Here is a 144179-nt window from a genome sequence, read left to right on the forward strand (position 1 = left end):
GATGGAGGCATTATGTTGTTGTTTTTTATAGCTCATTTGTCTACTGTCTGTCTGTCCCACTATATATCAGGTAAGCCTTGAGGGAATTTCTTTAAATTTGGCACAAGCGTTCAATTGACCTCAAGCATGAACCAAATAGAATTTGGTGCCTAAAGTTCAAAGGTCACTATGAATTCACAAAGCAGATTTGTGGCCATAACTCGAGGATTCATAAACTAATTCAAAACAAATTCACACAACTGTTGAATAAGAGGCAGTGATGGTCAAAGGTCAACTTCACAGTGACATCATAATGTTCATCATTTTTCTGGCTATTTTTGAATGCCATAACTGAGGACAAGAAGGTTAGATTGTGGCCATACTTTATATATAATTAGATAGAGAAGTGGTGCTCGCCTTGAAATAACCTTGCAATGGATGGCTGACAAATAGGGAACTTACATGAGGCCGGCTGTGTGAAACTTTCTAAAATAATGTTTTTTATTTCTCTCAGTTGCAGAAAACATTTCTAACTTTGCTAAGAGTGCCATAGTGTGACATGGCAGATTGGGGGCCTGACTAACCAGGCTGTTTCCCTCCTCTTATCTCTCTTACTTCCCCATTTGAAGAATACTGCAGAGGTGGGGGATGGTTGTAACTCTGTGATCCCCAATTCGCTAACAAGAACGGCACCACAGTGATGTGAGTTTACAGGTTTAATGAGGAGAGGAAAGATTGGACGATGGCAATGAATAATGGAAGTGATGATGAGGATGGATGTGGAGGTCGTTTGATCTGGCTGGTAGAGGGGATGAATGGATGTGAAGAGCGATTGGGGGAGGGATGCAGTGAATGGATGAGAGGGAGCGGGTGGCAGGGTGGAGAACAGAAACCAACAGTACGAAAGGGTTAACCAGGTATACTGTATGTGTACTGTATGTAGGCTTGCCTGGTGATTAGAGGAGTGTGAGAGGCGTGACCCTGCTCCTCAACCTTAGTGAACAAGTTAACTTCATTTCTGGCAGTCAGCACAGCAAACAGCAGAAACATCTCAAATAAAAATATATCTTAGGAGTATTTTTTTTTTTAATATATTATTTTATGCTGTGGGTTGTATGTTTTCTGAAAGCTTATTGTACATTATACAATGTTATTATAACAAATCATTTTACTATGGGGTTTACTGTCTGTCTGTATGACAAAAAAATAATGAATGTTTCACTTAACCAGTGCTGCAACAGTCCTGGTTTCTCCATTTTAAACTCACTCTTGTACACAGGGTCTTTCATAAATAGCTGATGCTTGAATTCATTGACCCCGAGCTGTCAAGTCATTTCTTTCCCCTCTGACTGTGACATGGTATAAATCTTCTTCACTCGTTTGGGTAAACAAAAACAAAATGCTTTTTAGATGAATACAGTGATAAGAAAAACCTCTCTCTATCTCAGATTTAATTCAGTTCAGTTCGATATGCTCCATTGACATGAATGTTAGGTAGAATATTGCCAAAGCTTCAAGGACAACACAACAATATCAGAGAAATTAAAGAAAAAAAACACAAAACTACAACATACAAATATAGACCAAGTTAACACAAACGTGTACATATCAATGTTGAAAACAGTAAATGAAGGTAGAGAGAGTGAGCTGTGAGGACACTTAACTACAGCTGCTGGTTTTGACTGGCACTTATGCATTTCACTGCATCTATGACGCAGACATTATTTTCTTGAAGTAGATGTTGCATTTAGAGAGTGAATCAAAATCTGTTTCTATTTATTGTAAAGAACTCTGTTCTAATGTTTTCAAATGTGCTGCAGTATAGCAAGAAATGCTGCTTTCTCCACCTTTTTCTGAGCTGACACAGCCTGCCTTCTCGAAGCAGCCAAGTCTGTCTGTGTTGGCCAGGCTCTCATCACCGAGTCTGTTCATGGGCAACGTCTTTCTCAATTTCTGATCGTTTACAGTGCTCAGATATTCCTCTGCTGCATACACTGTCTTCTTCGAGCCGATTAGCATCATATTAAAATCTCTCCCCCCCCTCTCTCTCTCTCACACACACACACACACACACACACACACACACACACACACACACACACACACACACACACACACACACACACACACACACACACACACACACACACACACACACACTGTTGTATTTCCATCACTTCAGAGGACATTACACTGACTTACATTCATTTCCTTGAAACTAAACCTAAACAGACCTTAAACCAAGTCTTCACCCTAAAATTCAATCAGTAAAATTACAGGGAGCTGCTTCTTGTTTGCCAACGGGGGGCTGATGTGATTGTATGAACAGATTTATCCCCCTTTAACATGTATAATATAGATGTAAACACACACACACACACACGCACACACACACACACACACACACACACACACACACACACACACACACACACACACACACACACACACACACACACACACACACACACACACACACACACACACACACACACACATCCAAACATCCAAATTGTTCCTGTTTCTACATTTCCTCATTCAGTCGAAGCAGGGGCCATGCTGTGCTGTTGCCAACGAATCAGTACTGCTGCTGCAATTACACTATATTTACTGTGTGAGGGAAAAAGCATCCATATGAATCACATTTGTTGTATTTCTATCAGACTCAGAGTTTTTTAGATGCACATTTCCATTCTTTAAGTATAAATTATTGTCATCTCATTTGAATTTGTGGATTTCTTCATCTCCAGAGATACTTGATATCACTAACTAAGAAAAATGTGTTAAATATCATTCACTCTTTGGTCCAATTTTATATACAGTAATTACTTAAGACATCCAGGTGCAGACATTAACAACAATATAACAGAGTAAATAATGAAAAATATTTTTACGAAAATGTAATGATGAAGATCGTCAAGGGCAAAGACACGAGACGCAGATAAAAGGCAACAAGTCCTAGAATAACACCTTTTATTGGCTCTATGGTTCTTTCTGGGAGGTATCCAAGCTACACATATCTCTGGAATTTACATTGCACTTCGTCAATATGGCCTTTCACTAAAACTGTTGACGATCCCCTCCCATAATATGTGTCAGTCTGTGCTTCATGAATAGACTATGACAGGCAGTGTGTGGGATGTCCCTTTGATGAATCTGGACTTGTCTTCTTTTGGCAACCGCTTATTAGAGGCAGAGTAAAAAATACACAGTACAATCTATTTGATCATTATTAGTGTTCTGTGGTGCAACTGACTGACTGTCGACTGGGCTACATTTTCCGAAGAGCAAAGACATTGTGTTAGAGCTGTGGATTTTGAAGTACAGGTCCAAAATGTAATCTATTCATGACATGACAAAGACTTTACAGCTACGTAATAGAACCACCTTCCTCACATTAGACGACTTGTCAAACAGGTATAAACGATTCATCTTCATGATTGTTTCAGTTTTTCTCTTCCAGTTACATGTGAAGTGTACAATCTATGATGACATTACATATAGGCTACTGTAGCTTACAGGGGTTTTGACAATTCATAGATCTTTGAATGAACCTTCATTCAAATGCAACAAGACGCACATTTTGGGACATAAGGCACAGGAGGCTAAAGGTGGCGATGACTCAGAAATTTAATAGAAATTACTATGATACTTCCTGGAATTTCTATGAAACTGAGTCATCACTGCCTTTAGGTCTTTCATCATCAATTTTATCTGTCAGAGTACAAAACAGGAGCAGGAAATGACTGCAGATGGAATGTTCAGGTGCAGATAGAAGTAATTACTGTTTTTTAAAAGTTTTTGGTTTGATTCTGTTCAGAAATCCAATGGGAAAGGTGCACACGAAGCTCTTCTCCTGTGCAATTTGCACGCCCACAAACACAGTACTTTTTCAGTGTTTAGTTCTGTTACATTGGTCATGGGGGCCTTAAAACAAGACCAGAATTAGGATTTTCTGAGAATAATGTTTGACCAATTTTGTTTATATACTACAGGGATATATCATTTCCTTTTAAATATTAGTTTGCTGGAAAACATTTGGCTGTACCTGCATCTTAAATGTCTTTGTAACTGACCATAGAACAGGCTACTGCTGTTTATCTAGGCTACTGTTATGTCAGTGAAGTTGTTTTTCTGCTGCATTTGCTCTGAAGTAGGTGTATTCTGGGAGGAATGTGTGATTGGTTGGAATTTACAGATGACCTGTTCAACTGAGAATGGTCATTAGTGTGATGTAAAATACTAACAAGACGTGATGCTTTGTAAACATGGACAGCCTTGCCCGACAGGGACTTGTGGGCCCCTACTGACCCCAGTTCTTGGAACACGCTTAATGTAAACCCACACAACAGTATATAGAGTAAACTAATAAGAATTGTCTACAAGGCAACGTCACAATATTCTGTAGTAATAGCTAATAATCAGTGGTGGAAGAATTATTCAGGTCCTTTACTGAAGTACTGATAACACACTGTGAAAATACTCCACTACAAGTTAAAGTCATGCATTCAAAAGCTTATGTAAAACTCTAGGTAGGTAGGTAGGTAGGTATTTACTTTATTAATCCCCGAGGGGAATTTTTTTCGCTACAGCAGCATACATACAGAAGCAATAAGACAATAATAGAAACAATAGAATAAAATAATAGAATAGAATAGAATAGAATAATATAATGATAGAAAAGCAATAAAATAAAATAGCAGTAAATAGCAGTAAAAAAATATAAATATAAAATATAAAATGCACAGTATATACAGTACATTATATATCTATATATATAATATACAAACAAACCAAGAAACACAGTCAACAGTGTTATTGTACTGTGATGGATTTTGCCAGAGGTGAGTTATTGTACACTATACATCTTGTACATAGCTAAATGTATTTGAAGTATTAAAAGTAAAAGTTCACATTATGCAGTATATGCTACCTGTCAGTATTTTACTGTTATATATGATTGGTCTGAATTGATATAATTGTTGCATTAATGTGCATTTTAGTGTTATAGTTATTTAAGGTTGAGCTAATTTTAACATTACTGTTGGTTCGTTTAATTGACAGTAATGAATCATATTCTATTAGATTATTGTATGTTTGTGTTGTTTCTGTTCAGTAAGAACCCCAAATCTCTAAAAAGTCAACAAGTTCATAAAAAACAATGCATTTTCCAACGAATTATTATTTACATATAAATATATGATATTTATAATAATTTATAATTTAAGTAGGAATATTTTCTCAGCCCATAAAAGAACATATAATCCTTCAGTTTGTAAAAAAAACAAAACAACAACTTAAAATTCAAAATAACCAAATAACGTGTTTTTGACTGGACAGAAACGATATGAAAAATGTAATGTTGAAAGTACAATATTTGCCTCTAAGATTTAGTGGAGCAGAAGTATCAAGTTGCACAAAATGGAAACAGTCAAGAACAAGTGCCGCACTTAAGTACACTGCTGATTACTACGTAGGCTGCAAAGCAGACTAAAACCGACGTCACCTAAATAAACAGTTTGAACACTTGTTTCCCTTCGGAGTTGGTTTTTACTGGAACGGGAAGTGAATGTAACCAAGCAACGCCGTCGTTGTCACGGTAACAGTGCTTGTTGCCGAGGAAGTCTGCGGGAACGTCGGTTTTGGAGCAACAAATCTAAGCCTTAGCAATACTGTCGTTAGTGAATTGACGTACAGTATTTGTTTTAAATATTCATGAGATTTGTAGCGATACCGATTATAAAGCTTTTTTAAAACAAATTTTTTTTTAACGTTCATGGTTAACTGTTTACTTAGGAAACGTTAGTTAAATGGAGCCGGAGCTGACTGTGGGCAAAACCACCATGCCCTCCCGCAAACACGCCAGGGTCAGCGACAGATGGGCGTTCCTCAGCCCCATGGTAAATATCACGTTTTATTTAAAACTATTAAATACTTACGAACTAACATTTACAAGTTGAGCCTGTGGCTCGGTAGTAAAAACAAAAGAAGCCTCGCTACATGTTCATGTTTTATTTAATGCGAGACATTTGACCAATTAGTAAACTATGTTTGCAGATCAACAGCTGCAAGTTGCACCTTACAACAGTCAAATCAGTAGCGCCGGGGCAATGGGAGAAGATGGTGAGTAACCGGAGGACTAGCTGTGTAGTTAGTTATTCAGCACTTACAGTTTTCAGGTTGTGTTCATCATGTTTCTCATTTTATAGACGGGCTCTCAAGGTCTTGAAAAAGAAGCAGACATGAATGCCACTCAAACAATGAACCACTCTCATCCAGGTAGGTTTGACCCACTTACTCACCCCGGTCCTTGTCCCAAGAGGACTCTGTTATTCAGCATCATATTGTTTAATCATGACTGGCCATGGATTCTGTGTTTTACTGTTACTGCACCATGTTATCTGTAGAAAGCAGGTCACATGCGTGCAGCCAGAAAAGACTGGTCCAGACACCACTGGGACCATGTTATACCAGCGACAGCCGCGCAGATTCTCCTGCTCATAATCTGATGCTGCTAGCGGGTGGTGCCACAGTTTCACATGCTGCACAAGCAGCTAGCGACAAACCAAGGAGACCAACCCACAATGCAGGGGCCTCTCACTGCCGTAATGCCTTAAAAATCCCCAAGCCTGCAGGTAAATATGGAAATATCAGTCATGTGGAAACTGGTTTTAATACTGATTTTTACGTCAGTACTCTGCAGACGTGTAGGATTACTTCCCGTGTAATGTACTTGGATGTTGTGTGTATCCTGAATCCAGTTTATACTGTCCATGTCAGGTAGTTCTGCTGGACACAGTCACTATGCTGCTCCTGGTCTTCCCTTCGCCCAGTTGCCTTTTGCATCCAATTTTCAACGAGTTGACTTGGACAGGTACACTTTGTCCTCTCTTTTTTTTTTTTTCCCATCATATGTGAAGTGTGTCTGTTGTGGCCCAACATTATGGTTTAGCTGATAGTCCCTTTAAAACCAGTCATATGTTTGACCTATCAAAAGTCTTAGCTTTTCTATGTAGCTTTACTTACAATGTCTTTCATATTCTTGTGTCCTCCGTGTCATTGAGTTTTATTGACTCATTGACCTTCACAGTATTTGCAGTAGGAATAATGACAGGGTCAGCTAGAATGGCAAGTGCTTCATATTGCCACCAGGGAGCAGCAAAGTCTCTCTAAATCCCCACCCATGTCTTCAATGAGCAGTTATGCTGACAATAATTTGCCTGTGATGGACTAAGACGAATTTACTCAATCAACATGTATAGTGAGATACTAATCATTACAATAATGTGAAACCCAGGTTTGATTTCATGAAAATGATTGATAAAATGTACATTATGAAGCCTAAATCTTACAAAATGCTTTTCTTTTCTTTCTTTTTTTCAATTATCCAGCCGCCATTTGGAGGAATGTCCCCAGTTGGGCTTCATAGAAGAACTGCAACTTCTCAACCTGCAGCACAATCAAATCACAAGGATCCAGCATTTGTCACGTCTGCAACAGCTTGTTTTCCTGAATTTGCACGACAATCACATCTCCAACATGACTGGCCTTGAAGTTCTGAGGTCTCTTCGGATACTCATGCTGGGGAAGAACAGGTGAGTTGTCACAACAGGAGTCACAAACAAACCAGTGTCAGAATAGTCTGAACTGTGTCTGTTACATGTCACAGTTTATTTCTACTTGTGCAGCATAAAGGGTCAAATATGGACATTAAGTAGCTTTATTGTTCTTTAATCCAACATCTTTAATGGAGGTTTGCATTTCTACGGTGGTCAGAAATATCGTGTTGAAGTGTAAATTTCACTTCTTGGTTGTTCAAGAAATCCTTTTGTTTACATTTAGGGTTTTTATCCATTTTCTCCACGAGATGCTGCTTAAACGTTGAGTTTCAGAGAGGAATGCTTTCAGATCCCAGTTATCCAAAAAAACATTAATCTCAGTATAATTTTTGTTTCAGCAGGAAGAGGATTGAAGTCCCAGTTTTGTGAATGACATTAAGATCTTACAGCTGAACTCTGGCATTTGTTCCACTTTCTGTCAAACATGACATTCGTCTTTTTAGACCTGCGGTATGTCTGAGGTCATGTAAAGTTACTGGAGGGTGAAGAATCCCACCGATTTAGCCACTGGCCTTTTCAAAGAGACTGCAGGCTTTTATCCTTCAGTGTCATTTGATCTAAATCCATATGGACAGTCCTGAACAATGCATCACTGTATACTACTGTGTGTTCAGTTTCCTGGGGAAATGTAACCCTTCAATGTGTTTGCCGGCCAGTCGTCTGTCTTCTGTTTGGTACCTGTTTAATAAAACTTCCCATTCAAGAATAAACAAAAATGTGTTATTAATTGTTGATGTGCTTTGTGAGAAAATTTGTTTTATGTACATTTCATGTTGTATTTTACATTTTATTTCTCCTTCTTCCTGATACTTCTCAGAGTTCAGAAGATATGCTGCCTGGAAAGCCTGTCCAAACTGAATATCCTGGATTTGCATGACAATCAGGTACTGTTCCCTCACCTGCTCTCACACCTACACAGCATGTGTGTATTTAATAATTCAGCTGTATTAATGCTGTAAATGCAGATCATGATCTGAGGCAGGAGTTGATGCTGGAGTGAATCGGACATGACAGCAGGAGACCACGCATGAGAGTTCATGTCTTCATGCTCATTTGAAACCTTTTATCACAGCCCACTGGCTTATGAAATGATGCACATTCAGGGCAGACATCGTAGCCAAACTCTACGCCTGTTACTGGCTGACAGCTTGGAAAATATTAACTTTATTTTTGTAAATTGAATTTCCGAAACAGTATTAGGAACAAATAAGTCATGTGTTGCATTCTCTTTCATCATTCTATTGAAATTTCTTCTTGGAGCCAGATGTCCGATGGGTGTTTTTAGGGACTTAACGTCAGCATTTGTGTTAGTTCCCAGCACTCTCACAGAACAAAGAATCGAAAACCATCACAAGCTCTTGTCTAGGGTCTACTCCCACATTCATTTCCTCTGTGGCCCTCGCGTAATTTCTTCAACAGGCCCAACTGTTTCTGTGTTTTCAGCATTGGGAAAGGTTTGACGCTGTCACACATGATAGTGTTCTGCAATTAATTTGTGTCTAAATATGTTATTGAGCGCTATTTGTTCAGCCTCCAGAATAGAGCCTTCCCTCACTGATATTAAAAGCCTGAGAAATCAAATGATGTCGGATGAGAAAGGAAGATAGAATAGAAAAGCCTAACCTTGGTCAAATTAGTGTTTTGCCAGCATGCCGCCTACACACCTCCTCAGAGAGCTACTCCAGACCTCTGGTAAGACTCCTTCCCTTTCTGGTGTTGGCTGGTCTTTACATGAGCATGCATCCAAATTACTATTCAATGACTGCTGCAGTGTTTTGTTATATTTCCCAGCAGAGGATGCTTTGTTGCCTCAATCACAGCCAACTTTGTGTTTCCTAACTACATCTCAACAATTTTAACACTTTTTAAAATGTCACAATTGAATGAGTGACTTTAGAATGAATTAGTAAATCGACTCTTTTGTACTGTCCTTGTTGGTCAATGAGAGCACATTGCATTCAGAGGCAGCCGTTTGTTGGCAGACGTCTATTCTGAAGCAGATGATGAATCTATTATTCTTACCAGGCCAGGTTGCCTTTCAATGACTGACCTCGAAGTTTCCTGTTTTGTTCATTCAAATAACTGCTTAATCACTTTTATTCAACATTTTCCAAACTCACCAGAGATCTGACCACCCACATGCAAGTTGAATTGGAGCACAATAGATGATATAAGATAATGAAGTGAGTGAAATGAGATTGTTGTTTAGTCATTGTTGGTCACATAGCAAAAGCTGCTTGCCCTCTTTCTTTTTGTGTGCATGCTTTAACCGTGAGCCGCACATCACGGTCATCCTTTCTTCCTCCCATCCTCGAGCAGGGGACTCGATCATTGTACCCAGTTGTTTCTATAGCAGGATGTTGTTTCATCTCCAGTTCAAAAAGGAGATATTCTCCCCGGGAGTGTGCATCCAGCCCACGCTCAGTCTCAGTGACCAAGTGTCTGGGTTACAATGTGACCCGACATTGCTGAATTGTTCAGTTAGGCTGCGATGTCTTCCACATGAGCAATTTGCCTTAAACACTCTCAGGAAGTAGCTAAGATTGCCCTGCAGGGTCTGTGACATGAAGAAAAAGCATTACCCAGTTAGAGAAGTTGGCTGCGCTCATGGCTGTGGTAGGAAAAGTATCGCTCCGACAAATCAAGATGATGATTTTAATGAAGTTTGACTCAGTGTGTCATGTTTGTTTGGCATATCACTCTGGGACAGGGTGAAGTTGGGACAGGGAGCCCTCACATTCATGCTACGATGAAAGATACCTGTGACACTTGTGTTGGTGCGTGCTTTGTGTTTTTTACAAGGAACATGCCAAGAGCCAAGATCCGGTCTAATGTCCTGCCTCTGAAGCAATGTTTTATATTTAAAATTTTTTATCATAGACACAACAGATATATTATATTATAATACTGCCATTTTTGTCCTTCCTTTGTGACAAATTAAATCTTACTAGAGACTGCAAGACTAAACACCTTAAAATTGCGATCTCGATTCATGCTTCCCTGTGATCTCATTTCTAAATGACAATAATCCTGAAGCATTTTCTTCTGGGACACAAGCTGCGTCAAAACAAGCACTTCTACCTTCTCCCACAAATGACAATGCGGCGTCACTTATTGTGATACAGAGCAGCAGAAACCTGCAGGAAGGGATACAAACCCAGTAAGAGAGAGTAAGAGACACCGGTGAAAAGAAAATATACAAAAAAATATACTTGTTCAAGTGTTGTGTTTGAGAAGACTGAAGTTAAAAACCAGAGCGATTACTTTCTGTAGTCTAAAGTCAGTGTGATGGTCCTGTATCAGGTACCATTATATTATTTTTGTATCAGGCAAATGAGTGCAATAAATCATCATAATATTATGATCGTGCAGCTCTACTGGAAGCACAGTAATGGGTGAACTGCTTGTGCATATTCTGGATCGTGAACTCCTCCACTCGACAGCAACTAATTCATGGTGTGTAACACAAGACTCAAATATTTTAAAATCAGGTTATCCAAACTGTACTTCAGCATGTACAGAGATACAATGTCTGTGCTCGCTGACAGGTGCCTGTCCTGTGTAGATCAGGGACACAAAGTCTGTGATAATTCACGTTTTGTGTTCATCTTAATGTATTCAGGGGCAACTCCCTTGGCATCTAACTGTAATCCTCGATATATGAACCGGAATTCTTTGAATCACACCCCTGCCGGTCTAATCTTTTAGGCACCATTGTTCTCTTATATTTTGTGTTGACTGAAGGTTTTCATGCTACCTCAACACAGCTATTGTGGCGGCCTTTAAATACAGCGCGATGATCTCACGTATCCATCACCAGATAAAACCCCTTAATGGTAGTGTTTTGGTAGAGGGTGGGATGCACTCGGTTTAGTGTCGCTTTCTTTTACCATGCTGCCACCTGTATATGCACACACACACTGCTAGCACTGTTGGACAACGGCCACAGACACATCTTTAGTTAGAGCTGGTATACATTAATAGTATTTAATCATATCATACAACATACAACTGACCAGTTAGCTGAAGTTTGACTGCCTCTCTGTATACTCTGCCTTAGTGAAATATTGGTTCTAGTTGTCTTGGTTGACAGTGTGCCAGACAGACTCTCTAGATCAGAAACATTACTGCAGTAATGACACGATACATCATGTTTCTCTGCTTTAAATCATGTTTGCTTGTTGTTTTTAACTGTGTGTTAGATATACAATTAGTAATGTACAAAGTACCAGAGTGAGATACTGGTTAACAGATTGGCATTGCTTGCTTTTTGTTTCTAGAAACATCCCTCATCATGACTGCATTTTATGAACATTGTCAGAGTGTGCACATTACTCTCTGCACATTACTAATTCTATTGTAATTAACTCTTGTCTGGACTCCCTGTAGGTTTTCTTACATGAACCTGAATGTCTCACACCATCTGGAAGTGGCAAACTAACGAGACCAAAGACCAGAATCGTTTGCAAAACCGCCTTCAGATCTTTTTAGAGCAGAGTTGCTGAGTAAAATGACTTATTACTGCTTTACAGGGCTAAATTTCACATTTGAACCACAGGAATCTTTTGGTTTTCTGTTTTGACATAATCCTCAATCTCCTGATGCCCTTCTGACCTTTCCCTTACATGTACAGTGTGCAATATAGGGCGCAAACACACCAGCACACAGGAACAGCCACTGGGGATTCTTCTGAAGTATTTAAAATGTCACTCTGACAGGGGCTCCCTATTCTCTCCCAGACATAGAGGTAAAGAAGGGAGGGTAAGATTTCACCATTGACTGACCCTTAGCAAGTTCTTTGTCATCCTAATGTGGAAGGTCAGATAGGAGTCATGGATTAATGTAACTGAATGAAAATCAGTAGTTTAAGATGGTCAGTAGTGATACAGTTTGTTGCTATAATAGTTTGTTCTGAGGTACATAAGAGTGACTTTCTTTAGCAGTTCACAGGATAAAGAATTCTAAAAAGCTGTGAACCATCTGATGATCTTTAAATACATCCCTTGCATGTAAGAGTAATCACTGAATTTGGACATATTAAGTCTGCTACACTCGCTCATCCCTCTTCCCTCTGTGCCTCCGTGTATCTGTAGAATTTGATTATCTTTATTGCTGTTTTACATATTTTTTTAATCCAGATCCACAGGATAGAAAACGTGACTCATCTGGGCGAGCTGCAAGTATTGAACCTGGCAGGAAACAGCATCTCCAGAGTGGAAAACCTGCAGGGCCTGGTCGCTTTGACTGAACTCAACCTACGGCACAACTGCATCTCTACTGTGGTGAGGGGCCTCTTTTCTAATTAGACACAGCTACAAGTGTTTTTTCACTGCATGTTTAATATGCTACAAAGGCAACAATACCACCTTTTTCTCAGTGATGTCAATTTCAACCAAGACTGAAGCTTTTGCCCTTCCCCTCTGTGGAGCACTCGATTCTTTTCTTTGTTTCCATCCTTTATTACTGTGATTTTTCAAAACTCCTGCGACTCCCACTGACAATACACAGTATTGTTTCTGCATTTTGATGAGCAAACAAACACACACACACATCAACTCGCACAACTGTTAGGAAAATGCTCCTCGTAGCATGCTCGTAGAGGACTTCACTTTTATGTTAATGTCACTCCTTTTGGACCAGAGTTACTGTTCACATGTCGTCGTTTTTACAGTCTCAAAATAAGAAACACAAATGACATCAAAAGAATCTTTGAGTAAGTCTGTGGTGAAATGTATCTCGGCGGTGTTACCTAGGGAGACGTAGCTCATTAACCACAACCTCCCACCGACTTTGTGGCACAGTGAAAGAGAAACTGGATATTCTATACACGGAAATTTACTCCCCTTGGTTTCTATAGTTTTAATCTGATAAACAGAACAGTGCATGCCAATGCAGGCCCCATCATTTGTATGCAAATCCTTAAGCCCTTTCCTGCTTTTAGTGGTAGAAAATAAAAAGAGGGCCCAACATTGTGTATCAACTGAAAGCCCTTCCCATCACTCTCCATATCCTCTGCCTGCAAGTCCTGATCAAGAACCACATCCAGTCCTAATGATCAGATGTAAAGTTTTATCTGAGACACAGGAGAGGGAAAATGCTACCCCTCAACAGTTTCTCCAGCCTCTGTCATTAGCGGTGCTCGGTGCCAACTGCTTATATCAGGTGCAAAGAAAATAACTATCCTCCAGGTGCTTAGGTTTTTCCCTTGTATGAAAGGAAAGGCAGATAAAAAGTAAAGTTCAGCACAAGAAGAGAAGGCTGCCATTAACTTTATAAACAAGTTTTAGACTTGATTATATATTGGACTCAGTCTACCATTACATACAGTATCTAATATTCATACTCTATGTTTATGTGAATGATTTTAAGGTCCCATATTTTACACTTTTCCGGTGCAGTTTTGATATCCCTGAGAAGATATCTGAATGGTTTTAAATCCCAAAACCATCTAAATATAGTCTTACATCTCCTCTTTTAAGCTTCTCTCTGGAGCGCTACAAAGAACTGGCTATTTTGTGTCTGTGTCTTTAAGGAGCCTTGATACCCATGGCCCTCTTTTCTGAGTGACACACTCGGCTAACCACAGGTTTTCCTCATGCTTGTAACTTCCTAGCTCCGTCTTTACTTCCTCCTAAAAGGTTGTGACATCACAAATGTATGGAAGTTCAAAGCTAGATGCTAAATTGGATTAGCCGGGGGGGTACACACTCTAAACTCCACAACTGATCTCTAAACCTATCCCTCATTTTAATCCTAACCCTTCCACAATGCAACAATCACAGGCAGAGCATCCTTCCCGGTGATCCAATTAACACCAGCCTTTGGTCAAATAGCAGTGTCTGAGTATGTGCTGTGTGTGTTTCACCAAGGACTGAGTGTTTCGACACATTTACAGTATTTGTGCAACACCTAGACCTACTTTATCATGGAAATCTGAATTGATACAATATGGGACCTTTAAGAAGGCGTAGGTGTGCATCTAGACATGTCGTATACTCATATACTGTATGTTTAAATTATTTCATTCAGTCAGTTTTGACTTGGTAAATTCTACTGCAACTGTCTAAGTCTTGTTTTCCACAATTTGTCTTCATCGTTTCTACTTACATCCATTGTGTTTTTATTCTGTCACACTGTAATGCTTAATACAAAATAACAGATAACACATTGCCATTTTTGAAAAGGTTTGCTATTTACACTCGCTCTCAGGTGGGTCTTTTTCATTGTGAAATCCTGTGGCGGGCGGTAAGTGATGCATTTTATATCTCTGGCAGCAGGAAGGACGGCTTGTTTGGAAGAGAAGAGCAGTCAGCATTAGCAATGATAAAACACAAAGCAAAACGGCATCTCCCAGAGGCAGGCTGGCTTTATGGATTAGCAGGAGAAGGGCTTGTCTTCTCGTGAGCCTATTGAGCCAAACGGCATCAAAACGGTAAATGTAAAAAAAAAGAAGTCTGTAATGCTCTTTGATAGGTTTAATGTAGATTAATTAGCTCAGTAGAGTGTGTATGTGGGTGTTAGGTTAGTCCTGCTTTTTGTATGCTGTCACATTTTTTGGCCGAGAGGATCTGCTGTATGTGGATGAACAAACAGTTTGTTTTAAAGTGCTTTGGCAAACATTCAAATTACATCTAGAACATCCCAAAAAAATGGGTCACTTAACAGTAACAGCAATAATGAGTAATGTCCATGTTGTTTAAATATGAACGAGAACATGGAAACTTTGAGAGTTTCTTGACTTCTTAACTTAAAATCCTTTTGATTGACAGGTGACCTCTGTGAAGTGCCGTGCAGGAACAACAACACTTCAGGCCACAACATCTGTAATTGTAGAGTATAATAGCAGAGGGCAGATGTGTGCCACAAAACCTTAGAGCTTACAGCTGTAGAAACCCCCTCAACATTCGCATGCACCTGTGTGTGTTTGAGCAGCTTTCATGCTCCTTTGTGGTGTGTGTTGTTGCATGCAAAGGAGGTAGCAGTGATGAGAGGCGTTTTTCTGTGTTTGTGGAGTAATGCCTCTGCAGGAGCTCAGGGTGAGTGTGAAAAATGAAGACACGCAAGCTGTCAGTGAGAAGAGGGTGGAGCCGGCATAAAGAGGTGAAGGCACGGGCAAGGCAGACACATAAATACACACCCGCAGGACGTAGAGACACACACACACCCACCCACACACACCCACACACCCACCCACACACACACACACACACACACACACACACACACACACACACACACACACACACACACACACACACACACACACACACACACACACACACACACACACACACACACACACACACACACACACACACACACACACACACACACACACACACACACACAGCTGTACCCAGCATCACAACAGATCCCGTCCGCTGATTGGTTCTGATCAATCAGGTTTTCTGTAAAGGGCACCACATTGGTGGGTGATTGTTATGCAGCTCATCAGCTCAGTGATGACATCATTCTGTCTGAGACAGGGCTGCTATATTTAGTCGCAGACAGTGTGCAGAGGCTGCTGCCTCACTAGCATTCATACAGAGGCTGACATAGACAGAGACTCTGGGCATGTAATGGATGGTCAGCATTAACTAGCACTGGATAGCATGACTTGCGTTTAAAAGAAAAAAAGAATGAAAACCCGCCTCTATATCCTTGTGGAGTACGATTACATAGCCAATATAGATGCAAACATGCTAATAGACATCTTGCTGATACCCGAGCTGCACCACGAAGTCTAAACTCACTTCACAAGGTGGGAATGTTATTGCAATGGTAGGATCTTACTGTGAAAGCTTGTCACCAGCCTGAAGAAGCTGAGGCATGAGCAGTAATTGTTCCCTTTGTTGGTGGTTGTTTGTGTGTGTTATGATGTGTCTGCTTACGTGAGCCTGGCAACAGGAAAGTACCTGCATACAGCTTATTAGTGTTGTGCCAGATATACTGGATTCTATATTTGAAAGACTAAATAAACTAATAAATCATGAAAACAGAAGAACTCCAGATCCAGTAAATGAGTACAAAATGTTCACAGATTTACAGGTACAGTTGTTTCATTATATCAATAGATACTCATACGGTATGATAAGACACAAGTGGTAGCACAAAGTTAGGTAACAGTGTCCTATATCTATTGTATATCGTTGTGTGGGTTGTGGGGATTTTCTACATGATGAGCCTCTACTGCACTGCTCTCTGCAGAGGAGCTAACATGGGCTGAAACCTTTCTTTGAACAGAGACTGGCAGCAAAGCTGAGGGAGGCTGCGAGGCGTTGGCTGCAATATGCGTGGATGCTGACGCAGCTCATTCAGACTGCTGCTGGGAGTGTCCTCTTTGCGTCCAGCATGAGCAACAGTGGCCACACACACACACACACACACACACACACACACACACACACACACACACACACACACACACACACACACACACACACACACACACACACACACACACACACACACACACACACACACACACACACACACACACACACACACACACACACACACACACACACACACAGGGACGTTGATACTACTGAACGTGATTACCCCTACACTGCCATCTGATTAGTAGATGTGGTTTTGACATTGCCTTTGTCCCCATGCATCTAATTCAGCATGCCAGCTGGCCAGCTGCTGCTCCTCCCCCCCCCCCCCCCCGACTAAATTCTGCATTGATTTTGATGCTGAGCTCGCCCGATGGTAAAACAGTTCCACCATCCCAGTCAGCTTCTGTTCAATTCACTCCAGCTATTGTTCTTGTGTGATGAGGTGCAGTACCAGAGCTAGCTGCTTGCTATGTGTGCGCCTGGATGTTTGTGTTCCAGTGAGCATTTCATGTTAGCCTCCTGCAGCAGGGGATCTCTGCATTAGCGCAGCACACTCTCCACTCTCCCTCCCCTCCCCCTTTACTCCTCATGCTCTCTCTCTCACACACACACTCTCTCTCTCTCGCCCCTCCTCTCCATGTGCAGACAAGGCAGCATGCTGTATATGTGTGTGTGTGTGTGTGTGTGTGTGTGTGTGTGTGTGTGTGTGTGTGCGTGTGTGTGGGTGCATGCGCAGGGTTGGATGAGGATGCTGTATGCTGGAGCTGAGCGCTGCAAGGTGACTGAGGGAATGGAGAGGGATACCGAGCTCTGACGACAGTGACGATGCAGTGCCCTCTTCCCGAGCACCTTCGCCTCTTCACATCCCTCCATCTCTCTGTCTTCCCTCTCCCTCTTTCTTTTTCTAGACTGAGGTGGACCGCCTGCCCTGCTTGCAGCGCATCTTTCTCAGCTGCAACAACATCACCAGGTAAGAGCTCGTATCGCTTAACTCCCTCCTCCCCACGGGGCAGGGAGAGGGATGGTGGCCGGACTGTGCCACGTCCCCTCTCATGTCTCTCGGCAGCTCCTGGCCAACGGGCAGAACACACACGAACACACGCAGGCACACACACACGCACACGCACACACGCACACACACACACACACACACACACACACACACACACACACACACACACACACACACACACACACACACACACACACACACACACACACACACACACACACACGAACACACACACAGTTGTGCTGTGAGCAGTTTCTGTAACCTAGAAAACAGCAACCTTGTGTGTTCTTTATTGCCACTATTTAACATACTGTGACCTAAGAAAAGGGTGTGAGAATCCATTAAAGTTATTTAGGCAGCAGAGAAGCAGGCTGAGGGAATGTATTAATAGTATTAATGACAGATGTGAAGGTTGAATGAATTCAGCATAGCTGGGTGAGGGTGTGTAGGATGAATGACAGGTGTGTTTTGTGTCTTGGTGCAAACGCCACCAACCTGCTTTACACACTTTTTCCAATATCTGTTCTGTGTTTTTTCCTACGTTTCTTCCTCTCTGGGCAAATCAAATCAAGATGTCAGAGAGTTAACTCGTTCAAGCAGCATAGCCTCCCCACTGAATGAGGATGCTTTAACGCTGCTGTGTGTTCAGCCAGATGTGGGGCCTGTATGTGGGGTGGGACAGTGTCCATTCGCCTCCTCGACCACAGTCACCTTCACCTTGTGATAGATGCGACCTGATGTTTCAAGCTAGCCCAGCTGTATGAGTCAGTGCCTGAAACACAGTCACAGAAAGAATCATGACCAAGTAAAGGCAACAAATAATCAGTGTGTATTATCCTCTATACTTTACAGACTGACATCTAGCTCCAAGTATAGTATTTATTTAACTAATTATCATAATTTGGACTCATATAATTCCTTTTCTGTCTGCAGTATTCTACTTCTCCAAAAGGTATTTTAATTAAAACGACACATCTGATTGTATGCTAATAATAGCAGCATGGAAACCTGGTATGGGAAACTGTTAAATGCTGATAGGAGAGCAGTTGTGCTCTGTTGCTAGGTAGAGAGGCAAAACCACACTCATTTACTTGGCGCTGGCCGTTTACCCAGAAGAGCTTCATGGTGAAAAAAAAAAAATCCCTCAGGAATGTCTGCAAATATTAATTTTAGTCTTCCTAATATTGCATTTTCAATGAAACCTCCCGGAATGAAGAAGGGAAACAGGAGCAAAGCAGAAGTAGGAATGATGTGCAGAGATTGTAGTGCTTGTAGAGATGAAGTTGGAAGCTGCACAGTTTTCAGCCACACCCCACTCTGTGCACACAGCTCACGAGTAGCTCAGATATTCACTTCTTATTGGATCTTCGGTAGAAGCCAGGCACCGGTGATGAATATTGTAACAGTACCCTATGAGAGTAATACACCAATTATGCAGAATGTGTTATCTGAAGTCAACCTCCCTCTTTATTGTTAGGATTTATTTATCTCTATTTTAAGTTTTTATATGGAGCAGATTTATAACAAATAACAATGGCTATGTCTACTGAATATATTAGACCCATAACAATGTTAGATTGCCAGACCATACCACTATCTCCATAAACCTAGTCGGATTAAGTTTTCAAATTACTTTCATTTGAATTGTGAAAATTGTCCTTGTAACAGTGTTCACAACTGGTTGTACTTGCTTCAACAGTTCACCAGAGGATATTATCTGACCCTCTTTCGCGTTCACAGAAACCTCTGGCTGGGATGTGGAGTGGATCCATGTGTATTTCCAGGCGAATGATTCATCAAACTTATTCTCACAAATTAGCGATGATAGAATGTCTCCTTTTTGCCACAGGCTGATATCTACAGTGTAGCAGATTTTTCCCTCCTCATTCCCCCCTGAGTAATGTCAGGCTGCCAGAGTACCTGCTAAATTGCCAGTTTATCATTGCTTGTCAATACAAGCTGAGGTGAATGGTTTCAGAGTTAACACATAGATGGCGAGGTTGTCTTGACTTACCTGGCGGTTACCTCTCAATGCGAGGTCATCATTCCTTTGTGTTATTGTAAAGCAGCGAGTGTAACTTGTCTTCGTGCTGAAAACGTTCATGCTTTATGCTTTGCTTAAACTAATGCGCTCATTCAAAATGTTGTCTCTCTGTTTCCAGTGTCGATCAGCTAGCCTGCCTTGGAGAGTCGCGCAGCCTTTCCGAACTCACCCTGGATGGGAATCCCGTAGCCCTGGAGACATGGTACAAGCAGGCCGTCCTGCGCTGTGTGCTTCATCTGAGACAGCTGGACATGAAGCGCATCACAGTAAGATTCAGCTGTTTAACTTTGTGTTTACAAGAGATGAATAGGCCACCGGCTAAATGCTATGAAATATGGCTGCGGCTGCTAAGTTTCTAAGATTTAATTTATTTGCCATTCAGATTTTTTTTTCATGTTTCAACATCATGTGAGGGTTTTTATTAGGCTGTATTTATTTCATCAACATAGATGCACAAAGGATTGAAGGCAGCAAAGAATCAAAGGAAACTTTGGTCCATGTAAGAAGAGGATGACTCAGACAATTATTACCACAACTCACTGCTACACTGCGCTTCACATTCATACAAGCCATGCCATATTATGACATGTTCAGCGAATGGTCCAAAACTTTATGTTGCTCTCTCAACACATGTTCCTGACAACATTGTACATGTTGATTCTTGAGAGTGACTCTGTCTTGACATTCACTTTATTGTGAGTACAGTTCCCACACAGTGTCTCATTCACTTGTTCTCTGAACTAAGCATTTATAATACACATAATCTAAATACAATCTAACAAAATTGATATAATTTGTACACTGTGCCAACAATGTGCTAGGTGAAATATCAGTATGCTTTTAGAAGCTGTCAAGCAGGGAGCACCCAGGTCTGAGCTTGTACTGTTCAAGGAATCTGTAAGTCACACACACCTTGCCCTCAAAACATACTGCTGATACGGTGAAAAAACCCTCCAATTTCAACAATTTATTTCAAGTTTTTACTTGAATTTTAAGGCACATGTGGTCCTTAACAGGTTTCAGGTTCAGCAAGTTTCATGATCTGCAGGATTTCATTAAACCTTTTCTGACACAGTCCGGCCCACGGCTGCCAGTCCTGGGAGCAACGCTGCTGTTTTATTTTTTTAGAGAGGTTGCATTTAGGAGATGCAAAATATTTACATGACAACGGAAATGTCAGCATTAAAATTGTATCATGATATTGCTCAGGGGGAAAACCTTGTATTTGCTAATGAAGGTCTAGATTTCTCCTCCAAATGATTTGGAATAACGCCCTACCCTCCGGTGCACTATGCTGTCACTTTGCTGTCAAAATATACGTCTCACTGCTTGTAGGTTGGCTATTATTTATGAATGAAGCTCGAGTTAACACTACAAATGAGGAGAAAGTTCAAGCAACACACATAAAATAGACTGGAGCTTCAGTTCTCGATGAAATATATAATCGGTTGGCTTGGATTAATTGTTAATAAAACACAGTGTATGTGATTGGATTATTTACCTGTAAATACATTTAATATGGCACATAGAGCTTCTTTAAAGCCAACTATTATGTTTCCAGGCAAAAATTTCATTATGTTTGAAATGTTTTGCCTTCAAAGTTGGAGTAATTAATGTAGTTGACTGAATGCTCATCGGCCAAATAAATAACTTAATAGACTTTGTGGCAACAGCCCAAACAACGACTGTGTTGCTGCTGAAAAATAACACTCTTTGCAATCAGTAAGCCTGATTAGTTTAAAAGAGAACTGCTTATGTACTTTGGTATTAACAGCTGTTTGTTTGTTTTTTTAGCACAGAATTAGTGCAATATAGTGACATTCAGGTCTAGGATCCCGATCTTTCTCCACTGGCTGAAATCACTGACTTGACTCAGGCTAGCATTTTTACTCTGTTGATCAGAGTGAAGCGTCATCCTCGCTAGCTGAATATCCCCCTGCTCTTAGCCGGCACACTCAGATTGTGTTGTCGGCGTTGCATTCTGGGAGTTTTGGCTTCCCCCAACAGCTGGGCTCAGTTTATCTGAGACTGAAAATCAGACAGATAATCCTGTGATGCAGCCGGCTGGTGTGAGAATTTCTCTGAGCCTCCATAGTGGTCGGTTTCTGTTGTAGAGAGCTGTTTCCCTGACAGCGTCTTTTGTGGTTCCCCTATCTCTTGAATAATTCAGAACTCATGAATGGAGCGACACTCTGATTGCACGAGCTATCTTTTTCAGGACGAGGATCGGCGCATGGCAGGTGTACAGGCTCGAAAAGAGGAGGAGAAGAAGAGGGAGAGTCACAAGCAGACCATTCATAAGGTACCACGCTGATCCGATTTGCTGTTGTCGTCTTTGTCTGTGTGGGTTTAGTGCTTACATTTAGAGCACATCCACATTATGGACTACATTTCAGACGGTAGATTAACAAGTGTTCACTGAACGCAGTGCAGCCTTTCTCTTAAACTGGATGTTGTATGGTTCGGAAGAGCATGATAGTGGGGAAGGTTCAAACTACTGAATGCAGCTTTGATAACATCAAGCATTTTAGCATTCAGAAAACACCACATATTAATTAGTGAAGAGCTCTGATTTGTGTTTTACTCATCTGCTGAATGTTGCGTATTGTTTAAATACAAAACACATTACAGTATCAGGACATTGAAATGATTAAAGATTCAGAGTTAAGTGTGTATTTGGACAGCAACCAACCTCCTTGGCATCTCTTTTTCTTTCTTTTTGTTCAGCTTGCCCGTCAAAACTAAACCAGCTCCCTCCAACTACATATCACTCACAACTTTAGTCTTTGCTGAAATTACAGTCTAGAAACCTTATTTGCATTAAGGTTTGCTCAGCCACTCTACATCCAAGCCATCCCACCAAGCCAATCAGCCAAGTGCGATCACATTGAAGTAGTTCCAACAATGGCAGCAGTGGTCGAGTTTTGATGCACAAATGACTATGTATGATGGTCAATGCCGATTGGTTAAAGGATGCAACAAGGGAAAACAATCCTCAATGGAACGTGACCAGACCGTCACGTGGTGAATCTAAGTCTGATAATAGCAGGCTGCATCAAACCAAATTAAACATGAAAGCTTAAAGATATTAAGGTAATATGTAGGATGTTTTCCTCCAACTTTGTCCCTTCTTTTTATGCGTCTTCTAACTTATGTGTCTTGGGATTGATGAGTCTGCTTTAGTCGGTCATTAAATACACTTTTCGGATGCTTTATGGACTGTAATTTTTCTACATGCTACAACAGCCCTTTGGGATGGGGGAGTCCACTGTCCACATGGGTACTGTATTTGTAAATCAGTCCATAAATTATACATTATTTCTTTAACTGATCTAAGATGCTGTGTCTTGCACATGCATCTGCGTTGCAGTAAATGTAATCTTGTGCATATGCCAAAGCTCCTGCTGTGAGATGAACTCTGTGCAGAACTCAGTAACCTAACTCTCGCTAATCCCCAGTGTTGAGAAAATGTTATATTGAATGGCGCAGCCTCGGGTTCATGAGGGCGAAGGACTCACTATGAATTGATACTGACTCACCCCTGCATCGAGGAGTGGCACATTCCATAGTCGAGCCTATCGAAACTACAGCTTGGCAAAGAGGGAACAATTGAAATACAGCAGAGAGGCAGGAATCTTCTCTCTGGCGGGGATAGATGTCACTTTTTTCTGCTGCAAGAGCCAAATGAAGTTAAATCACAATGTTGTACTGATGTAACAAAAGCAAATAACTAGAAGTAACACGTGCCTTTACGATATCAGACTTCAGTGAGGTAGTATATCTGCCTCAGTAAAATCAGTGAGTAGTTTCAAAATACACAGTGAGGTTCTATTAGCTGAGTTTCTGCTCCTCTCTGTGTCCTCCTCGGGAGAATTGTCACTTGAAACCCTCTCTGTCTCCACGTGTGTGTATGTGTGTGTGTTCTGTTCACCAAGGAGAAGCGGCGTCTGGCAATCCGTAATGCAGCACAGCAGTGGGAGGGCGTCAGGGCCTCCCTGGAGCTGCCGCCTACAAATGGCACGAAAGAAGAAGTCAGTCCAGAGAACAGCCCGGCTCACAGCCCTGCCCAGACCAGCCCCGCCCAGACCAACGGCCTCGCACAGGAGTCTTCTCCAGATGAACCGAGGTACAAACAAACTCCAATGGTCACTGGTTGATATGACACCAGTGTTTTGTGCGACCTTGGGCTATATTTTAACGATCCAAGCACAGTCTAAAGTGCATGGCTCAAGTGTATGTAGGGTGTGTCTCAATCCACAGATAATCTGAGCGCAAAGGAAGGCGCATGGTTCAAAGGGCTTGTACTTGGTGTCCCAATGAATCGTAGGTGTGTTTTGGGGATATCATGAATTAAATCTATCAGTGTCATCTCCCATTTCTTTTCAAATACAGCTGTGCTTACACCTTGGTGGATTGCTACTATAACGGCAGATTTGTGGACTAGTAGGAAATACTTCTCTGCAGAGGGAACACATCTATTTGTGTGGGTTAGCAGATATCTGCACACAAATATAATCTTTTTATTTTGATTCTGTTGCATTTTTGTGCGCTGCTGTCTGCCTCTGTGTGTGAAACAAGCAGAGTGTACATGTGTTGTGAACACACATACGGTTTCATATTCATCTTAATATGTGCCTTTAAAATAGCAGTAAAATATCTTTGACTTAAAACCAGAATTTTGCTGGTCATACCATTCTGCTAGTTTGATAGACAGCTGATGGAGAAAAAAAATGACATAGTGTGTGTATGTAAGTGAGAGGGAAGCATCTGTGACAGTGAGATGAGTATGTCCATTTCTTTGTAAAATTCTGTGTTGTGTGTGATGCATTTGATTTCTGATCCATCCTGTAATGTGTGTACATTTGTAATTAGAAAGCAAAGACACTATAACATTTATCATTATTTTTGTGAGTCTGGTTATTTTAGAATATTGTTGCATTGTATTTCTGAATCTGAGAGAGCTTTTAAAAGAAAGCTTTTCTCTGTTACTGAGGACTTTTGTTTATTTTTTCATCAGACGCGTAAGTCCAGGTTCAGGACCAGAGCGACCATCAGGGGGAACAGAGAGCAGACTTCGCACCAACAGCCGTCCAAACAGCCCACGAGATCCCAAGTAAGCCAAAAACTTTCTAATGATTTATTCTATCTGTTAGATCAGAGCTTCTCTCTGCACTTGATGATCATACAGTACCACAATGAACTTGCTTCCACCCCCAACTGCTCAAAAGATCTTTTATTAATGCTGTTGGTTGGCTCTTCCTGTCACTGATATTTCTATGCAATGTCTCTGGCAGCTGCTCTTCCCTCATTTCCTTATTAATGGATAGCAGAATGGCCTAGATAAAACATGGAGAGACAATGTAGGAAATTAAGGGGAAAAATACACTAAAAAAATCTCCTTAAAAACTGTCATTGAGGAGCAACATTTTCCCCTAAGATTGTGAAAAATGTATTGCGTTTACAAATTTAGCCGTCTCCTAATCCTACATTAAACCATCATTTTATTTTCATTCATTCCATTTAATTTTGATTTCTCACTGTAACACACACTCAGACAAACAGCGCTGTTGTTCACACTTGGTATGTAAATAACTCCAGGCAATCCCGCATTTGCAGCGATGAAGTTTTCAAGTTATCCATTAAGTTATGCATTGTACATACAGGAAGGCTATTAAGAGCTAAATAAAAGCATAAATAGTTCGACTTGCCTCCTGCTTTCTCTCATACAGACAGATGTTATTCTAGACACATCAGGATGATTACACACCTTTCTTTTGAACAGCAATGGTTGTTTTCTTATTTACTCCTGTTGACACAACTTGTTGATTACTGTATATATTTGAATCTGGGCTCATTTTACATTAAAAAACTGCAAAATTATTCGCTAATTAGGCCTCTATTTTTTAAAAGTGCTCCCAAAATTGTGTAAATGCCCCAACTTTTTAGACAGTGGGAGCAAAAGTTGCCCAGAAATATTTTGTATGTATCCTATACTGTGCAGTGAAACCATCTTGGTAAACTTCTTCAGTTGCTGCAACAGCTGCTGCATCAAGCATGACTTGAAATATTCTTGGGAACACAGTGACCCCTTTATTTTCTGCAGTGACATGGGCATTTGCTGCTCCCGAGCTATGTGAGATCTCAGCTGAAATCAGTACATTCATGTTTGAAATGTCTGAAAACAGTTTTGTCCTTCCAGTGTTTACAACACAATGATGGAAGGGTTAATGTGAACGTAGAGGTCTGATAGCCTCTCCTACTCAGACTGCTCCTTGTCTGGATGAGTTATGGGGGGGAGGACTGAGATGGAAGTTTGGGGCTGTGTCGAGGGATATTATTACATGTTTCAAAGATGGCATGTCCTTCCTGCACCAGGAAATGAAAATATCCCCTGAAGCAAAATGCTTCAATGGAAATGGCTTTCCTTTACAGGGTCTATTGTAACTTCAGTCATGTGGCTTAACAGGTTAGAGTGATGAAGAGGACTTGTGCGATTCAGTCAACCACATTTTTATGATTTGGGAGTTGTCTTACATTGGCTTGTATTGAATGACAAAATACCAAAGGAACTTAGAAACCAGGGCAGCACCTCTAACCTGACAGAGAAAAAAAACAACTGTTCTCAAATGCTCGAAATGCTTAGAAATATAAACAGTAGGTGGGACATTTAAAAGTCGTTTTGCTCACCAGTGTGTGGGTTTATAGAAGGGTTATAATGCCCACACAGTGTAGTCCAGATTACCTCAGATAGCTGTTGAAGTGCTGCACGCTGAAAAAACATTACACCACCCTCCCCCATAGAGAGCACACAGGGGCAGATGATGGATGAACCTGTCTCTGACTCAACACTCTTACTTACTTCATGACATCACATCATGACATCAGGTCCGAGGGAATGTGAATTCCCAGGAAATCCTAAGAGCAGGAGATTTACCATGAAGAGACAGTTTATGGTTTGTTACAAGTCATCCACAGTGCTGTGACTCCAGAGCTGCCAGGTCGAGGGTTACACCTGCACATCCACACATCTGGATCAGGTCTGTGGGAGGCAGGAGAACAGGGCAACCACTTGCTGTGTGTGTGAGAGTGTGTGTGTCTGTGTGTGTGTCTGTGGGTGCATTTTTTCCTCAAACTGGGAACTATTTCTTTAACTCCAAACCTGCTGCAGAGAGCTCAAATTTGAGAGAAAACTTCATGATCAACTTGCAGGTTGGTGACCCCAGTGAATTGTTGTGTAGGAAAATAAAACAGGAACTAGACTTTTAAAAAAATATGTTCATACAGTATATGAACTTTAATAATTTTTTGAGTTGTTTTTGTTTCATAGCTGCCTCAAAAAATGTGGTCTTGACGTGGTCACAAAAGGGAGAGCGGACATGTTTATCAAAAGGAAATATACAGTGCACCCGGAAAGTATTCATAGCGCTTCACTTTTTCCACATTTTGTTATGTTACAGTTTTATTCCAAGATGGATTAAATTAATTTTTCCCCCTCAAAATTCTACACACAATACCCCATAATGACAAAGTAAAAAAAGTTTGTTTAAAATTTTTGCAAAGCTATTAAAAATAAAGATGGAAGAAAATATAACGCGTACATAATTATTCACAGCCTTTGCTCAATACTTTGCTGAAGCACCTTTGGCAGAAATTACAGCCTCAAGTCTTTTTGAATATGATGCTACAACCTTGGCTCCTATTCTTGGGCAGTTTCTCCCGTTCTTCTTTGCAGGACCTCTCAAGCTCCATCAGGTTGGATGGGGAGCTTCGGTGCACAGACATTTTCAGATCTCTCCAGAGATGTTCAATCTTGTTCAAGTCTGGGCTCTGCCTGGGTCTCTCAAAGACATTCACAGAGTTGTCCCGAAGCCGCTCCTTTATTATCTTGGCTGTGTGCTTCGGGTCGTTGTCCTGTTTTCATCAAGGATGTCTCTGTACATTGCTGCATTCATCTTTCCCTCCATCCTGACTAGTCTCCCAGTTCATGCTGCGGAAAAACATCCCCACAGCATGATGCTGCCACCACCATGCTTCACCGTAGAGATGGTGTTGACCAGGTGATGAGCGCTGCCTGGTTTCCTCCAAACATGACGCTTGGCATTCAGGCCAAAGAGTTCAATCTTTGTTTCATCAGACCAGAGAATTTAGTTTCTCATGGTCTGACAGTCCTTCAGGTGCCTTTTGGTAATCTCCAGGTGGGCTGTCATGTGTCTTTTACTGAGGAATGGCTTCTGTCTGGCCACTCTACCATACAGGCTGCTTGGTGGAGTGCTGCAGAGATGGTTGTCCTTCTGGAAGGTTCTCCTCTCTTCACAGAGCAACGTTGGAGCTCTGTCAGAGTGACCATCGGGTTCTTGGTCACCTCCCTGACTAAGGCCCTTCTCCCCCGATCGCTCAGTTTGGCCGGGCGGCCGACTCTAGGAAGAGTCCTGGTGGTTCAAACTTCTTCCATTTACGGATGATGGAGGCCACTGTGCTCATTGGGACCTTCAATGCTGCAGAAATGTTTCTGTACCCTTCCCCAGATCTGTGCCTCGATACAATCCTGTCTCGGAGGTCTACAGACAATTCTTTGGACTTCATAGCTTGGTTTGTGCTCTGACATGCACTGTCAACTGTAGGGCTCCGAGCACCCATACCGTAATACTACGGATAGTCGCGCACTTACAATCCTCGCGGCGGTTTGGTTCTAGCACATGAAGCGGTGCTAAAATCTTAAAAATACATGAGGGTATCGATATATTTTTTCAGTAGCTATCTTACTTACAACAAGATTGAGCGAGCGAAGTAGTTTAGTGTTTCTATGTGCTGTAGTTATTCAGTTTGAGAAATGATATCTGGAAAGCAATAATGCGGACTAGATCTCGTCACTGTTGCTAGGGTCGTTGCTAGGGGTCGGACAACTTCCTGCAGTGGTAAACATTGATACATTACATTCGCTTCTACTGAGGCGACTGATTGTTTTCCAGTTGTTAGTCATTCCCCATGTATTGCCATGGAAACGGAGCTCCCGCTAACAAAAAAGTTTTATATTTTGAGAGCGAATTGCCCTACAATATGAATACATTTAGATTACATATTTTATTTAGATGGTAGCTAGTTGTATAATCGCAATATTACACTCCAGGGTGTGTTTTAACGTGATTATTGTCATCATTGCCAATAATCACGTTAAAGCTCACCCTCCAGGGTAATATTGCTTAAATCTACAATTTTCGCATTGTTGGAATTCTAAAAATTCCACCTCGACAAATGTCACGTTGTTCAGATACCAGGAAAGAGGGAGACATGCAAACACTGCAAAATATAGTTATGTTCACACATTGTTCAAGGTGTGATTAATGGATTATTTTGTATTTTATTGTGTCATGAATAAACATTATGGTCATATCAAAAAAGAAAAGAAAAAAAGAAAAGGTTACCCAGAGTAACAACAAAAATTTCAAGTGATTCAAAACCAAAAGGAACCCCCTGACAAGCTCTGACAATAACAGTAGCCAACTTATACATGTTAAACCTAAATAACCATTTTGATAAGAACAATACATGAGAAAAAAGGTTATGGTAATATTAATTCTCTATAAACTATATAAACAAAATAATTTGTGTCACAAAGGGGTTAAAAAACATTTACAGCTAAATGTCATAACTCCAGTGCAATGCAGCAGAACATAGTTAAATTTTTTGAAAAATGGAGAAAATGCTTTGCATCAATCAGTGTTTTTTAATTAAATCAGTTTTCAGAAAGCTGGAAGTTCAACAGTCTTTCTGAAATAGTGCCACTTACAGTCACACCCTTCAATATTTCACAGGACCTACCATGGCAACGTAATCCTTGGCTAACTTTTAACAACCACACGTAAACCTAAATCCCCTCATAGTCCATAGACTATGAGCGAGAGCTAATGTCACTTTAAAATTTTCTTTTCATGGAGTATGTGATGTATTGACGAGATGGGACCATTTGTCTTTTCATACAAAGAAAACACATGATGTCATCTCTGGTTGACATTAGCAGCCCCAGTTCGGTAACAAATTAGAACGAGAGTGAAATGAATCTTTTAGCTTGATACTGTCAACATGTGTCTGAAATTTATGGGACAAAAGCTTGTTTCGCTGCCAAACTGTGACTGTGATGCAGCCCCAAGTTTATTCAGTTGTGAGCAATTAAAGATTCACTCAACTTCATTTCCCGTTAGACGTGAAAGAAGGGATGCACGGCAGTAGAGGAGTTATCACCCAGAAATCCAGTAGTGGAGCTGGTCACTATGTGAGGACGTGGAACGGCCTTTGTACTGTTTCATGCTTTTATTTAATAAATAGGTGTTTTTCAGCCACATAAATCAGTGAGATTTCTGAACAATAGTGAGAAAGAAGTTTAGTTCCGTCCTTGAATGAAACATGAAGTCCGAAACCAGCACACGCTGTAGGAACAGTTTACATTAATAGCCTGCAGGACTCAGCACCCAATAAGTGCAGTTGAACCACTTGTTTTCACTTTTTAACTCAGTGAAATGACAGAATGCTGTGTCGCATCATTACCTCACAATATTTAACAACATGTACAAGCTAGGTGACTTCAGTAGGATTAAGTGGGATAGGCCTAATTGAATAAAATTTTGAGTCTAATTGTCTGGAGCAGGATCCCCTTAATTGTGACAGATTATTCTCTCCTCTCAGCATGTGTTGGTGTCATGAGGGGAATCAGGGCCACCTGGCAACCTCTCAGCCATGATTACGAGGGAACAATATCTGACACTCTGCAGAGTGTGTTGATGGCATGCGTCCAGGCGCACAGAAGTTACTCTCTTATCTACATGTTACGCTCCATCTCCTGCACCACTCTCCAAACTCCATTTGATTTACTGCAGTTGGTGGCTCTAAATTGTGGCTTATCCTTATCCTGATTAATGTTGTTCAATGTTTCTTCCCATGACACACTTGGACTTTGCAGCTTCTTCCCCATCAGTTCTGGTTTGAAATCTTCACACAACATGCCTGCTGTTGTTTCCATTTGAATTAATTTTGAGATTTTTTTTTTTTTATCTGGAAGAGTGTACCCACCACTCTCTCCATTCAAATTTTAAAGAACAAAATGTGTACACTTATATCTGCTTTCATAGCTGCATTCATTGCCAAAATGCGCTTTTTTGAATCCTTTGTATGTCCGTCAGTGTCCATGTCAGCTCCTGAAGTGCTGAAATGAACCAGCGTAATAACTGACCTTGTGTGTTGTTCAAAGTATGCGGTCAGCTGTTGCGATCATGGTCCTTGAGGATGTGCTTTCTATGGTTTCAGGGGACTTTTTTAAGTTGGAGTTCACTCGTTGGCCACTCGGAAAAAAACTGACAGCAAGAATGACTCTGCCACGCCATATCCATTTCTTTTAGTACATCTGTGGGATCCCCTGCACCATGACCATCCCTTAACATTTGATTAATAAGGGCTTCCATACTGGATTCATGGTGGATCGCCTTATCTATACTGGCAGCGTAAACATTTCATGTCGCCTGTTGGAATATTCCACTGTGATTCCTGGTTAGTGATCATCCATCACCACTGTTTTCACCTCTCAAGACAATCAACTGAATACAAAGTAGTCATCTCTCTTGTTATTTATTTCTGAATCCTTTAATGCATTTTATTCAAAAGAAGAATCTTTGGCTCTCAATTGTGGATTCAAGGTTTCTTTGCCTTATGTGATAGTAAATTGATTGCGGTAGCTTTGGGCTATAGACTGCAAGTTAGACAAAGAAATAGTTTTGAAGACACCATTTGGACATAAGAATATAATGAAGGGCAGTTCTTAGTATTTTCTGTCAGTTTTGAAGCAGTGGTGAAATATTTGTTAGTTGCAGACCTAATCAACAGTACATGACTATGATGACCAAACATATATTTAAGCTGTTTATCATAATGAAAAGCTTCAGCACAATTAACATGTAATTTTGTATGTTTTTTTGTTTTGTTTTAACTCACAGTCTAAAACAAACATTTTTGGATCTTAAACTACTCTGAAAATCAGTATAAATACAACCTGTTTACAAAGAATAGCAGTTTTGTCTGCATCACATTTCTTCCCTTCTTTCTTCCTGCTGTTTTTCCCTCTACTTGGTCCTCCTTGTTTATCTGATTGAGACCCCAATCGACTCTCATATATCTCTCATTTACTAATCCAGTTGAAAGATTTGTTCAGTTTACTCCAAGCCTTTGATCGCCTCTTTGCCTCATTTAGGAGAGCTCCTTCTCTGCAGTACAGAGAATTGACATCTCGGCAGGGTTAACCTCACCAGATCCAAATTAATTTCGTGGGTCTGGCTAAGCTCCATTGTTGTTGTTTTTTTCCAGTCGTTGCATACTATTATGCGTAGACATTGTTTTTTTTGTTTTTTTTTATCTACTGGAGAAGCCTTTAACCAACCGACATTGACCAGCATATGATGTAATTGTTTTCCAAAACTCACCAAGCTGTAAACAACAGAGGCAAGGGCCAATGCTTGAATTTTACAGCTAGCAAACTTTTGGATCATTCTTTAAAGGCAACAAATTCAAAGTGTTTTTGTGTGTGTTTGTGTTCACTTTGCAGATTTGTGGAGACAGGGAGCGGCAGCATTCAGAGCCTGTCCCTATCAGACAGTCACCTGGCAGAGCTGGATGGAGACACCCTGCGTTTGTTTGGACTCGGAGCTCTGGAGGCCCTGGAGAGGGGCTGGGGTGTTCAGACGGCTGGTGCTGTCACTGTAATAACCTTCCGCTACATCAACTTTGACGCCATCATACCAACACTGCCGCGAATAAGGGTCAAGTTCCCAAATCTGTCGGTGAGGCCACATACTATCATAAGCAGTGGTACAGCACTGACATAAATTCCTCAAGAGGAAAAAAAAACAAAACTGAATGCTTCCTTTGAGCTTCACATGTGTTTACAGTAAACTCTGAATATCATCTAACTCCAAACTGCCATGACATGACCATGACACAAAGAGGGAGGACTTTGGAGGTCTTGATGGATGGAGATCTGCCCCCTTGCAGCCCGGTAGCACTTCTTTGCTGTCCAATTTTGCCTTCATCTACTGAACCCTTCCCTTTTTTAGGCAATGTACCTTGTAGAACACCACGTTAACCCAAGTGTGTTAACCCAAGTGTTAACCAAATGTACATTTTCCCAGGCTAATCTAACACCATCTTACTTAGGTATCCTCCTGCACAAAAAACAAAGATGTTCTTTCCCTGCATAATCATTAGAAAGTTGCCATAGTGCTTTAGTACAGAGAACTGACACTGAAGAGTTGTTTCAGTAGTCCAGGGTCTCTAATGTCTGATGCATGTGTTTCTTCTACTTCAGCCACACTAGCTCCAGAGCATTCCCGCTGCTGAGCATGAAACAAATTGTTGTACACAAAGAGGCAGGTTTAATCATGAGCGACACGGGTATGTAAGCAGGGTACTCCACACTGAGAAACCAAGACCTAGGGAAATTTAGAAGAATGAAAAACTTTGCCCACGTATGGGCAAGTGGTAAGTGGTTGAACATTTATATCCAAAACACCATTAGGTGTGTTGAAAGCTCGTGTTCTAGATCTATGAAGACAAACAAAGCCCCCTACCTTGTAAATCTTTGCCATATTCAACTTATTGAATTGGAGGCATAACTAACTTATAGTTTGACCTGAGACCAACTTCTTTCTGTTTCTGTAGCACCTGATCTTCATGGAAACCAACATCAGCCGTCTGCTGCAGCTGGCCGCCCTGGCTCAGGTGAGGCGTCTAGACCAGTTGACCATCCACCCAGAGGGCAACCCAGTGGTGAGCCTGGCTGTGTGGCGCTCCTTCGTCATCTACCGCCTCTACCACTTCAACCTGCAGAGGATCAATGGCCAGGAGGTAAGGGCTGGCTGGATTTTGATTGCAGTCTTCCTCCTGTATACGATGTAATGAGTCATGTTGTCTTTGTAGGACAGAAATCTAATGACCAATAAAAAAATTTACTCAAAGGTAATTAAATATATTTTTTTCTAATGCACAATGAAACAGAATTTGTTTGATATGCCATTTTAAGAGATTTAGATGAGCAGGTTGATACCGCTCTCCTGACTGCAGCAGGTTAGTGTAGAAGCTGGAAACAAGGAAAATTTAACGGAATAAAAAATCTTCATATTGGCACCTCAAAAAATGTCTCCTTTACATTTTTATATCTTGTATGTTTAATCTGTACAATGTTGTATGTCTTGACAATGATTTGTAACTTCCTGGAGTCTGTGTTGGTTAAGTGGTAACTTGTAGCCTGGCTCTGCCCAGTTATTGCACACATATTCAGTCTTCACTGTGATAACAGTCTGGAAACTCTGTTTGGATTAAGGTTTGCTCAGCCACTCTGTTATGTGGGCCAATCAGCGACCATTGGGGGTGGCTAAATGTGATAACATTGAAGTAGTTCCAACAATGGCGGCGGTGGTAGAGTTTTGGCTCACAACATTCGGTATATGGTGGTTAATTGGTTAGAGGCTGCTCCAATAATTTTACAATTAACACAAGGTTGACGCCAGTTAGGATGTAATGACTGGAAACAGTCCTCAATGGAGCGTTGCCAAGCTCTTATATTTACGCAGTAAATTTTAATATGGTTATACCAGGCTAAATAACTAAATAACTGGATCCAAGAAAGAATCTGACACAAGTTTAGCCCTTAAAACAGCAAACTGTCATTTTCAAACTTCTGTTTTCTTTTGAATTTAACATGTAAGACAGAAGTGTGCTTTGACCGTGCTGGTGTTGATTTTCAACAGAATCATGGGAGCTGTTTCCAGTTTTTTTTTTTTTGGTAAACTATCTGGTGTCTGGTTGTAGCTTCATATTTAAAGGACAGATATGAGAGTATTGATTTGTTTTTCATCTAACTCTGCACCAGAAAGTGAAAATGTGTACTTCTCAAAATGTCAAAGTATCCCTTCACTCTTGCCACCCTTAAATTATAGGTCTATGTTAGCTGGAATGTCCGACCTGAGGACATTTCCTCTCCAGTGGAACTCCTTTCAGACTTGATTTGATAAACGATCTTTAGATTAGTTTCACCTGCTGCTTGTTTCCATTGTATCAGCTGTTGTTTTTATGTCTTATCCCAGAGTTGAATTATTTAGCCAAAGCAAGAACAAAATTTACAAAATTGCACCACCCATAACAAAAGCTGTAAGTCTTGATTTGTATTGAATTACACAATGAAGTGTCTTGTGTGTTTGTGTGTCGACCTCAGGTGACCATGAATGATGTGATCGCTGCAGAGCGTGTGTTCGGGACACTGGGTCATATAGCAGCCACAGAAACGCCACGTTGCCGGCTGCTCCTGCTGCTCGAGGAGTCCAGGTGAGGATTCAGATGCGTAACCACAACATAACATTAACTGCATTTTAATGACAGGTGTGTGCTGTGTCCTGGATGGTGCATGTTGTTTGTTTAAATATGTCAAGAATGTGTGGATTCTTCAATGTATAAATGTGAGTTACAGCTTCTCAGTGTGTAGACTTCTATACATGTGTGTGCATGCCTGTGCGTATACACGTGTGTGTGTGTGTGTGTGTGTGTGTGTGTGTGTGTGTGTGTGTGTGTGTGTGTGTGTGTGTGTGTGTGTGTGTGTGTGTGTGTGTGTGTGTGTGTGTGTGTGTGTATGTGTGCAGGTTTGTGTGAAGTGGGGAGACAGAGCCTGGCACTGAGGAGCCAGGGGAATTAGACTGTGTCTTAGGGTAAGGCTGGGTACTTGGCACTGAGACAGAAACATTCCTCTCTCTCTGCAGCCAAAAAACCTCTTGAGGTCTGTCACTCTGGGTCAATGAAAAACATCCTTGCAAAGCAAAAATCTGCTCAATTTGTCACGCACAAGAATATTTTTAATGGTTTTAATAAACTTTTTAGTTAAGTGTAAAGACTAAATTAAGAAAGGTCAAAAGTAAAACTACACACTATATTAGTGTTACTTGTGGAAAACTGTCAGGTCAAATCATCTGACTAAAAACTCTATAACATGTATTTCTTTTCCACTAAACTTCCATCGTATTCATTAAAGTTATTTTGTTATTTCTGTAAGCCGCAGATAGTGACACTAATGTGCAGATCTAAATGTAAGTTTTGGTGTTGCAGAATAAAGCCAATACATATTAAATTAAATATAAACAAAACTTGCAATACTTTTTGATGAGCAGTAGAGCATCGTGTGAGGTTACTACAGTCAGGAAATATTGACAAAACCAAATATAACAATATTATTATCAAACATCGATATTGCGACGAGATTGTGGGAATGAATGCAGATGCGTTCACAAAGTATTTAACCCATGAGATTTTTTGATAAATAATCATCATTAATGTGGATATAATGAATGAGGAAAATAATAAAACGATCTGGTAGGTTCAGAAAATGACATGACTTCACTGTATTATAGCTTTTTAAACCAGGAAAAGACAACATGCCGTATTATGATATTATGACATCCAAAACCTAAGACGATATGAAGTCTCGTATCATGTTATCAATCTAATATTGCTATATTGCCCAGCCTTAGAGCCTGGTCAGGAACTTAAGCTCCATATTTGTCCTCAGTTGTTCTTTTAGAATCATGTTGAAATGAACTCGTAAACTTTACGACAACTGTTTCTTAGCTGCATCTCGCCCCCTGATTCATACTCATCCTGTTTTGGATAGATAGCTCACAACAGCTCAGGGCCAAAGATCATTTTCATATCAGCACTGAAGTCTTAATCACTTTTATCTGCATGCAGCATCTCATCCCTCTTAGTCAATTGTATGTTTGTTACACTGGCTGCTGTTAGATTTGACTTCTAATTTCTGAAAACCTTACGGCTGTAAATTATATGTTGCATAAAGTGTATGTTTTGGATTAAATGTATTTGCACAAAGTATAAAAAAAAAATTAAAAAAAAATACAGGAAAAGGGAATTATGAAGCAAGTAGCCATATCGAGAGAATATGGCAAAGTAATGTTGAGTTCATTTTCCCACATCTTTTTTTATGTTCTTGTGTTGTTCAGTGGGTTGTGGGGTTGATGCAAAACACTGGTGAGGTGTCGAAGCCGTTGTGCGTCTAAGATATTGTAGTCAAAGATCACTTCACCATAAAATGTGGAACTAATGATCTCATTTGAATACATTCTTGCAGTTTGGTAGAGTTCACTGTGTCCTGCAGTGTAAGGAGCGCGAACAGAATTGCCCTGACAATGTAAACCCCACATATGTGGCAACATTGATCTAAAAACTGTATTTGACCCACATGCGATGTCATTTATGTTGCATGTAATCCTTAACTGTGTGGTTTTGGTGACATTTTTCTCTTAAAATTTAGTATTTTGCCAATTTGCAGTCACCCCATAATTATGCTGCTGAGCTAATCTCACTGATGTCTTATTTTCATGCAAAATCGTTACTTTCGTTTGAATCAATGTGGCAGTCCACAGACTTGCCAGGTGAGACTTGTTTTTCATTTTTGTGAAGTGCACTAAAATCTTTCCTCCTTCTCCAGCTCCTCTTGCAGGGTATACAATACTATCAGCATGAAAAGTATCCCAGAAGTCATCACAAAATGAGGTTGCATGTAGAGCCTGATATATCAGCTGGCCAGTTTTTATGGCCGATATTGGTCTTTCACAGATATACTGTATCAGTACCAGCAAATATGTTGGCCCATATCAGACAGCTTAAAAAAAAAAATAATAATGCAGGAAAAGATGCCTGGAGTCTATTACAAAATTTAACTTTTTAAAAAAGTTATCTATAATTATAAAATTCTCAGTGAAGTTTACTAATTCAGTATACTGATCTCAGTGAGGACAATAAATTGTAAAATATATGTATCCATTACATATCTTTGTCACAAGAGTCCAACAGTGTATATATATATATATTATATACTTTATATATACAGTATGTATATATAAAGAATATCGGACAGTATGTTGTTATCAGATGTATTTAACTTGTTTAATATCAATTGAAGACATAGGCCCCCCAAATGCAGTCTCGTTTGAGTTCTAGTTGTATTAGTGAAATGCTGCGGTGTGTAATTCCTTTGCTTTCACTGGCTGTTTATTTACAATGCGGCGTTGGTAACAAGTTGTGTGTGAAAAGTAAAGGCTTTCAACCTTTTTACTAGAAAACGGTTATCATGGCAGCACACATGTATTGGCTGTCGGGGGACTTTGATTTCTGCCTCAGATGATTTCTTGATCTTGACAGTGAGAAGAGCTCATGTTTAGGAAATGTAATCTCTCGGCACTTCACGCACATCAAAGGAAAACTGTTTTAATGTGGAACTAAATGCACTCGCTGCAATGTTTAATGCTGTTGTGTAAAAATCTTACTGCACAGGAGCCGTAAACACACATTATCTGCTTTGTGTTGGTAAAACAGACAGAAACTTAAGGATCATTTTGACTTTTGGCTCAAACCCAAAGTATTGTCACAGGTTTTTCATCAGACGTTATATATTGTTTTTACATGAGCCGCTTCAATCAGCTGGACCTGCTGATCATAACTGCTGTTTTATCACAGGATTTTTTTACACAACACTTTTCCTGATGACACACACACACCCACCCACACACACCCACCCACCCACACACACCCACCCACCCACACACACACACACACACACACACACACACACACACACACACACACACACACACACACACACACACACACACACACACACACACACACAGAAGTACACACACCGGTCCAGCTCCCTGAAGCCTATTTTACCGTGTTACTCTGCAATATGTGTGACTGGTACACATTGATGAGTTTTGGCAAACACACACTCTCCCACACTTTACAAACTATTTTATCTCATAAGAAATGTTTGCCTCCAGCCTCTTCTGAATATTTCGGCATCCTGGCACTGACCTGTGGAACATGTCGGTGCAGTCGTGCATCATGAGAGATTTCATACTGATAGACTGCAACATTTGATGGAGCTTACATCACTTTTAATGTGTGTGAATCCTGCTGCTATTAGGGAAATGTATTAAAAAGAAATCTATTAACATTCAAATACATTCAATGTCAGTTTGATTGTTGTCAGCTCATGAATTATGGTGTTTTTACGGTTTATGGTGCTTCATCTGCTGTCAATTCTGATGGATTTCTTAAGCGAATACGTTTTTAAATTGTTTCAATTCACTTGTTTCACAGTATTAAGGTGAGAGAGTGCAATTTGATGGACAGGAGCATTACCTTTACTTACTTTGTGCCGCTAACATTTACTGTTTCTCCACTGGTGTGTTTCGTCACGCTGTGTCTGACTCACCCTCCTCTCTTCTCTTTGCTCACCCTGCAGGAAGCGGCAGCTGCAGTTCTTGTTGGAGGGGCGCGGCCGGCGGGCAGGACTGAGTCCAGAAGAGCTGCGAGATAATGGGAAGCTTCTGGGAGAAGGCCTGAGCAGAGCGCTGTTTAACTACCCAAACCGAGACTGCAACGCAGAGAGCCCTGAGGTTAGTTCTGTTTTATGACCTTCATCGAGGAGGTTACCCGTGTTTTTGTTGTCTGTTTGTCTTCAGGATTACAGAAAACCTACCAACCTGATTTTTTTTTTTATTAAACTTGGTGAAATGGTGTAGCATTGGCCAAGGAAGAAGTCATTAATTTTGTATTGAATTCGAAACACAGGGTCGATCCACAAAATATTTTTCACTTTCATTAACATCGCCAGATTGGACATTTGGCCATCAAAATGCCATACATCCATAAATCCAGCAGATGGCAGTAAAGTTCAATACTGACAAAACATAGGCCATTCATGAAATACGATGACTCCATATCACAATCCACATGAATGGGTACCAGTAATCCTCTGGGTTACACATGTAGCCTATTTCCTCAAACTCTATACAGCAGGTAGTTGTTATGGAGCACTCAGGGACAATGGTTTCGTTTTATGAGACCTGAACCAGTACAACAACTGAAATGTGAGGCTTCAGCTAGGCACGAGCATATTCTGTTCTAATAGTTTTGAAAATAAATTACTACATGTATAGTGGTTGCAGTAGCTGATTTGCATATCATAGAAGAGTGGACTATAGCCTTGGTGGAGGCCTGCGCACTGTGAGTGTACTTCTAGTTCACAATAGTTTCACAACACCACAAAAACTACTTCAACTCTTGAACGAGATGGAAGTTACTCGTTTGATTGCCACATCAACCATTAATATTTGTCTACTGATAGCTAACAAAGCTTTCTTTAGTTTCAGAGTTGGTGCCCTCTGTACGTCAACCTTTCTGTTTTGTTGCCTTCATACAGAATCTAGAATCAGGTGTCAAAAGAGACAAAAAGAAAAACACAAGTTGTGACTAGAAAAGGAATCAGTTTCTGGTGTCATTATTGACATTCACACACTGGTCATTAATACAACATGAGATAGGAATTACCATTTGACATATTGCCTTATGACAGTTTGGATCTCACATGCGTGACCATGTGATCACCTGCCATTCCACATATTTAGCAAGATGCACCATGTCAACACTGCATGTCATTTTTCCCTTTTACTATATTGTGATTTCAAGTAAAAATAAATCTAAGCAGTGCTTTACTGCAATGTATCCTTAGAACAGTTACATCAAATGTATCATACTGCTATTTTATGTATACAAGTACCTGGCAAAAAGAAAGTGGCCTGCCAGAAGTGTGAGATCATCAAAACTAGAGAGTGAATTTCATGAAAGTCATGCTTCTATTTGGGCGGCGAGAATCTATCTCAGAAATGGAATTAGTCCCACAAGTAACACCAGAAACTGCATTGGCTGACATGGCATATAAACCCAGGGATCTCTAAACCACTTTAGAGATCCCAAATACAGCGAACATGATTACACTTGGGCTCAATCCTCGTCTTCAATATACATCTTTACTCACACTAATAGATAAAGGGGATTTGGGATAACAGCCTGCTCAGCAGCTGAGAAGATTCATTCTATAGCTAATAGCCTCTTAAAAGCGGGCAGTCACACTATTGCAGTTTCATCCCATTTTATTTGGGTGCAAACTAACCTTCATTCACGTGGTGAATGTGACATGTTTGTGTAAATTGGGCACTTCTGCCTGCTTTGGCATGATGTTGCTTTTACTTCTAATTCCCCCTGCTCAGGTCACCTCATTCACTTAGTGACCAAATAGAGGATGAACATATTTCATCTAGTACAGATTTTCAACGACATAAAAGGACAACTTTTATTTCAATCAGTGGATCAGGATGTGATTCTTTTGGCTTTTTATCTAATCGCATGATAACATCAACACCAGCAATGAAATTCATTGAATAGCTTATACTACATGATAGCATTTTCAACTCCTGTTGAAACTTATGACAATCTGAGGTTTGCCAAAGAGACACTTCACAGTGCTGATCGGAATGTTTTTTGTAGACTGCCGTCATCAAGGGGAAAATAACTTATCAAGATATCTTAGAGGATAGCATCAGGGTGGGTGTCTGCGAGCTGAAGCTCAGTGGAAGTTGGATGATGCAGCAGGGCAAGTGTGGCCCAGGGAGAGCCCAGACCATACAACAATAGAGATACTGTGGAATGAGCTCAAGAGAGCTGTTCACACCAGACATCCGAAGAATGTGTCTGCGCTTAAGAGGTTAAGCAAGAAAGAATGGTCCCAAATTTCCTCCTGAACATTGTGCAGATTGGACTAATTACTGAATTCGAGGGTTCACTTCCTTTTTTCACCAGAACTGAGGATGCGTAATGGATGTGTTCAGTGAACACATATAGGATTAAAACTGTTTGTCTTTTTAGCTTAAGGTCATTGTGTCTGTCTATACTTGTGATTTAGATGAAGATCAGATCACATTTTGTGACCAGTTCATGCAGGAAATGAGGCAGTTCCCAAGTTATAACGTGTTTTTTCCCTACGAAAATGATATTGTCTTGTTTGTTTGACAGGAGGGCACTGTGGAGTCATCGGAGCGCGCTGCCATGATAGAGCAGTACCTCCAGGAACTGGTCCAAAGGGCGTCAGACACCAATCTGAAGGGCGAGGCTTTACACAAGCTCTGGCCCTCCATGTTCGCGGAGATGGTGAGAGACTGTGTGTTGGAGATGAGGGACCGAACGGCCTTCCGCCAAGCAAGCCTGGCAAAGCTCTCTGAGACCAAGTGAAAAAGGACCAAAGGTTCACTCTTAGACCACACACACACACACACACACACACACACACACACACACACACACACACACACACACACACACACACACACACACACACACACACACACACACACACACACACACACACACGTAGACATAACTCTCTTGGGCACCTCCTTTGCGTAATTTTAAACTCCATCTAGTGCACATCATCACTTCTGTCAGTTTTTAAAGTCTTTGGAAACTGAAGAGTGTATTTCTGGAGTTCGATGTATTTTAAAAGATGACAAAGGCATCTTGACTGAATGTAGATTTTCCCTGAAACCACACAAATTGGATTCTTCCGAGCTTGGAGCTGTATCATACTTGGAGAACGTTAAAGAGACTTGATGACTTGTGATGCATTGTGGTCCCTACGGAGAATCCTCTGCACTTTAAAAGCGTTCTGAATGACCCCTCTAAACCTTCGCTATCACTAAAAAAATGACCCGTGTCTCGTTTCTTGAGACTAGAATGATTTTTTTTCTGTATTAAAAGTTGCATTGCTCTCTCACTTCCTCCTGCCTGACATAAAAAGAAATGGCACAAACAACGACAAAGTGTTTTCTTTGTTTACCACTGATTTTCTGTATTATACTTAGTATTAAAAGATTATGCATTAACACTGAGCTTGTGTACATGGTTTTCATGGTTCCTAGAAATGTCTCCGAATGAGTCAATTCTTCCAGGCATCCAGTCAGATCAGTTTTATTTCAGGTGCAAACCTTCTCCTACAGCATGAATCCACCTGTAAAGCATGTTGTGTCTTCGAGGGAGTCTGCAGTCACTTTGACAGAAAGCATAATCGACACCTTGTAGACCACTGGTCTCAAATGAGGCTCTGTGTGCGTGCTAGGAGGTCCAACAATTGTCTTCTAGGTAGTGTGAGCTCAGACTGAAATGTCCCTGGAGGTGTAGAGGCTTCAGCGATTTCTCACCACCTGTTCATGACCCCCCTCACTAAAACTATCCCACAAAAACCCCCAACGTATTTAATCAGACATGTCAGCGGAGAACACGGGCCGATCCCTGGAGGAGCAACCGCAGGGCGACGGAAGGTCAACAGCTCCACACACACACCGAGGAACTGACAGCTGCTGCTGTCCTGTGTCATCCGCCCCACTGGAGATCAATGCCCTGCTCGCACGTATTTGACTTGAAGTAGACAACAATGTCAGGTAATATAGTAAAGACTTTTTCTTCTCAGTGGTGGGTGGTTGTTTTCTCTTTTTCTGGCGGCACTCCTGATAAATACCTCTGGAAGCATCATGTTCATCTCAATCCTCCAGGTGGCACACTGTCTCCAAACAGATGACCGCAAACCGCACTTTTATACAGTCTTGTGAACGGCCTCTGTAGTTCAGTACTTTTGAGTTCTCTGTCCAAACATGTAAACATATATTTTTTCAAACAAACATCTCAGCATGTTGTACACAACAGAATATTGTGTTGCTTTTCGGGGCACCTGTCCCCTGAAGACCTCACACGACGGCCTCTTGTTGATAACAAAGATAACCACTCACTGCAAATGTCTGCCATCAGAATGCAGCTACAGCTGGTTTGTCTCGCCCAGCTCTGATAAACAGCATCGCTTTGTGCTGACACATTTTGTCAGTTTATGGGAGTACGGCTGTCAACATTGCGAGACGAGTATAGTCCCAAAGGACTGACAGAGCTCAATGACGAGTGACAGCACGCAGAGACAGACTGTGAGAAACAGTGTCTCAGTCCAGACAGACCAATCTTTCCTGAGGTCCAAGCAGTGAAGGTGGCTCAACACATTAACACAAGTCCATGTGTCATGATGAGGAATAACAATCATCCTGCTGCTCATTAAAAATACTCCAAACTTGTAAAAGGCCAACACAACGTCCCGCTCTACTCTGTCCACTCAGCATACAAGAGTTTCACTGCAGTTTCACTGCTCACACAAGCCCGTGACATGTGTACCGGGCAGATATTATATGAATATCATAATCTGAGACTAGATACCGTCTCTGATTTTGGATATTATAATATTGTGGTATGGTCTAAGTCTTCCCCTGATTCTATGGGCTGCATTGCATTAAACTGATGTAACTTTGTCAACTCAGACTGCTCAAGCTACGGTCTTTAATATTTTGTGCAAGCACCATGTAGTCCTCCCTACAATATTGTAACAATATCAATAAAGTTATAAAGGTATTTAATTATTACAGTGTTTTGCTGTCTTTTTAAAAAAAAAAAAAAAAAAAAGACTCTTTGGGCATGCCACGTCACTAGTGGGCAGTAACATATAGGTGATCGGTTACGTCACGTAATCAAGTGATAGATAGACGCAGGTGTGTGAGACGCGGTACGTGTCAACGTGTCTACCGCAGAAATGGTACAACATACGCGTATACATTTAACTGACACCAAACAATTGCCCGTTTCCTTAATATTGAACAAATATTAACACAACAATGGAGCTGCAACTGCGGCAGGAAAGAAGTGGCAAGCGACAAAGGACAAACTCCAGGTACGCGCGTTAAGAAACACATTTTGCATTTACAATTCACGACTAATGGATCACAACGAAGATGTTTAAAAACTACAAAAATAGTAAAGTATACAATTTATACGATGTGTACAGCAATGCACATCGGTAAACTGTACTTTTTATGTTTGGTAGTTTATGTTTTCTGAGCTGTTGTCAGAGAAGTAAAACTGCTGTAAGTCTCCAGCTGAGTGCAGCTCCTCCTCCTCCGGTTGTTTCTGACATCAAATGTCAGAACTATCCTCTAAAATCAAGCTGTTTTCATATGAATGTCATATTTAAATACTTATTTGACTTACTTTAGGATTTTTCAAGTTTAAGGTTGGTGTCTATGTAACTTGGACATTATGCATCTGGTTACCTGTTGATAACTGACACTGAAGAACTGAGTGAATACAGAGAGACAGGTTTGTTAGCATTGTCCATATCATCAAAACTGTTGCTGTTATCTAAATTAACAAACTGAACTCTTGAACTGAAATCAAAGCATTGTTTTGTTTCCCCCTCCATCACAGCATCACTGTAGGTCTCGGCTGCCAGGGCACAGCGGAGATCGGCCATTTCACTTTGTCAGTTTTTCCAATACTTTTTTTTAATTATAACCCCTGGGCTACATGCCTGAACTCAGTCAGCTGTTAGATTTACAGCTGTCTGTTTAACACTGTACTGTTGTAATCATAATTCTGGACATATGGCCAAGTCACTATTTACGCACAACATATGTTGGCTAAATTGCTGTACACCATCACTGAATTTAATTGAATATACATAATTCATATTGGTCCAAATCTGGAAATGCCAGTGGAATATAGAGGAGGTTAAACTGATTCCAAAAAGAAGTGAAGTAAAGTGAGAGCATTGCTGTACTGGTGTGGATTTGCTGACTAAAGTCATGCAATATTATCAACATAATCTGTGTTTGGGTGAATGAGAAGCAATAAAGCTAAGCACCGGTTTGGAGGCTGCAGTGTTGATGGGCTCGACCCTCTCATTGACTTTCGTTCCATCTGTAGACATGGCTGCCAACTCGTTCTACCTCACAGGACCAACTATTAGTCTCTCCTGGAATGAACCAAGTGTATTGTTTATTGTGAGCCACTCGCTACAAACAATAATCATCTGAGACTGTGATTTCACTGGTTAGGGAGTCAACAACATTTAATACATCAGTTACCATTACTATTAACTTTTAATCAAATAAACCTTCACTGCAATTTAGTTACTTTACAACTTTAACTTTTTTTAATTTTGACAAATGTATACTATATTATATATAAACATAAGGAAAATTAGCACAGTACGGGCCTATATCTTATCGTGCTATTATGTAACTGTAAGGTGGATATTACTTCCAGTGCAGTTTATGTGCAGAGGCAAGTCATGGTGCCTTTTCATCCTGCGTCAGTCAACAGTGACTGCCCTCTAAATCTCGGCCAATGAGGCCATCAATTGGTCATCCGGAACAGTAGTTCATTACAGAGGCCTTAATTGGAGGCCTGTTTGCCTGTGAAAGGTTTGGAAACATTGGGGTTAAAGGCAAATTCCTGAGCAGTATCAACATCTACGCACCAGTGACAAAGGTCAGCGGGGGCAACACCAGCACCAGCTCCCTTGCTGTCCACACACATACTGTATACATACAATACAGTGCAGTGCAGCAGTACACGGATCACTTGATGGATCTGTCGGTACAGACATGTTTGTTTAGACTTGTTTAAACACTGATAGATGTCACAATATTTGCAGACGCGGCTGCCTGCAGTATAATGAAGGTCTTGTCCTTCTAGCATGTTTACAGATAATGGCTATAATGAGCTGCTTTGATATGAACCACTGAACTATGCATAGCTCTGTTTTGTTTTTTCACAAACAAACAGGCCAGAAAGATCATTAAACTGAGCTTTGACGTATAAAGCATACAATGTGAGTAATTTTAGCCCAAAGCAAAAATGTAGCTTCACCACTAGGCTGTATACATGTACAGAAGTGTAAAAAACGTTGTGACCTCCCTCATAAATTAGGAAACTTTTGTCCTTTTTCATCAGGCTTAAAACACTTTAAGTTTTACAGTTTTGTTTATTTGCTTTTGGACGGTAAGTCGTGTGAGAATCCAAGTGTCAAGATTCCTCTTGATGAACTCTGTCTGCCTGGCATCAGAATTGATCGTTAATTGAACTATGGGTTAATTGGAATTTACTAATTGCTGCAGTGGTTCTTGGTAGTAGACTATGATAGAGCACTGTAAATGTTCTTCCATCTGTTTGGTGGATAAGAAAACAATACAGCTGTTTTTAGCTCAGTCGAAGAAAGTTGGTGCTTTCAAGAATGATTTTCTTCAATGCACTTTTGGATTATAAAATGATCAGTAACCCACTTTATCAGCTTATAGTTAGAGGCTCATGGATACTGTGAAGAGATAGTTGTATAGAGTAGGAAGAATGGGGGCCCATGTATGTACTGTACGTTATCATTTGGGTGAACTGGCCCTTTAATTTTAACAGCAATGAATCAAACGCAACAGAAGAAAAAAATAATAATTATACCGATTTCTTTTGTCGTATAAAGTTAAACAGCGGAGAAGCTGATTGCAGTTCGTTGAGGTCATATCAGGATTTCTGTTTCATGACTACAGTTTTGTGCCCACTATCAGTGAAACCGAGCAGCTTTGAGTTTTGGCTTCACTTCATCAGATAAATGAGATCGTTTACCTCGGATGTCACTGTGAGCGAGGAGCGTAAGGGAGAGACACTGGGGCTGAGCATTTAAAAACTAATGCTCTCTCTGAAGCGCGCCAAGGCACTCACGGAGTGGGGAGAGGAGGAGACTCTCCTCTTTATATATATATATGACACTACCGCACACGCCAAGACAAAGTAGTAGTCGCGGCAGGGGGCGCAGCAGAGGTTGTTTTCTGTCTGCCGCGGCGTCTTCCAGCTTTCTGTCATTCGGTGTCTTTGTGCGTAAAAGCAGCTACGCCGGACTCACCGCGATGACCAGGGACCGGAGTTTTGCATTTTGCCTGGGTTTGATTTTCAACTCTGAGTAAGGATTAACTGATATCCATGACTCGAGTTGAATCAAGTTTCTGGAGGGAAACCCTGCATTTCTACCTGGATTAATGTTTCAGCCACGAGGATACCTGCGCTTGAATAGGACACACTGGTCAGAAAGTACAGTGAAGTAGCGAATACTTCACCTCCCCCGCATCAATAACCTACAGGTACGCTGTCATAATGATATATGGGTTATTATTGTTCATTATTTTGCTTTAATAATTACAGTAATACTAATATTTACATGCTAATAGATTCGATTTTTGTAGAGATTTATTATTAGAAGTCTGCAGGACCTTTTGACCAACTTGTTTGGTTCACTGAACTTAATTTAGACAAGGTGCAGAGTAGGGCTGAGTTATGGTGAGGGGTGAAAGTCCTCACTGAACCTCAGACCTGCTGTCCAAGGGGTTGCAGTTTTTCCAGCAGGGGGGCTCCTTCATTAGGAGCCTGGAAGGTCAGAGGTCAACTCACATGGTCAAGTAAGGAGAAGCCTTTTTTTTTTTTTTTTTTTCCCCAGAAGACAAATGAAGAAAATAGTCAGGATTTAGACATTTGGATTTGTGACAGATGCTGCTACTAATAAAGTAAAATAATTTCCATTTTTATACAATCACTGTTTGTCACCCTGAGTACGTCAGAGTATATAGTTGACTATTTTCTGTCGATGGATAGTGATCCGACACAGTCTATTCCCATAGAGCCTCTGGACCGTGGCCACACATGCTGCTGTGTTGAAAATGTCACCACCACTCAGGTGTCTGCTAAAGTAAACTTCTCTCTTTACATTTAAGTGTCCAGTTCCAAGAAAACAGGAACTATGCAAGGAGACTGTTTCTGGATTATCAGGTAATTTAATAGTTTCTGCTTTGATCTGTATTGAAATGCAGCTGAATGTCTGCGTTCCCATTCTGTTGTGTGTGGCTGTCTCATTCTCTGATAATCCAGTTCAATAATAGCACTATTTGAAATGCATCTGTAGATTCAAATTTATAAGCCATTTGAGGAAAAGTACTTGTATGAACAGTAATCACTTTGGGTCTGTTGCCTGCAGAGTTTCGCTGCTGCTGCTGCTTCATCCAGACCCCCTGGACAGCCAGCACACTGCAGACCACAGGAAGGTGAGCAGCAGATGGTGCTGTTACTGAGAAATACATCTGTGTTCTTACATGTGACCTGTTTGATATCCTCACTCTCATGATGGCAGACCATCAATCCCATATTTCCAGGAGTTTTCCTTTTTGTTTTATCTGTCAGTCTAATTGTTGGGTTGGCACAGGTGAGTGGAATGCTTATCTCCAAAGATGGCATGCATGATTATGTCTTGTCAGCACAGCCAAATCCCACCCTGAAGAAAAAACGAGAGTCTTGCCAGGGAGAACCTGATCAGGGTGGTAATCTGTGAACTTGTAGCGAGAGAGAGTGAAAACGTCTGTTCATGGCAGTAAAACGGAGACTGTAGAGGGCTGATGTCAGCTGTCACCCAAGCACCTCCTGAACCCTGCAGCCACACGAGGAGTCACCCTGAAGGAACTTAAAGTGGACCAAGCTGACTGACACATCAACAATCCTGGCAGTCAGTAGGGGGTCATTGTGAGGCGGCTCCACGTGTTTCCGCTGGAGGTCCAGCTGTGTGACCTGTGGCTGACCCGGAGATGACAGTGGCGTTGAGTTTCAAAAGCTGGAGCAGTAGAAGAGGTGGGGTGGAGGGGGGGTGACAGGGTCCGTGGTCTCTCTGAATAGCTGCACAGACTGATTGACAGCAGAGGAGCTCCCTGCCAACTCTCTCCACTGCTTCTGTATTCTCTTTCCATCCGCTAAAAGTCAAAGGCAGCTGAGCTTTTATGACGGCCATGTGTTTGCCCAGAGAGGTCGCTGTGAATGGAGACAAAGTGCTCCTTAAAGAGCAGGATTTCCACGCGGCTCCATGGATAAAGCCGGCTTGGCACAGGACTCCTGCTGGCAGGTTCCTCAAACAGAGAGCGCAGTGATCACTGCTAATACGTCGCTGGCACAGTCGCACAGAGGGATAGAGTCAACAGTGAGAAATGCAGGTAGCCAATAGGGGATAGGCCACTAACAGACACCCACTAATCAGCCAAATCAGGGCTTTATAAGTGTGAACAGAGGTCTGTTTCATGAACAGTGGTGGGGGGCAAAAGAGTACGATAGTCATGGTGATGAGATGAGGTCACTGACTTGAGCGTTTATACGAGGCCACGAGCTGCAGAGATTAAAGTCTTGTTGATAGATGCTTTCCATCTGTCCTTAGCCTCCATCAGTCTTGTGGCACTCTCACTCTTCTCTGCACTTTGTGATGTTGCTAATCGAGGCCGTTTCATCTCCATACAGGTTCCTCAAAGGGCAGAGCAGCAGGAGTTCAGGGCAGAGCACGGAGAAATTCGGGGCTCCTGGGGCACCTGGGGGCCCTGGTCAACCTGCTCACGGACCTGCGGAAAAGGGGTACAAGAGCAGACCAGGCCCTGTCTGGCTGTGTACAGTCCATCGCAATACCCCTCCAGAGGAGCTGGAATACAGCCTCAGCAGCCAGGCCATGTCATTTCAGCCCTGCGACCGACAGTTCCACTGCACCGTGATGGTTTCAGAGCCTCCAACAGCAGCAGCCGAGGAGAGCTGAGGACGGAGAAGGAGACCAGGCCTGGTGGACGCAGGTATCATCCTGGCCAGAGGGTGGAATTAGCAATGTGCCAAATCACTGTATTTAAGACTGGAATTTCAAAACTCTCCAAGATCTGTTTTGGGTTTAGTTACGGCTGAGTGACGAAAGAAAAAAACTGATAGTGGATCAAAATAATGAATACAGGGACTTCAATATAGGCCTCAAGGAGTCACTGATGAGGATCAGACTACAAGATGTAATTGGCACTTAGGTCAGGAGCATCATCCTCTGCTCTAGTGGCCTAGGTACTGACGCACCAGGACCACTGCTCAAAAAAGCATTTGTAATTCAGTTGCTGATTTTGATCAAGTGTTGAAACTTAGAAACTTGGTACTAACTCACGAAAGTTATGGCTCCTTTGTGCTCTGTGCATGTCACAGTGCTGTGCACCATTTGCGCGCAACAGGAGCAGTCTCTAAACCTTTTGATTCCACCTCGTACGTTTGCTCTCGGGCAAGACACCAAACAAAAAGACATGTGTAGTGTGCCATGTCTCGTGACTGAGTCACTGCAAAAATGATCACCCCATGATTGTTTAACGTCACACAGTGACCATCAACAAAGACCAACACTCTACTTTGATTTCTTTCCTTTAATCTGTAGTTAATTTTTTGCTTCCTCCAAGCAGAAACGTGTAAACTAATTTGTAATTATCTGTTTAAAATACCATGTCCCTGCCTCTTGCATTTTATTTCACCATAATAATGATCAGTGAAGAACATATTGCAGCTCTTGCCTCCGAGATCTGCACGGCTGTGCTGCATGCTGAGCAGCACAGTCTAAAAGTGACTCTTTGGAGCCATCACTGTGGGCCATCTGACTGCCCTCCAGTGGAAGGCTGCTCTTTTATAGTTAGAGTCAAAGGCTCGGCTTGTGCTTGGCAGCTTTGTGACCTCCTTCCTGTTGTGCTTGCCTTTAAACAAATAGCACTGACAGCTGAGTAGTGGGGGGTCGTTTGAGTTGGAATCTAAGGAGCCAAATAACAACAAAAGCTCCCTGAATTCTGCTACTGGGATCCTGGAGCTTCTCAAAAGTTTTAGTGTCGGATGAAGGGCCATGGTGGTGTCCTCAACAATAGAAAATGACATTTAACTAAAACGTCTGTAAATAAAGAAGAAATGAATCCAAATATACTAGTTGCCCTCAGCATTACACTCCATGGATGTTTTTTGGAAGGTATATTTTCTATATTTAAAGCCAGTGTTGATCTCTTCATGTTTGTGTTTTCAGGAGGGTCCCTCACATTGTCCCAGGGAGGTACGGCTACGGGAGAGCGCCTTATGTTGCTCCCCTTCAGACGGATACAGGGCGGGGCTCTGACACACCTCACCACCACAGACAGAGACGCTCTGCTGCAGCGAATTCCCACCACCCCACTGTTAGAAGCCACGGCGGCCACAGGTCAAACAACCTGGACCGCTCCAAACACCCCCATCGCTACAGCAGACCCCACATGCACCCCAGGGCACAGCATCCCCAAAATAACCAAGTCTGGGCCCCGCTTTACCAGCCTAGTTCAGCAAACCAGGCGGAGGTCCAGCAGGGGCTACAACCAGGCAGCCAAACCCCCGGCCCTCAGCAGCATCAAGAGAGACCTTACAACCCACTGCCTTCTTCTTTCTGCACGGGGGAGCCCGCTCACTACAGGATCTGCAACAGTAATGTAAGCAGTTCTTATTCTCAATGTGATCACATGCAAAGTGTCGATTTGTTCTATTGTTTAAGCTTTGCTGAATGAAAATATACATTTACATGAAATCCACTAAATTGTTAGAATAAAAGATAAAAACTTAATGATCTTTCCTTTTGTTATGGTTCAAATTAGCCTTGATAAGAAGGAAGCATTTATTTAAGTTTATCATTACCTGTATTGATTAAGTATTTTAACTGTATTGTAAAGGAAAGAAGGAATTTGAAGGGTTTATTTAAATGTCTAAGTGAAGAAGCGAACTGTCAGTCATTTATTTTACAGCTTCTGGAAATGGCTTTTGTTGCAAAGTCTGCACTGCAAATCTCAATGGTCTAAATGGATTTGTGTCTTATTTCCAATTCCTGATGTATTTGCAAACAACCTCCATCAGCTGAGTGTGAGGTACACCCTATCCCGTACACTGGGACACATCATCTCTGGTCATTGGGTGTCTCTGAGACCGATTACATAGGAATTGAACAAGCACATGTCTGTGCTGCCCATGCTGCTGCTAAGCTAATAACAATGTTCTGTGATCACTCTTAACATATATTTTGTTTGTAATTAGACAGAAATATTAACTGTTTAAAAACAGCCCTCCCACTTCCCCTGAGTGGAAAAAGAGCAGTTATTATTGCATATATAAAGTCTGTACAGTTACAGAATCTCAGGACAATATGCACACCTGGAATAAAAACATATTGCATGTAGTAAGCTTCTTCCCATGGGCTGCCAATCAAAGAGAATAAGGTGTGCTACAGAATGAAACAATGCTGGCATTGTGTTAAATTCTGATCCTCATGTAAAAGTAATGATACTGTAACATCCAGAAAAGGAAAAACAGTGATTAAAACCCACACAGGTTGTCGCACACTCGACTTGGCATACTTTCTCTCCCTGACATTTTGAGTATTTTACAATTCAACATTTGGTAAATACTGACTCTAAATACGCTCTACTGGCAATGCTGAAGCTATTATCTGAGGTAGAACTACCAGTTAAACCTCAGGTTTAATGCACAAGTGTGAGGATGAGCTTTGTTTACTGGATGTGAGGTCATTGAATCTATGCCATACGTTATGTAAATTCAATGTCTGGCTCTGTATATTGTCTCTCTGGTGTGCGATGCCACAGGAAATCAAGGACGGTAGAGCAGACCAGAGGCCTGTTTAAACCAAGGTTATATGGAGAGACTTCAGGGAGGTCAGGTTTCACTGGAGAGCCTCCATAGTACTGGAACCTAACTACTTTTGTTCGGAAAGACGAAGCTACAAATGGAGAGGGGGCAGACAAAACAGGAGAAGTTTGACATTAGCTGTCGGTCGGTGGCTACAGAGAATGGCAACTACTAAAGGATTTACCTTTAAGACTTTATGTAAAAATGAATGCATGTGTTTGTGTTTCTCTGGTCCATCTTCAGGCCTGTCCTCCATCCAGCAGACACATCAGAGCTGTCCAGTGTTCTTCTTACAACAACCAGCCTTTCATGGGCAGAGTGTACGAGTGGGAACCTTTTAATGAGGGTACGTTGTATATACTGTATGTATGTACAGCAGCCTGTGTGTATATGAATGATTTATTATTTTAACTTTGGATTAAATTCAATGTTTACCTGAGGAACTGAGGAAGAGAAGCTGTTGTGATGGTGAATCTTGCAGGAATCCATGAAATGAGCAAAAATCTTATGCATCTTGTAATAACACTGTATCTACTGTATCTACTAGCATGTTTGCAATACTTTACATGCTAACATGATCTAAATAATACTAAATACATTGTACAGCTGATGCTTAAGGGAATATTAGTATTTTTACAGGTATTTGACCTGATGATCACACTTAATGAAAAGCTGAGGGTTTGCCAACGGTTCATCCTGAGGGTGAAATTATTGACTGTCTGAACCAAATTTCACAATCATCCAGTATTTAATGTCAATCTCATCATGGAGGAGTATGAGTCAGGGATCACTAGAGTCAACAGGCTTCATCCTCTGGATGCCTTGAATGTTCAAAATGTTTGACACATTAACTGATCAACAGGCCAACATTGCCAGCCCTCGAGCCAGACTGCTGGCACGGCTTAAAGAAGAAAAAAAAAGGAAAAACAAAACTTCAGTGTAAAACAAAATGAAATGTAAATGTAATGTTAAGGTCACACACATTTCACAGGAAACTACATTTTTAGTCTGTTATGTCTTCAGCTGCCTGACCTTTGACCTATATGATGCCATATGTGCTGTGATGTGAGGACTGCAGTATGTATGCAGTATATTTCCTGTCCTTAGCTCCCTGTTTAGCGCTCACTATACAGACTCGGTGACCTCACTCACCTGCAGTATCTAGGCAACAGTCAAAACACCTGATGCTCTGTCATTTGTCCGAGAACGCTAATGGTAATAACAGCCTCACAATTAATATCCTGTCAAACACATGTAGTTTTGTGCTGCAGCCCTGACTGACGGGTAATGCAGATGTAAGATTAAATAAATGTATGAGGCTGAGTCTGGATCATTTGACACCCATCTTGAACAATACTTAAACACTCTTGTACATGTGTCTAAGACTTGCCTGGCTTTTGGGCTTGTTGTGTATCTAATTGAAAAAGCATATGAACAAAATGGAGAGCAGGGATCAGAATGCATAGTGGCCACTTACTGCCATTTTTGTGACATCAAACAGAATCTTTTATTGGTATTAAAGAGCTTTTTTTCTTTTCTTTTTTTTAAACACTTCACAGTATCCCTGTTTCCATTCATTGCAGTTTTCAAAACAACCACCAAGGTTAATGAAATATTGTTTGAGTGCTTTGACAGACTGAAATGAGAACAGAATACAGCCGCAGGGTAAAATGGCAGACCTGCATCTTGATTGTATTATTAGCATGTTAACATCATGGTTTACTGTACCGTGTGTGATTTAATTCCTCTTGGGAAGTGAAGTAATTGAAGGTCTGTGCTTGAATATTCCACTTTTATTATGCTACAAAACAGGTTCACTGTTATCTACATATACAGCTGTTACTCATATTTGACATCATTATTAAGTCATTAGTTTAATGTTAATATGCACAATAAATTTATATATATGACGACAGTATGTGTGAGGCTATTAACTCATGACATGTTTAGATTCAATGATATCATAATGTGTCTATCATGTGTCTGTGATTGTCTTTAAGCTCTTTTAATTTATTTTGTCACTGTGCATTGTGAAACCAATATATTCTCAAAATTTTGAAATGTATACGTATCACAAGCTCCTAAATCTCCTTTCAGTTCCAGAAGAGCAGCATTGTGAACTCCACTGCCGGGCCATTGGGTTCAGGTTCTACGTACAACAGTCCAACAGAGTGATCGACGGCACGCCATGTGGACAGAACGAGACTTCTCTCTGTGTGGCGGGAAAGTGTACGGTAGGCCAAAACCACAGTTTTGTTTTTAGTTTTTTTAAATGTCACAAAAGAAAACTATCCTGGAAAGGATTTAGTTTCCTTTATCAAAACCATGTCTACTTTTGGCCACTGCACTGCTTCACTGATGTACAGGGACGGGCAGATTCTCTGCACCCTACAATTGTTCTCATGTAAGATCCATGATGTATCATGTGACCATGTACATACCTTAAAATACTAGAATGATCTTCATCAAGCTGTATTTTTTATCATTGTTGCACTGTTGTTGCGTCCTTTATGACCTCATAGTGTATCAGTACTTTCACTTGAATTTTTGGCATGACCTTATTTTCTAAAGAGGATATGGAGGTGCGTAAGATGTTGGACAATTAATTTGTGGTTTGAGCATAATATAAAGCTTAAGACAGTAGATCTGATGTAGTGATGGCTGTGAGCAGCAGAGGGCAGCACAGCACGGCACAAGAGTGAGTTCTACCTTTGGGATGTGCTGAAGGAAGTTTTTACCCTCTTGGGACGGAGCAGGACACTGTCACTGTGCGGGCCTGCTGATGGTTGGCTGTGTATTCAGTGTGCTGGATTCACTTTAACATTCGTTTGATCAAGGTTTAGCTCCAAGAAATGTGTTGGGAGAAAGAGCTCATTTGCAGTTGGTCATGCTGATTACACTCTGTTAACCCTGTGTGTTTCCCATGCACTTTAATCCCACAGAAATCTTTGCAACATTACGATTTAATCAAGACAGAAAGCCCTCTGATCTCTGACTTTGCCCTTGATCACATTTCCATTGAGTCACACGACCCGTGGTCGAAGTGAATTATTATCAACAATGGAAACTAATTGTTATTGATCTTCAAGTGCTAATCATCTATTTTCCAGCCTCAGATTTTTCTAGCTCATTATTTGAAGATTCAAACTCGTGAGCAGTTTCTCAGGAAAGGGAGACTTTTTTCCTCATCTCTTTCCCCTCTGAGATTTTCTCAGCTGGTCCAGCCATCTGAACAGGACATTCCCCCAGCTAAAGGCCAGGATATAATGTAAAAACATCTGGATAATTTAATTTAATCCAAACTGTCCTCAGGATTGGAATTAAACATTATTGTATGTTAGCAGTTGGCCCTGCAGGTTTAGCTCTCCTCTCCAGGAAGTAAGAGGACCCTGCAGATACAGATCATGACATATGGAAAATACATAACACTCAAAGCAAGATATGTCATTACAAGTGTATTGTTAAAAAAAAGGGGAGTTCTGGTTCTGGTATAGGGAGTAAGCAGCACAGCCATTCATCTTTAGCAGCAGCAGCAGCAGCAGCATGGAGCAGGAAGGAGCCGTGGGGAAGAATGAGGAGTTGGCAGCTGAAACAGATTGTTTGAAATGTCAGTCATCATTGGTGCTTGTTTGGATCAGCTGACGGTCAGCTGGTTTGGTGCACTCTGCTTGACCTAACATGATACTTCTTACCTTGTCAAAATATTGTAATAAGTGATGGATCAAAATGTACTGAAACAAAATTTATAAACTAAAAAAAAATGAAATCTGTTAAAATGAAATTTTTACACTTCAACTTTATCAGAGGTTTAATATATTTTTTTTTTATCAATGCCAACACCACAGCTCTATGAGCCACCATCATTCTGACTAAAATATCTGGATTACCATGAAATTTGGTGCAGATATTCTTGATACACAGACGATGAATCCGTCTGGCCTGAACGTGGTCCTCTGACTTTTCCCTCTTGTATCATAGTGGGATTGATTTTTGTGTTCAAAGACAAATATTTTGACAAATATGATGGATTGATATGAAAACTGGTCAATATACTCAGGACCCGTAAAGGATAAACTGTAAAACCTTATAACAATGCAGTGGTTTATAACCAAATACATGCAACATCATCATCCTCATCCATCCACCATCCACAAGTGCGTTTTGTGCTCAGTATAGTCTTGCATAGCCAGCTATCTTCACCATGCTGTGACAGTGCTGGAGAATGGTCTGGCAGCTCCGGTATGTCATTCTGCTATGGGGCAAAAAAATTACTTTTTTGTACTTCTCTAAATCACAACAATCTTGGGCGACATTAAGCCTGTGTGATTCTGTGAAGGTGACTGGGTGAAATGGTGTCGGGGGAACTTTTTTTTTGAAGGAACATTTGCACGTGGGTTGGCGAGCCCTGCCATAAAAACGTCAATATCCCCACAAAAAGCTGAATAGAACCAAGTAGGCCTGCCTTACTGCATGATCCAAATCTTTGTCAAAACTTGCCATTTTCAGGGTGAAGATTTTTGCTCTGACGTTGTTGTTTCCTGTTATGATTGGGTTTTTGAAGTAAGTAACACACATAGCAGAAGGTGAGAACACTGGTGACTGACACAGTCAAGTCAATGGCAGGTTTATGACAACATTTTACATGAGGTGAGTCAGACTATGTTTAGAATGAATTACAAGCAATTCATGTTTTCATTCTTGTGTCTGCGTGACATACATTTTGTCATCTGTCCAAGTCTGCAAAGGTCCACACGGACCTCTCTATGGACGTTCATATGCCGCTCAAAATTTGTGACTGTACACTGTGCAAGCGTGCCGCCTGAGCATGTACCAGGAAAACAACATCTCGAAGAGGCCTGCGTGGAAGGAAATAAAGTATGAACGCCTAATCACCCAATGCAGACAAGACTGGTTGGAGAGCCAAATGCTTGCCCATGGAAATTGGATGCAGAGGGTTCACGCCAAGAGCCTAGAGCCTGGAGCTGAAGCCCTCGCCACATTGGGTATTGGAGGATAGGTAAAAAGAAAAGCTAGAATCGAAACCACCAGTGCAGCAAAACCTCAAGTTGGCTTTGGCTCAAAAGAATAAAACTGAAGATTCGGAGGAAGCTGGACACACCGAGCGAATTGATCAACCTCTGCTGGGGCACCTGGGTGAGGGAGGAGCTATGATGTTGAAAGACCCAATACTCCAAATGACCCCTGGCACATCACTACAGATGTGTCCATATGGCATAAGATAAATTTGCACACCTGCTAAACATCGGAACGTAACCATTTTCATTGTGTTATTGGCACGGTTGTGTTTTGAGCTACATGTTAATGTCAGCATGCTTTAAGTACAAATGTCACAGAGCCACTCTTATCATAGACTCTACAGTCTATACTAAAGGCTTGTTAAATGATGCCATATTAATGATCAACTGGTAACTATTGTAATGCATTAAACTGACAGGTTGATGCAAATTGTCTAGGTGCATTTTGTTGGTGTAGGTTTGATCACATTTTACACCCACTTTGAGTGATATTGGATCACCACAACTAAAACTTTATTACATCATGCAGTTTTGCTGAAGTTAGCTTGTCAGCTGCTCACCTCCAGGTTGTAGTTTTTGTGGCTGCTGCAGCAGGCAGGTACCATGTGGAATAATTGCTCTGCTGTTGTGATGTGGCCTGCGTGGCTTTCAGTTTGCCCAGGAACCAACCAGCTGCTCTGTGGATGAAGGAGGAGCACTCCAGCTCAGTCCACTCTGTGTCTGCTGGGTCTTAAGTATAAAGTTACAACAGGATATCGTATGAATCCTGTGGTCTATGCAGAGTGAGCTTGTTCACTGAAGTCTCTTTGTAATTCAAGCTGCATGAGTGAATGTTACAACTGGGTCATTGTACCAGATTGTATTTTACAACACGTTTCACACATTCATAACTTGGAACTGCTGTTTCCAGTTGTTGCTCCGTGGGAAGGCCAGACTGTTTACTCCTTTTGACCTGACAAATAGTGAAAGGATATTATGTTTTTGTACAACTTGGCATGGAAAAATCAAGTTTGATCTAGTAGTTTGGTTGTTAAAGCAGTACCACCATCCTCTGGTTTTTAAAATTTAAGCTCTCGGCAGCCTCTTTGTCTCATTTCCTTCTAAGTCTGCCAGAGTTTCTTTTTTTTTTTTACCTAAAAGTGGTTATGGTGGTTATTGTCCAGAATGAAAACAGTGACCAAGTCAATACTAATATGCATAATTTTATTGACTCTATATATCTTAAAGAGCTTAATATGAGTACAAACTACAGCAGTCAAATAACTGTAGTGTGTGTGACTGAGTGTGTGTCTGCAGGGGAATTTTTGTGTGAAGATACAATATTAACCTCATGCTAATGGAGCATGTTATGTCATGAGCATAATTTGACCATTGGACCTACCCACATACAGACACACGTGTCACATACATGTGTTGGTCTTCTTTCTGTATTACCAACGAAAGAGGTGAAAGGTCATGGAAACACTACAGCAGTAAGCTCGCAACTCTTTGGTGTTTCGTCTGAGTTATTTTACTCTGCAGTGATGTCTGGAGATAATTTGAGTTTTGGCTTTCATGCTGGTTCCATTGTGGTTCTCTGCTGTGGCAATGAGCTGATTTTTTATTATTTTTTTTATACTTAATCATAACAAGGAAAAATGAATTCAAAACATTTGGACTGTGTTTTTGTATGAGAGGGAAATGTGTCTCAATCATTATTGTTATTTCATCTTTTTATATTCAAACCATAGAAGTCGTGCGTTCGCCGTGTTGGTAGGTAGGTATTTACTTTATTAATCCCCGAGGGGAAATTTTTTCTGCACTAATGCACTGCATTTGACGCACTGTAGAGGAAACACTGCCTCCTGCTACGTAGCCCACAGTTTGTGTGGTTCCTGGTACTTCTCCCTAAAACCTTTCATGGTTCATCTATAACAACCTACATCTTCCTATTTGACCTTTGTCTTCTGGTGACCGTGCAGTCCTCTTTCATGTTTCCGGATCTTAAGCAGTGGCACCCTCAAATTGGTTTGTTGCAAAACGTGGTAGACGTGCATCTCTTTAACAAGCCAAGGTCAGTTTAGACGAGTGCTTTAAAGTTTTGTGGGATTTCATCTGCCTGCATTGAAACTGCCTGCTGTATTGACACTTGACTTCTTATTCTGTGTAACTTTGTTATTCTCAGAAAGCAACCATAGGCTTAGTGGTCAGAGTCCATCAGCATGTTTAAAGCACACAAAACTTTTGGAAAATACAGTTAAGATTTCAAGCTAACACTCTTTTTTTGTTTTATTTTGTCTATGTTGGTGCTCAGTTTGCTCACGCACAGTACAAGAGCTTCCCAATGTTCTTTCATCATGTTACAGTGCCTGTGCTTACTCCCAGAGCGTCGACAACCCTAGCTGTAGGAGTGTCAACTTTAACAATTGCTCACTGCTCAGGACACTCGGCTGACTTTGAGATATATGTACATACAAGAAGAACAAAATCTATTCTGAGGGATCTGTAGGGCCCGGTTCAGAGTGTTGGACAAAACCATCACAGTAGCTTCAAAGCTGTACTTTATTATAATGTATGGGTGAGTTACTGAGAGCTCGTAGAATTTCAAACACTTTTCCCTCACTTTTAGGGTGGCTCTGTTTTAGCACTGTGGCCTCACAGCAAGAGGGTTCTGGGTTTGAACTTCGACCGCAGCCTTTCCGTGTGGAGTTTGCATGTTCTCCCTGTGCTTGCGTGGGTTCCCTCTGGGTTTTCCAGCTTCCTCCCGCCCTCCAAGGTTAATTGATGACTCTTAATTGCCCGTAAGTGTAGCAATAGGTGTGAATGTGAGCGTGCATTGTTCTGTGATGGACTGGGGACCTGTTCAGATTGCACTCCACTTTCGCTCAAAGCTTACTTTGGGCGAACTTTGACTTTAGCCCCGTGATCCTGTTCAGGATGAAGCAGGTATATATAATGAATGTATTATCAAAACGTATCATTGTGTTGATAGCAGCAGCCCACCTGCCCTTACCCCTGCATCTGGCAAATCAGAAAAATAACTAATCAGCCTTAAACTTATGTTGTAAATACTTTTTTATTCCATTACGTGACAGTATGTGTATTTTTGCCTCGTCTGTAAGTCTTATTGTGTATAATTTCATTTACATTAAAATTCATTTTCATTGCGTTATATCCTATATTGCATATAAATTAAAAATCAAAGCACTGCATCGTTTTAGTGAAAATATGTTTAAGCATGATTTTTGAAAGTGATGTCCAGTACATTTAGTAGCCTGACACCCTTCGATCATTTTCTTTCGATCACTCTTTGTGTTTTAAGAACATTGAGCATGATCCACATGTGCACGTTAGAAAAACCAGCTCTGAGCCACTGAAACACTTGAATGCGGTCACTCATTTCAGATGAACGGAGAAAGAAAAATCCCTTTATGGTGAGACTCCCATTCAGCTGCGACTTATACCGGGGAAGTGCACTTGAGAAGGGTGTGTGTATTTTTTTTTAACTGACCACACACTGGTGGTGGTGGGCACAGCTGAGGGTAAAAATCAATCTTGCCCAGACTATTATAGACACAGCAGTGTGTTTGCACAATACTTCCTACTGCTCAACGCAGTTAGGTGGGAGGCAGTGATGAAATGACAGGAAATCCAGTGATGAAGGCTGCAGTTTAACGCCTGTTGATGTGGACGTTTGATGGGCTGTGAACTGTTTTAATTCAGGCTCTATTCAGACTAATGTTTGCTGATAAGCATTACAGTGTTGACCTGACCTGATTTCAGCCTGGATTTTGACGTATTGTTCTCTCCTAATGAAGATGACAGAATGAGACCGACCCAGCGCGATGCTGAGATCTCAGCCTCAACCTTCCCAGCCCAGGCCGCTCCTCACTTCTTTCCTCCTGACAGCTGCATCTGCTTTATGCATTCCCTGCTGTGGTGAACAGGCAGACTTGTTAAAAGGGGGATGAGTGCTCTGATATACAGCCTGCCTGGCACAGACTGGTGGAGATACCTCCAACCCATCACTGTCACGACAAGCCCCAGCTGCAAACTCACAGGGTGTTCCCCATCATTACCCACTGCAGATGGCTATGGGTTCATGACAGCAGAGCCTGCCTCCACTCAGAGGACATACAGTAACAGATTTGATGAATGTTTGCTGAAGAAAGATGCGGCCTTTACCACAGAGTTTTAACTCGTGCGGCATGTGTGTTGCTTTTCTAATGACATTTTTAGCCATGCTCGGTGTTCAGCTCCAGCTGAGACTCGTCACAAACCTGCAACGTTGGGGTCACGTCACCAGTGGAGACAGCCATCAGAAATAATAGGATATTTTCTGGTTGCTTTTCTACAGTAGCTTGTCTAATCATGTTGTCGAAGAAGATAAACAATGAAGAACATAACACAACAGTTTACAGTTACCACGGTAAAGTTTCTTTGTTTCAATGTAATTCAGTTTTCACTAACTGATTAGAACCACCCAAAGATTTTATTTAATTATAATTTATACAAAGTTATCGTGAGGAAAAAAAACTAACTGAAAATTGCAGCAAGCTAACTTCCCTCCATAACAGGGCATTTTATTCATAATGTTAGTGTTCATGCAGACATAACTCCTACTTTATCAGATTTAGAATATCACATTAAGATTCTGATCTGATTCTGACTTTTTAGTTTGGTGGGTTTCCTGTTTTATTTTTAAATGAATCAAATCTTTTTTGTTTCACCTCTGCCTCGAGTGTGTGTTTTTCTTCCTATCAGCTGTTGGGCTCATCTTTGCCTCTTTAGTCCGTCAGCACTCGCTGTGTTTAGTTCTGCATCTCCACCTTTTCAGATTTGAAACCGTCACGTCCTTGTTCCTCTGTATTTTATATTACTTCTCCTGTATGACTTGTATCCAATTGTTTTTTTGTTGTTGTTTTTTTCCATTATACCTGGCACCTGCAGAACTAGGTAGTGCATTTTTTTTTTCCATTACAGAGCTCTCCCTGAAGTTCTCAAGCGTGTGCCACCCACATTATGCCTGCTGAAATCACTATGTTGTCATTGTGAGGTGCATAAGGACGTTTGCATTAAGCTCCTAGTTTAGGTACCCTGCAACATTAAACTAGAATATATAATTGAGTTTTAAAATGCTGTGATTTGATTTCTCTTAAAACTTTTAAATCCCTTTTGAAAGACCAGAACATAGACTCTTTGGATATCAATGCTTGGATTGATATTGGAAAAAGAGATTTTTAATTTCAACAGGACCTCGGTCAAAAAAGAAAGCGCAGCCTATCAGAGCTGCTGTCGTGGCTGTCAACTCTTAGTGTTGTTGAATTAAACTTTGATGATGTCGTTGCTAACTTCACGCAACACATCTTTGAAACAAGTGCAAGCAATTTCTTTGACAGTGCCAAATGTAAGAGAAACCAAAATTAATTTTTATGAAAGATGTGATTGAAAGATAGAGAAAGAAAGACAGTGATTCTTGTACCTCTCATACCAGAGGGTCAAAGATCAGGTTCAACCCTTAACCTACTAGATATATAGAGACACACTTGTTAGGGCACTTGTCGCTGTCAAGGGGTCTTGAATACAGGAATTCCAGTTGGAGGACAGTTAAGACAAATGGATGTGAAGACGTGAGGGAGATGACAGATTGATGTCTTCGTTTGGCCTCAACTTCCTGGACCTTGATGGACCCTGCTGCCACCCCCCTCCCTTCCCTGGCTCTCAGTGGCCCAAGTTGGCCCTCGCTGGCTCTGTGTGACCTGTGCAACTCCAGTCGGCTGGAGCGCTGCAGGTTGGGGGTCAGACACTTGTTCTGCACCGCCACACCTCTGCTGGGCTCTGCTACAGCTCATAAAGTCTTTCTACAGGAGACAGGGGAGCGTTTAACCTCGTCTGTGTGGAGCGTGCTTCAAGCCGAGTGAAGGCAAGGTGTCTGCAGTTGATGGGATCTTCTTTTGAAGTGTGGTCCTCTGGTCATATCCTGTATTTTACATTTGGTCTCTTCATTTTCTGTAAATAATGGTTGTATTTTCACAAAAGAGTGTCTGTATTGTTGGTTTCTCTTTAGTTATTTTTGCGGATAAACAAAAATTTATGAACTTGTGTAAATAAATTGTTTGAATGGCAGTCATTAACTTTTGAAAGTAGGAATTTCCACTGACTTTAGGAAGCTTACGTTTCCTCCAGTGCCACTTTGTGGTTGGCATTTTTGATGTTTTAATCAAAATCTCCTGTTGGCTATCGGACTGACTGCCATGACATTTGATAACGATATCCAGGTTGACCAAAAACTTCTGTGATCCCTGATTAGTGCTGCCCAAAAGTAGACATTTTTGGTTCAGAGTAAAATGTTCAGACAACTATTGCTTGGATTGCCATGACATTTGGGACATAGTCATTTCCCCTCAGGATTGTTTCTAATAACTTTGTTGATTATTTAACTTTCTCATCACGTACCATCGTCAGATCACAATTTCAGTCCAGATTTGTGCCTGAATTTAAATGTACACTAATGACAATGAATCAGCCTCATCTGTACTTTGTGTTTACTGCTATCCAGGTGGAAACCCACCTTGATGTTACCCATAGGTTTGTGAACTGCTGTTTTGAAGCCTCCAGTGTGGCATTTTGGCCGTCGCCATATTCTTTTTTATTTCATGCCAGAAGTGACCATATTTGGACGAGCTGGGGAGGAGCAAGGGGTGGGTCTGACTGAGAACCGAGGGCACTATACCCGCACACCTATACTGAAAACCTGACTTCATCTCAGGCATGTCAATCAAACCATGCAAGTCACCAAACATACCTCTCTTTGAGGTCTAATATCTAATTAATTACGAGACACCAGAACACTGATCAGATAGAGTAGATTTAACTAATGCACCATCATGACTTGTGGAACAAATCTATTGATGTAGTATTTCAATAGTAAGGTGGACACTTTTTGAATGGGAGACTATTGGAGCCAGCCTCATTGGTATTGCACTTTAAGGGACTTCTGCGTTGGCATCACTTTTCAGACTGAGAGACCACGTCCATTTTGATTTACAGTTTATGCTTCCAACAAGAGAACGTTTGCATTTTAACAGGTCAAACAGAAATGGTGAGTTTGGTAAGCAGCATGCTATCATTGTCACTGTACTTTACAACTTCATAGACACAGACCTGCTCTTGACTCCTGTTGCTATGTTGTTGGGGTTATTTTGGTATGGTACCACACAGGACTGTATGACCACAGGAAGACCAAAAGTGTTTGAACTTCCATTTCCTGATCATAGTCTGGCAGCTCTGCTAAACAACAGCTGGGCCAGCACCTCCAAATGTTGGTGTCAGCACAAATAAAAGATTTTCACAAACAGTTCTCCTCTTAAAACACCCAGTTGCACATGAAGGAAGCAGTTGAAGCCGACTCTGACGACGTCGGCATCATATATGCTACGTTAAATCACATGTAATTATTAGAGTTTTGTCTGTCTGCTGGATCCACTGAACAGTAGATCTCTCATTCTGTGATGTTTTTCCATTGTCAAAGATGCATCGCTCACTGCATGCTGACTCATGATATGATCATGTCACCATCAACAAAGCTGCAGGCTCAACATGTGTGGTCAAGCAGGAGACTGGAGAGAAAACAGAATTTCTCAACAGCTCGATTGAGAACGTTTTGTGTGTGGAGACTGGGCAGGTGGACAGCGAGGCTGACAGATGTTACATATGTGACTGATCAGATGGATTGATGTTAGTTGGGTTGTAGGTGATGTACAGTGTGTTGGGTGACTGATAAGCACACGTTGAGCTCTTGAATGGAGTGTACTTTGAGAGCAGAGTGCAGCGAGTCCTGGCGTCCGGGCCCTTCAGATTTATGAGGGTATATCCTATACGGATACGAGTTTGTATTTTTAGCACCCAGTGGTCACACAGGTCTTCCTCAGACAGACGGTTGTTGACAGTGATTGGCTGCTATCTGGGTGGCTGTCAATTGAAGAGACAGTTGAGAGCATTTTATGCCTCATCGGTTTGTTTGGTATGTCAGCGACCTGGAGCTCTCTGTGTGGTCAGCGCTTGCTGGACGGCTGGTATTTACGGTCCTGTTTGAGAATAAGATATGAGGTGTGAGTGCTTGTCAGTGGATGTTTCACTTATGCAATAAGAATATTTTGTGCTGCTACGTCTGTGTGCACAGTCTTAATTATAAATTACTTTAGAAATGTTTGCGGCTATTTCTGCATTTGTGTGTGTGCTTGTGCTTGTGTGTCAGCAGCTCTCTGCTGCTCAGGGTCAAACCCCGTTGTAAATTAGACTCTTATCTAATGGCGTCAAACAGCTTTATTAACAAAATGGCTCCAGCTGGTGTATAAAGTCATTCAACACCAAAATAAATAAATGAATGTATCCACTCTGTCGCCTTGTTAGTCATTCACAGTTTTAAGGCTTTACAAAAGCCTCCTGATAAGATCGGGAGTGTTCGACACCTCAGCAGGCCTCAATTGGAGACTTCAGTCAACTTTGATAGTTTTAACCCTCCCGCTGTTCTCGGGTCAAATTGACCCGCAGCTGTGTTCAACCAAGTTCTATTTTATTTTTATATTTTATATTGTAAATTGTCACCAATTATCCCAAAAAGTATCAAAATAAAATAGAACTTGGTTGAACACAGCTGCGGGTCAATTTGACACGAGGACAGCGGGAGGGTTAAAAATGAAGTTGTCACTGCTGAAAAGCATGACACTGTCGAGGCTTTTAACTAGCATCCTTTAGCTTTAAAAGTGGATGTTCACATTGTTTGCAACATGATCGTCTTTTAAAACTACACAGGGAGGCCTTTGGTACAGATTGATTAATGGATAAGCTTGTCGTTGGTTATGAACAGAAATGTAGATTTATATGCTTTCTTTCCTTCCCACTTATTTATCATGGTATTGCTCGATCTATGAAAACAATGTTGTCTTCTGTGTTGGATTGAGTATTTAGAAGTTTGATAAAAACACAGGCCATCTTTTGTTTATTATTTGAATGACTACAAGTTTATAACAGACAGCCTTACTTATACATTTTGGGTGTAGCACTTGAGTGTTTAAGTCAGCCAGGATCGAATGAGAAACTTTGATCAAATTGCATTATACCTCTCCTGCTTCTCCATTCTTTTCTTTATGTCTCAGGCAAGTCCACTGGCTTTATGAAAGTGAAATACCAAACAGAGAACCCATTTATATCGTGATTGATCTCAGATGTGCATGCCGTGGCCTCCTACCTCTCTATAACCGATAGTTCTGGAAAAACCTCTCTAAAACGAGTCTCACAACAGTTGCATCCATCAAGTGTTGTAGTTTATTTATGTATTCTATTTGATTATTTTTCCTATCTTTTTTTTTTTTTTTAACTTGTTTAAAGTATTGAAACTATTTACTCCACTTAAGTTTTGCCATCCAGATATGACCACTTGTTAGTAGTATATTTACAAAACAGTTTTTTGTCCAAGATCCAGTTGAAATTAATTTACATTTTGTAAGGGCTTGAAGTTTCAATCATCTCTACAGCATATGAGAGCCAATAAAAATAAGTGCAATGGTCAAAGTATTGATATGTGTATATTGACCTTCAAGCCTTGTTTTGATCTGCTACTGTTTGTCGCTACCGATTTACTGCGTTACGACTTAATGCCAACGCAACACTTGCCGTATCTGTTTCAAATTAAAAGCCCTCTAGTGTTTCTGTAGATAGAAACCCTTCATTTCTTAACGAGGCTTTTATTCTAAAGCTTTTGCAGGAACGTGTTGTGACTGAAATCTGACAATCATACTGTAGATGAGTAATCTAGAGAAAAGAACTGGACTATATTGTTGACTTTCTTGAATTAAAGTGGTGGAAAATATAAATAATTGACTATTGTATGTGAATATATGATAACTTATATCATCAATTCAGCTCTCCCCTCTGACATTTAGTTTGACAGTAGGTGTACAGTATGAAGCTACAGTGCCAGAGACGAGGATGATGTTGAGCCAAACCGCACAGACAGAGATGGGTGACTAAAGTTGGACATCAGCTGCTTTAGTGTTCAGGGGAAATTAAACCATACTCATGAAGGCACATGGTCGGAGAAACGTCTGATGTACAGTAATGTCTGTCGATCACAGGCCAAAGACAAACAGAAAGAGGAGCTTCCCTCGGCCACACCTTGCCCCTCCCAGCCCAGATCTCCTCTCGACCTGCTTTATTCATTAACCCGTCCTCCCCCGCTCCGCTCCTGCCTCCCTCAGTCAAACACATTGCTTCGAGTGAACAATCATGGGACCTACATGTCTGGCCTTGCTGACTAATATGTTTCCCAGATTGTACAAAATGCATGTGTTTTCTCTTCTTCCTATTTTCTGCCTTTTCTTACAGTTTACTGATCAACTTAACAGGACTGTAAACTGTTTAGAGGATCACAAGAAGAATGAATGGATTTGAGATTTGTCAGAGATTTTAAATATGTCTGCCTTTCAGTGTTAGCATGCATGAAGTATGATTTAAGGGAGACAAATTGCACAGATGTTACATCTGCCAGGTAGAGTGTTTCCCACAGCCAGTGACCACACTTTCTAGAAATGTTTGCAGTAATGGTTCTGGTGATGAGCTTTGGATTTAAAATAATCACCAAACAGCAAATGACAGGAAAGGCTGGAAACCTGACAGAGAATCAGAACAGGCGCTCAATGCAGCTATTGCATGAGCGTGTGTCTACCAGACCCGGATGGTGTGCATACTGTGTGCAGTAATACAGAGGCCACCTGCTGTAGAGCATGACTCTGGCGTGTGTGGACTAGAGACGGGAGGAATCGGCGCCTGGAGCTAAGGTCGCTTCAGGGCCTAACCCACTTGCAGGAGGAGACCAAAGACCTTGAGGTGTACTGCAGAGTCAGTCTGGCCCCACCCGACCTCTGGGCGCTATACCTCCATAATGAGATCTTTCCAGATCAGAGGCACATCAGGGGAGAAGGAGACGATGTGTGTATGTTGATGGTGACGGATATGCTGCTGAAAAGAGCTGTTCCCCTCCTTCATGTGTGCAGCTGTGTTTGACTGGAGAGACTGTCTTCGCTTAGCGTGCATACTGTACATGCTGCTTCACGGTACACACACACACACACAGCTGACGCTGTTCCAGCACAAGCCAAACCTGATGTAGGTGTGGAGATATATTATTTTCTTGCTACTCTTCCTTGCACTCGCTTGCACTCCCTCTGTGAAACCGCTTTACAGAATATTAGGAAGAGGTGGAAGTGCGTGATTTATTAGGAACAGTGCCAACATACATATCATTATCAAGCAAATATTTGGCAATCTCCTCAGCTCACTTAACACATTTAAGTGCGCACATAAATCTGGAGGCCCAGACTTCATAGTAGCTAATAATTTTACTGGGAGCAGCTGAACTGCGAGCTGCTGTTTAAAACATTGCAAATTTGCAGTTGCATGTGTCAGAGGAAAAGGGAGTCAATTTATTTACGCACGCCTGGTGTGTTTATGCATCTGTCTGACCATTTGTAATTCTTCTGTGTAGCCATTCATCCTTCCAAAGAACTTTACTGTAATTGTGGTATGCCCTGAGATTGCATGTTTATTTGTAAATGCCGCATATGCAAGTGTGAAACTACATTTGTTAGTCAGCTCCATTTGGAGCTGAATGATTAATTGAAATTTGAAAGTGCGTAATTAAATTGTAAGAGCTACAAATTTAATTATGTTGTAATTGAAGTGAGTGTACCAAAGTATAACTCATGCAGTCAAATCTTATTTGAATAATACTAATAATAATACATTATATTAATAGTTTTAAAAGTTCTAGTTTTTTTAAAAGATCTGATTTGCCTGCAGTCTGAACAAAGTCTATGTGACACTGGACATGTCACCCATTTACAGCTCACTTGATACTGTACAGTCTAAATAGTCTAAACAGCATAAATGACTGACTGATGGCTGATATGTAATGTATACTAAAGCATATAATTTACTGTATACACATCGCACAAAAAGTGATAAGTCATGATGTCACCAGGAAAGACTTTCATCAGTTATATTTCTTCTTTATATGTTTTCATATCATTCAGTAAGTCCAGCTGTCTATCGTCCTCCTCCTCTCCTTGTATTACCATCATGTATTCCCATCATGTGTGCCCATCGCAGATGCAGCCTCAGTGCATAAAGCAGAGTGTGCTGTTGTGGTCTCCCTGTGACACTTCAAAGCAGGAAAGTTTTCAATTATCTCGTGCTTATTCCGGGCTCCTGCTCGCAACAGTCTGTTTGTGCAGAAACAAGTCCTGCCACAATGTCCCCAACGTGCTCAGCCTGTCCATATAATCTTATGAGAAAACCAACTGTCAGATGCGAGGATGAGGAGTGTACTCCTTCCCTCCGTATGTCCTGCTGAATTAGGATTTAATGTTGCGGAAACAATAGGAATAGGAAAGACATATGATGAATCAAGTCTTTTTGGCCGCAGCAGTTTTGCTTCCAGCATTTGCAACGTGCCTTGAGCCCCAAGAGAGCAGATGAATGTTGTTTGTCAGCAAAAATATGTTTTTCATACGGGGCTATTTCCACCTCAGCATGTCTGCTTTTCTGGTGTGTTGTTGTTGTTGTTGTAGTATTACAAACAAGCATGGAGCATTTTTATTGGCATCCCTTGAAGATGGCATGCCCACCTGACATTTAGCTCGACATGAAAGTGGTTTTGCTTATACACTCATTTCAGCTCAAGAATTTCCTTCCTGCCTTTTTTCTTCTTTTTTCATCACATTGAAAACATTCCCCAAAACGTCCTCTCTGACTTCCAATTTGCTGTCAGTAGTAGCTGCCACACTTTACTTCTCTGCCTCCCCCCCAGCCCCCCCTCTCTTTCCAATTCATGCTCTACCTCTCACTGCCTCCTCTAAAAAAACCCGGTCCCCCTCTACCTCCCCCAGCCGCACCTCCCCCCCAGCTCAGTTTACAAGGAAAGTTCGTGGCGATCAGCTCTGTAGTGTGGCATTTTCAGAGCAGCAGAGGCGAGGAAGAGGCTGACGGGAGCAGCCACTGGACTCGTGTGGGAAGCCCGAGTGACCGCTTGAACTTTTTGCGTGCCCACATGAGAGAATGCTGTCGGGACTGGCTCTCCTGTTGCTCATCTGCCTCCACATGCGTGTGCAGGGGAAGCTGCGGTCACAGGTAGGACCCGCTTCACCTCTGCTGGGTCCTGGAGGAACCTGGGAGAGTGTGGGGATTCCCATTGATGCTAACACTCTGGCTGTGAGAGTTGCATTGCACAGTTCGCTGCTCAGTGTAAGTTTTTTTTGGACTCTCTTCACAGTGAGGGTTTGGAAGTTGCTGATATGCTGCTACATGCGTGGCACTGAGAGAAATCATATGTTAGTTCCTGGACTTGGTGAGTAAATGAATCCATGGATGTGGATGCAAGTAAGCCTGGTGCTCCATTCAAACCAGCTTCTCATGGTTGTGCGCAGCACTGGGCAGTGTCACTCCATAACTTGGACTGTCAGCGCTATCCTGTGATCCTGTGGTCCATCTACTGACTAGAAGTATTTACAGTATGGCTTTTTTCACTGTGGCTCTTGCTTGCTCTCTGAGCTGTTTATTTTTCCACAGAACACTCACTGGCTGCTTGTAGGATTAGATTTCCCTCCTAGTGGAGGACTCTGAGTATATAGTTTATAGGCCTGTCCTGGGCCTATAAAGATGTGCTTGGAGCTCTATTAGCTTCAGACTGTAATCCTGAATTAGCCCGTCGCTGCTTGTGACTCAGCTCGGCTACATCACCTGTGTTTGCTGATGATTGATGAGGCTGGTGTGGGAAGCCTGAGGTTGTTAATGTGAACTTATAAGTGCCAAGTTCTTAATAAGGATGTCTGTGCCAGTTTTATATGACTTTAATGTACATGCCTATCCAGTTTATATATCCAGGATAACCAGTCAGTACACAAAATGACATCCAATCTCAGTGTCAACAATTAAAGTCTAATGACAGCTGACATCATCTTACAAAATAGACTTCTCTGGAGGGACTGGCATAGTGGCAAAGTACTGACAACACTAAGCACATTTAGGCATCTATTTAGATAGAATATATAAAAAGTCTAAAAGCAATGTTTCTAAAACATGTCATCAGTTAAAAAGAAAAACTCATTTTTTTGGAACAAATTCTTAAATCATGAGCATTTTTTTAATAGAACAATTAGCCATATCTGTACATGTTTTTTTTAGCTGTTGAAGAAATCCAGGAGTTTCCAGGATCCTGAACAGAATATTAACGCAAAACTGTTGTATGCCCACATGTGTATCACTAGCACACATCACAAAGTTGTGACAGAGCCACAGTGAGCGCAGCCCCTGTCATCAGTCTGTCTTTTTGTGCATGTTCCCAGTAGGAGTCAGACCTGTTAGAGGCCCAGCAGAGCCCGTTCCTAAAACAGTCCCTCCGAACCAGAGCAGTGATGTCAGGAGAAACCCTATGCGTTTTAATGGCTGTAGATTCACCGCATTCAATGCTATTTCGGAGTGTTTTACAAGCACGGGAGCCTTTTAAGCAAGACACCGTGGCCTTTGCCCTGTGCTGTGAGGGCAGCTCACGGTGTGGATGAGGCCTCTTTTTACTGTTGGGATCAGAGGTCTTGTCACTCATTCATGCCTACATCTCTGTCCACCACTTACAAAGCTGCAAATTTGCTTGCAGCCTCTTGGATATCACGTAGATATGATAACCTGATTTCAGCGGTGTGGCTTTTTAAACACTGAAATACAATTTGGGAAGCTGCTTATTTACCCATTTTAACATCAATGTAATGCAGTTTGTTAACTTTGTGGACCACAGCTGCCCCTTGTTATGACCTCAGCTCATCTCCTGTGTCACAGTAAATAATCCCAGCTTGTCTGTGTTCCCATTTTGGTTTAACACATGCTGCTATTGATTTCAAGAGATGTTGTGTTGTGGAGAGTGCAGGGCTGAGTGATTACGATCCAAAACACCAGAACTTGGGTCTCAATTTGTGGTTGCAAACCACAGTTAGTCTTGTAGTTAGTGTTCCTATAATACCAGAGCCAGAAGGGAAATCTGAGGGGAAGAAAAAAACACATTGAATGAATGTGAGTTTTGAGCTACTGATTAAGTCATACCTCTTTCATGTTGTATATGGTTAACTGGATCGAGTCAGTTTGATTCTTCTTGGAGTCACCTTCAATAAAAGGCTGTGTCTGCATTGAACACTATTATGACAGATATGTTATGGTAGATTGAAATTATTAAAAATGTTTTTTTTTTTTTTAATACAAATGCCTTAATCAAATTTGTCAGGTTTAATTAGTGTTTTATCTTTGTTTGTTTACACTTTAAAAATGGAATCCAGGGTAAGAGAAATATTGTGCATGATATGTAGTTGCAAATGACCATTTGCTATCCACCTCCCCTCCCTTAGTTCCCGATCATACTATACTACTATAATGAAAGTCTAAGTCTAAAACAATAGCAAATGTACTGGCCAAAATTCTTCATTCTTTTTGAAATGGTTAGTAAACAAAGGCAGGCCTCATTTCCAGCTACCACTTAAGTTAAAGCACTGCTTTAAGCTCTGGTTATATTTAATGTTCACAGCTGGCTTGTTTTAAAAGCAGTTTCTTGTAAAAGGGTTATTAAATACTGTGTTGATGGATGCGTACATGATACTGTGGTAAAAGACTCCCAACAAAAGTTACAGGCACCAAAGTCTGATTTGTGTAGGAGACATGGCAATGAAAGAAGATAATTGCTTTTGAATCCCAGTGCAGAAGCAAGTTTGATAAGTAAACTAGAATTACAGCCTAGTGTTTGTACACCTCCTCTGACCAGTCAAGTCCAAGTTTAAAACCATATCAGTCTAGACTCGTATTTAGTGGAGACTTCGAAGGAATTGAATCAATAAGGTTGATTCTGATAGACACACAGTTGCAGCCATGACAGTAGACGAGGCTTCAAATATGGATGCTGCTGCAAAGAAGATACAAGATGTAAAACGTGGAATTTCAACCCAACAGCACAGTAATATGCAATCAGCACATTTTCAAGGTGGACACCCAAGATTAGTATCACCAATTGATTTTTGCAGAACATTGTATTGTCACATTGAAGTTGACCTTTGACCTTTTGTATATAAAATGTCATCTCTTCATCATTTTACCCAATTAGACATATGTGTGGATTTTTTTTTTTTTTTTAATCAGAATCTGTGTATGAATTCTTCAATTATGGCCAAGAGTAAATTTTGTGATGTCACAGTGGACTTTGACCACCAAATTCTAATCTGTTCAATCTTGATTGAACGTCTGTGCCAAATTTGAAGAAATTTCCTCCAGGCTTTCCTGAGATATATCATTCACAATAATGGGACAGACGGAAGCAAATCGGAATGAAAAAATGTGACCTGAAATCCTCAAGAAGAGGACATTTTTCTTAAACTTTTCACTTTAATTTCACACAGGAAAGACAGTAAATCAGACCCAGCCAATGTTTCAGTCAGTTTATTAGAAAGAATGTCACATGTGAGCTTGCTTCCACAGATACAGATGTGTTTGAAGTGCTGACTGAAGTAAAAAGCGGTGTCGCCTGCCCCTGCTCATTAAAACCACAAAGTTACGCAGCATCCCAGCATGTGGGAGGCAGCTGCTGGTCGCCGTGGCAACCGCAATGTGCACTTCAAATACAAAAGAGAAGCTTGTTATCACACCAATATTTAATCTAAAACTCTATTTAAGATCTCATTTAATAATAACCTTGTCGTAAGACCTGAATAATGTCATTTCCAGACAACATTACATACACTGTAAATTCTTTGTCGTTGGGATGATCTGCCTCTGTGTTCTCCTGGAAGTCAAGTTAGAGCTATATTGCATTACCAGATGAGCACGAGTGTCATGATAACTACTTTGGCCATTTGCCAAAGAACTTTACAACCTTTCTATGTGTGAAGAGCTGCAGAAATCCCCAACGTACACAGTAACAGCCCCCTTTAACCTCAAGCTCATAAATACGTTTTAAAATGCTGCACTGCATCCCAGGATGCATTTTTACAGTAGGAGTGCAGATCATAACACAGGCTGTATATACAGAGTTGTACAAGAGGAAGCAGGAGCAGGAACCCCTCATTATTATAAAGGATCTTATTTGTTCTTTTTGCTTACAGAGGTGTAACTGCTATGGTACATTTGAAGACAGTGAAGATGTGTTTTGAAGGAGACAGCAGTCCATCTCTCTGTGTTGTTTCTTTGTTTTGCTTTTAGCGGTTGGTAGGAAAGCTGACTTAGGTTAGGAGGTTCTGGTGGGAATCCAGCAGGGATTCATGTGGATTAAGACTCAGGGGGGCTGAAACACTGCTCCATCTCCAGACTAAGAAAACATCCTTTTTATTCATAACCTCCATTACTCTTTCTTTTTTTCTCGCTGCGTTTGGCCGATCTACATGAAGCCCTGTCAGTTATTTGGTGCAAGACGGTCAGACCTGAGAGTGGTCATTTTTAACCCAAACTGCTGTGATGCAGACTGCCCTGAGTAAATATCCAGGTGATGCCTCAGCACTTCACACTGACTCCTTACACGTTGTCCATGTTTAAATCCTTTAATCTCTGGGAAACCCGGGAAAGACACTGATATGAGAGAAATCACATAAACTTTGGATTTGCACTGAGTTCTGTCTGTCAAACCTCATGAAGAACTGAACTCATTGACAACATGTTTTAGATATTTTACATTTTGATGTAAATATAAACGTTTGCATATCTTACAGTATTTGACCAAAAACACACTATTTGATGCAGATTTCTTGTCTGATATTGAGCAGTGGAAAGTAACTAAGTACATTTGAGTTTTGAGTAAAATTTGAGGTATTTGTCCCTCCATTTGATGCTACTTTGTGCTTTTCACTCCACTTTATATCAAAGGGAACTACTGCACTTTCCCCACTACATTTATTTGACAGATTTGGCTAATTTTAGGAGGATTAAAATCCAACACATTGCTTTTTGTAATACATCAGAGGCCAAAAAGTCTGGAACCCGTGGTTTCCTTTAACAGTGTGCAATCCGAGTCACATTTCAGATGCCTGAGTTGTTAACACCTCCATTTTTTTTCCCTCTAAACTTCTCACATGGTTTCATTTCAATAAATGTTCCAATGAGCCAATATCGCAGCAAAATATAAAGAAAAAACTGAGAATATAGTGTGTCAGAGCTTTTTTTCTTATTATTTCCTCACCCAGTAATCATTTGACAACCCCTCACATTTATGTGCTGTACCTGGATATAAAACTGGATATATAGTAGTTCAAACTAGCGCCACATGCAAAAGCTACAACAGTAGCATGCTGCGAACACATTGATGCTTCGCTTTGAGCAATCTAATGAGGTCATGTATAATAATATATCATTCAGAGAGGCTAAACCAGTATTCTTACATCAATGCGTTGACTACATTTTGCTGCTAATGTGGAATTTGTAATGCAAGACTTTTACCTGTATTGGAGTATATTTTCTTTGCTGTATTGGTACTTTTACTTGAGTAAAGGATATAAATACTTTTTTCCACCACTGGTTTTACATAGCAAAGAGATCAGTGTGTTAAAAAGTTAAAAAAAAACATCAGAGTGAGATGAATAGCAGCGATTGAGGCAGCAGGAGTCAGAGATATTGAACCATATGCTTAACAAAGTGTCCAGTTTCCTGTTCTGGTGGGTTTAGTTTGTGTCTATAGACTAAAACAGCTAACCACATCTGGATGCTGCTGATTCTGAGTGGCTCGGTGGTCCCTCCAGAAGCATCTGCTGCTGTAAGCCAGTCTGTCAGTCGCAGATTATTCTGTCTCAGCAACCTGAACACTGGCGGACAACGTACACGTTAGACACCGACATTTTCTAGTCGAGCTTGGTTTTTAGTTTTTAAACACATTTTGCACATCTTCTTATACCGCAGGTCTTAGATACCAGACCCCTGGTACCCATCAGTCTGTTAACAGGGGTCACTGTGAGCAGACCAGATCTTCTCAATAAGGCACCATGAATTACCCCTCTAAATAAACGTGTCATCTCAGTTCCAGAATATATTCCTTCAGATATCTTGATTGAGGTTCCAGGCCTGTGTGACAAAGATGCCTGATGATACCACTTCATGAAATACACAAATAATGTTGTCTGGCAAACTCTCATAAAAGACTGAGCTGCTACAAATGTAAGTGTACGTAGTGTACGCAGAATCATTCAAACACCCTTCTGCTTTGAGATGTTCCAGCACCATCTCAAACGTAATTTACTACAGCAGAGAGGATATAAAAGCCTGCGTGCCGCATCTATGACTGCTGTTAATTTCAGTATGATATAATTGTGAGCATCAACTTTATTCACATTTACATTCCTCATGTGGAGACACAAACCAGACCTCCTACATGGATAAAAGCTTTATTATTTATTATTATACCAGAGCTGCTGGGAAGAAATGTAGTTGATTTGCAGCTCTATGTTTTTACATTGTGCATGCTGAATCATACAAATGTCTGATATTTGCTACTTTGTCTCTTTCCATTCTCTGATATTGGCTCTGACAGTTAGTCATTGCCTTTACATCTCTATTTCAGAGAGGAGATGCCTCAGCACAGATGTGAGTGAAACAGCAAACTGGGAGTAATTTCTACAATCACGCTCTTAAAGAATGATCAAGGGAACTGTGCACGTCATTTATTTCTACACTATAATGAGAAAGTCCGTTAAGAATGTGACATATATACAAATCTAGAAGCAATAGTTGCTGGAGGTATTAGTCACAACTTGCGCATATTTATTGCTTATATAACTGAGACATAAATATTGTATTTTGCCCATAAATGTCACCAAACACATTTGTTGTGTCACACTAATCAATATACTGATTGTAACAGTGGTTCAAATGAAACACACTACATGGCTCAGCAGTTCCTTTCAGCTCTACAGTACTTTGACTCTGTCATCAACCTCATTTCTGGGTGGCTTGTTTAGATAAATGTTTAGATAATTCAGCCCACGATCCCGCCAAAGCATATTATGCACCCCTCAGTTCACGAGTGGTGACCGTGCAGGTGTTACATTTTGCCTCGCCTCGCCATTAAAAAATCATGTATGACCGTCAGAGAAGGAGGTCATGTGACAAAGTGCAACGAGTGCTGAAGTCTGCATGAGGAAGAGTTAAGGGATGGTTCAGTGGAACAAGGCACAACCATTATCTTTTAATAAACCTTACCACGTGGTTTTTGGTGAGTAAAGCTAAGGCAGATTGCCTTTCATGCCCTAGACCGGTTCACGATACTCGGTAACAAGTGACCAAAAATCTGCAAATACGGCTCTAAAATGCTATTTTTATTTGATGAAATCTGCATCAACATGGCCAAATGCAGGCATTTCTGAGTAGCCTGAGGACATGTGTAGTGGTCATGCCATAAGCCTTGAGGTAAGGGAAGTGAAAGAGAGCATTGTGTCCAAAAGGTTTAGCAAAATACAAGAGTAAGCCCACTCCGCCTGTTTTTTTTTTTTTTTTTAAGTTCCCTGAATTCACCCCACAAATGAGATGTGTTTTTATTTTCTTAAATTTAAGATCCAACACAGTCATTTTATGTGTTACAATTAACGTTTAGTGTGACAATCTACATTGCACAGTTCACTTGGCAACTAACCATAACACAGAGCATCAGGGGTCCCTGCTTTATTTTCAGTGTTCAAACGTTAAGGCTGCACAGAGAAGAAGTGCTGTCATCATAGAAGGACTGAAATTCAACTCTGAGGACGTCTGTGTCTAATTCTGAATGTCTTGTTGTGTTTTCTGGGAGAAGAAGAAATCTCCAGTGACAAGTGCCTTTGGCAAAACTGTGTGAGTTCAGTCTGTTGCAAAAACTCTGCAACATGATGAGTTTAACCCGGCTGCATTGTGTGGGAAAATACCATCAGGATCTACTTTAAGATGTTGTTTTCAGCCTGCATGGTTTGACTGGGAGCTGACTGCACCGTCCTGACACATGTAACTGTTTCCAGATGAAGGTGGGCTTTAGCGACATTTTGTAAAATCCTGTTATAGTTCCACTGAAAACAGGGTGATTTCCCTCACCACATGCCACAAGCCACCCACAGAGAGAAGGTGAAAAAAAAAAGTGTCAACGCGGTCCAAGACCAAGACTCCGACACTGCCTCCTTATTTATTAGCCTCTCTGAGATTTCTGTTCGAGCTCTACTGGGAGGTTTGTCGCTGAGCTGTTGCTGCGCTCATGTGTCCTGACACCTCGTCTTGATTGATTCACAGTTAAGGTCAGAGGCAGCCTGAAGGGCAGATGTGACAATTTGTGAAATTATTCAGGGACAGTTTATGATGTGGTTTGCGCAGAATGCTACTGCAAGGCTAAAAGGCTCATCTTGACAGTTTAGAGGTTTTAATAGTGCAACTGTCCAAATCACTTGATCTCAAGTGGTCCTTTAACTTCCCAATGCTTCCTGCGCTGTAGGTGTGAAATCTCTTGGCTCTTTCCGTATCACAATAATGAAAACGCTGTGTGTTTTTATAACCACAGTCACAATATATTACACTGACAATTCATGTTTCAGGTCAATAAATTACACCGCCTACTTTCCACTCCTACAGTACTGTGTTTTGATTCAGACACTTCCCCATCCAAATGGCCACAGATAACCTCTCACTGTGTCAGCGTCTGTTTTATGAGGAACACCCCCCGCCCCCTCCCGCTTTTTTTTTTCAAGCAAACACCATCTAGCTGCTATAATGCCGTTATATAATATACCGTAATATGTTGTTGTTTTAGGATGAAGTGATTTATGGTGAAAATGAGATGCAAAAGAGATATTCTCTCTGGTAGTCATGCTAACAGCCAGCCCTACATGACAGCATTTTATATTATGCATTCCTTTATGGCTGGACTGTAGCTCCTGAGTTGTTTTTTATATTTGCTGATGTGTAAAGTGATATCATGAAACGCAGCACTGCTTCCCTGAATGTCAGTGCATTATGTTTCGTGATTTTGATCCAGAACTTGATCCCAGCTCCGCGCTGCACTGCAACATAACTCCACGCCGACCACAGAAGCATTTGGCAGTTTAATTTAATTTTTTTTTCAGCACTCTTAGTTTGCTGTTTTTGTCTCCCATCACTTATTTCCTGTGTGGAAGGAGGCACTTCATGTTTGTTTTGGCCCAAGTGGGGTCTTGGCCAGGAACAGGGCGAGCTGCGATGGGTCGGCGAGAGCCAGACTCTCCTCTTGACTTCACCCCAACTGCCTTAATCCACCCTTGGCCACCGTCCCTCCCTCAACCTTTTCTTTCTCCCTCTTTTTGTCCCTTTCCTGTACCTTTCTCCTCCTCTTTCCACTGGTGTATAGCTAAATTTATGGCTGCTCCAATACGGCAAAATCCATGAAGATGAGCCCATTTTTATGACCTATTATACACTATCTGTGAGTTTGTTTTTAGAGTTTGGCACCTCATGACCTCATGTAAAACTCTGAGGGAGTCATATTTAACATGTTTTTTTTTTTTTTTTAATTTTCTTAATGTTAGTAAGAAGAGTATGTCAGCTGCAATCAATGGATTTATCCAGCAGCCAGATGAGAGCTGCAGAAGACTTGGAGATTGGCTGCTGTCCAATTACACTTATTGGACTTACCTTGGCACCACAGCATGCGGCTACCGCAGCATGTTTGAGTGCATGGCAGCTCATTACAACCAGTTTAGGCTCTGGGACCACCTGTTTGCACAGTGAGCTGCTTTTACTGCTGGTTTGAGTCAATTTATGGATTGTTGATGTTAACCGTTCTATTTTTACTGTGTGCAGGTTTGCTGTAATTTATGACCACCAATGCGACACAGAAAACTCACACCCGAGAGAAATAGGAGGGAAACTCTGGGATCAGTTTAAAGGCAGTTACGCCAAAATGATGCCTTCTGGAAACTAACAATATTACTGCTAATTAGTTATTCTGTTGCTGTCGTTAATACTGTGATTTCATTTAGCAGGTGCAACTTGGTTTAGGTTTGTAAAATATATATATATTTTTAGCCTAATTAGCTTTTTCTATTTGATTAAGAATAGTTCATGTACTTACACGCACACAGTCAACTTGAACAACTATTTAACTGAAGACTCCTTGTGCACACTTTATTTCTGTACCGCCTTCCACTCCTCATCTGTTTTGTTCACTGTCTCACAGAATCTAGGCTGCGATGAGTATCTCGGATCAGGAAAAGTGATGGATAAGTGCGGCCTGTGTGGAGGCGACAACTCAAGCTGCAGGCTGGTGTCCGGAGTGTTCAAACACAGTTTATCCAAGATCGGCTATCACAAGATAATCGAGATACCCGAGGGCGCCACCAAGATCAACGTCACAGAGATGGTGAAGAGCAAAAACTACCTTGGTGGGTAGTAAAAACTCTCCTCATGTTGATAGGGTGCTGCGTTTTCACAACACAGAAACCTTAGCGAAGCAGAGTTGTGGTCTTCTTCTTCAAGACTGGATTCCAGCTTTTTTTTTGTGCCTCCACACTGAGAGAACATTACGTTTTCAAGATATCTGTCTTATCTCAAGAATGCTTTGAGTAAATGTCTTCAAATCTGGTACAAAAGTTCACTTGGACTCCAAGATAAAATGTTTAAAATTTGGTGTCAAGGTTAAAGGTCACTGTGACCTCACAAAACACATTTGTGGCCATAACTCAGAAGCTCAGATGTTAATAATGACAACATGTCACACAAATGACTAATGGGGTGAAGTGATGAAGTGAAATATATCCATAAGGTCAAAAGACAACGCCACTGTGACATCTTAATCTTCTGTAAATGCACTTTTAGAGGATTTGCGACCATATTTCATATTTAGTCGGATACTGAATTAGTGACATTAATCTTGGGTGTCCATCTTAAAACTATGCCGATGGTAGAGACCTGCTGTGGTGTCGGATTGAAGGTGTGTTTGAAGAATACATTTTTACAGAAACATCCATATTATAAGCATTGTCTACTGTCGTGGCTGAAACTTTGTGTTCTATCACATTCAGCTTTATTTGCCAAATTCCTTCAAAGTCTTTACTACATATATTACATGAATCTGGACAGACATGCATGTAAATTGCAACTTTTTGGTTGACATACACTTGCAAGGCTGTAGCTGCTGTTTTACATCTGAGTGAATGGTGCTACTATTAACTAATAATTAAGTTTACCAGTAGGAAAACCTTACCATTTGACTTGGAGTAAAAATATGTTCATTCATTTAAAAGCCTCACTGCGTTTGCTTGAGTAAGCGTTTTCTTTAACAGCTAACTGAGCTGTCTCCCAGTGAATAGTGTTTCAGTTTCCATCCTGCTTAACAGTTTCATTTGTTGCAGTTGACTGCAGAGCTTTCATTCCAGCTCTAAACATATATAGAAAAAATTAGAACCTCTACGGACCAAATGGAGTATGATGTTACAGATTAAATGTATGACTCCAATGAAAAGAAAGTTTCTGAGAGGTCATGAAAGAAATTAGGAAATGATGAATGCATAAAATGTTTGTCATTAGATACGCTAACATCTGACAATTCTGCTAAATCCAGCTGTCCAGGCAGCAGCTGCCTGAAAAATTAATTACATTTATCTTATGAAAAGGCAAATAAACGAGGGGTGGTGTCTTTTTTGTCAGGATTTCTCCAGTGTGCTGTCTCTATTATCATCCACTGCTGAGATGCAACCTTTCAGTGGAGCCCCACACTACCTGGTAGATAAATGGTGTCTTTAAAGAGGTGCAGCCGTGGGACACAGTAGCGGGTTATTTTCAGAAGTGACTGCTGGAATGTCAGACATTGTTTAATGAGAGCCAGGCCCCAACTCAGCGGTCGGTTCGGAGGAAGAGGGGAACGGCCCTGATTTTCCCCCCACGGCTGCTCCCCTCGAGGAAAGTGCATCAACATGCTTTCATTAGGGGATCTTACCCCTCAAGCCTCACCATCCTTTTTAATTAAGATGAGGAATTTCACCGCTCTGTGAAAAAAATTAAAAAAACAAGACCCAGGAACACAGTGTGGATGGTTTCAGGACCTACCTTTCAAATCCCAACCACTCGGATGCCAAGTACACTCTGCTTTCTTTAATTTCAACTGACCATTTATACACACACGCACGCACGCGCACTTGTATACATTTAAATGGTCCTACTGGAACATTTACACACAGTCATTCCCTTTCACAATAGAAGAAACTGTGAATCGTCTCTGGGGATAAAAAACAAAAAACAAAACAGCAACTACGTAAAAAGATATGTATGTAAAAATTCCAGGCAGCCACATGTCATATGTTTAAAAATGAAAACAAAAAAAGAGACGAGGACAAGAATCCAACAGGAGCCTCACCACATCCCTAATTTTCTCTCAATAGGCCTCTGTGCTATGCTGTGCATCTCTAATAGTGCTTTTAGTTGTTCAAACACCCTTTTACAAGCCTGTATAATGTTACACTTCTAATGCTTTTCTAATGGCCTCTTTAAATGAGTGGAAAACATCAGATTTTGTTGCAGGGTTTGCATGAAAGATTTGCCAGCACAAACAGATTGTCACGTTTGTAAAAGGCATTGCTTTGAAAGTGCACGTGAGAGTGTTTATTCAGTGAGCTGTAATGACCTTTTCTTTCTTTTTTGGGGTTTTTTGAGTGGAGAAACTCGGCTTCAGACCTGCTTTTTATTTTTCTCATTATGTCACAATAGTTTTACATTAAACAATAATTATGTGGAAGAGGTTGCTGCCATATTTCCCCCTTTTGTTTCAGTTCAGGGTTGTCAGTGGTGATTGTGTGGTGGTTTTCTTCGTCTCTTTCAGCTCTGCGAAGCCGATCAGGGCGATCTATCATCAATGGAAACTGGGCTATTGATCGACCGGGAAAGTACGAAGGGGGCGGGACCATGTTCACCTACCGCCGACCCAACGAAATCAGCAGCACAGCTGGGGAGTCGTTTCTTGCCGAAGGTCCCACCAATGAGGTCTTGGATGTTTATGTGAGTAACAAATCAGCTTTCACCTGAGGGAAGTTAATGTCTTTTTTATTCATAATGGAAAGTTTGACCTGAGAAAGCAGACCTCACATTTTGGAAGATAAAAGTGTTTTTTTTAGGATTGTTGACTGAGTGCCATCTGCCTTCCTTCAGATGATCTTCCAGCAGCCAAACCCCGGTATTCACTACGAGTACATCCTCCCCTCTGAGAAGACGGTTGGTCCTCAGCAACCAACCCACAGACCAGATGGTAAATAAGACCCACTTTCTACTCCCTACTGTCTGTTGCCACAACTTTGTCTGATTGCTCAATAAAATTTATAGACACTATTAATGGAGAAAGTAGCTGTCAGTTCATAATAAAACTGAGCTTTAGTTCAGCCCTACTTGTATCCTTCTCCTCTTACAATCATCTGACCAACCAAGTGTTTAATCTTCCTCGCATATTTCATTTTAACTTTACCCATCATTCAGCAGTGAGTTATATTCCTTGGTGTGTCTGAACTCTGTCTCCGTGGCTCAGGGAACACTGTGAAAGGACATGGTGGATACGACCATCACAGCAACTCTCAACAGGAACATTTTAACTCAGCGGGTGGTGGGAAGTATCCCCCTCCTCTCCCTGACAATCAGGTACCCGCCGTACAGCCGCCCAGGCGTGAGAGAGAGTACAACTGGAAACTGACTGGTTCTACAGAGTGCAGTGCTTCCTGTGGAAAAGGTCAGACAACGCAGTTCGTGTTCAGTGTTTACCTTTTTGGTTTTTAGTTATAAATCAGTGCAAAAAGGAAAGTAAACAGGAGTTTTTACAGTTCCAACATGAATCAAAATGTATTTATTGACAAATATGATCGACCCGTTTACTAGTTATCCAAAATATTCAAGTCTTCTGTTAGGTCACTTCATGTAAGTCTTCTACAGGCTACTTTATGTGTGAATTTTCAAAACAAAAGATATGAAGTCTGTCTTTTCCAAAAATAAACCTTTTCACATGAAGCAGAATACAAAAATTAACAAAGCACTAACTTATTGTTACTAAAACGACAATCGTTTGGTCTTTCCAACATTTTTCAGCACTTCTTATAATGGCCTTTCTGAGTAAAATGTATTAGTTTACAGAACCACCAGGTGCTTAACAAATGTGACCTGACATTAGTTTTCAGGAGGAAGTGACCAAATCAATTGTCTGCTTTTTAGGTTTCAGATATTCTGTCTTTCACTGCGTCCACCGGCTGAACCATGTCCAGGTATCGGACACACTGTGTGACAGCAGCAGCCGACCGACTCCACAGGAAGAGGCCTGCAACCTGGAGCCCTGCCCCGCATTGTGAGAGATCTCTCCTCTGTTCAAATTACTGATTACTGCTGAACATCAAAGGCTTTCTATTCAAAATATATTTGATCTAATAATATACAGACTACTATTACTCAATGATATACGTAATGTTTTGAAAAATAATCCTGTTTGATTCAAAAATATGCTGGTTTATTGTTTCTGCTATATATTGCTAAGTATTTTGTGTTCATGCTCTTTGAAGTCTTTACATTCCCATGAAACTGTTTGCAAATTATCACTCAAATTAGTATTTTTAAAATGTGATAATCAAAGATTTCTTCAAGAAAAACATCAACAAAAAGTGAAAGCGCCATTCCTAACACCAGCTGTTGTGACTTTCGCCCGGGCAGCTGGGATATTGGAGAGTGGTCAGAATGCAGCAAGACCTGCGGCTTGGGCATGCAGCACCGGCAGATCCTGTGCCGCCAGGTTTACGCCAACCACACCCTCAACGTCCACACGAGCCGCTGTCGACACCTGGAGCGACCCGAGACCGCCAGCACCTGCCAGCTGAAGATCTGCAGCGAGTGGCAGATCCGCTCCGAGTGGACCGCTGTGAGTGGCAGCCGTCAGTCTGAATGTGACAGTGTGTTTAACATCACCTGTCTGGGGATGCTACGGCATCCCTGAATGATATAAAGCTTTAACAAATAGATAAATGTGTGTGTAACATTCAGGATCCCCAACGTCTGTGTCTTAAGTTGTCTTTTTGTTTGTATTAGTGATGTTCGCATGTGTTGGAGCATCTTTTTGCCTCCCTTCGCTTTTACTCTGTCTCAGCACATACTTTTATGGTGCACTAGATAAAGCTAAAAAGCACATTCATGAAAAAAAGAAAACTTTCCTCCAATGTAAAGTATTAACCTTGTGGCCTGTATCTCTATAGTGCTCAGTGCCATGTGGGCTGGGTCAAAGGTCACGAGAGGTACGCTGTGTAAGTAATGTGGGCGACTTTGTTCCTGACGAGGAGTGCAACATGAATCTGCGGCCCATCGACGTGGAGAACTGCGACATGGGAGCCTGTGCCAAGAGCTGGTTCTACACCGAGTGGGGCAACAGGGTAGGAGTCCAAGTCCAGCAGAGACACAGCGACTCTCATTCATTTCTAATAATAGAGGCAGTCATTGCATACTGTAGGTCTGTCTTCGACACACAAGTAACCAGTTGAGATATACACCCTTAAATGTAGATTTTGACACAGTGAAGAACGGACAGAAGATTTCACTTACTGTAGAGTGATCATAATGAAAACATGAGAAAAGGCTGTTATATAATAAGAGCTAACAAGAATATGGATTTCTGAAGATGGCAATTATTAGGATGAGAAAACAGAGCATGTGTTCAGGGACCTGAATCTGAGAGAGTACTGCTTGTTTTTTTCTTTGCTTTCAGTTAACATCACTTCACTGTTGGTCAGCTGCACAGTTCAGAGTAGAAACAGCCAGGAACTTACTGCAGGGAAGGAAGAGCTCAGCAGAACTTGGCACATGTTTTTGTTTGACAGTGATGAAACCAGTTAGCTGTGCAGCATTATGATAATTCAATGAAACTCAGAGAAAAGTGAATGACACTGATTTCAACAAAAATAGTTTGAGTTGTTCAAAAATGAGAAAAGTTCAGTCCATCTTAAATGTTGCCTCCAAAAACTGTCATACCAACTTTACACACATTTGACTTGTTTTCTGCTTTATTTTTGTGAAAACTACTGAAATAATGGGCCAAAAAGCACAGTTTAATTTAAGGGCTCTTAAAAGCCAAGTTTCTGGTTGTTGAACCACCTGAGCTATAAAACACGTCTTTCTCCCCGCAGTGCTCTGCTGAGTGTGGGATGGGTGTACGAACCCGGGGAGTTCGCTGCCTGACCAACCACATCAGCAGCCTCCCTCTGGAGGGCTGTGGCAGTGAACGGCCCGCCGACTCTCAGGTCTGCAACAACGGCCCCTGTGAGAATCGTATCGAGTGGTTCACCGGCCCCTGGAGCCAGGTATGAGGTCGACAGGGGGTCGTGCTGGGTTTAAAGGTTTACTAATAAGTTGTCTAATATGTGGGATTTCACAGTGACTTCATAATGACATATTACGTGTATTATTCCCTGTCTCCTCTCTGTGATGTATAACTGAATCCATATGGTCTATGCTATTGTTTTTGTGTGAGCCAGTGCTCTGCAGAGTGTGGCCCGGGCAGCCAGCAGAGGTCAGTAGTGTGTCTGATGAGGTCAGATGAAGGCTTTACCGTCATGCCACTGTACGAGTGCTCCTCTCTGGACCGGCCTCTCAGCCAGCAGAGCTGCAACATCAAGGCCTGTGGAGCAAAGTGGTACCACACGGACTGGAGTGCTGTGAGTAAGATATGAAACCGTATCCTTCACCATTGTTTAGATAATTGGACCACTAATCTGGGCAATTCCTGTTGACGTGCGGGAGAAAGTAGGTCTGATAAATTATCGTTCATTTGCTAAATACTATTATTTGCCATCAGTGTTGGGACGGTTGCTTTTGAAATGCAATAGGTTATAGATTACTAGTTGCCCTTTTAAAAATCTAATGAGTAATGAAACGATTTCAATTACTTCAACAAAGTAATGTAAATTTGTTACATTTGATTATTATTTCTAACATATGATTCAAACTAGGCGGTGTAAACCTCCCAACAGTACTCAACACTGATTACTGGCAGACTTTTAGGTACTTTATTTTATGTGACCTATTCAGATGTTTCCTGAGGTTTGACATCGAACATTTCAATGTCAACATTTTCACTGCTGGCGAACCAGCTTTACACTGTGTAGTAATGTTAGAGTCCTTCTCTGATGCCAGAATGAAAACATTCTTGGATTTCCAGCACTAAAAGACGTTCTTGTCCAATAACACGGCCAACTGCCTTGATGTGGTTGATTAAACTGATGCACATTGCAGACGAGAGGCAGAGCTAACTCAAATAAGTCAAACAAGGGAACCAACCAACAACAACAACAACCAACAAAGCTCAAAATCTGAGTGCACACTGCTCAAATGAATGGAGCCTGTCCAGACATAAACAGAAGGCACAAAGCAGCAGAATAAAAAACATATTCTAAATATCAGCTTTCTACCAAAAGGGATCTATTCACGTTGCCCCTGTGTAATGAACTAACTGTAATTTCATTGTTGTTTTTATCAGGAAGTGTAATGGATAACAATGACACATATTTACATAACAACTAAACACTGTTACATGTAACTAGTTACTCCCCAACACTGTTTACCATGCAAGATATAACATCAGTGTTTGAACCTGAAATGTTTCAGTTATTCTTAAGTATTTCCCTCTCACATCAAAGCTCATTTCTAAATTTGCTAAAATGTACCAGATCTTTGTTAATTTGCCTCCTGGGGACTTGGGTTGATCAGATTTTACTGACAGTGACCAAACAACCATTCATCATCAGGGTTTGATTCTAAACTCTGATTGGTGCCCTGAAGTACACCTTTTTCTAACTGAGCCCTTTATCCACAACGAAAAAATAAATCCAGCAGTGGCTCATGAAATAACCAAACCTGTTCAAGGTTTGACAGAAAGTCCTGTTTATGTTGGATCCCGTGTGCCCTAGTAAGAGGCTAACTGATAAAATATGTTTTCAAGGCCTTTTAAAGGTTCCGATCGTAACATTAAGAATGTTTGCAGTAGCTGCGGTGCCAGCAGTCGGCCAGCTCTTTGACTTTTATTACCGTGAGACTGACTTCTGTCACTGACTCCTGCCCCTGTCCAGTGTTCAAAAACATGTGAGGGCGGTTTCCGTGTGCGGGAGGTGCGCTGCCTGTCTGACGACATGCTGTCGAGCGACGGCTGCGATAAGCAGCTGAGACCAGCACAGAAGGAGGATTGCAACCCCGAGCCCTGCATACCTCACATAGGTCAGTCAACTTTTATCATGTCGTCTGGAATATTACTGACCTGCAGGAATGTTTCCTGATGATCTTAGCATCTTTACCAACACAAAGTCATTATAGTGGAGGAATGTCCTGCCTGTCACCCTGCAACACTTGGGCTCGTTTGTCATATGATCTCATTCATCTCTTGGTTTAAAAAGTATCATGCAGTGTTTGCTGGAACCAAACAATACAAAACTAGCGCTTCTTTTTGTTTCAGATGAGAACTGCAGAGACAAGTACTTCAACTGCAACGTGGTGGTCCAGGCCCGCCTCTGCGTGTACGATTACTACAAGACAACGTGCTGCGCTTCATGTTCACGAGTGGCCCACAAACAGTCTGTCCATCGGGGCCGCAGCTAGCACTCTCTTATCAGTGGCCCTCAGCTCCATGTTGGGTCGGACTCGATACCCGCCGGAAGCCCTCTAGTCCTGGACCAGTGGGGACGAATAGACTGGCTGGACCTTGCCTAAAATAGACCCTTGTTGTGTTTGCCAAGGATGGAAACTGAGAACGGAGCATTTTTGTGGGTTTATTTGGAGACAGCTGTTGTTAGAGAAGAATCGTTGGGGGACAAGAATCCAGTCACTGGATAAACACAGAGATCGGGGGGGGGGGGGGGGGGGAATCCAAAACACTTTTTGGGTTTGAACCGTGTCTAATTTAAAGAATCCACCTTCTTTGCTGCGAGAGGAACAGTCTGCAGCTGCTTTTTTTTACCAATCATGTGGATTACTCATGAAGAGGAGAGCACCTGTACACCTTTTAATGTGGACTATGTAAACAAAATATTATGCTCTAATATGTTGTTTTTTATGCTACAATGCTGAGATTTGTGGCAGGATGTCACCTGTATTCAGTTATTACACTTCCACTGTTGACCAAAGATACGTAGCCTCATCAAACTGACAACAGTTGCAGATCATCAGATTCTAAAACGGTGCAGCAAACCCTGCGTATTCTTTACGTAACGTAGATTTACACACGTCAGAATTAGAAATGTTTAAGATCCTTCTGGCAAACCACGCTTTTTTTTCCTTCCTACACAGCCACAAGATGTAAGAGCAGCTGATGTAATTTGTATGTATATATGTATGTATGACAGAGTGAATGATAAAGGTTGTTTTTAAGTCTTCTCAGACAGTTGTCCTCCTCTCCAGCAACTGAGAAGAAAAAATCTCCGTCTTTATTTATTTGTGTGGCTCCCCAGGGAGAACGCTGGTTTATCGGCAACCGGTGGCCCCTCGTGGCTGTGGGGATAAAACCTTTGCTGCCTTCAAGCCAATTCCAGTCTCTACACTGAATGTAGGCGTTCCGCAGCCTGCAGGATGGTAGAAGCAGATGGTTGGAAATACTCAAGTATTTTTGGTTGAGTTGAAGAAAACTGTATATATATATTTTTTTTTTTTTTTTCAGTGGGATATGATCATTCCACGATTGTACAATTCCTGATAATCATAAATGTTGAATTATTCATAGAATGTTATTTGACTGTAAAGATAAATCATCACGGTATTTTAAAACTCGTCTTCATATGAGATTTACATCTTTGTAAATCTGTTTATGAACCTTTTCTGCCACGACACAGCTGTTTTCAATTTGCCTCCAAAACTGCACACAGTACCCCTCAGATATTCAGCTCCTGTTGTAATATAGCTTTTATTAATTCCCTCCAAGCATTATAAACTTACCTCGGATCCACAAGTACTGTATACTGTATGTATCAATGTTTAAGTTCTGAATGACTCCCGTATGGAACTAATTCAGTCTCTAAGAGGAGGAAACATCCTGAATGCCAAACATGACTCTTCACCTTTTTATCAAAACAAGCAAACAGAATCTTCAGTGTTCAACTTATGACTGCACCTAATAAAATATCTGTATTTGTCTTATTTCAGGTTTTCGACTTTCTGAAATATAACACATTATTTCAGCACAGGTGTGGTTCTGAAGCTGATTGGCTTTTACATCAGAGACAATGAGGAGTCTCTGACTCAAGTCTTCTATCTGGAGGATGATGGCGGTATTACAGGGGCCAGATTTTAGAAGTTCCTCGTCCTATTTTTACATATTCATTTAAAGGTTCTTTGTCTTAAAGAGCAACCATCAGGAAAAGAGGACTTACTGTCTGGTTCACAGAAACTTTGTGGTCCAGTGACCCTGTCTGTCATTTTTATGAGCAACTTGGCTTTAATACAAAGTAACAACTAAATCAAGAAATCTACTGTTCAATGTTTATTTCATTCAGTTTCACAGCATTTTTTTTGCCAAATGTTTACAAAGAGAAAAATATAAGAATAAGAGTTATTTTTAAAAAAAATTAAATTTCCCCAGAGGCACATAAATGTTGCTAACCTTTGTCAAGTTTCAAAGCTTTATGCCAATACTGTCAGAAATGGAATTTCATGTAATACTAATCTTGATTATGAATGTGTTGCATGAGAGACTAATAACTTCAGTTTGACTAAAGAGTATCTGCAGTAATAAATGACAATGCAGCGTATAGCTCAGAATTTCTCACTGTTTTAGACCGGGCTGAAAGCTTTTGCGGAGTCGGCCATGAAAGCCTCAATCTCCTCCACGGTACGAGGGACGCAGGTCAGCAGCTCCACGCCGTCCGCCGTCACTGCGATGTCGTCCTCAATGCGAACCTGCACACAGCAGTGAGGCAGAGGTCAGTGATGCACATCAGTCAGCGCAAACATGTAAACAAACAAGAATTCAGATGTTGAATACGAGCGTGTGAATGTACCACAGCCTTAAAAGAGAAATTCAGACTGGAGCACCGTTTGATAATATTGACTTTCATTCATATTATTTACGGTTACGGCTGAATGGCTGAGAACAGTCAAAGTAAATCCAATAGAGGAAGATACATGAGCGGTTAATGAAAGGCTGCAGACAAATCATATTTCTTTAAAAGTGAACATAGAAACTATGAAACTGTTTGAAATGTCTCTCGGGTCTTGTAACGCTGCTGTGCTCGGCTCACTGAAGCTACCACATTGACAGATCTCATCATTTTTGTGATATAATTCACCATCATGGCTCTGACTTTATATTAATTAGTTATTAATTATTAACTGTAAAACTATTCAGGTTTTTTTTCCCCCCATGGCTTCCCTTTAGGATTTATAAACATTCATGACTTAGCAATTCTGAAGATACTCTGAAAATGTCTCTGATGTTGTGACTTTCGCTCAATCCTGCAGTGAGACTTCCATGTCTAAAGCAGCACAGTGAAGGCAGCGAGAAGGTTACAGTGACAAGGAAAACCTTTGCTAAACCTTAGTTTTTCTACTTTTGGTCTTTACTTGACATTTTTCTGCTTAACGTAACAATATTCCATCTTTACAGCTTTCACCTTCACAGCTGTACATTTGGCCCGATGCAAATCACGAAAGAATATCAATGCTGTCATTCTGTAGACGATGTAACAACTTCCTGTTGCCCTGCAAGCTGTCTTGTAGCATTTATGCCCCGCCTCCTCCTCCTCCTCCTCCACCCCCCCCTTCCCGGTGAATCCAATCCAACAAATAAACCAAATATAACCGTGTGGGCACACTGACCCCTCCAAAACCGCGGAAGCGAGCCAGCACTTGGTTGTTGATGAAGCAGCTCTGGGCCGGGTTGGCCAGGGCCTGGTCCAGCAGGTGGTTGATGAAGTATATGCCAGGCTCCACCGTGAGGACCATACGCTCCTGCACCAGGCAGCCCATCCGGAGACTCCTTAGTCCAGGCTCGTCAATACGCTCCACCCCCTGGACAACAGGATATAGTAATGAGCACTTTTAGACTAAATGGAGGCTGCTCCCTGCAGCACAGGCAACAACTACATGAGCACAGAATATCATTTTAATTCTTTGCTTTTTTTTGAAGTGTTAAATATTTATTGTGAATTAGCTCCTTCCAGCTTTTCCTTGGACTGTTTCACTGAGACTTAATATCATATCAGCAATTTTTTTTCCACCCGGACAGGAATAAAACTGATGATTGGAGATGAATGAAGTCACTTCATCGAGCCATCTTTTGTATGTCTCCTGTTGTGTTTACCGCAACTGTCAAAGAGCATCGTGTATTCTCAACTGAGCCCTGGTTCATCGTGTGTTTCCTCCAACTGTAACCTGCTGGTAAACACTCAGCAGATCCACTCTGGGTTAACTGTTGTCTGTATTTACTTGTCAAAACGGTGTACCAGTACAAAACATTCCACCACAGCATGAAACCATCTGTGCTCAAAGTTGAGGCATTATTTCACCTTCCCCTCGCTCCCCTGCCCTCATCCTGAACTTGTTCCTGCTGCTTGGCCTCTTTTTGTTCCCCTCTCACTTCTGCACTAGCAGTCTCTGTATTATTGATGACACATCAATATTGATGAACAGGAATGTGCCTCCTCCTTCTACTGTCTCTAGACTATTTAACTACCGGCTGCTTGTGATGTGGCTCATCTCCTGCTCTTACCTCAGGGTAACCCCCCACGTCGTGCACGTCGATGCCCAGCAGGTGTCCCAGGCCGTGGGGCATGAAGACAGAGCCCATGTGGACCTTCAACATGTCCTCCATGCTGCCCTGCACGAGGCCCATCTTCACTAGCTCCTCCAGATGGACCTTGTCAGCCAGGCGGTGCATGTCGGTCCACTTCACACCTTCAACACAAACATCTTTGTCAGTGAACAACAAACGTTTTTTGACCTAAACTTTCAATTTAAATTCTCAAACCTGGTTTACATTTTACTCAAGACACCACCAGCTCTAATTGATAGTAAAAAAACAACAACCTGTAATTTCCTTGGAAACTTGCTTTTGTTCTGTTTAATGGCCATTGCTATGGTTTGCTTTACAACAACAAAAACAGATTTCCATATATGCAACATAAGAAAACATAAATGCAAGGACGTTTTATCAGTTTAATTTTTAAAGTAAAATGTCCTTATTTCAGACTAAATAGATGGTAACCTGGTTTGATGGCAGCCATGACGGTGCGGGAGGATTTCAGCACAGCCTCATAGATGGCCCTCTGGTCTGGAGTGAACTTGCCGTTGGCCGGGAAGGAGCAGGTGATGTCTGAGGAGTAGCAGTAGTACTCTCCACCCATGTCGAACAGACTGCAGGGGACATGACATCATAACCGATCAGGTCAAATTCATTCCCAACAAAACCTAACAAACAAACAAACTTAAACATGTTTTACAAACACAGTGGAGTTTGCAAATACAAAACACCATCAACAAACACATTTTTTTTTTTTTTTTACATTTCTTTTACAACGTAATGTTATTACATCATGCTTCAGAAACAATTGTGAAAAAAAATACATATTTCATTACTTTTGTCACAATCTTTCTGCAGCAATAATGTTTAGTTGAGTCGCAGCAGGAATAACTCAAAACATTTGTTAGAAAATCTCCATTACAATCAGTGTAAATACTTCTAAAAGTGATGCCTTTACATTTGTCGCTGTACGATGTACATTTATTGTACTTGTACAACATGCTGTATTTGTCTCTGAAGTAATGTATTAGAAATAAGATGTTTATTTGTTTGATAGGGACATTTTGTATTTACAAAACAAAATGCATTAATTTGTTAACGATGTTTTGTATTTGTAAATCACACAGTTTGTTAGTGAATCGTAAAACATAAAAAATGTTTTGTATATATTTTTTGCCTGCAGCTCTCCCACAAACCAGACATTTATCTCTCATTTATCTCTATTATTATTATTATTATTATTATTATTATTATTATTATTATTTCCAAATACTCTTTTACAAAACACGTTTTAGATTTTGGCCATTTTTAACCATATCTTTTAACTGGTTACAGATTTTAGTTATTGAATGTGGATTTTTTTTAACCTGGATTACAAAAGGGTACGCAGTCGGCCTTGTGTTCCTCTGCCAGAACTCTTATCATAAGTAGAACATTTTATCCAGATTTAAGTCACTTTTGTGTTATACTTTTAGATCCTAGTTGTTTTACCTTTTAAATGTTTTAACAAGGTAAACGTTTTTTGCAACAAGACATTTTTAACTGTTCAACTCAGACGCTAACTTTCGACTTGTGCTGATTTACTGTGGCTATTTGTTTTTCTTTTTAATTATGAAGTGTTTTGGGACCATTTTGCAAGATAATTCTACCCTTCAAATAAAACTGAACTGAAGATCACAATGTAAACAAAACGGTAACAATGCTGCTTGAGGACATTACGCAGACACTGTGGAGGTTGTGACAGTGGAGCAACGGCTCCTCCTTTAGGAGAATCTGTGCAGTTTGTGAGACATAAGCCAATACCACGATAAACTACTCACCACATGTCTCCATCCTTAACCGTCTTGTCATTAGGAGCCCCAGCATGGCCGTAGTGGAGGACAGAGGAATTATTGCCACTGGTGGGAATAAACAAAGTGCCAATTGAAAAAAACAAACGCTACAACTAACAAACTACGAGATATAAACTGCTTTCAAGGTGATCACTTTGAAGCATCGAAGGTATTCCAGTTTCATGTTTCAAGCTCCTAATTTAAACAGGAAAAGAACTTGCATCCACTGACCACTTATCCCAAGGTGCTACTTTATACACATGGCCTTTATCACAAAAGGTCAAAGCATGATGAGCAACAACGTCTAACAATTCTTCATCCATAATGATGCTGCTGGCTAACAGTAACCTTGATAGAGCGAGGAAGGTAATGTGAGCATGCTTTGTTTTGGCTGATAAGACATCCAGAATAAAGCAGAGTGCTGCTTCCTCATTTTATTTTTGAATCTTTAACAGTGTCATAGATGCTTAAAATATATTCTGCATTAATATTGTTTGTACTTTTAATTTTCCCAAGAGCACTCCATCAAACAGAGCGCTGTTAGAGCATCAAATGCTTTCTTTTACTTCATTAGTATCCTTATTATACCCAGGGCGCAAAGAATCCTTGATAAAGCCTTACCTTCCACAGATACAGGTGTACGAGGTGTGGCGCATCCCTCCTTTGTTGTAGCAGTAGTGCTGGAACAGACTGCAGAGACACAAAAAGCAGTCGTTTGGTAAAAGAACCCCGGGAGGAAAAAGGAAACAATTTCAGCACCGCAGAGATCAGATACAACACTAATTGGCCAAAGGACTCTGGCTGCTCTCTTCCTGACTCTGTGCTTTTTAAGAATTCATTCAGTACTCATTTTTTAATCATCACACGGTCAAAGCACATCAAACACATTTGACAGATCTCGACAGCATCGCGGAGATGTGTAGGACGGCTGGCACAGCAAAGGCAAACGAGGGTGACGGACAGCTGCTCTGACATTACTGAAAAAATAAAAGGTGGCCAGAGATCCTACCAAAATATAGACAGAAACAAAACAGACAGAAATATATCAAATCATGATAAAAGTGACTTATGTTTTTGTTTTGCTCAAAGCCTCTTAAACCAATAAATTATAATTTAAAAAGCTGCAAGCGGCCAGTTCAGAAAATGTCACTATTGTTTCAATGAGTCCAACGTGACCAAAACTAAGTAGTAGTTCAATATTTTATAGATGTTTTTTTGTTGTTTTTTTTTTTGATACCTTGCAGAACCAGCTGGGTGTAATCCAAACTCTCCGATCATCATCCCGTGCTGCTCATTTCTCATGTCAAATTTACAGGTTAAACTGATCCAGTAATTATATTTGCACAGAACTATCACGGTGTGCAGTAAAATTGCAGGCACGACCTTGAATGACCCAACTCATCTGTCCGAGGTCAGCACTTTAAGGAGGGCCCGGTCAATCCTGGCTGTTCAAAGAGTTCAAGTCTGGCTCTCAACATAGGAAAAAAAAAATAGACTACAAAAGTCATTTGTTCCAGCTGCCATTGGCCTTCTAAATAACTTCAATAACTCAGTGATTTGTATGCTGCCTTTATTGTCTGTGGGTCTTTTATCTAACCCTCTGGGATTTCTATGTTGTCTTTATTGTTTTCTTGAGGGCTGTGCTGTTACTGCTGACTGTACAACACATTGCCCCTCGAGGATAAGAGATATTGTTGAATCCTTGTGACCAAACACAAACCTTTACATCTACTAATAGAACAATTTTTTTTTATAAATAAGCGCCACTGAAAAAAATGCACCACTTACCTCTCCATTTCATATTCTTTCTGCCCAGGTTTCACATTCTTCATTATCTACAGAAGAAAAAAGTGTTGTTAGCAAACAGAAATTCTGAGATAAATGTGTTACTGACTTGTCTCAATGTCCACTGTAAGCAAAAAACCCTCATAACTGTTTTTTGTGTACCTGACAGCAACATGGCACAAAAGTAAGCTCCTCTGTGATGTCACACACATCACTTTGTAAATGTAGATTCAATAATCATTTGCTTTTCACTTATGCTTTATATGCAAAATAGCTTTCTGCATTTTTCTAATGAGCTAGCCTACTGTTCAACTTGATGCTTCCGATGTCATCTCCACTTTTAACGTAACACCATTGTGAGGCTGCAGTGTAAAATACTTGTGACTGGCCCAGGTGCAAATATCTTATTTGGGCCCCTGAACACAAGCGTACACTCATGCACATTCACTCACACATACACATTTAGCCTATACTGCTAATTTCACAGCACACCTGAAGGGTGTAACTGGAAATCTACCATAAATGTGGTTAATGGGGGCTCATGGGTAAAAACATACCCGTGAAAACCAAGTCTGATGATCACACTCGTAACAGTGGGGGACCAACAGGTGGAAAACAACACTGAACACTGTCAGTGAGTGATTTCAGAGGACAGATAACATTGGGACTTTAACTGCTCCTTAACCCCTGAAGAGCTTTTGTTCATGGTGATGAACATGAAAGTAAAATATTGCTTTAATGTTCTGCTTATAGGTCAAAGGCCATCTGGGTTAACTGCTGACCTCCGAGCTACTGGAGGAGGTTTAAATGGATGGCATTTAAACTGGTTACTGCCTCAGAGGATCCTGACAGCACCAATGTTTTCGGTGGGTATAAAGCCTTGTGATACTTTGGGTATTTAATTTCATGCTCTGAACTCAAATTTTTTTTTGTCTTCCTTTCTTTGATATGTTTATTTACAAGTTGGAGCATTCTTACAGATAGTCCGTCAGACTGAGGAGGATTTTACCATTTTGTGGGCTTCACTGGAAATCCTGTTGGTGTAGCGAAGGACCTCCAGCTCCATGTCAGTCTTTAAGAGACGGCTGCAAACACAGACAGAAATGAGTCTCTCACTCTCACTCTCATATAGAATTTAGCTAAAGCAATGTGTAGGTATATTTGGTTTCTAATTCATTTTCTACTGTTGCAGAGCCGCTCATGTATTTATGTGCACCTGAGATGGCTTGATACTGCAGAGACTTAAAGACTTCTACAATAACAGAACCTAACAAATAACAGAAGGCAGTGGTAACCAATAGCAACACTAATGAAAGTTAAAAAAAAGAAAAAGCCCATTAAAATGGAGCCATGTGAGCTGTGACAAGAAGAGGGGGAGGGGGAGGGGCAGGTTCAATCAAGCCCTGCTCCCCAGGAGGTGTGCCTGAATAGCATTCCTCCTTATTTCAGAAAATGTCAATTCATCTGGAGGGTGCAAACTCTAATGCCAAGGACAAGCAGGCAGGCACGAAGTCCATTACATCCGTGCAGACTGACTTCTGACTCTAAGAGGGAAGGGAGGAAAAAAAAACCCAAAGAAAAGCTCCTCGTTGCTGACACACAATTACCAGACTGGGCAGCTTTAATTGGCTACAGTTTGGTAAAATTTGACTGAATTTTTTTTTTTTTTTTGGGGGGGGGGGGGGGGGGGGGCAATTACAATTATAACACTAATTTCCATTACTTACCATGCCACAATGACTGGGTGTAAAAGAGTGTTGTTCACGGTGAAGCTGATAAAAAAATAAATAAACATGACAAGAAAGAGCACCATTATACATATAAATGTAATTTGATGCAAATGGTTATATTAGATTTGAAATAAGTATATGGGACTTTTGTTCAAAAGCCGTTAGGGTCAGATTAAGTATATGGTAAATATATGCAGTTAAGAAAAGAACAGAGCGATGCTAAGGACAACAGGGACGTTGGTATTAATTGCCCGCTAACAAGCCAAAGCAAGATTGCTTGTTTAATTAAATTATATTCAGAATTAGGTTAATCAGCAACAATCAGCACGCATAACAGTCTGTTGCATCCTTGGTTATAAATGGAAAGAAAAAAACAACTCCCCAAACAAAGTATAATTATGTTAATGCAAATCGATGCCAATTAAACATACCGACTAATTCCTTCGAACGAGGCTTCACGGCAGATGCTCCCACTATCTGTGTTCTGTCCTCGCTGCAGGAAAAAAATAAAAAAATAAAAATCACAAAAACAAGTGATTAGATCACCATCAAATGCATTCAAATGTAGATACAGTAGATTGAATTGATTTGTGGTATCTACCATTAGAAAAAGGGATTGATGTTTACTCAAAATGTATTCTAAGCAGCGGATCGACACAATTATCAGGTTTTTAAAAGCTGACAATTTTCAGTAGCAAATATATTTTGTGCCAATATTTAACAGCAAATGGAAAGGATTCAGTGATTTTATTTTTAACATGATGAGTGAGTTGGCAGCTAACAGAAAGCAAGGTGCAGCAGGGTGATTAGGGTGAAGCTGCTGTTGTAGAATACTCCCACACCATCACTTCAAGAATTGGTTCTATCAGGTCAATTAAATGTTATCTATATAACGCTAAATCACTGCGAAAGTCATCTCAAGGCACTTAACTTACACTTAATAAACATACAAATACAACACTTGTTGTCCAAGACTTCTATGCACACTAAAGGTTTATTCTTTTCTCAGATTTTGTTCACAAATTCATTAAATTCCATGTTCACCTTTGCAAAGATAATCCATCCACCTGACATGTTAAACAGAAGGATTATTGCACAGATGTGCCTTGAAATGGTCACAATACAAGGCCACTCTAAAATGTGCAGTTTTATCTTGAAAGCCAGTCAGTATGTGGTGTGACCATCATTTGTCTCATGCAGTGCAACACATGTCCTTCACAGAGTTGATCCGGTTGTTGATCGTGGCCTGTGGAAGACTGGTCCACTCCTCTTTAATGACTGAGCGAAGTTGCTGTTTATTGTCAGGAATTGGAATACGTTGTCACATGCGCTGAGCCAGAGAACATCCCAACCCTCATCAATAAAATGCACCTGTTTGTTTGTCCATAGCTTATGCCTGCCTTTACTATAACTCCATCACCACCATGGACCACTTTGTTCACATCAGCAAACGCACTGATGTTGGGTGGGCAATGATGGTGTCCAACAGTTTGTGCAGAAATCCTTCAGTTGTACAAAGCAACTGTTTCATCGTGTGTGTGTGTGTGTGTGTGTGTGTGTGTGTGTGTGTGTGTGTGTGTGTGTGTGTGTGTGTGTGTGTGTGTGTGTGTGTGTGTGTGTGTGTGTGTGTGTGTGTAGCATGTTGATATGCCAAAGTGGAAGAGAGAAAAGAACAGCATAGAAATACAACAAACAAAAATCCTGGGAATGTTGGCGAGGCCAGTAACCCCAGATTAGTACCCATCAGTCATCAGATATTCCAAAAATAAAACATACATCACAAACTATAATTGGGTAGGACTGAGCGATGCATACCAGAGTGAGGAGGACTGCTGGGTTCAGATTGGTCAGGACATCAGCAATCTGCAGAAATGCAGACGGAGAGTAATTAGAAGAGTCAGACACACAATGAAGCAACAGTTTCTTTCTAGTTTCAGGCAGCGTAATAAAAGGTCACCGGCAGGCGTCATTGTGCCTCCGTGGCCTCAATAGCACACTGAATAACAAAACTCAAGAGACTTTATTACTCCTCTGCCAACAGCCCAAATGTCACATAACAGATCCCAGACTCAGTGCTCAGACACTGCGGTGATATTTCAGCACCGTTACTATTATTAATGCAACTCCAATTCCTTTCACTGTGTTGTTTCTGAAAAGACAACACCTAAAAACTAAATAGAAGCTTGATTTTCTTAAAATAACTGCTAAGGTTGAAGTGATTCCACATTGAATGTGACGACTGCTTAAGTCAGGCCTACTCAACCAACAAGAAGCTCCCTGCAAATCAGACTCACCCAAATACATAAAAGGATGTAAGCAAGTAGGAGCGTGCAGTCACAGACAATCTATTTGGATAACCTTGGCAACAGGACAGCGTGGGGATGAGGGATCAGGGAAACCCCATGTGTGTTGACGACAGGATGCGCTGTGATTGACTGCAACAGGATTGTATTCTGGGCTGAGAAACTCATTTTAGATAAACCAACAAGCTTTCAGCATGTTTCTCCCGCAAGTAAAGAGATGCAACGTTAACTGTCAAAATTGCTAAATCCAGAGTGAATTGACTGATGGGTATTTTACTGGCCACAGCAAGTAATAAACCAGTGTTCTGGCTGCTGTCTGCAATTTGTTAACATGATACCACTAAAGAGAAAGGAAAGGGATGCACATGACTAGTTTATTGTATGCAGTAATACTTTCTTTTATTTGTTTTACACTATTTGGGCCACTTCTGAAGTTGAATAGTCCTGGCTTAAATGTTTTTAATGCTGCTGTGAGTGCATTGTTCTCACTTAAATATATACAGACATTTATGACTGAAACAGGTTTGTTGTGTTTGCAGTAGCTGTAAACCACAGGAGTAAAATACACATCAGACAAAGTCAGATTGAGGAACTTTGAAGTTTGCATAGCAGTGAGGATTTTTCTGGAATATGCATTAAAAAAAACAATGCGAATACTCTTAGGTTTTATTTTATTGAAGAGCTTACTTGCAGCCGAACAAGGCGACATGGTACATGTAACTTGTACATAATTACAATGTTCCAAATATATTGTCTCAGATCCAAAATATGGAAATCAAGAAAACTCTGGCAGCAATAAAAGAAGGTAAACATGAGTCGGGTACTTTAAAAATATGAACCTCAACGACTTAAAAAGGTGTGAATTGTTTGCATGTTAAGCAGCATAATGCTGAGAGAAGTGTGTTTGCAACAAGACCTTCCAAGTTGGAGTGTTTGAAAAATAGAAAACCACCTAAAATATTCATGAGCTGGTTCTGATGAGACACAAATGTTGTTTTCTTTTAGGTCTTTCTGTCGGCAGATTTGCCACCAGAATGCTGAACACCTGCAGCAACTGCTTTCTTTTTCTTTACTGGATGACAGTATTGGTTATTAGTAGGGAGTAGCAGCATTTAATTTGTCTAATTTTATCCAGCAGAATTGAGGTGCTGCTGCTTCACATAGGAATTGGCTGCTGATTTGCATCTTAACCGGTGACTAATTAGGAAATGTAACACCTAAACAGGTGCGGGGGTAAAACTACCTGAAAGATCATCAGCAGGATGAGTCGGCATCAAAACAACAAAGAGTTAAATATAGAAGTGAATGTGAAAATATATGTGAACATTTCAAATAAAGACTTTTTAGCGATTTGTTGGCTGGTGAGAGCTTTTATATTTCCGTCTGAATAATTTATTTTGATTTGTGAACGTGCACGCCTCCCAAGTAGCTCTGGAGCTGTCAACCTACCAATGAGGCTCCTCTGGGAATCTGCTGTCAACACTGATAGACGTAACTGTTCCCCCAAACTCACAAAACAAGCAATTATCAACAGCTGAACATATGTGGATTTTTCAGACCTGCCTGTTAAAACAGAGCTGCAGGTTAGAAATTTAAATTCAAATTTTGACTTCTGTCACAGTTGTGCACACGTGAGCGGTTCTCCCAAACGGATTATCAGTATGACGCTCCACCTGCTTCGGGTGAGCTCGAACACAGCCAACAGACTCCCCACAGATTTAACATCCTCTCACACAAATATGTGCACATGGCCCAAACATCCAATCAAAGTTGATCTTATACATTCATTTCTATTTTAACTCATTTAAATAACGTGTTTAGTTGAAGAGATGAAAGAAAGAATACAGGACCTGGACGAACAGTGTGTCAAATCGCACCTTCTTCTGCAGAAGGTTGTAGCATACATCTAATATCAGTCATATGATTTGGTACCACAGATAGTAAATACAGTTTTGTGGCAAATAAAATAATGTCTTGAATCTGTAAAACAAAAGCACTATACAGTTCCTCCAGGATTTCGCAGAGATTTTTTTGTGATTGTTGTGATCTAAAATGCTTTATTTTGCAGGGCCTGTTCTAAAAAATGTTGATGCAATTCACAGAATTTGGAGATTTTTTTTTTTTTTTGGTGGTAACATTACAAAAACCTATTAACGGCAGGGGCATATTTAAGAAATGTGAGAAACAGAAATATCTACACCTCCCTGAGTCCAAAAAATATGCAGCTTTAAAAAACAGTCTCTCACTGCAGTACTGAATACTTAGATCTTTGGTCAAAAGTGTTTTAAATATTTGTATATCATATCAATTAAACGGACATTGAATGCACCAAAACAAACTGCAAAGTATAACTCCAAGTCTGTATAAAACTAATGTAATGTAACACTGTTCGATTCGACGCAGGGAAGTGTGACGGTTGGAAGGTAATTGTCATAAGATTACATTTCCTGTGAATCCTATTACTTCCTGTTTTGCTACTTTTTCCAGACAGAGCTGATGCGGTGAGGAGAGGAGAGGAGAGGAGAGGAGAGGAGAGGAGAGGAGAGGAGGAGAGGAGAGGAGAGGAGAGGAGAGGAGAGGAGAGGAGAGGAGAGGAGAGGAGAGGAGAGGAGAGGAGAGGTTGAAGAGCCTTGCTGACTGTAAATGAGGAGTTGTTTTTGTTAATAGAGGAAGTTTCGTTTGGAGGGGTTTACTTTGTGCATAACACCTTCCGCAGAGCTCCAACAAAGGACATTTATTGTGGAGAAATCATCTGAGTTTTGCTAAATTGTGAGCTTCCAATCAATATTGTGGAGATCATTATCTTGTGATTTCCTGTAGGGACTGACTAATTTCCTTTCATCTAATGTCATGGCTCTGTGACTTAACATCAAGGTTCAATTACTGCACAGAAGGAAGGTCAGACAGCAGCGGCCGCAAAGAGCAACAGACAGGCAGACTTACATCACAGGTGTATTGCACCTCATCCACAGCATATTTATCCTTGAAGTGCTTTTTGGGAAAGATCCTGAAAAAAAACCCCACAATAGATTAAAAATAAAAGTGAATAAACACTACACAAAAAAACCTACACATAGTCGTTGGTCATTTTATGAGGCGGGTTATGTTACAGTTGGGAAATATTCAGGACAGAGTTCAGATGGAGAAAGCAGAACTAATGAAAACCCTGACATCTTAAAGTGCTGACCAAATAACTCCTTAGTGAAAAAGGATTTTTGTAAAAAAATTTTTTTATAAATGTCAGATGACAAAAGCAGCTTTGAGGTTTATATGAGAGGGGAAGAGCAAACATACGACGTGGTCAGGGGCCGACAGGTTATTTCAGGATCATCACGTCCACTGATTTCTCTGCTGTATAACGCACAGCCAACAATACTGAGGAATCTGGAACATGTAAATTAGGATTGCCTATTGGTAATTTTGTAATTTTTCAGTTTTATTTCACAAGAGGATTAATAAATACAATTGATTTACTTTGTGTAGTGTAAACTGGCAATACAAGAGAAGGCTTTTGTATCATTATAGTCAAACATGTCACTGAGGGTGTTTGGGTGATGACAAATATATTAAGTCTTAAATGTTTCCTGGCTTCATGTACAATAAATGAAATACAAACAGCATTTAAAAAGGCGGAGAACATGACCGTTAGCCCTTTTTAGAAGTCACAGCTCAGAGCGGCGGACTCGCTGCTGATAACTGTTGGCCTGTGTGTGCAGCTCTTTGAGGATTAGTGTGACTCACTCGCCCATCCAAGTAGCATGGCTTTCAGGCAGTTTAGGAACAAAAAGGATGGATTTCCCAGAGTCAACATCAATGGCTCCGTAGCAGTCGGGCTCAGTGATGCCGAAAGCCCAGTGGAAGAAAGACTCCTGCAGAAGGGGAAGAATCAGTCGCAGCACATGAGACATATGACAGGTTTCCTTTATTCTGGCCGGTTAGGTCAAGAGATGTGAAGTCAGGGGACAACATTAAAACAAAAACTTCAATGTGAGGATTAATTATTATCCACAAACTATTTGCAGCCATGAGCTTGTGTGGTGTGTGACAGAAAATTAACATCATAGACACGGGCGTGGCAGAACGACCTACATATATGTGACAAAGAGAACAGACCAGATTCTGAGTGCAAGAGAAGCTCAAAACTTTGACTTTGACCGGGTGACGTTTTGTGCACATCTGGCCACTTTACCCGAGAGATCCGGCACAATCAACAGAAACAAAACTAGACCAGCACATAAACTCACTGCTGGCTTGAGGATAAATGATGGATAAAAACATTTTTTTAACCACAGACAACCTACCTGCCTGAAGAGGAGGTCTGTGTCCGTGCAGTACCTCTGCTTCTGTACTCCTCCCTGCAGCACCACCACCGAGTTTGGCACCACGCCGTCGCTGGCATTCAGCCCCTGGCACAGTCGTTGACGGTTCTCAGCAAAAAGGGCAGCGGACACCCTGAGGGTGTCATTACCCAGCCAGTAGACAGATCTGAGAGGACGGGGAGACAGAATAACTCAGGGAGGCGTAGCGGTTTGAGAGACTGGCAGTTATTTGGAGGGCTCTGGGTCTAGATTAGAATAGGTTTCTCATAAAGAGCACAAGCCACACTGACCCTCATCGTTCACATCATCCTGGTATGCTCTGATATCCTGACATTCATGAAGCACTTCAGGGCTCTACGCTAACCTTTTGCCAAAGACTAGAAGTGCTCCTGAATTTAAAAAAAATTGGAGTACTGTACACAAAAAAAAATTTAGGAGCACAGTGAAAAATGTTCAAGTGACACAGAGGTTTTTTTTTTTTTTTTTTTAATCTGTACATACATGTAGTGAACTATCAACATTTGGTCAACAGCACATACCACTAAAAATCCCACAGTGGTTCATGCCTACTGGACACAAAGGCCGCTGCTCCATATTAAATACAAAACATAGCATACAGCTGGACCGTGTATGAAACTCCAGAGGCTTTTAATCTGAAACAGTTGATGACAGACACTGCAATGATCCAGCCAAAAAAACCTTTCCTTCAGCAAACCAGTTTTACTGTGAAGTAGCTCCAGGCAATGCTACGTATTTGAATTTTAGTAAAACACGGGAAATTCTGACCAACCAGATGTTTTGTACGGTGGCACTGAAGCCGGTTTGTGTTTTTGCACGTCCAGGCTTGCGGTGTATGGTTTTGTACAGCGTGTTGCATCTGCACCTCAGGACCCAAGGTTTGTCCAGGTATTTGGCATTTTTTTCTTTTTGTGTGTACGTGTTTGCACTTCAGGACGGCAAGTTTAAATTGTTGTGTTTTCCTTTGTGTTTGTGTTTTGCACAACAGTGTCACTGTAATTTTAGGCTGTTCTGTAAGCAGACCGGTGGTCAATGTATCTACAACCACTGGTAACAATTATGATCAATGACAGTCAAATAAACAAGACTTTGCATTCACAAAAATCTTAAACAGCTGCACTTTAAAAAAAAAAATGTAATGCAAAGTCTTCTGATGTGTTGGCCTGTGGTTTTAATTTACTGCAGAGAAGTCGGTTGCCAAGAGACACCAAACTGTTCCATTATGGCAGCACACAGTGGAGTCACATGCCCAAAAAACTGTCCATTACAACACTGTACATGACCTGTTATTATTAATATATTTCAATAACCTGACAATTTGACAGGTGAAAAGGATCGCAAATTTGTCAGTATCCTGAACACTTATGTACTTCTGTCTGGAGGTAATCCTCAGGAGTTGGTGAGTAGATTTCAGCCTGAAGAGGAGAGTGAACCACGGCCTAGCCTGCCCTCAGAAACAGCTGAGACATAAGATCTGGACTGATAGACAACCTCGTAACTGATAGGTCTTGGATATAAATCTTGGTCTCTGGCCGAGGCTTTGCTGATAAGAGACGACATATCTGATTCAACCTGAGCCGTGGCAAAGGTTAATCCATAACTTCACAGAATTCTATGGCTCAAGGATTTCTGCGTCATTCCCTGTTGGCTGAGTTTACACGTCTAACTGTGTATCTGTGTGGATAAATCATGAGAAATTATGCTGTTATTGAACGAGGTAGATATAGAAATGTACTTTACAGTAATCCAAACAGTCTGCACAGTAATAGTCAGGAATCGCAAAGATACCTTGTTAATTGTGTAACTGCGTCAGCTTGTTACTGATTAAATGATGGTAATTAGTGGGCAAAGTTTCTGCTGTTGTAGTGGATTACATAATATTGTAAAGTGTATCTCTCAATCTCTGGCAGAGATCACTTTACTGACTGCTGACATTTTTTCAGATTACCTCAGCAGATTATTTGATCTGGAAGGCAGTTTGGGCTGTCACGTTCACAAGAAAATGAAGGATATTTTATTGACATCATCATAATTACTGGAGGTCATGAGGAGAGCATGATATGTTCTTTTAAAATTCATGACAAAACTAAACACATGATTTTACGGTTGGACTTGCACACTTTTGCAGTGAATCGAGGATGCTCTTCATAGTTGTTATTCATTAATTACTTCTAAGGTTTTTGTGTTCTCACCATGTGATCCAGACAGACCACATGAAACCAGATTATGTTTCTGTATGTCCTCATATTGTAGTTACATCCTCAAATATTTTATTAGCTTCTATCTTATTTTCATAACTTCACTCTTTATACGCACAAAACAACAGCACCACACGCAATTAAGCACTAAGACCGCATTAATTACAGTGTCAGACAGGCTAACTTTATATAAGATAACGCAAAGATGGTGCTTTAGTTTTGGCCAATATATTCAAAAGTTAGCAATTCACCAATTGTTTTTATCTCAATCCGGCCGGTTGCATGAATCTGTTCTTTATTAATTTCTCACGGATGCAGTTAATCATATATGCACGGTAGCTTTAGTTTAGAAACTGCCCAACGTCCTTGTGAAACTGGACTTTAAATAAAATATTGAGGTATTTATCTTGCTGGTTGACGACTATGTGACAGGGGATCTGCCTGGTAACAGCCCGCGCGCTCAGCTGATTCACATCTGTATGCAGTAAAACAGAAGAAGCTAAAACGACCCTTTTAGTAATTTCACACGTTTATTTTTCATCAGTCAAAGCGCTGTCAGAAAACAGAAATGTCAACTCACTGTGGTGCTGTAGCCATGATGAAGCCAGAGTCCCGACTGTCACGTGTTAATATGAGTCACGTGAGTTTTGTGCAGCCACGGAGCTAAGTCAGCTGACGTGGCGTTATGCTGCGTTCAATGCTACAGGAAATACCAGGTTCGACAGTGAAGTTGCACTCAGAGACTTCTCTGAGGTTGTTTTCAAAATGCTGTGTTCACTAGAAGCAAATGTACCATTACAGCAGTTAAAAAAAAAAACACATATGAGAAGAAAAAAAAGGGAAGAAAGAGGGTCAAAACAAACTTCTGAAAAATCTTTACCTTTTAAATAATCAGCTAAATTGTATCTCTATAACACATAATCATGAAGTGATCACAAATATAAACATAGGGAAAAGACAATGATTGACTTTTCATGGAAAACAGCAAGACTTTCTGGGTAGTAACATTTGTATCCTTTTAATATTCTTTCTATATACATTTGTATCCATTTTATATTCACAAATCCAAGAATATGAATGTGAAACCATAGGTTTTGTGCACGTCATAATGTTTTTCTTTCTTAAATAAAAGCCCTTATATAAAAGTCATGAAAAATAAAAATACAATGAAAGTTTTTGTCATTATAGAAGAGTATGATTTACCAAAAAAGGGGCATATAATCATATATATAAGGGATATAATCATCCAACTCTCAGCTATATGTGTTTAAGCTACATCTGCAGTCATGCATTATACATGTTTAATTAAAAAGTGGAATAGCACGATTAAGACATGTGACCTTGTAGAGTTACTCTCAGATTCTGCTTTCCAATCTTTTTTTTTTTTTTTTTTTTTGCATCGTGAGGAAGTGAAATGATCTTCTGTATGAATATAAATGAGCCCACACTAAGAGAATCTGAATCTGTACATGATCTGGGAACAGAAATGTTTGCATGCATTTGAGGTGGGGGCCTATCAAACAATTGTTTGTTCATAAATGTTTTGCTGGTGTATGAGTTGTGACCAAAATTGAGTAATTTTGACAATACAGGATGCCCTGGTTCAAGTTCCAGTAAACATTCCCTGTTATGTAATTCTACCAGTCCATAAGGAGAAAGAAATTCAGTTACTACACATGATGATTTGTTCATATCAAAATCTAAAGTGAGCTTTGAGACCTTCAGAAGCACACACACACACACACACACACACACACACACACACACACACACACACACACACACACACACACACACACACACACACACACACACACACACACACACACACACACACACACACACACACACACACACACACACACACACACACATCTTTGCAGTGCCACGGGTACTCTCTGGTCTTTTTGATTTGACTCTGCAGTGGTGCAATTACAGTAAAAACAGTAGGGGGAGATGCAGCTCTCTGTTGCAGGCCGAGCTCGAGAAATAATTAATTATTACGAGTGACTGCAGATACATGATGCAGGAAACGCCACACAATGTCTCAGCGGGGACAGAGCGGGATGACAGACTCTCGGGAGGGTTGACACACCCACCATGAAACATGAGCAGAGATCGAAGGTCTGACGATAGCCAGACATTATGATTGCGTCCTCTTTTTCTTCTGAAAGAAGTTTGAAATAATTTCATAAATACTTACAATCTAGGTAGATGGAAGTTATTTATAGAGGTGAACAGGGGTTTATTATAAACTGTTGGAATTTGTGGATTATATGTATATGTATTTGGAAATGTCTTTTGTTCATGTTTCAACTTTTTAAAGTGCGTACTTATTATTTGGAAAATGAACACTAAACACTTGTTCACATTTCCAGATATCATTAATAAGACTTGTAACCTTTCCAGCACCTTCTCTGCCAGTGTGGTCTCCACTCTAAATGAGGCCATTGCTCTCAATAACGTGTGCCTAATTTGAACTACAGGTAGGTTTACCCAGTACTCATTAAATTCACGTGCATGCATTTGGCACTATCCAAAGGCCAAAGCATAATCCAATTAAAAGTCACCCTTGTTTTTCTTCTAAAACAAATAAAACGTACAGAAATGTCAGACGAGTTCATGAACCAACCAATGGCCTGCTTCACGCTCCGTCTTGTCACACCACAAAAATATATCCACATTTTTCACGCTCGTGATTTTGTTGTTCCACTAACTGGCCCCCTGGCAGGGAGGAAGTGTTTCTGCTGGTAGTACAAAGGGAGACTCCGGGACACCAGGCGTCAAGCCACCACTGTCTCTGCAGACTGCGTGCCAATTCCCCCTGCATCCCCAAATTTTATCTCTAGTGCCAGTTGCAAGTTGTGCTGATACAGTTGAACTGCTCAGCTTTGAACGTGAAACTTTGCTCCTCGCGGGCTTTGGACATTTGCAATGGTAGGCGGGGCATCTTCAAAGACACTTGGACTTTGAGGACAATAACAAACAAACAAACACATACATGTGTAGGCCAGCAGGAAAGTAGAGTGGCTGAGAACAGAGATTAACATAAAATCTATGTTGAAGGATAAAAGAGGTTTTACAGAAAAAAAAGATTTCCACAATATGACTAAAAAGTGGAAGGTTTGAATACTCAAACTACGTCAGACACAAATATGGCTTTATCCACCTTCCCTCAGTGACAACTTACCTTGAGCAAGGTGCTTAAATTTTAACAAGCAAAAACTGAAATTAATGAAGGCAGTTCGAAGATAACAACCCATGTCCAAAACATTTCTACATGTGAGCTCTTCTTGCCCCATGAAATAAAGCCTCATAAGTTTCCCTATTTCAAAATAAACTAATTGGTTAAGTTACCGTATACTCAGAGAGGCAAAACACTGGTAATACTTCTCTCCTGAAGAAAACCAACACGAAAGCAGGAAGAGGAATAGCAATTCTACCCACTCTTCTAACTTTAGAAAAATATAACCATGAGCATATTTTGTATGTGATATTTTTGATCAATATTGGCACCGTATCACTAATGGAATCCCTCACAAATGTAATTAATTCAAGGTGACCAGACTACGGACCTTTAACAGAACTCTTTTCAAGCTAATAGAGGGCCGAAGGTTTGAAGATAGAGCCGAATATTTTCACGTTTCCTCAACCCAATCCTTCTCTTACAAAAATGTTTCAGTCAATTAGGCAGATAGTGGAGTGAGGCGACAAGCACTATTGACTCCGATGATTTACTCTCTTCAGATGACCAGAAGAGGGTTTAATTAAAACAGTAAAAGTTGCCTCCAGGCAGATAGATTCTGCTGAGTGGGTTCTTACTGTAGTACTTTGTGGTGAGTGTCTCAAACACAAGAGCAAACTTCTGCAAGCATTAAACCAACACGTAAACAAAAACCTAATTATTCAAATACATATCATTTCTTCAAAAAAAAACATTTGTTTTCATGTTAGTGGCATGACAATTTTTATAGTACCACAACTTGTAGATAATAGTTGGTAAACCGTAACACAGATTGCGTTGAGCTTCTCTTCTTTTATGGGCTTTATTGGATGATGGAGAAAAAATATAGAACATTTTATTTTAAGCTTTGTCTGTGTCTTTACAGTCATACAATCTCCCCCGTAGACAAAGGGATTAAGTTTATAAGATTAATGCAAGGGCTGCATTCCAACTCTGATTTAACATTAAATCACTTCCTTTAATTGTATATGAAGTGTCTGAATTATAATATGGAATAAGGATAATAAGAATTCAGATTTAGATAATTAAAAATGCATATGAAAAAGTATTTAACTGTCACTGCACATTGCTTAACCAAATTAGGATTATTAAACAGAGTACAATGAAGCATGGGATGTTCATAACAAAGCTGTGTCTTTCTCTACTTTGTAACCAATGTGCCTTCAGCAAGTTTCATTTATTCTGTCACAAATTTAGTCATACTCCCAATCTCTCAGTTTTAGTTAGTGCATGACCATCAGGTTGTAAGGCAGACAGCTAGTTTTTTGTTTGTTTGTCTGAAGTAGCTGGTGTGAAGCGTAAAGTTTTACATGTTCCAGAGAGCTCAGGTGTGAAAGCAAGTAGGAATATGACTTTAAATGAGGAAAGAGCCGAAGAAGAAACAAATGCACAAAAGTCCACTTTAAACTTGAAATAGCTGGTGGGCATTTCTACTTCACTCTGCTGTGAAATAAATATTTAAAAAAAAACTTTTGTTAATTGAATTGAGCTGTAATGTCATCAGAAGCTAAATTATTTTGAGATTTAGCTCAGCCTGTTAAAGGTCAATTTATTAAACAAAAGAAAAAGTCTATCTGAAATGACATTAAACTACAAGATGTAAGGTGAGGAACCTTTGTGTATATGATGGGAGCTGTTTAAGAAAGTGACCTCAGAGCTCTGTGATACATGTTCATCATCTGGGGAACTTTCTTCTTTCCTTCTTTTCTGCTGCAGCTTTAATATGTTGTGTTCTCTTATTGTAAGTGGCCACATCAAACACTGTTCTGGCACTCAAAATTAACATATGTCTTCCACAAGATGTGAATAAATGTGCTGTTCATGTCTGGTCCTTTGTGTTAATAAAGCTGTAGAATTTTTTCACCAATCCACGACTAAAGTTTTTTTTTTTAAATTACATTTGTCAATTGATGCTATTCTGATGTAGCCTGATATCCCACCAAAGTGTGTAATACACCCATCTGTCCACTAGAGAACACCGTGTTAGTGTCACGTTTGCTTCGCCTGGGCGTCAAAAATAGGGTCCGGGTATGTATGACCAAAGTAGGAGGTCATGTGACAGAGGTCATGTGACAAAGTACGAAGAGTGATAAAGTCCATGCAGGAAGAAGGTGGGTGGTGGTTGGACTGGAAAACTGTGGTCGCGTCCGTAAGAAAACAAAGTCAATGAGGATTTCTTTAAAGTAACATTAGTCAGTACGTACTTAAACTTACAGAGCTTAAGTGATCTGCATTACTGGAAGACTCCACCAGAGGGCACAGCAGAGAAACAATGACACCATTACCTTAGTGACACTACTTTTCTAATTCTGAGATCACAAGGGGACAAAACACGCCGTCGGCTCTGTCCACACTCCATATTTTCAGCGTTTCCAGCTCTGTAACGGTCTCGGACTTATTTCCATCTGGTTTTGCAGATCCCTTGACCCTGTCACATCTCCGTACTATCCCTACACCGCCCTTACTGGTCACGTGTATAATGCATCTTGCGTACATGTTGCGCTAATTTCTGAGGATGTGTGCAAGCAACGCTCCAAACAAACGTAAGATCATCATGTGCAAGCGAACACATACGTTAAAGAAAGTATATATTTCAGGCATAATGTGACGCTGGCATTATACCCTCCAGTGAACTGATGGGTGTATTACATGTTTTGTCGTGATACTGGGTTGTCTGATGGGAATCTACAAAACTGCCTCTTGACAAAGTAAGGAAGGATATGAATGTTGGTTCATAGCTCACGGCATAGCAATTTATAGATTAAGTCTAATTACTGAGATTAATTATTCTAATAGGCCTGTTCATACAGCACTAACAGTTTCATTGTTCACTGATTTCAGAGCAAGAATCTGCTCCACTCTGAAAGCTCAAGAGTTGTGTTGATTTGAACATTGTATTTTATAATACATAGAGCTCAACCTGCATGAAAAAAATAAAAAAAAAAAAAAAAAAATCGGATTACCATTTGAACAACCGCACGGAGGGATGTGTTAACAGAAGGGTGGAAATTGTGGCTATGGCTGCCACAGCAGGGGGTCTGTTTGAGGTATGAATTGCGCTGATTAGTAGCTCCTGAGGCAGATGAGCAGTCGGCTAATTACTGCAACACCTCCACCACGGTAAGAAATAAAGCCAAAGTTAGTTTGACTAAATCAGATATATGAAAACAGCATCGGGAAAATCCCACTTCTCAGTGTGAAGGGGTGAAGCTTAGTGGAACAATGAGTATACTAGTAGATTTCCATGGTCTGATCTCCATTTGCTGTTACTTTTTGTGTTCTGTGATTAATCACATTGGATCACATTGATTTAGAATCTGTTAAGAACTTGGTTGTCACAGGGTTTTCACAGGATTCTGGACTTGGATTACAAAATATGGCATGATATTGCACTGTCGATTGATAACAAAACCATCTAACTCTGCTTTGTTGACATATACAGTTGAAATGTGTCAGAGAGGACACTTTATGGATGAGTCAAATTTGTTTTGAGTCCAGGTTTTAAAAGGTTCAAACAATGATGAGGCTTTCAGGGTCGTGCAGTGCTGTTCAACACATTTTTAGGCTGCCTCTTTCACATGGATGCTGGCTGTCTGTATGATGGCAAAGATTATTTGTGGCCACTTGTGTGAGAGCCTGAATCAATCTTGTTTTGGCAGGTGGAATTGATCTATTGAGGCCACATGTACACTGCACCACCGTCAGTGTGTTTCCATCTTAATACACCCGCACAGAATCTCCCGTTTCCCTCACATTTATTTTGTTATAACGTGCATTAATATGGTTTTACATTGACATTTTTTCAACACAAAAAAGACTATTTATTTGGACATTTATTATAATTTACAACTATTACTGAGGTGACCTTGTCATTTGGCAGCTGGAATACATGAACAGACACCCCTTACTCATATTGTTTTCTAAAATATAAATATCACTAAAAAAGTCTTGAATTCAGCAAAACTGTACATTTTCTTCTTTACTCTACTATATGACTTCTATCCTTCAGAGTTTGACAGTCACCATGGTTGCATCCCCATGGGTACAATGTTGGTGGTGCAAGTATGATGTGCCAATTCCTTTCCATCTGCCGAGATGCCAGACCGAGAGATGAATGGTCCAGTAGAGTCGGCTCTGCTTGTTTCCATCTTCTTAATATGCCTCTGAGAGGCCCGGCGATAGTCAGGGGACTAACTAGAGGCTGATCTCCAGAGAGCTGAACAAGACAAACATGGCTGTGGAAGGCAGTGAAGACCTTCAGAGTAGCGTAAATAACCCTGAAGTAGAGGACACGCTGTTGTGAGGTGCTACTGTGCGATAAGCTGCATGTCAGCAAAGAGTCAAACAAGCAAATCAACTTCTAAACCAACCTAAAGATGGATCAGGAAAAGAACAATTCATCATGTCCTCTCTGTGGCCATCTGATCGGAAGTTGACTTTCCGTTGCTGTTTGAGGCCTGTTTTATTAGTTGGCCACTTTATAGTGGGAAAGCAGCAGATAATTGGTCAGTGAAGGGTTTTGGGTAAAAGCGGCTTCCCACAAATTCCTGTGAACTAGCAGTAGTGCTTTACTGGACCAACATAATGAGCTGCAAGTAGCGAAAAGCTGCATAGATGTACAAACTGGATTTGTGCTCATAAGTTGGCCTGACAGCAGCCTCACAATAGCATGAGTAATTTGATTCAGTGTTAATGAAAACTATTGCTCAGTGTAAGTTTTAATTCAAACTGATTTAGCTCTGTAACACACAGACTGAGCAGCACATTATGTATTGGAAAATGAATTACAGTGGGAGGCAGGTTTCACACCTTCAGCGTGGCCAGTATATAAGCCTTATACAGCCAAGTTGGATCTGTCATTCCTTAACATTTCAATAAAATTAGCCTAAAATGCCTATTTAAGGCATAACAAAACTATACTGAAAGCTGTTCTTGAATCATGTGTTGTGCATAGGTGTTGTCTGTTTTGAAAGGTAACAACTGAAGATTTTTTGCCAACGATCACAGTCTTTGTAAGTGTTACTGGCATTGAGTTATATAAGTCTCTGCCTGATTTTCTTCCCCAAAGAAATTGCAGCAAACACGAATGGGACCACAATATAAAGCCTAACCTCATTCAGATTAGAATTAGGTAACAATGTTAGAGGAAGTGGTACGGTGAAAAAAGTATTTATATAAAAGTAACACTTCAATATATTTAGAAGAACACAGACAAACACCACAAAGTTTGTAAAAAGTCCACCAGGCATTGTTTTCATGAAAAAAAAAAAATTGCCAAAGGCATATCTATAAACCCGCCTACTGAAGCCTCAAAGCTTCATCCTCAGGATTTTATTAGCTCCACAAAACGTGACTCATCAGCAACATTGTTTCAGACTGACTGGATCTGTGAACAGCAAAAGTGGGTGATCCATCTCCGTTTAACACAAACTCTGATTGGCTGTTGTCAGTTTGGAACAGGACATGGAAGCTCCTATTGGCTCGTAGGGGTGTCAATCAAACGTGCAGGTTACATTAGCATGCTAACTCAACTGCTGAGAATACATGGGAAGTTATGTAACCAAGCTGGATATTTTCAAATGCTGCAACAGCAGATCCTGTGTATTATGGATGTAATAAGGTGTTTTAGACTACATACTTTATTTTATTGGATTTACTGGACCTTTACCAATGTAAAAAGGCTGTTATTGTTGGACTTTTATGGATTGTTGCGGAACTAGGAGGCTTTCCGGGTGAGTTACGATCTTAATTGTTTGTTTCCCGGTTGTCTGGCAAAAGTGTTGGTTGTACCTGCTGTGTTGATAGTATCTTGACATGCTTTACATCAATCGAATCACAAGAATGGTAGCTTTGTAAACACAGCATCGTAGAGCTGCATATAAACCGAAGAAAACTAAAAATAATTAACGGCCCGCGGGCGGGCTGTTGGAATTCTACTGGTGCTGTTGTACAAAGCTACTCTGTGGCAAACTGTCAGTATTAAACATTTTGCTCACAACATGGGGAACGTTGAATCATGTCTGCATTAGGCTTTAGGGTGTCTGTGTGAGACCTGAAACAAGTTTAAATCATTTTATTTTACATCCTAACTTCGTGTTAAACTCTGTAATTTAATTTATTGCCAAATAAGAAAAACTACCATTTACCCTCATAGTAGAAACTATGTAGATTATTTCTGAGCTGTTTCTGATTCTTATTTCTCTACACACCACATCTGTTTATCTGAATCTGTTTATTCTCGTTTGTAAAGTCTTTTCAAACAGATTTATTTTAATTGAGGAAATCATGATAATTTTAGACATAAATAAACCCAGACTCATGAGCAGCTCTTTTATCCAATAATTCCTTTATTATATGTTCTTGAGCGATGTAAAACATGCAATCAGCCCCTAGAATAATTACCACCTCAGGTAAAAATGTCTAGTTTAGGTTGAGATGCCTACTTTTGGTGACATAACTCAATTGTGTGTTTGTATTATTCTTGTGTTGAACTGCATCATAACAGAATGTGTCTGATATTTTGTCCACTTCATTTTTATGTACAGTATGTTCAGGGTGTTCAGTACATGTTAGAAACACACTTTAAAAGATAAAGTACTAGAAGCTGCCTTAACTGATAGCTGTTGTACAGATAACGATCTACCTCATTAGTTCTTGCTCTTTTCTACCCACCAAAGGGGTGCACTACGAAGCGAGTTCAACGTACCCAGGCTTTCTTTGCCTGAGCTGGCTCAACAAAGCTGAAACTCGTCGTTAGAGATAATCAGTAGTACAACAGTGGTTATCAGGACTGGGGTGCAGTTAGGTTTCTGCTGTAGATGGACCGGCGTGATGTCCTCTGGTGCCCAATTAGATTGAGTCAGATCCACTGCTTGCTCCTCCCCAGCTCACCAAATATGGTCACTTTTGGCACCAAAAAAACAAGATGGCACCAATGGGTGACGTCATGGTAGCTTGCCACTTGGTACAGACTTGGTACCATAGTATCAGTTCTGGTGTAATCCTAACTCTGAAGTCATAATAGGGTGCCTGAGTGTTAAGTGTTTCCAGCCATCAAATCATATAGGGTGGTCATTCAGATTTTCACTGATAAAAGGCTCTCATATGCAAGTGTATCATGACACAGTAGTAATATCAGTAATACCCGCAGGTTAGTGGTTTCAGTCTACATTAGGCTTCTGTCAGACTAAATTTGATTCAAAAAGACTTTTCATGCTGAGACATGGTTTGTATGTCATCATCATAGTACAGACTTACAAATCCTCCCATTTAGTCTCGGTATTAAGTGAAGCTGTTGCAGATCTTTTAGAGCACTACATATTTTCAATAAGTCCGGAAGTGGAAACCTGCACACCTGAATACTGTGTCTTATATTTATGAGCTCTGTCAAAATGGCACAGTATAGGTGGTCCTCAGGGAATGGTATGGGAAATTGCATAAATCCAGGTAAGCTTTTAGTTTAATAGGCAGCATTATTTGAGCTGAATGTAAAATAGTGAAATACAGAATATGCCATAAGACATTTGTTGCTGCCTGAGTGGGGAATAAATACAGCAGGTTAATGTTCATATTTTTTTTAACCCTGTGTATGTAAATTCACACCTGAGGCTCTTCAGGGTAAATTCCCTATTTTTTCCCTGTGCAGTCAGCAGATGGAAATGGGTGTAAGTGAGAATAACTAGCAGGTCACGTGTGCCTGCTCAGTGAAGTGTGGTTTAAAAAGCCTTAAAAAAAGGAAAATAACTTGTTGATGACTATTTAGCTTTTCAAATGTACTTGAAAAACAGGAGTACTAAAAATATGACAGATGGTTGGGAAAAAGGGGAATCAGGTTAGGATAGACAGAGCCAAATCCAGATCAAAGGCTGCTCCCTCAGCAGGTTAAGCAACAGTCACATCCATAACCCAGGACAGCTGTTTATGGTTGAAGAGGATTAGGGACAGCGCACATATTTCATCAGGATTTATTCTCATCAAATTCTAAAAGTGGATTGCTCTAAAGCCACTCACTTTAGCCGCTAAATAATTTCAATTATTATGCAACTTCTTTCCAGCGGAGGTCAGCTGTGCCGACGTCCCATGCATTTGGCAGATCAGTCATTATTACCCTGCAGTGTCCTTCAGGTTTAAAAGTGCAGAGGCAGAAATTATGGAAGACCATCTGCTTTCATTTCAAAATGACACAAATGCTTCTCTTGGACGTACAGTCAATCAAAAATGAACATAGAGGGACTTAGAGGTAAGCTGTAGAAAGAAAAAAAGAGTGGTGACCCTGAATCTGTAGAATATAAAGACCCTTTCAGTGTCCACAGCTGTCTGACTGTTCAGGGAGAGACATTTGATTAGGCTGATCGAGATAACCCCAGAAAATGTCCCTAGGTATATTTAATGCCACTATAGTCATCCAATAACGTAATAACTCACTGAATAAAGGTGAATGCTTTTAACCGGAATTGACGATTTTTACTCTTTAATTAATTTAAATTAGGTCTAAATCCAATATTTCAAAAATACAGGCGGACATTTCTGACCAGAAATATAAAATGAGGAAGCACAACTTGAACATTACATTTGAAATATATTGGAACAATCAAATGAAAGACCTTTAACTTATGTACTGTATCTTATTTCTGTCACTCTTATGCTCAGATTGGAGGTGCTCTCTGATTGGTTCTCCTTTGTTGTGATTTGTTGAAGTGCCAGTCAAGTCATTTCTGGCATTGTATGTTATTTAGGCTGGTACCATATCACAAAAAACAGAATGCCCAAATCTTAATTTAGTAGAACCGCTGTAAAAAAAACATTTTGTGAGAGCTCAGCAGCTGATGTCGTATACCTGCAGCTGTTCTATATAAAAGCAGTGTACCTACCTGCATAACACCATCTGTCAGGGTCCCAACTGTTCCCATGATAGCACCATAACACCTCCTTTTGGGGGAGCTTGTCCCATGTTCTGATCATATAGTCTGACTCCAGACAAACCACACTGCAGTTCATTGAAAGGGTTGTGACAAACACATCAATTTGGGATCTATCGGAGCCGATCAAGGCGTTTTTATAACTGATCAGTATCAGCTGTCCCGATTTATATTTACCGCTGATCCTTTCTTCTTAATGCCAACTGCCACACAGGTGTCATAAATGGAGAGCACAATCTGTGTCAGGATGCAGAACTTTATTCTGACATGTACGCGTAATTGCAGCTAAAGTATGTGGAGTATGGAAATATTTTAACAACAAAAACAAAAGCAGCACAACATTCACTTGTAATGTCTGCACTGAGAGCATTGTGTGAGGCGGTAGCGACAAAGCTGCGTTCAATATGACAAATTTGATATGGCAACTAAATAACTTAATGAGTGTAATTGTGATTTTTATTTGATGGGACTGTGACTGTAAAGCCCAGTTCAGGCCAAAGATTCAAGACAAAACTGTTTGGGAAAGTTGCAGGGAAAAGTTGCAGCAATGTGACCTGGCCTGTCTCACCTGAGACTCAGCTTATCAAGTTGACGTTGGGCAGTTTTAGACCCTAAGGCACTATGGTTAGTGCTTTTTCTGCTTATTAGAGGAGACACAAGCTCCTCTAAATGACAGAACTGCTCCAGAAAAAGATAAGAGGAATTGACAAAACAGAGGTGTTCCTGGTATTTTTTTATTTAAATGAATCGAGTTGACAAAATATGAGGAACACCTCCATGTGTATCCCAGTAGGGATGGGTCCTTATTCTTGAATTTTTTTTTTAAGTCATTAAAATATGAATAAAATCAAATGGTTTATATGTCTATCGTATTATTTTGCTTGTTTTTACCGGCGCATGGTAGTAATCCTTTCAGCCACCAGAAGGTGGCGATGGTGTATTCTTCGAATAATAGTTGACTAGTCTCTAGAGAATATCAAATAGTAATTTTGCTTGAACTGCCAATCCTTATAACCCAGTGCAGTTCCACAGCACACCGAATCATAGACACCGAAATGGCATTTTAAATAAATTAACACCTCTCATTCAAATCGAATAACAACCAAACATTATAATCATTATAAATGGTGGCCTACTGTAGTAATGCTTCACTTGTTAGTTGTATCAATGTTGTGGTTGATAGGTGTACATGCAAGCATTGTTAGTTATGTCTTCATGGGATTGAAAAAGGGAGAGAATGTGACGTTAAAAGAAGCAGATAATTTAACATCCTGGGAAGTGTAGCAGTCGTGAGAACTGAGATTTTAATGTCACACTGCAGAGAAAATTACACCAATTGGAATTGATTAGTGAACGCAATGTCAAAACTGAAATGAAAACTGAAAAAGGTAAGAGGGAAACGCTCCTCGCTGCTTTGTTCTTTAAGTGGGATGCAATTTACAGACCAACACACAGGTGAAAGATGGCTAGCTGGGGAAATGCTACAAATGAGTTGGGATAGGCTGATACGTAATAACTCCGGACACAAGTGTGATGAGTCAAGGCAATGAGACGTACCCTGAAATATATTGGAAGAGCAGCACCACTGTAAAAGATTTCACAAGCAGGTGCCCAGAAGCTTTGCATTACTTTTGCATTTGGAAAATAATGTTTGCAGATCATACCGTTACTTCAGTGATATATTTAACATCAGCACTAGTGCAAATACGTATGAAAACATACTGTATGTGTAGCTTGTTATATCACAGTGGAGAGTCCTGGGTCATAAATACTCATTAGGTGGAGATAGTGAGAATGTAGGGAGACTGGCAGATTAATGAGAATAATGGAGTCTGTGTGTGTGCCATTGTAATGAGTTGATAATATGCCTAACCCGGCAGAACAAACACAGCTGATGGAAACTGTGCAACATAAATGTTATTTACGCTTTGGAGAGGAATAGAGGGTAGAAGTTAATTGTGGATATATTGGGCTTTATATTCACACAGTGATGTCCCTTGTCCTAAGCAGTGGGCTGGTTATTCATTTAGCAGTGACACTCCATCACCACAAAATAATTGCCTCTCCTGCCAGATACAATATGAGATTAAAATATTAATATAATTTAGCCAGATAATGCATGCGAAAAGTTTTCCTTCTTTTGTTTATCATCACAAAGGAAATATATTTTTAGTTGTGCAAACAGAAACCAAACCAGCATGTGTAGAAAATTAAAGAAATTATCATGGTTTTGGTTTGAAATGAATTCATTAAATGAACCTATTTTATGTCAGTTGGACACCACAAATATATATCGTTTGCCGATTAATTGATAGGTAAATCAACAGATGTTATTGTTAAAGGGAAAATGACAATAAATTTGTTGGTTCCAGCTTCTCAAATGTGAAGATTTGTTAATAGTTTTGAGTTTAAAATGGTTACTTAAAAGAACTAATTTAAAGACGCAACGTTGGGCTCTTGTGAAGGACACTTTTCACAATTTTCAGACCTTTTACCATTCAAGCAATTAATTGTTTGGCAGATTAATTGACAATATAAATACTTGTTACTTGGAGCCCTTAGATATTATTTTAGGTATATCAGACACATACTTAAAATACTAAACATAAAACACAGTCTTACATTGACAACATAAAAAAACCCCCAAAAAACAGGAAATGAAAATGGTGCCAAGTTGAACATCTTGTACAGTTTCTACATTCATCTGTAATGTCACAAAGAGTAGGATGTTCGGCAGACATTCAGCCGTCAGGAAAAGGTGACAGCAGCAGAATATAAAATACATTTCACTGTCAACCTCGTCCAAATCACACAGGTGACACTTTCTGTCCCTCTCTGGGACTCACGTTTCCACAGCCAAACACAGGATGATGGAACATAAATCAGCATGCTCTGTGTAGACCCCTGTTCTCTGGCTGTGTTACAGTATGTATGGTAAATACTGTATGTATGTAGCTCCTGCCAGCAGTTGGTTAGCTTATAGCTGAGCATAGAGACTGGAAGAAAAGAGAAACTAGTATAGCTTGGTAGAAAGATCAAATGTAACTACTAAAATGTAGATTTCCCATCACCTTGTTAGGTGCTGAACATTTCTTGGCTCTTGAGTAGCTGTGAGGCGATCGACAGAGACGCCAAGATAAGACTGGTAGCAGCCAAATACTATTCCAGCATATACTACAAGCCTCTGTTAGATGACATTTTCTTTTACACGATAAGAGATATCAAGCAAGTTATTCCTGACTAATATTCTCATCTATCTGCCAGAAAACAAATTTGAGTATTTCCCAAAAATGTGTCACTATGCCCACCCGCCTATACCGGCAACAGGCGGCACCCTGCATGTCAATCAAACCAGACACGCCCTCAAACATACCTCTCTTTGAAACCTAATAACTAAAATTATTTTCAGAAAGACCACCAGAACACCAGCCTGGTGCGAACCCAAATTCACCTGCCGAGTCCACCAACGTTTTTTTAAAGTTGATTTTTTTGTAGCCAGCCGCTATTGGCTTTCAATGGTATTGCACTTTTAGATGCTTTTGCATTGGCAAGGATTAAGTTCATTTTTATACACAGTGTACGTTAAGTAGTGACATGTTTCTCTGATTGATAGTATATGTTACGTTGTGTAGCCCTTCATACTCTATGCTGAAAACTGAAAAATACAGCTTGTAGAATATGCATTTGCTTGTTCATGTGACATTAATATCCACAATGACTGCAGAAGTAGTTTGTACAGTACTCAGGCAGGAGATTGTAGTCTATACACACTAAAAACATCAATAAATTGCTGCTCAGGAATGCATCTTGCGTCATGTGTCTCATGTCTACGGAACAAAAGTGATAGTGGTTTAATGAAAGAAGGTGAAACCAGCTGAGAACCAAAGGTGGGTTGCAGGATTCCCAGAAAGATTTCTAATTAGACAAAAAAAAAATCCTGGAGATCTGCCTTGAGCTGACAGAGGAGCAAGAAGCTGCAAAAGTCCACCTCAACTTTTCATTCTTTGAACTTAATCATGCTGGATATAGTGTAATTCCATGTTTGAAGATATAGTATCTTTTTTCAACAGACTTTTTGCCTTTAAAGATGAAAAAAAACCTTGACCTTGGGTAGAAGGGACAATCCCAGGGACCAGTGGGAAAGATTATGACTTTGAAGCTGAAACAGTTTTGAAAACCATGAAATAGAGTCTTTTTTTTTAGGACACACATTTGTAATCAGCTTTTTAATTTAGGGGGGAAAAAGACATCTGATCTCTTAAATCTTTCCCCAAAATGCTTTGAAGTCAGTGTCTATGCAAGTGTGTTGTACCCTATGGAAAGATCTTATGAAACAGTTTAAAAAGGGAATTACGAAACAACTTAATGCAATTCGAGGGCATCTCAAAGTGAAAAAGAAAGTATCTTATCAGCGGGACGAAGTCAAAGGAATGTAGTGTAGTTAATATGAAATGAATGTGTGGGCGGAAACCCTTCAGCAATGCAACTGTATACATTATCTACTCCACTAGTCCTTACATACAAGCACAAAACACTGGGAACATTATGATCATCATTGCATGTAATCAATACTTACTTACTGGACCTTACAAGCTGACAGTGTAGGGTATATCCAGGCAACTGTCATTAATATTAATTCATAAAATCCAAATGTCATTTAACTTTTCCCGAGGAGCTAGGGAGTTCAGAGCTGTCAAAGAGAGTTGAAAATTACTTTGAAACACATCCGCCCCCTCTAAACCTTTTGGGTTGATCATAAAGCTCCTCCAGAGTTTGTTTCTGGGAGGCAGCGCTCTCTAAAGTAGATGATAGGAAGTGATCCTGGTAGTTACGGACTGGGAATCAGCAGAGGCAGGAAACTCACACAGCCTTATCTTATCTCGCCTCCCACTCGCATCATTACTGGGCTATATAGCTGATGATACTCATTGCCCAGAAGTGCAATGCCACACTGATCATCCGTTTGCATGCCCTTGCTGGCTGCAAACCTCCATAGTAAGTGCCCTGGCATGCCACAAATCAAAAGAAAGCTATGACTTGTTATCTCGTCGCAGCTTTTCCCTAGTCTTTGCTGGGAAGCCATATCTCTGGCTTTGAAGTCGGAGCCACTGGCAATGTCTCAAGCGCTGCTGCCATCAAGTGAGCGCCTCTTCATTAAATCCTTGAGCTGCTTCTAATTACGGGCTGTATCGGGAGGCCCTCGGTGCTGGGCACTGGGGCAGAGAACAATGTATGACACAAATGCCAAAATCACAGTGGAGGCTGGGACCAGAGTCTTAGCAGTCAAGAGGAAGTGTCCACCGCTTGCTCTGTTTCACGACTGAACTTTAAAACTGCAGTGTCCCATAAGTCAGTAACAGTTCTTGCCTGAGATTTCAGTCGGCAAACGGGGACAAGAAATAGAAATAAAAGCGGACGATCTGATATTCAGGTGTTCTCATATGCATGCTCTAAGTGATGCAGCACAGACTTCGTTTTGTCGGTTGAAGTCTGCCTGCGCCGATGTTTCCCTGTAAGTTCTGCAGATCTGCAGCAAGGGATTGTGGGGCGGATGTCATCTGTGCCTTTCATCCTGCAACTCTCGGTTCCCTTGTCACCTACACTCCTGCGCTATTTATAACTTGTAACCATAACAACTGGTCTTTTCTCTTTGCCAAACGAAAATAATTCCTGTCACTAGGTGTCTTTGTGCTTCAGATAAGAGGAATGTCACAGCATAACTAAACTTTCATCAGCACCGTGAAAGCCGACGCGACTCTCCCGACATGTTAATGGTGATAACTGCAGCTGTTAACAAGGGTTTATATTATTATCTTAAAGAGAGACCATCCCAATTAAATCAGTGTCTTTTGAATCCCAAGAATAAATCTGGAGCATTTTGTACCTGCTTGATGAATAAATTGTCAGTGCTGAAGGATGATTGGCAGAGATGAATGAGACTTTGAAGAAGAAAATAAGCATTGTTTTCTGAAAAGTTTCATATACTTTGCATCAGTTTTTAAAGACATCAAAGAGATAGTTTTTAAGCTCAGATCTGGCAAATGTGCTTTCGTCAAAAGAAATATGGAAAGAAAAAAGAAAACAAGTTCAATGCACGTTTAAGAATTTGATTAACAAACTGTCACGTTGCGGTTCATGAGGGGGGGGGGGGGTAGATTTTATTTTTTTTAAATCCTCCCAGTGTGAGAGGACACAGCAAAGAATCTGAAATCACTGTGGTGTGTGCAGCTGGTGGAGGCTGGTAGTTCACCCTCTCTGGACCCGAGGGTAACAGGCGTTTAGCTGACGAAGGGTGAAGCCATTGTTTGACATCTGGCTGCTCCCACCATCCCATATCCTTTAGTGAAAACTAATTGCTCCCGGAGGGACCAATCCCATGGTCACACATAAACGAACTTGACCCAAGTACATTGTGAGGGTGGGGTGAGATTGTCTCCACTGTCGAAAAATGTTGAATTCATCGACGTCCTCATCACAGATTCGAGATCAGCTAAACAACAGGCTTGTGGGGTAGGGTGGGGTGGGATGGGGTGGGGGGGGGGGTGGGGGGGGGGGGGGTTGAGGCATTAATCCCCGTACCGACAGAGGAAACCAAAACTGTTTATTTGAAACGGCACTGATGGAAAAAAAAATAAACAACGCAATTTGTCTTGTGGTGTAACAGCAGGGGGGATTAAAAATGATTATCGAAATCTTATTATTTCCAAAAGTGCTCTGACCTTGTTTGTAATGTAATTTGGAGAGCCTTAAAAGATTATGTGGAGATGAGTCACATTCTAGTTCTCAAATTAAAGGACAGAGGGGGCCAGAATGAATGGTATCCTAAAAATAACGATTCAGTCCATTTCAATGCCAGTACAAGGTTGAACAGTTGAGGGCCCAATCTGTCATCCAGAAATAATTACATACTGCGATTAGTTCAACCAATTTCTTTAGTTTAGATGATGCAATGTTGCAACATTTCTAATGCAAAATACAAAAACTGCTAACCAAACACTTATCTCCAATATATGAAGTCCGATGGACTGATACGGGGGTCACCTCTACCAAGTGGGTTGGTCACAATGTGACTGATTCATATACAATATTCATTGTGTATCAGTTTTCAGTCTTATGAACTTGATCTTTGACTTGATTGTAAATACATTTTACCTGACATGAAAATTACTGTAATGAGTTTTATGTAGTGTGGTACACTGATTAAAAAATGGTGTCAAAATTAATTGAATTTGCTCCTAAAGTCAGCTGATTACAGTGTCTTCAGAGGAGGAGATCAGGGGTGGTTGGACCAATCAAATACAGGACTTTTATCCAGGAGTCTGCTGTTTGAGTCTGTGAAAAAGGAAAAAGTAACGTATAATTATTTTAAGTAGGTTACCTTATACAACCTATTTGAGTTCTGTAATGTACGTAATAGAACTTGCGTTATGTGCCCAATGTTACTTACATATGTAATATGCTTATTTTAAGGTAAGAAGGTAAACTTACATAGCACATTTAAGTAACGTAACATACGCCACTCAAGTTACGTACTTAACCTTAAATAACCAACGTACATATTTTAACCTAAGAACGTAAACTTGTAAAGCATATTTAAATTAGATAACATAGATCACGCAACTTAAGTTACGCATCTAATGTTATTTATGCAAGTCAGATACTCATTTGTGGACCGGGCCATTAAACATTTTGAAATGAGATTGTGTTTCCTTATCTTAGATTCTCAAAGATATAAAATCTCTGTCAGAATTGAAATAGCCGGTATTTCAGCTTTACCAATATGTGCACAAATCTGGTTGCACAAACATCATCACAGCCACTTTTTGGCTTCTTCTATGTAGTTTATCCAATGGAACTACAGCTGAGATGGTTTATATACTGGATTCACATCATGTTCAAAGTGTTGTTTTTTCCAGATACTGTGCTCATGGGAATTTCAGCAAGTGCCCCAAAACAACATAAAGTTTTTTTTTTTGCCTAAACTTAACTGAATTAAAATGTAAACTTAACATAAAATGTACTTACTTAACAGTGATTTCCAAAGAGGCATTGAAATAATGTAATCACACCTAAAGGGGTGCCAGATAAGTCATTCTAAAGGTTGTTTTTATTTTACATTTGCAGTGTGAGAGTAACACCACATTGCAGCAGGGGAATAGTACAAACATCTGACCAGACGTGTTCAGCCTGTCATCAGTGCAGAGAACAATAGCGCTAATAGTTTTTAAAGCATTGTACCACAGGTGTACGCACACAATAAACTAGTTCAATCACACCATCACCTCCACAAAAAGGGGATGAAGAAAATAAAAGACGACGTGAGTGCAGGTCTCTCGATTCTTCTTATTTGATGCTTGACATGAAATCTGTTGGGAGATTTTGTTGGTAACTCCATTGTTTACATCTGTAGAGTTAAAAAAGGACAGGTCACATCAAAACAGACACATTCTTAGCAGGCTAATGAGAGCTGAAAAATAACTACTTTTCAATTCATTTATGCTTTTCAAGAACATAGAGAACGTATGTGTGGAGAAGCTGAGCTGGAGGGGTGTAGTTGAGGCATCGGCTTTCTCGTCTTATCTGAGAGCTCTTTGTTTGTTTGCTGCAGGTAAATAATCTCCGCTTTGAATTGTATCAGTTTAAAATGGAGCAGCTTCCAAAAATCTCCCCCTTTTTTTTCTTTTGATTTGATTTCTCTCAATGCTCTAAGAATTGCTTCTGCAATAAACACGGGAGATGACAAACAGGATTACTTAATGTGGGTATGCTGAAAATCAATTCCATACTGTTTCAGTTGTAGCGGCCAGTAAACGTGATTTATTTTCTCAGAGAGCCATGCATACTGTTCATAAGCCTTCCAAAAAAATAAAAAAACAAAAAATTGGCAATACCCCTCCTTGTAACAAATGGTTGGTCTTATGGTAAGCACATGTAAGCCACAATGTGCGAGTTTACTTTCATAAAGCATGCAGTGTGTTTGTTTTAATAATGTGGAAAACCAATAGTCAGTCCATAGCATATCTTTTCCTATGTTTGTCCCCGTTGTGAAGTCCTGTTGTCCTCTTAAACATGTGAATCAATCTGGACTAAAAATTTTTATTTTTATTTTGAGTTGTACTATTTGTTGGCTATCACAATTTTACTGAGTACATTGTTATTATTATGCATCACCTTCTTTGGGGTTATGAGCATTGGATATATGCATATATTGTCACACATTCTGCCCCTTCAATTTTGCATCTCAAATCTGTTTACACTGCGTGAGAAAAGCTCATATTCCTGCTCTGAGAAACCCAAATAAGACAACTGGGATATGGAAATATTAGTTGGGTTACTGGGGCATGTTCCACCTTATGTCAGGGGGGCGACAAACCGCGAAAGTGCAGTTTCCATAGTTACACTCTGGTTGAACCACTGCTACTCCCTCCTGTTTTATCTAATCGAAGTGGTGTTCTGTGGGTTGTTTCCCATGTCCATAAGTGGACTCAAAGTGAATGGTTAGGGTTCGAAGGGATAAACAAATGATGAACCATCCGCTATGTGACATTGAACTCTTGAAATGCACAATTTAAACTCCTGATTTCAACACAGAAATTCTTTAATCAAAGGACAGGAATACACACTTTAACCAATTTTTTTTTTAATAATTAATGTAGTAATTCTAAATTGTCAGCCATGGCAAGTTTATTTGTGTAGCACATTTCAACATTGCAATTCAAAAACTTAAAAGGCATCAAGGCAAAATGTAAAAGTAATTGATAGAAATTATAGTTAATTAGAAAAAAGAAAATATGTAATGGTAAAAGTTACAGATCAGTGTACAAAATGAGCAATTATTTGATTTAATAAAAGGTTTTGGCAACCAGAAAAATGTTCAGTCTTGATTTAAAAGAACTGAGAGTTGCAGCAGACCTGCAGTTCCACATATGTGGAGGATGAAAGCTGAACAATGCTTCGATCCTGGAGACAGAAAGTCGACCTTTGCCAGACAACCTGAATGGTCATCACAGCTGCCTGATTGATTTTGTTTTTAGAGACCTGTAAACAGCATTATGGTAGTTGAGTTGACTGAAGATAAACCACAACTTTTTCCAAATCCTGCTGAGACACAAGTCCTTTAATCCTCGATATGTTCTACTGGTGGTAGTAGGCTGACTTTGCAATTGTCTTAATGTGGCTATTAAGATTCAGGTCTGAGTCCATGATTACACTGAGATTTCTAGCTTGGCCTGTGGCTTTTAACTTCACCGACTGAAACTGAGCGCTGACTTTCAATTGTTCGTCCTCATCTCCAAAAAACAGTCACTTCAGTTTTATCTCTTGTTTAATTGAAGAAAATTCTGTACGTGACCTGAAGGGCCAAATCATATTCTCAATTTATATCTAAGGAAGCAAAATGAGCCTGTAGTTACTTTTGTTTTCAAGGTAATTTTTTTTTAACTGAGGGATAGCCCATAGTTACTTATGTATTTTAATATGTTTTTATATAAGATGCTAAAAAATAACTGATTATTCGTCGACTCAAGTCCTTATCCTGTCTCATGTGTTTGGTGCAGTATATAGTCCCTAAAAATGATGGTAAATAATAGTACCAGTGTTAGAATTTAACCACACTTCATTTCAAAGCTTTTTTCTGTAATGAAACATGGCAAACCCCTGGTAAGGCCAAGGAACTATTAGATCTTCACAGCAGTATTTACTTAATTTGCACTGCAGTATATTTGCTCCACAAGTCCAGAAAGCTTAAAAAAATATTACATTAGCACATCAAACAACTTCAAATGAAATGAGCACCCACTACAGAACCCCTCCAGGTAGATCTTGCAAAAGTTTGTTATCAGGGCAGACTGACTGCTGAGAACAAGAATGTAATGAATTTATCCCATCCAGTATGGACCAATACAAATGATCAACATAGAACGGGAGCAAACAGCCAGTACACTTTTCCATTATGAAAATGTGAAGGCAAAAACACAACCATGTTTGTTAAACCATGAAAGCATCATGCAGCACAAAGACAAGCTTTGATTCCTCCTGTGTTACTGCAACAAAACAAACATATTCCTGCTATTGTTGATGAGACTGAAAAATAATCTGGGGCTTGAGTCCATGCGCTCTACATGTGCTGCTTGTTATCCTTTCTGTGCACAGCGATAGAGACATACAGGAAAGAAGGAGGACACTGAAGGGATGGGGAGGAGGGGGGCTGATGTGGATCACAGAACCCAATCCAACACAACATGTATGATGCAGCGTGAAGAGGAAAGACTGCGGTTCTTGAGCCGAGCTGACATGCAGAGACTCGGTGTGCCCTTACCATCTCCGATAATAACCATAAGCTGAGTACTCAGTGTGACATTGACGCAGTCATCAAAACACACCGAACTTTCCCTGCCTCTTGTTTCAATACAGTTTCAGACAGTGATTCTTGTGTTCATATAAAAATGAACCTGTCTAAGGCAAATCATTGCAATTAACAATTTGTGTCTCACTGTTCATTTTATGCGACTATAATAGTATAAGCCGAGTCATAGTTTACCTACACCTTGTGAGGAAGAAGAGCTGTTCACTGGCATTGAACATTGGAATATATGAATAGCACCTTTGACTGCCCTCTTTTTGCTGAAGATTTGACAAATGTCCTCCTCCAAGTTGTCAGACTCTTCTTTTTTATTTGGCTTAAAACCAAAAGGTTCCTACTGTGATGCTGTGGTGTTTTGGGTCTGCAACCAGATCTGGGATGCTAATGTCAATAGATGCTAATCAAAATACAATTGTCAAATGTTAGAAGTTATGAGCATCGAGACAAACAGTTGGTGGTGCAATTCTCCACTCATGACCCTTTTAACCACAGCAGAAGAAGCACAACGAGATGCATTCATTAAAAGAGCGCCAGTCATACCTCAAACGGTGGAAAACGATGTGGAAATAGTGATGGAAATATGACATTTCTGTTAGTTTCATGATGCTTATTTTAGATGAATGGAAATGATTAACAATAATACAAAATGGTTGTGGCCAGCTCAAGTAATTGTGATCAGGTGACTGTTATAATTGTGACAGGCCTATCCAGATGTAGCTATGCCAACACTATGTAGGCTTGTTGATTTAAAAATAAAAAAGTCATAGGTTACATGGGGTTATGATGTCCCCCAGCTATGCTGTTGTTGTGTTGTGCTGTCAAATAGTTTTCCCCTAGAGTTACAATTATGTATCTTGCAGCTCTTGTGCTCCCGTGTGTGTGTGTGTGTGTGTGTGTGTGTGTGTGTGTGTGTGTGTGTGTGTGTGTGTGTGTGTGTGTGTGTGTGTGTGTGTGTGTGTGTGTGTGTGTGTGTGTGTGAGCATGGGAGCATGTGTGTTGCAGGGGTTAGAGCTTAGGCTTCATCTCCACGTTTTCCCCATCAAGGGTTATCTTCAAAAAACCATACAAAGTTAAAGTTGTGTTCAAAATTGGGATTCGCTAAGGGCAGATTAATATCGACAGGGAAAAAGACTTAGATGTCCTTTTCACAAATAAATAGTTTTATTTCTTAAAAAAAAAAAGAAAAAAAAATTATAGACAAAGTATCATTCTAATTTATATGTCCTCGCACCAAAGTATTGAGGACTCAAATTTCTGTCGGGCAGACATTCTTCATTGCTGTGGGAGAAGTCCTCTTAAACCCTAGCAGACGTTTGAATATAAATTCCTTCAAAGTGGAAGAAAAGGCTGTTTGCTGTTTGCTTAGTGAACCGCACTAAACTGCACTTTTGCTCCAGCCCCAAGAGGAATTTCCATTCAAATCAATTTTTGCTTCTCTGAGTCAGGAAGAAAAACTGGCCAGAAAACTAGCTCTTTTTAAATGATGTGTTGGTTGCAAAACTTAGAAACAAATAAAAGCCGTACTCTGCCAGTGAGGAATGAATCCACAAACTGGGACTTCTTCATTGGTGAACTGTCAAAACTTGAGGCAAGGGCATCAACCACCATCAGGCAACCACCATCTTCCCAACTCAACCTCCAAACAGAGCATGAATGAATAATTAGTTTGAGAGTAATTATATTTTCCAGCTCTGGTGATGACGGAGACCCGACTGTGATCACTCAACGCAACAAAACTCATTAATGAAATCGGCAAACACTTTCTAATCTCGACATATTGAATCCCCATGGATAATAAATGTCCTACCCTTTCCCTTTCCTCATTGTCACAATAGAATCAAACAACATCTTGTACAGCTCAGGAGGTGCACTTCCAAATTTATTGGCTTGATTGCCATTAAAGCCCACCATGACTTAATGCATGCAGTTTGGGGCTGTAGCTTTCTCTCTAAAAACTCTTTACTGCACACACATAATGCTTAGTTTTCATTACTTTCATCTTTGAAGCAATGCTAGGCATGTTTTAATTCCAAACATACCGCAAAACGTATCAGCCAGAATCACAGATTAGAGCTGCAGTACAGAGAATCCTCCCATCCCCACCAACTGAGAGCCTGTGGAGTCACTCTGTTCGCTTCATCCGTACTTCTCTGCATGAGAGGGCTCGCTGCCGTTTACTTTAATCCCATGCAGTGAAGTTTCCAATTTTCATAAACTTGCTTCTCACTGTAATGAAGGCAATTCATCGTTAATATAAAGAAAACTCCATTTGTAAGTTAAACAAATGTTTTAGAAATGGTCAAGCTTTAATGATGTTAGTTTTATTTCTTTTGAATGCAAGCATGAAGGACAATTTGGAGAGCTTATTCCTCACACTACATTCAAAAGTAAAATAAGATATGAACTGACAGTTGAATGATCTGGATTGCCAACATGGTTGGTTTCGGTCCAAGACCACTTTTGATTCCAAATTAGACCTCTTTGGTTATGAGTTAAAAGCTTCTGCTTGCAAGCTGATTTGGACATAATGGGTACGATCTACACAAATGGAAGAGGCAAAACTTTCGATTACGAAAGAGGCTTGATTCACAATAAAAACTTTGTGTGATGCAAAAGAAAACAAAATTCTCAACAACACTGTTAGGGAGAATTCGTTGTTTTTAAAAAAAAATTCAGATGATTATATTTTCAGTTCATGTGATTTTACTGACAAATTGGATATTGTATTGCGAGTATAAAAATGTGCTCTCAAAACTCTCGAATGTTTGCATTAAAAAGACACAAAACTATTTTTTGTTGCCATTTGCTGAGTTGAAAGCAGGTCAGAAAGCAGGTGTGTCCTATGAAAGGTGTGCTCAGCAGAGCGTGGTGTGTCAGGACACTCTGAGAGTGTTGGGTCACTGGCTTTGTCCTCGTGTCATCTGCGATCCCTCACAGTGCGCACACAGCTGCCTCGCATGACCTTTATAGAGCCCTGCAGTCGCTCTGTGTCCACAATACTTCTCCCTCAGCTGAACCTTTCTCTTCCACGTCCTCCCTGCTCTCTCATTGCTGCATCATTAGACCTCTCAAAGTAAAATATCTCAGTTCTTGAATCCAACTGATGAGACATTACGAATTCCCCCCTACCCCCTGCTGGCGATGTGCCTTTTCTTCTACAATCATCAGCCCTCAGGTCAAATGCTGAATCCCTACAGGATCACAAGTACAATAAGAGAAACAGATAGGATCATGGGTACAATCACATTTCATAATGCTCCATTACACAAGCAGCACAAGCTGAACACATGTTAGAGTATACGACAACAATATCAGAGGAGATTGCTCGGATCGTGAGGTGAGACGTGCAGCACTGAGCCATATCTGTGGGCAGCAGTTGCAGTTGAAACACAGCAGATGGGTTTCATTACAACACGGCTACAGATCGACTAAAATACTGGAATCATTCTTTCAATGGAGAAGGAAGAAGAGGCACCGTGATGGTCTTATCCGTGTCAGGATAAATATACAGTACTACAGAACAAATGCTCACATTGGAAAAAACATATTGTTACTCTGATCGGAAAAAGTCATAGTGCACAGTTACCTAGATTGTAAGCATACAAAACTACACTGTGCCTATTCTCACCCAACACTCCAAAATATTTCAGACAAAAATGCCTTCATCCTGCCTAATGTTTTATATTGACACTCAATGTATTCTTGTAAAGGCTTACTCTTCATAAAAAATGTTTTTTACATTCCAGGTGTTAAGCTGGCAGGTCAATTCCTCACTCAGTATATTCTGAATCCCACAACAGAAGAAGCAGTAATTGTTGACAATAGATAGAAGAAACACTCTCGTATTTCTGCTAAAGTCAAACATACTATGGCAGGAAGAACCCAAGCGAGGATCCAAACTTAGATAGTCCTTTCATTGTTTCTGCTGGCATCATTTTACTTGATAAACTTGAGAACAAATAGTTTTTGGTTAATGTAAAGACTATACTCTGTGTCAGTGGCAATGGCCATTATAAACATTTCCCTAGTTATTATAACACGAGAGAGGATGCGTGTCTCTGTGAGGATGGTGATGGGAGACCAGACCAGATTATAAAAGTAGCAGTATAGATGTGTAAATCTATAAATGCAGTCTGTAACTCCTCAAGACAGAGGCCAAGTTCTCATATTGTCTTACTTGCCATCTGCTGATGAAAGTGAAGTGGTTAGCCCTGATGTTAGTGATAATGGGAACCTCACAATGCTCACTTAAGGTGGACTGAACTTTAAGAAGGACCAGCTATTCTCATTTCAGTAACAATCCCAGCCGCTTCCAGCCAGAGAAGGGAGGAATGTCTTGCTGCTGTGTTTACTTTAATTTATAACATTAACTAAAACTAGTCAAAGTCTTCTAAACTTGGCTGCCGACTCAGCCGGCAGCCCCCCCTCCCAAACCAGCCGAACCTCCCTCCACCTGCAGCCAAGGCAGGAGGTCAGAGAACAGGAGGTGACTGATACTGACTCATGTCTGAGTTCTTCATTCTTTCCAAACCTCATTTAATATGTCAATGTCAGGAATATTACTTATCTTATCGACAATTTCTTTTTTTTCCCACTGAGATATTATTGAGTTTAAATTAACTTTGCTGTTGCAGCTGTAGAAACAGTATTTTATCACATTTAATTACATCCTAATCCTTTTCTGAATTTAATCAGCCTTTAGAATTTTTTTTTTTTTTTTAAACACAATTATATGCATATTGATAATAAACTGGACCAATAAAATTATAAATGAGTTAAAAATATAATTTTATCTGTATACCCGTCTCTTTATCTACCTGCTGGATACAGACTGACTGTGGGAGGATGACAAAATCACACATTATGAGCCTTGTGATACAAATGTTTTCTGATTACTCTTTTTTTAGGGAACACAGTAAATTGTAAAATAAATATTGTCGTGATATTTTTTTTTTTTGTCAGATAATTGTCCACTCCTCACCACAAGCACAGCACCTAAGCCCTCCAGAAACCCAGGTAAACCCCAGCTGTAGGTGACAGACAGCTGGAATTGATGCGCTCCTTTTCGTCAACCACTTTAGATGTTTCAGACAGAACGTTGTGTTGTTCTAGCTCAAGTGTCCTTTGAGAAGTTTGCCTGACTAACAACATTAGCTGAATGTTTAAAATGAAAACTACAACTTGTTTTCCACCTCTGGTCACAGTCAACATGCCCACCAGTACTGCAGCAGAACAAAAAGACAGCAAGAAGTGCTGAGCCATCAGACCTAATCGATTTACCCACTGTGATTGACACGTGTACACTGTTGTCCAGGGAAATGTCAACAACTCTGATAGATTGACCTGTGCAAAGCAAATTCAGGTTAAAAGGACTTTCCAAAGGCAATTCCAATGGACAGGGTTTTTTTTTGTATTTAATTGTACTGATTGATGGCTACAATAAACCACCACAGTCGCTGACTCTGCATTTTATCAGTTTTGCTTTGTATACAGATATCCTCGCTTTTAATTTTTAGGTGCTGACATAGTGTGTGCGCTCTGTACATACGTTTCAATTGTGAATACAAATTTGCTTTAAGATAACACTGTTATCATACTGTACATTTAGTACCACACATAGTCCATTACAAATCAAGTAAATAAATAAATTCACCAGGTCTGGTGTTGGTCGGCCTTCAAGCAACATGGCATACAATTATTGACCAGAACAAATTGTAATAGCACAGCAACTGCGCTGGTAAAAGCACATATTACGTAGCAGCTATGATTTTCATACAAATGACAGTAGTCGTGACCTTGACCATTCAAACACAGCAAGCTTTTCTTTTTGGTCTGTTTTGTGTAGTAGACTACTTGATTTTTAATGCAGCTGTCTTTAAGTGGCACAAACTAGGCAAAGCACTGCAACAATTGGAAAAGGTCTGATCAGCTAGTCCTCCGACACAGCCTGAGCTCCATGATGGCTGAATTAAAGTGAAAAAAAAAGAAAAAAGAGAAAAGGAAAAAAAAAGAGTGACTAGTCTCGGGGGAGAAAAAAAAGGGAGATAGGGAGGAACGTGATCAGATGTCTAAAAGAGGCTCAGGTGCTGGAAACAGAACTTTAATGATGTCCCAAGAGAAGACAAAGCCAAAGAGGGCTGACCCTGTCAAGGCAAAGCCAAGGATAGTTACCTTGCCAGGGCACGGGACATGGTTCAACGAACCAAAATAATCTGCCTCATTAAAGCGTTAGCATAACGAGCAAAGTTTATGGTTAGGAGTGTGTGTGCACTTTTGTTTGGTGTCAAATGTGCTGAAATTGTGGGTCAAAAAGACCATCTGATGGCATCCCAGTAAAATGAAAAGGAGCAGAAGCAGAGAGACATGCCGGTGACATGCAACAGTGTTTCTGTCACTGAGCGCTACAAGCTTTTTCTACAGTGACAGATGGCGGGTCAGCTGGAAAACAATGGTGAAGGACACGCAGCCAAGATGCACGGAGCGTCCCCGCCTCCATCTATATTGCATGAGTGCAAGTGAGACGACCTCACATTGGGCTTCTCTTATAATGCACTACATCAACTTTACACAGTGTGTATCTCTATTCCCCAGACCAAACCCTGCATAGCACCCTCTCATCAAACGGGTCCAAGGGTCAATTGGCTGCGTAGTCCGCCTCGTCAGATTTACAACATACGAGATGCCTTGAGACACAATTTTACATTTTCTCAGCACAGTACAAGGCCTCTCTTGGGAGATGCATCTCCATCATCCCCACCGGCCTTGAGGATGCTCCTTGCTTCGCTGCATCAGTTAAATTCAACAAAAACTTATGTTAACCTCAGACTACGTACAGACCATCCCACTGTAGTCACCTTTAACTGTGACTCTTCAGACTTCTATAGAATTATTTGTGGAGCTGAGATTTAGCACACTTTGAAAGTGAATCAAAGCTACTGCTGTACTGATGTCAAAGGGTTAAGGTGAAAGGGTTAAGGTAGAATTTAATAACTCTTCAGGGAAATTATGTGCGTCAAAAAGAAGCTATACAATCTGACAAATCAAAACACGGAAAAGTGATGGGAACAATATGCTTCAACCGAAGTGCTTCGGATGGTTGAACAGCACCTGACCCCCCATCTCACACACTCACACACACACACACACACACACACACACACACACACACACACACACACACACACACACACACACACACACACACACACACACACACACACACACACACACACACACACACACACACACACACATGTATGTCAGGTCTTTTCAAAACAGCAAATGCATGCAGCTGTTGGCCACCGAGGCAAGATTTAACACTTATTTGAACCTCAGTCCTGTCAGGAATTACATTTTAGACATAAATTATATACATTTTTCTAGTTAAAATGATATCAGCAGTTAGAGGGATAAACAAAACCATTGGTATGACAATACCAATGACAAAACAATGACATTGGTATTAGTAGAAATTGTACTTCAAGATACAACTTTGAGGTTACTCGAAAAAACTAAATTTAAGATGGTTGAAACGTATGACTGGCCATTTTAATATGTAGAAGCTAGAGTGGATATGACTTGCATGTCTTAGTAATATAGTTTTTCCTTGTCAAAAGGACGAATTTAGAAATCAACAATGACATTCCTCTTATCCGCAGTTGTCATTTAGGATATCCTTTCAGATGTCATTCTTTGAAGCACAAATGATGTCACTTTGCCATTCAATGTTTGGTGAGCTCTCAGTTCTAGATATCCTCAATTTTCTTTTCAATATACATAATGAACATTGTGGACATTTGCAGTAGAATGCATATGCAGAAATACTTCCTTTTTAGATATCTACAATTCACTCGTTACTAGTCATAATTTTCAATTTCATCCAAAATTAAAAAGCTTTTTCGGATATTAATAATGTAATTCTAAGTATTTGGAAATGCACAATTGATATTATGACTGCTAAATGTGCACATATGGTTATATTATATTATATTTACTGTCGTGGATTAAATTCATATTCCGGGCGCCACTTTCTGTCTAGCAGAAAGAATCAAGATTTGATTTTGATAGGCTGTATAGGCCTATGTACAAGTATAGGCCTATGTACAAGTGATCAGTCAACATAGTCTGAACCATTACTTCTGCATTCAGGGATTTCTTTCAATATCTTCCAGGAAATACACAAAACATTATATGTGCATTATAGTTTCAGCTTGAATACTGAGTTTGTCATTGTGGAGTTGTAACAATGTTCAGCCATAGGGCAGCAGACATTAGTTGTCTGGACAGTTTCACCTTGTGGGGCTGACGGAAGGGTCAGAGGTCAGCTGGTTCACAGCATGAGACGGAGTCAAACCCTGGCCGAAAGGGGAGAAAATGTTTATTCGGCCTGGTGAGTTTTATGACGTGAAAGGTTTTTGGAGTTTATCTGTAGACCTGTGGTGTCCTGCGTCGTAAGTTCTTGTAACTTTAGGATGACCTGAGGCTCTATGTGCTGAAGAGGATGTGTTGCTACGTTTACTATCACGACAAAAACTTTTGAATTTGTCTTATAAATCAATTTTGTTCATATCTTGAAACAATTTCTGATGACATTGTGTGATGTACATTTGTCATTGATATTGGGGCTATGGTAAGAAATATAATTTTTACATGCAGAAACCTAACTAATTGTGAATAGTCAATTTACCCTATTTGTTAGGCCCTGTCCATTTGTCAGCACATGTCTGTTTGTCTATTTTGTTAATATCTGCAATTGTACTATTATTAATTATAAATCCATATTGACAATATTACTTGTCCCAGCGTAATTTGGACATCTAAAATTACATTACAGATATCTGAAATTGTTTTTTCATTTTGGATATCTGAAATTAGAATTATGACTTCTAACAATTGATATCTGAAATAGGAGTTTTTTGCAGAGTAATAGTTCCATTGCAGATAGACTGTTCATTTTGGAAATTGAAAATGCCTGTGTGTATATCTGTAACTGTAATCTCACTACACCTGAATGGAAAAGTGATGTCCTTTGTCCAATGAAGAATGACGTTGTGGATATCTGAAATGACAATAGTGAACAAGAAGAATGTCATTGTGGGTATCTCTCATCTTAATTTGGCTTTGAAAAAATTGAATTATGCATATCTGCAGTACATAGTAACTCTAGCTGTTAAATGTCAGAATGGATTGCCATATGGCCACACGTGGAGATGAGAGAGTATTCAGGATTTGAGCTTTTCTCTCATCCTTACAACTAAATATCTGTTTTGTTTGTTTTTGTTAGTCTTGAGCTTACATTCTTTCTGTTCAGACACCAATATTAACAGGGCGACATTATTTGTCTGTCTCTGGAAACATCCCTCAGTTTAAATGACAATGGTTAGGTTTTGGCATAAAAATGACTTGTTCAAAGTTAGGATAACGTCATAGTTTTGGTTAAAATTACTACTTAATTAAGGCTGAGGGACCTTTGTCATCACGGTTACATGTCAGTTGTTTTCAGTGCAGTTTGGCTGTTCAGATGCACTCCTTGATTTTAGTATGATGCCGGCTGGTGTCGGCAATATAAAAAAAAACATAACAGTGGCAAGCAAAAGTCCAAAATGTTTTCAGTGGGTATTGGCGTCCACCAGGATTGTCCCTTGTCACCAATACTTGGTGGGTGTTGTACCCGACTGTTTTGGTGAAGAGGGAGCTCAGCCAGAAAGTGAAGCTTTCGATTTAACAGTCTCTGTACGATCTGACCTTCTGTTACGGTCATGAGCTTTGGATAGTGACCAAAAGAATGAGGTCAGGGATACCAGTGTCTGAAATGAGTTTTCCCAGCAGGGTTACTCAGCTCAGCCTTAGAGATAGAGTAGAGATAAAGGATCTCCGTTATCCAGAGGGAGTAGAGCCGCTGCTCCTTTGTGTTGAACAGAGTCATTTGAGGTGGTTTGGCCTCCAGATTAGGATGCCTCCGGGCACGTCCAACTGGTAGGACACGGTGGGGACATTATATATCTCATCTGTTTTCTCCGTCTGGAAAATGTTGCTGGGGAGAGCGACATCTGGGTGGAGTTGCTCGACCTGTTGCCAGTTCAACCTAACCCCGGATAAGCGGAAGAAAATGGATGGATGGATAAAAGCAGTTGCACTTCAAAATTTATGAGTAACCATATCATTAGAATCACTGAATGGGATGGGAAAAACTGCCGCTACTCCAAGCAGTGGATGTTCACTGTATAAGGGATACATCATGTCATCACCTATTAATACAGCACTATTGGACCTGAGAGGAGACCCTCTACTTCTACATCTACTCTCAAAATATAAAATACAATTACTGGTTCTGAATCAGTAACAATGTCCAAAAAAAATAAATAAATAACTTTGTTCTGGAGAATATAAACAATGAAAGTTCCTCAACATACTGCAGTGCTACGATAGTTTTAGAGGCCTTTGTAGGGAAAATGTCTGAAATGATAAGCAAATGAAGAAGAATAACCAGTTAACTTGTCAGATCTCCAAACTGTGGAAATTCAGTGATTGACAAGTTTTCTGAAAAAAAAAAAAAAAAAACATACAAAAAATGACAAATTCACTAGAGACATTTGAGGCACCACATGTTGAATATAGATAATTTTTTCACTTCCCCAACAGCAAATTAACTGAAGAGCATTGCAGACGGACTGCTTCAGCATCGATTAGCTTCTGCATAACACAGAGTCCACTGTCATATTAATAAAGCTCGGCTATTCACAGAACGCTGAGTTCGTTCACAGAAAAACAACAACCTGTATAGTCAAGTAAACAAGAGATCCAGGTGTTAAAGTAGAAATGTATGATGGCATGTTTATCCAATTAAGTAAAGAGAAGGAGAAACATATACGGTTTTAATAACATATCACTGTACAAATGAATCACAGTAATTATATTCCTTCTCAGTGACATGCTGCATTTAACAAATCATGCAGTCTGCCTCTTTGGTCAACTCACACTCTTATTTGTGTCATTTTAATTCCCTGAAGAGACATTCTGCTCCGATGAATATGCACACACTTTCCCATATGCACTTGCCTTGACCCCAGACCCTTTTGTAGGCAGCACATAAATCTTTTTTCCTACGTTTAGAATCTATTGGTTTTTACTCTATTGCCGCCCCCAGAACCCTTCACTTCTCTGAGAATTCCTGCAGCGATAAAAGAAAAGCCACAGCTGGTGAAAGGAGTGCAGATATTAGTCTTCATCAGACCAGTGGGACAATGACACTTATGAAGACCTATGTCATTTAATATACATCACCAACATAAAATGGAAGTAGAAGCCACAAGATAGCACCTCAGGCAGCTCAAGGTTGTATGGGCTAGCCAGGAGGTAGAAGAAGAAATCAGCCTTGTCTTCAAGGCCAACTCCGCAACTACTGAGGAAAAAAAACAGGTTCTTTATTCTCCTCCAAAATGCAACAATTTATGAAAGAAACACCCTCTTTCATTTTTTTCTCGACCTTTAACGTAAAGTGTGTTTCATGTAAAAAAAAACTTCATGTCCACCAGAATATCTTATGAAAGACTTCTCTTACTTTGTCTCACATAAAACATGATTAATCGTTGAAATTTGTTCAGGCGTTACATTATTCACAATCAGGATCTGCAATAGTGATGTAGCTCAGATTTTTTTTCTTTTCTTCTGCTACCGCCAAATTAAATGTGTTAACTTTGCAATCAGTAAAGAAAGAAAGACAAAAAAAAATAAAAAATCTCCGAAGCCTTTCATTAATCAATTTAAGAGCGACAAGCAATTATTTCTCATGGTTAAAGTGCATGCGATCAATCTGGACTGTCCAATTAGCCCATGCTCAGTTTTTAAATGCACATTTCATTTGACCTCATCTACATGACTATTCTTGTTGAAACTTCAACAAAAAAAAGTTAAAACTGATCTAACAGAGCAGCGAGAGGTTTCAAAGTTCACCTCCTATCTCATTATGCAATAGAACTGCAAAATGCATTGGAGATAGCTGAGAGGAGGACAGTAAATTACTATGTGGTGATCACAGATGAGCAAAATATGTATCTAGCCCGGTGAGAAATTCTGTTTTAGGATGTGGTTGGCAACTAGTTTTAATTCATAATTGAGCATCTGATTTGACCTAGAGATAGCACTATCACAACACTAGACAAACATATTGCACATGATCAAGTAAATAATCAAGTATTGCCTCAGTAAATAATGCCAGTGAGCCAGCATGCATAAAACTAGCAACCTGAAAAGAGCTCAATGACAAGGAATACAGTTTATTTTGACACTTGTGCTTTTCCTGATAACCAAAAGGACTGCAGAGAAAGAGGTTTATGTGGTAAGTTGTATTGAACATCTTGTTATTCACTG

The 144179-nt window shown here is 40.4% G+C and overlaps 3 protein-coding genes across 4 annotated transcripts; 2 read left to right on the forward strand and 1 right to left on the reverse strand.

The window, feature by feature from the left end:
* Positions 1–5676: 5676 nt before the first annotated feature.
* LOC138616215 (leucine-rich repeat-containing protein 49) lies at positions 5677–42821 on the forward strand. Of its 2 annotated transcripts, none has more exons than XM_069690362.1 (18): positions 5677–5879; positions 6037–6102; positions 6189–6258; positions 6387–6614; positions 6760–6853; positions 7371–7574; positions 8416–8482; positions 12737–12880; positions 17848–17909; positions 20114–20261; positions 22214–22297; positions 23934–24121; positions 25013–25108; positions 32582–32816; positions 33694–33879; positions 35246–35355; positions 39341–39494; positions 41950–42821. In XM_069690362.1, exons 1-18 carry the CDS (start codon positions 5790–5792, stop codon positions 42163–42165), a joined length of 2442 nt encoding a protein of 813 aa, XP_069546463.1. In that variant the 5' UTR covers positions 5677–5789; the 3' UTR covers positions 42166–42821. The 2 variants fall into 2 exon arrangements, with proteins under 2 accessions (XP_069546463.1, XP_069546462.1); XM_069690361.1 differs by having other exon boundaries at positions 5679–5879; positions 23931–24121.
* Positions 42822–47614: 4793 nt separating this feature from the next.
* Positions 47615–91528, forward strand: LOC138616234 (thrombospondin type-1 domain-containing protein 4-like). The gene is made up of 18 exons (XM_069690395.1): positions 47615–47930; positions 48558–48612; positions 48818–48884; positions 50116–50435; positions 51674–52106; positions 53554–53656; positions 55408–55544; positions 81556–81760; positions 84193–84368; positions 84519–84615; positions 84889–85086; positions 85563–85692; positions 86052–86256; positions 86588–86761; positions 87512–87685; positions 87860–88039; positions 89450–89594; positions 89830–91528. The coding sequence occupies exons 2-18, from the start codon at positions 48584–48586 to the stop codon at positions 89970–89972; spliced, it is 2916 nt and encodes a 971-aa protein (XP_069546496.1). The 5' UTR covers positions 47615–47930; positions 48558–48583; the 3' UTR covers positions 89973–91528.
* Positions 91529–91832: 304 nt separating this feature from the next.
* Positions 91833–108900, reverse strand: pepd (peptidase D). The gene is made up of 15 exons (XM_069690400.1): positions 108867–108900; positions 106053–106236; positions 105493–105620; positions 104695–104758; positions 101264–101311; positions 99880–99941; positions 99446–99490; positions 98728–98803; positions 97722–97768; positions 96555–96623; positions 95922–95999; positions 94567–94715; positions 94072–94256; positions 93180–93371; positions 91833–92261 (listed from the first exon to the last, which is right to left on the reverse strand). Exons 1-15 carry the CDS (start codon positions 108881–108883, stop codon positions 92136–92138), a joined length of 1470 nt encoding a protein of 489 aa, XP_069546501.1. The 5' UTR covers positions 108884–108900; the 3' UTR covers positions 91833–92135.
* Between the last annotated feature and the right edge of the window lie 35279 nt (positions 108901–144179).

The sequence above is a fragment of the Brachyistius frenatus genome, unplaced genomic scaffold, assembly GCF_029030835.1.
Source record: "Brachyistius frenatus isolate BFR_SWC_R1_liver_20210118 unplaced genomic scaffold, ASM2903083v1 Contig_9, whole genome shotgun sequence".
Classification (NCBI taxonomy): Eukaryota; Metazoa; Chordata; class Actinopteri; family Embiotocidae; genus Brachyistius; species Brachyistius frenatus.

Coding starts and splice junctions, on each gene's coding strand:
- LOC138616215 (XM_069690361.1), top strand. CDS start 5,790: ATGGAGCCGGAGCTGACTGTGGGCAAAACCACCATGCCCTCCCGCAAA. Junction 17,910..20,113: donor AGCTGCAACAACATCACCAG/GTAAGAGCTCGT, acceptor CTCTGTTTCCAG/TGTCGATCAGCTAGCCTGCC. Junction 35,356..39,340: donor CTGCTGCTCGAGGAGTCCAG/GTGAGGATTCAG, acceptor CTCACCCTGCAG/GAAGCGGCAGCTGCAGTTCT.
- LOC138616234 (XM_069690395.1), top strand. CDS start 48,584: ATGCAAGGAGACTGTTTCTGGATTATCAG. Junction 53,657..55,407: donor GTGGGAACCTTTTAATGAGG/GTACGTTGTATA, acceptor ATCTCCTTTCAG/TTCCAGAAGAGCAGCATTGT. Junction 85,693..86,051: donor CTGGAGCCCTGCCCCGCATT/GTGAGAGATCTC, acceptor TCGCCCGGGCAG/CTGGGATATTGGAGAGTGGT.
- pepd (XM_069690400.1), bottom strand. Junction 104,759..105,492: donor CATGCTACTTGGATGGGCGA/GTGAGTCACACT, acceptor GTTTTTTTTCAG/GATCTTTCCCAAAAAGCACT. Junction 98,804..99,445: donor CACCCAGTCATTGTGGCATG/GTAAGTAATGGA, acceptor CTGTGTTTGCAG/CCGTCTCTTAAAGACTGACA.